Source organism: Sturnira hondurensis, unplaced genomic scaffold, assembly GCF_014824575.4.
Source record: "Sturnira hondurensis isolate 20B ecotype Veracruz unplaced genomic scaffold, ASM1482457v3 Scaffold0017436, whole genome shotgun sequence".
Classification (NCBI taxonomy): Eukaryota; Metazoa; Chordata; class Mammalia; order Chiroptera; family Phyllostomidae; genus Sturnira; species Sturnira hondurensis.
In genome coordinates, this window is record NW_028090067.1 from 6,286,551 (window position 1) to 6,427,191 (window position 140,641).

The following is a 140,641-nucleotide window of genomic DNA, read 5'->3' on the forward strand; positions in this document are numbered from 1 at the left end:
TCAAATCAGCAATCTAGAAATTGAGGAAGCAGAAAATATCCAATCAGAAGAGTAAAAAAATAAAAACAAATGAAGATAGCTTCAAGGGCCTCTGGGACAACATCAAGCACACCAACGTTTGCATCATAGGGGTGCCGAAAAGAGAAAAGAGAGCACAGAGAATTTAGAGCCCATTTGAAAAAATAATGTCAGAAAATTTCCTTCACTTTCTGACATGTAAGTCCAGGAAGTGCAGAGAATTCCAAACAAGATCAACCCAAAGAGACCCACGTCAACACACATCATAACTAAAATGCTAAGTGTTAAAGACAAAGAGAGAATCTTAAAAACAACAAGAGAAAGACAGTTACCTACAAGGAAACTCTCGTAAGACTATCAGCTGAGTTCTCAACAAAAATATTGCAGCCCCAAAGGGACTGATACAAAAGATTCAGAGTGATAAAAATCAAGGACTTAAAACCAAGATTACTCTACTCAGCAAAGCTATCATTTTAAATCAAAGCTACAGATGAAGAACTTCTCAGACAAGGCAAAGCCAAAATAGTTCATTACCACCAAACCAGCATTATAAGGAATGTTAAATTATCTTCTTTAGGAAGAAAAAAAATTTAAAAAGTATGAACAATAAAATGGCAATAAATACATATCTAACAACAATTACTATAAATGCAAATAGATTAAATGTTCCAATCCAAAGGCATAGGGTGGTTGAGTGAATAAAAAAAACAAGACCCTTGCATATGCTGTCTACAAGAGACCCATTTCAGATTGAAAGATACACACAAACTCAAAGTAAAGGGATGGAAAAAGATACCTCATGAAAATGGGGGGGAAAGCTGGGGTGCCAATACTTGCACCAGACAAAATAGACTTTAAAACAAAGTCTAGACAAAGAAGGACCTAGCAATTCCACGTTGGGGTATTTATCCAAAGAAACCCCAAACAATAATTTGAAAAGATGTATGCACCCCTATGTTTATTGCAGCATTATTTATAATAGAGGAGATATGGAAGCAACCTAAGTGCCCATCAATAGGCGAATTAATACAGAAGTAGTATTTATATACAATGAAATATTACTCAGCCATAAAAAAGAACGAAATCTTGCCATTTTCAACAACATGGATGGACCTAAAGGGTATCGTGCTTAGTGAAATAAATCAGACGGACAAAGACAAATACCATGTGATTTCACTCATATGCAGAATCTAAAGAACAAAATAAATGAACAAACAAAACAGAAACAGACTCATAGATTCAGAAAACATTTTGACAGGTGCCCGAGTGAAGAGGCTTGGGGGATAGGTGAAAAAAGCGAAGGGATTAAGAAGCACAAATTGGTAGTTACAACAGTCATGGGGATGTAAAGTAGCATAAGGAACATAGTCAAAATATTATAACAAATATGTGTGGTGCCAGGTGGAAACTAGATCTACTAGTGTGATCACTTTGTCAGTTATATAGATGTCTAATCAGTGAGTTGTAAACCTAAAATTAATATAACATTGTATATCAACCATAATTGAAAAAGAAAAAATTGTTTAAAAAAATAAATTGTTGTTTAAGCTACCCGGGCTGCAGAGATTTCTTACGGCAGCCCAAACCCAGTACGACCCTCCCTCTAGCCCCTTGTACACCCTGCGCAATCACTGACCACCTACATTCTGGTTGCCTCACCAGCCCATAAGCTTCTGGCAGTCAGGGGTGGTATGAAAGAGCAACTAACCATTGCCCTTTGGAGTTCGGAGAACAACCGAGCTGATGCCGAAGAATCATTAAGCCAGTCCTGGGCTCACAGCTCTACCCAGTTACTGCACTGGGCCTGATTTACTGAGCTGGAAACCAAATTTCTTATAGGCCCATCATCTTCTCACCTCTGTGCTTGTGGCTATTGTCTAGAGAAGGAAGAACACCCATTGATGGTGCCTTGGAGGATATTACAAGGACAATGGTAAAAGACCCTTGTTTAAAAAATGAGAGGGGTGCGTCTGTCACCAGCCGATACTAGAGAATTTTGTTTTTAACTCTTGTAAAGCTCATCTCATATTACACAGGGCCAGTTTTCAGACTATGAATTTACAAGTTCCTAGAGGGCAGAAAAAGACCTTTCTTCAAAAATGTGGTATCAGTGGTTCTTAACCTTTTCTGAGATGTGGGTTTTAGAGAATCAATAAATAATGTCCTGTTTCCCCTTCTAAATTACCGTTGAGAGAGAAGAGGGGTATAGGAGTCATGAAGCTCCAAATATAGTCACAATTATTAACAATACTATGCTCTGGGAACCATAAGCACTTAGACGTTTAATAGTACCACACAGCAGGAAACTGGGGAGCATGAGGTTGAATCATTTGCCCACGCTCATGTCACCAGTAAATGGCAGCCAAGACTGGTGCCTGGCGGTGGTGCCAGGGCCCACACTCATAACCACCACGTAACACTGCATCCCGGACACCTTACCCTGCCAGTGAGGTTGGACAGTAAGCCCTGGCTCCGTGGCCAAATGGTCTTCCTAAAAACATCCCTGCTAAACTGAAATTCACCCTCCAAAACCACAGGCCTCCTCTAGCAAGTGCAGAATCTTCCCCTTAAGGGAAGACTGAGAACATGCCTTCTCTCCAGGGGCAGCTACATAATTTGCAAGGACCAGTGCAAAATGAAAATCCAAGGCCTCTTGTTCAAAAACTGTTAGTAACTTCAAGATTGCAAGAACAGGATGTTAAACTAAGTACAGGGCCCTTCTGAGCACGGGGCCCTGTGCAACGGTATAGGCTGCAGTCCCACAATGCTGGCCCCACCTCTGTGGGAGGTAGATTCCGATGAGAAGGAGCCCAGGGAGCTCTTGAGGAGCACACTCTGACTCTCCTGTCCCTTCTCCTCAACAGGAAACGAAGACTGAGGAAGCACTGAGCCATCCGGGGAACTATTTTGAGAAGGGAGTGAAAGTGATACAGATGCACACTGTATTGTGCACATTTCCATGGGCTTCGCCAACCCCCTGAGTACTGTCTTTGCCAGCTCCAACTGCTAAAGCAAAACACCATCAACTGGTGGCAGAGATACCAGACATTTATTTCTCACAGTCCTTGAGGCTGGGAAGGCCAAGATCAAAGGGCCCTCTGAGTCGGTGTCTAACAGGTCAGAGCCTGCTGCCTCATTTGCAGATGGCCACTTTCTTGCTGTGTCCTCACATTTTTCCATGGCAGAGAGAGAGACTAGCTCTCTGGTCTCTTCCTCTTCTACTAGCACTAATTCCACCAGAAGGGCTCCACCCTCTTGACTTCATGTAACTCTGGTTACCTCCCAAAGTCCCCTCCTCTTGACACCATCACACTGCGGGGTTAGGCCTTCGACATATCAGTTTGGCGGGGGTGGGACACAAACATTCATTCAATAGCAGGTACGTCTCTGCAAATCCACTGCCTTAAGCATAGAAGGGAATGGGGACAGGTAACACACACACACATACACACACAGATGCACATGCATACACACACATACATATATGTATACATGAGAGATGCCCTCAAGGTCCCTCTTAGCTCTCAAATTGATCTTCCTGAAACTTTATTCACAGCAGAGCCCCACCCAGCTGGGGATGAGTCAGCTCACTTTCTTCCCCAGGAAAAGGTCAAACTGCATCCACTGTTTGTGCACAGAAATCGTCAGTCTCTGTCGCCCGTGGCTGTCAACCGGAAGGGCCAGATTTACACTCACTGTGGTCTAGGTTCTCATTAACCTTGAACCACCTCCTCCTGCACAGAGCCATGACATTTAAAATCCTATCAAAGTAGTCTAAAACAAGCACCAGATTGAACCTCTGGGGGATAAAATAAATGACCCATAAGCCCAGGATAAGAAAGAAATAAAAACAGGCCTTAAAGAAGTAAGGTCTCTATTGAACACATCACTCACAACAAATCACTGTGTTGGTCTCCTTTGGTGGTATATGTGGAAGCGAATGATACTCATCAAATTTAGCCCTTCACCTGTAATCTTGGTTTCAAATGCCACCTTGAAAACGTTGGCCAGTGGAAGGTTCTAAGAAGGTATATTGTAATTTTCCATGAATTTTAATAAGTGTTATACAAATTCCAAAGATAGAAGTATTATAAATATATTATATATATATATAATGATTCATGCAGACCATTGTAAAACAGATTGAGCCTCCAATATTTTTATACAATATCAAATCTATCTCTTTTCCCAGCCAGCCTGATGGGCAACGTGCATTACTTATGCTCATTCAGTGATTGAAAATTTAATGAGGACCTACTATGTGCTGAATGATGTTGTAGGAACTAGGAAAACAAAAAAGAAATAAAAACTAGCTTCTGTTTCAAAGGACTTTCCAACGCGAGGAAGAAGACAGTCATATGGAGAGAAGTACTGTGATGTGGCATATTTGTAGTCCACGCTCTAGGAGGACCAAACAGTGACTGACAGAATCTGGAAGGAGCCAGTTCAGTGGAGAACATATTTCAGGAAAAAGGAAAGGGCATGAGCAGAGACAGTGGTTCAACTGTAGACACATTTCAGGGAACCCTAAATTCCTCCAGTGCTGCGTTGGAAAGATGAGTCTCAACTCTGCTACTTGCTAACTTCTTGAGTAGATCATCTGCCTCTTCTGAACCTCAGGTTCCTTATCTACAAATTAGGATAATGACACTTATTCACAGAATTGCTAGAATTTAATGGAAGTTTATATAAACGTGACTTGCAAACTGGATGAAATATACAAATGTCAGTTGTACTTGTCTTTTATTAGTTACCCTACTATTTTTCTTTCCACTTAATCAGAAGGGATCTCGTAGGCCACCTGGTTCAAGTCACTTATAGGCAAAACTGAAGACCAGAAAGATGATCACAGGCATCACCAGTATCAACAGCAGTTGTGAGTCCACAGATGCCACCAAAAATTTGGGATTGCCCTCCAGGAAGGCTTCCTTCTAACTTCTATCTTCCAAATCATAAGCTGTTGGATCTAGTTGGAGAAACCTAAATCACATGAGTAGCTCTAGCTGCAAGGGATTCTGGGAAACATATTTAACTTTCTCACTTCTGGAGTTCAGGAAGGCACCCTACAGAAAGGTTGGATAAGATGATCAGTAATAAGTTCTAGCTTGCCAAACACTACAGGCCTCTGAGGTAGGCAGAAAAATTTGTATTACCACCACTTCTATAGATGATAAATCTGAGTCTTAGGGAAGTTAAGTTATGGTTCCTATTGACTGGCTCTCAAAAGTATCTGTGGAATGAATGAGGAAGAATGATTTGTCCAGAGTCAAAAGACAAGCTCCTATTGTCCTTTCAGTCTCAAGTAAAAGGAGCCTCCTCTATGATGTTTAAACTCACTCTCTGAGTCAAGGTTAATGCTACTGCTTATGCACACACATGCACACATGTGCAAAGACAAGAATACTTCCATTATGGTGCCTACTGCGATGTATTTTAAGGAACAATTTACATGTCTGTTTCCCTATGTAGACTGCAGTTCTCAAGGCCAAGGATGGTGTCTTACCCTTCTCACCATTCTGATCATTCTCTGACCCTAAGAAGATAAAATAAATAATTTGTTCATTGACTTAATAAATGTAAAGGTCTGAGCCTTTGACTTCAGCCCAGTGCTCTTTCCACTATGCCTCACTGCTTCTAACCAACTTTTCCTGAAATCCATTGACTTTGTTATTCCTTCCCTCATTCATGCAAGAAATATTAATTAAGCACCTACAATGTTACTGTGTTTGGCACTGTAATAGTGAGCAAAACAAAACTCAATCTCAGTTCTCATGGAAAGTACAGTCTGAGGGGGGCGGGGAGACTGATATTAATAATTATCTGATCACACAAATAAATGCAATACTCTGGTTTCTCTTCAGATCGTATAAATCTTTCACCTTTTACAAATAAATGCAAAACTACAGTGACAGCAATAGCAAGCACCACAAAGGACACTCATTCCTCTTGGCTCAAACACTCAGAAATTCCAAGGGTTTTAGGAGCTTTGTGCCAGGGACTGGGGACAAGGACAAAATCTACATTTCTTGTTAGATCACAATGTCCGGTGTGCACATAAATAGAAGGTTTGCCCAAAGCAGTGGTGATAGCTGAGACCTCAATGGGTAATAGCAGTTATGCAATGCAAAGAAGGCAGGAAAATACCCTCCATGAAAAAGGGAATAGTCATGGAAAGGTTTCACGGTGGGATGAGCTGAAGGAACACAAGAATAGAGATGGTCCCAGATGGGGCTGAAAAGAAAGAGCCAGATTTTGTAAGAAGTATAGGTCAAATGAAGAACGTTTTCTCTATTCATCCAGGGGAGAAGGGGTGACATGCTTACATGTGTGCTGCGGAAAACTTCAGTGTGAGGAATGAATTATTACACAGCATTCATGCATTCATCACCCCACAGCTCCCCGCCCTGAGCCCCCACAGGGAAGGGGAGCACAACCGCCTTCAATAGCAGCTCCCGTACTCTTGGGCCATCTTCCCGAGATTGAATCTCATTTTGAATGTCATATAAATATGTGCTGTGCACACACACAAAAAAAAGCATGCATTTCCACAGGACACTTTGAAGAGAAACAATTTGGTTACATTGCTCACATGCAGAGGTATAGAAAAGTTTACATTAGCTTTTTGCATTTAATTTATTTTGCAGAAAGGGATGTAAAAGTCTTTGGGATTGGAGGTTTCCTTTGAACTAACATCAAACCGCCAGACCTGCTAAGGAAGGTTCAGCCAGGCTTTGATATGCCTCAGAGCACACACAGCACTGCTTTGGCTTTGGACATGCAACGGGTAGGGGAAAAATAGCGCTCTGCCTCAAGAATCGCTCCTTATAAAAATAATTAGTGGGGAGAGTGCACAAGTCACTGTTAAACCCCTCCTTCACTGCAATTATCCTCTTAAATACATACCAGAACCAACTCACTAACCGGTGCTTTGGATATTTTAGAAAATATCTTCTTACTGTATATGACAAGAGTTTTAAGCAAGAAATTGTTTGCACTCAGGCCAAACAAAATAATAATGAAAATTACTTTCTTCCTTGTGTTTAAAGCTCACTCCCTTTCTTGCTCTTAAATTTTCATATTTCAGCTGAGAATTAAGTAGAGAACACCCCCTTCCCCAAATTATAATTTTATTAGCATGCATGGATGATTGAAAAAAAACATTAAATTCTTGTGAGATTTGTATAGACTTTTCTGTGGATTAAGCAGAAATTTTACACAAAACAGGCAAGTGTACTTTGTGGGGTAGATATTTTTTAAGAGCTATCTTAACCCTGACTTTCCATAGACTATAAATCAATACTAATAAAAATTCATTTTATGTTTCTAGTCATTCCAACCTGGCTCTGCTCCCTACAAACCACATGACCTGGGCAAATCCCTTGATCCCCCTAACGTTTGATTTGTCTGCCTTTAAAATGTCTATAATAAAATTTAGATAAATGTCCAAATATCGTTTTTATTGCTTAATACCTCATAAAAATAAAAAGGTATCATGTTAACTTAAAAAATATATACATCTGTACATGTATGAAACGAGAACAATAATTAAGCTCAGGTTTAAGGGCATTTTAAAAGCAAAAGGAGGCGATGGGTCCTGAGAAATGCAGGACATGCTCCGACTTCTCCAGAACCCTGGTACCTCGGCCACGCGGTCTCCTCCACACACATCGCTCCTGCGGAACTGGAAAACGAGCCAGGTTTTCATTGCTTTGGTGCCTCTGCGGATGCGTGTGGCCACTCAGCCTGAAATTCCCCAGTTTCCATATCACTCCCTGCTCTGTGCTCGTGATCTTCCCACAGCTTCCCTCTCCGCACTACTACGACTCCTAATCACGGCACTGGCTCTCTCCACCAGGCAGGTCACTCCTCGGGGCAGCGAGAATTCTTATATCCTATACACTCTACTAGATTTCATGGCATAAAATGTGCGTTGACTGAATAAATGGATGCATGGCAATATATAATAAGGCTAGTGAATTCTGGAGAGGCTAAAAACTGTAATACCGTATACCAAGTTTATGAAACCACTGGTTTTGTTTCCATTGAAACATCAGGAGCAACTCCAGTTCATGGCGGAACACGCAAGGGGGCGCTCTCTCTTTTATCAAATCCATTCTGTCAAAAGTCTCTCTTATTCTTTCTTGCCTTTTGTTTATTTCTGGCCTAGGAAGAACCACAATTTATAACAATTTCTTCTTGTTGTTGCTATTTTTTTTTTCACTAGAAGTTCTTGATGGCAGGGACTGGGGACAAGGTCTGTCTTGCTCATGGCTGAGGCATAGCTCCTGGCACACAGTAGGTGTTCAAACCCATTTGTTCAGGAAATGGGTGAAGCCAAAACATACGAACAAACTATCTTTAAAAATCTCCACATTCGATCAGCTGTTTGTACTAAATTTTCACAATGGTTAAGTCATAATTCCAACTTTGTTGGGGCCAAAAGGGAGCCCAATAAATTGCGCTCTTTTCTCCTTTCTGAACCAGTTGAAAATTGAAGGGGAGAAAAAGAGTCGGCAGTTAGAGAATCAAAATCTTACTTTTATTGCCCTGGCTGGCATAGCTCAGTGGATTGAGCGCAGGCCTGCGAACCAGATGATCGCGGTTCGATTCCCAGTCAGGGCACATGCCTGGGTTGCAAACCGGTTCCTTGCAGGCTAACTACCAGCAGGGGATGCACAAAAGGCAACCATACATTGATGTTTCTCTCCCTCTCTCCTTCCCCTCTAAAAATAAATAAATAAAAATCTTACTTTTATTAACAATCAAGCTAAATTCAAGGAAAAGCTGGCAAATGACTACATTAAACCTCAGAATAATAGAAAGTCAACCCCTAATTTGTGGGTAGCTTCTGCCGGGGGGCAGGGAAGGAGCAGTTGTGAGCTGCCCTGAAAAAAATTCTGGTGTGTGCTGCAACATGGATGAACTTAGAGGACGTTATTCTAAGGGAACTAACCTGCTACAAAAAAAGACAAATACTGTATGATTCCACTTACACGAGATACCTCGAATAGTCGAAGGAAGAAAGATAGAAAGGACAACGGTGGTTGCCAGGGCTGGGGAAAGGGGTGATGGGAGTTATTGTTTAATGGATCCAGAGTTTCAGTCCTACAAGATGAAAGGATTCTGGAGATGGATGGTGGGGATGGTTGTACATCACGAATGTATTTAATGCCACCAAACTATATGAAGCCTGTCCAGAAAAAGTCCAGCCATTGTTAATATAATGAGAATGGTTTGCATGACATCTGTGTGGTCTAGCAACCAAGGAGAGTGGACTGGAATGCACATGCATGAACAATGGTGACTTCACTGTACTAGTCAGTGGGGGCGGTAGATGCTGTTGAGTGAACATGTGGACTGTGTGGCTGTCATGTTCAAAATGACTGAGCAAGTAGAGCAATGAATCTGCATCAAATTTTGCATTAAGCTTGAACCTTTCTCTGCAAAAACTATTCAGATGATTCAGAAGGTTTTTGGAAATGATACAATGAGTGCAGCATAAACAAAATTGTGTCACAAATGTTTCAAAGATGGTTGAGAATCTATTGAAAATGATCCACATTCTGGAAGGCCTCAAAAAGCAGAACACCTGAGAGTGTTGAACATGTAAGGGCCTCAACCAACAAAGATCGGTGGCTGATAGTGTGAGAACTAGAAGCTGATCTGGGGATTCCAAAAACTATTGTGTCTGAGATTTTGATGCAGGATCTTGGCATGAAAATGTGCTGTGGCAAAATTCATTCTGTGGCTTCTGCTACCAGAGCAGAAGGAACATTGTGCTGCTGTTGGGAGAACCATGTGAAGTCCCAAAGTGCCTACTTTGAAGGGGGCTGGGGTGTCATTGTCCTACGTAGAATGTTTCTTGTATCTTCTTCAGTAAATGTCTATTTTTCATATTACATCACTGGATACTTTTTAGACATACCTTCATACAATTAAAAATGGTTAAGATGATCAGTTTTGATGTATTATTTTACCACAATTTTATAAAATTGGAGGGGGAGAGAACACAAAAAAGAAAAAATTACAGCAGAGAACACAGATTCCCTGTGGACAATTCATCCCCACGGGGGAAGGGGTTAGGCCCCACGGGCACTGGTGACAGGCATCTCTCCTCCTCCCAGTGTCAGAGTGAAGAAGGAAACAAGGAGGCCAATAACTAAGAGTTTCCAGTCCCTCCCAGGGAGGAAAACAACGGGAGTGGAGAGGTGTTATCCCCTCTTCCACAGCCATCTAGCCTTAGCCCCAAATACACCAACTTTCAGATACATTTTATAAAGATTCTGATTTTGGCCACAGGTGTTAAGCCCACCAAGTCAAGGTTAAGGATTAGAAGAGATAGCAGACAGCATCATTCCCAAGTCAACAAAATAACCAGAGGCCCAGGCAACCTACTTAATGTAGTCATTTTCCATCAGCCTGGGGACCTACAGGACTACTACTGGCCAGAAATCAATTAAGAAAAAAAACTACAAAATACTACTTTCTGTCACCTTTCATCCACCCGGCTTTGGTCACAGGGCCTCCAGCCAGTTTGCTCCAATTTGGCCCTAAGCACCCCCAGCCACTGAGCTGCCTGTGCAGGTAAGAACGTGCCTTTGTCAGCAGAAGACAGCCCTTTCAAAAATATTTGAGATCCTCTGTTTTGAAATCATTCCTTTCCTGGGTGGTTTGAAGGGCCTTATGGACTCTCCAGAAGCAGGGCTGGCAAAGTCAGAGAGAAGAAGAAGGCAGGTGGAGAGCAAGGAAGAGACCCTGATCATTGTTCAAGAATACTTCTTCAGACTTCCGCCAAGATGGAGGCATAGGTGGAAACACTGTGCCTTCTCCCACAACCAAGTTTGAATACAACAAAGGTTTGGAGAAACAAAGACACAACCAAAGGACAGAAAATTGAATTATATGGAAGTCCGACTACATCTAACCGTTCAACGGGGACGGTAAGAGGGGCGGAGCCAGCAGCGAGCAGGGTCGGGCAGGACAGGGCCGCTGACCCAGGCGCGCAGGCAGACGGGAACCAGTTGGGGTGCGGGGCAGACCGCGGGCGCATATTCGCACACAGTGAGACAGACCACGCAGGCCCCAGGGGGCGAGGGCTGATGGCAGTGGCACACTCGCGTGCGGTGGGACGAAACGCGTGGGCCCGGTGACGGCAGCAACTGCGGCACCGGTGAGGGCCGTGGCGGCAGGCGGCGGACAGGACACCATAGTCCCTCTTTGACCCCGCCCCCACATACAGCATCACAACCCAGCGACTCAGTTGCCCTGCAATACCTGTGAGAGCCATTGTCGCTCTTTGACCCCGCCCCCACATACAGCGTCACAACCCAGCGACTTAGTTGTCCTTCAGCACCGGTGAGGGCCAGGGCGGCAGGCGGCAGACGGGACGCCAGAGTCCCTCTTTGACCCCGAACCCACATACAGCGTCACAACCCAGCGACTTAGTTGCCCTGCAAGACCAGTGAGAGCCATAGTCCCTCTTTGACCCCGCCCCCACCTACAACGTCACAACCCAGCGACTGAGTTGCCCTGTTCTAGTGAACACTTGAGGGTTCTGATCCTGCTATGGAACAGGCACGAACAACCCGAAAGATGGCACAAGAAGAACTCAAAGTCCCAGAGCCAATAACTCTAAGCGACCGAGAAATTGCCAGCCTCTCAGAAGCACAATTCAGGACACTATTTATCAGGATGCTCACAGAACTGGTAGATTATAGTCACAAATTAGAGGAACATAGTCACGAATTAGAGGAACATATGAAGGCTAAACTAATTGAAATGAAGGGAGATGCACAGGAAACCAATAGTGATGGAAAGGAAACTGGGACTCAAATCAATGGAATGGACCAGAAGGAAGAACAAAACATCCCACCAGAAAGGAATGAAGAAATGAGAATTCAAAAAAATGAGGAGAGGCTTAGGAACCTCCAGGACATCTTTAAACGTTCCAACATCCGAATTATAGGGGTACCAGAAGGGGGAAAGAAACAGCCACGAGTGGAAAACGTATTTGAACAAATAATAAAGGAGAACTTCCCCAGTCTGGCAAAGGAAATAGACTTCCAGGAAATCCAGGAAGCTCAGAGAGTGCCAAAGAAGTTGGACCCAAGAAGGAACACACCAAGGCACATCATAATTACATTAGCCAAGACCAAAATGAAGGAGAGAATCCTAGAAGCATCAAGGGATAAGGGGACAGTCACCTACAAAGGAGTACCCATCAGACTGTCAGCGGATTTCTCAAAAGAGACCTTACAGGCAAGAAGGGGCTGGAAAGAAGTATTCCAAGTCATGAAATCCAAAGACCTACAGCCAAGATTGCTTTATCCAGCAAAACTTTCATTTAGAATGGAAGGACAGATAAAGTGCTTCTCAGATAAGGTCAAGTTCAAGGAGTTCATCATCACCAAGCCCTTATTATATGAAATGCTAAAGGGACTTATATAAGAAAAAGAAGATGAAAAAGATGAACAGTGAAAGGACAGCAAACACACAGTTATTAACAACCACACCTAAAACAAAAGCAAACCAAGAAGACAGCTAGATCAGGAGTGGAACCATAGAAATGAAGAACACATGGAGGGTTAGAAACAGGGGGGTGGGAGGGGGAGAAGAGGGGAGAAGGCACAGAAAATAGCATAGATGGTAGGCAGAAAATAGATAGGGGGGAGGGCGAGAATAGTGGGGGAAATATAGAATCCAAAGAACTTGAGACACGTGGTTATAAACTAAGGCGGGGAGAATGGTGGGGGAGGGAGTGTGCAGGTGGAGGGGATTGAAGGGGGGGAATAGAACAACTGTAATGGTATAATCAATAAAATATATTTTTAAAAAAAAAGAATACTTCTTCACCTTGGCTGGTGTGTCTCAGTGGATAGAGTGCCTGCCCATGACCTGAAAAGTTGCCTGTTCAATTCCCAGTTCAAGGCACATTCCTGGGTTGTGGGCCAGATCCCCAGTCAGGGGCATGTGACAGGCAACCATGTATTTCTTACAAACTGATATTTCTCTCCCTCTCTTTCTCACTCCCTTCCCCTCTCTCTAAGAAGACTTCTTCAGGATGCTCAGAAGAAGAAACTCTTAAGAAGTATTTTTTCCACATCCCTCAGGCAACTGGAAGCAGAGAGAGCTTCTGTGTAGCAGTGAAAGAGAATTTTTTGCTTGACAAAAACAGCAAAAAACTCAAATATAAATGTTGGAAGATTTGGTCTTTTATACCTGGCTTTAGAGCTCAAAGGAGAAAAAAGTAAAGGGAGTGGTAGGGGAAGACCCTTAAAAACTACTAAGTAATTTTTTTTCTGTGTTGTTTTTCCCCTTGTAGAGCAAACTCTTATGTTACATCCCAGCCCGGAATAAATCTTCCTGGCTAAATGATAAATCAAAAATTGTAATGAAAATCACTACTGACCTTTAAAAGGGCACTGACTTTATGTTCTCACACTGCTGTTTGAAATGTCGGCTCAGGATCTGCGAAACAATATGCCATCGATTTCTCTCCACACTTCTTACAACAGCTCAAAATTGATCTGGAAAGCATTGGTAGGGGTTTTCTCATTACGGTTTCAACATCATCGGAAATGGTGATTAATGATTCAGTCCTGGGAACGGCATTGTTAGACTTTGTAATTACTTTGTGAACCGTGTCCAAACAGCAACTAGCTTTCCCTGGTCGTACTTCCTCCCAGGAGCCAGTGTACTTTAAATCCTAATGCAGTTAGATTTTGTGGCTTTTGGTTAAAAGCCTGCACACAATGGGATGATTATTTGCTTGTATTACGGTTTATCTTATTGGTCTTTACTGCCTCCTCCTTGCCCAATTATGCCTTGTCTATTTCTCCTCCCATTTCTTAACGGACCAGGCCTCTCTGGAGATTTGTTAGTGCTGGAGTTTGGTTCTTTTCATTTCTAATTTCCTTCTCTATTTTTCCTTCAATTTTTTTATTCTCTCTCCCTCTAGCTCCCTGGTCTATTGGGCTCCTTTTCCTTTTTCTGTCTCATGTATCCATTCATCTCTCATTGGCTCCACAAACTATCCAGATTCTCTTAGTCTTGAGCGTTTGAACCAGCAATATGGACCATCTTCCCTCACCTGCCCTCGCCTTGCATGTCCTGGCTGGGAGGATGGCTGAACAGCCTGTAGCCATCCCTCCCTGCCAGCCGTCCTAGCAAAATGCTGTTGAAAGGTAATCACAGAGCACAGCCTGTCTTCATTATAAAAAAGTAGCTAGGTACAAATGATTATTATTTTTTCTGTTAATAAATGTTTAGCCCTGACTAGTGTGGCTCAGTTGGTTGGGCACTGTTCTGCGAAGCAATTCTGGGAATCACAGGTTCAATTCCCAGTCAGGTCACATGCCTGTGTTGCAGGTTCAGTCCCCAGATGGGACACATTCAAGAAGCAACCGATTAATGTTTCTCTACCTCTCTTTCTGCCCCCCTTCCCTTCTCTCTAAAAATAAATAAATCTAATCTAAAAATATAATAAAATAAATGTTTAAACTTTTAGATGATACATCCTTCAGCTGAGTTGTTCTGAGCGGGGAACTTCCCTCAACATACACACTCAAAATATGGTTTGCAGTCAAGACTGATGATGACGCCTCACATACACCGAGAAGCTATGAAAAGGCTTATCATTTACATAATTGAGTTTTCCGGAGAAAACAGGGCAGGCGACCCAATCAGGTCCAAAGTGTCCTGAGAACACAAGGAAAGGAGGCAGGTTGGGATTATGTGTTGTGGACAGGGGGTGGGGCCAGAGAGAGGGCCCCCACATGCTGGCAGGGGCTTGTATACTTTTCATCTCCCACACGTGCTGAGGGAGAGAGCACGCTGGCTTTCTTATCAGCCTGCCCACCTGTGGGCAGATGGGGTGGGAAGGAGATGAGGCTTACGAGCTGCCACCTGTCCAATACCAAAAACAGAGTCAGACTCTTTGCAAGAACTCTGACCCAAGGCAGCCAAAAGCAGGCTGCCAGTCTCAAACCTAAAGCGCAGGGAAGGAGGCAGGGAGAGTTCCACAGAGAATTTCTGCAGGGAGTCGTAGAAATGAGAGTGTCTTCCGGGTGTGGTGAGCTCATGCATGGAAGCTCCTTGGCCAAAGGACCCACCGAAACCTAATGCCTTTGCCCAAGTTAAACACAGAGAAGGAAAGCTCACCTTGCATTTAGATGAAGTACTTGGCCGCCCTCAAGAGGTGATGTGGACTTCACAAAAAGTGTTCCCTTGCTCCAAAAACCTTCTGTTTCTGTCTCAGCAACACCCTGGGCAGAAACCCTAGACAATAGGCGTTCCTTTAAAGTCCAGGGCCCAAGATTCTCATAATGTTCAGAATGGCACTAAAGAAAGAGCATATTTCATGGACCTGGATTCAAGTCCTTCTTTTGCCATTTTTGTGACCTTGAGAATCATACTAATTTTCTGAGCCTCAGGTTCTGCTTCTCTGGATAAATAATACCTACACCATTCCATCAGCTCTAAAATGTACGTCTTCTTTGCAGTTTAGCATCTCTGAAAACTTGATATAAACAAGGGCTTCTCACAAGTCCTAATTGGCAACGTTTTTATGGTGACACATAAAATAATCGTGCACCTTATGATCGATGAAATCTCAGTTAATGAACTATAGTATCACAGAGCTTAGACAATGCAACTGTAAAAACATATTATTCATTACAAGCTCTGTATAAATGCTTTATATACTTCTTTGGGCCTCAGTTTCCTCACCTGTAAAATCGAGGTAATAATGGAGCTAATGGGATGGAGCTGTAGTAAGGGTCAAGTAAGTTAACACGCAGAAAGTGTTCACAACAGTGTGTGGTTCGGGGCAGGAGACCTTAGTATTACCATTATTCCAAGACCTTCTGTGGCCCATTTGGACCCAAGTTGGTTATTGATTTATTCCTTCAAACACCGAAGGTTTTGTAGGTGCCCACGGGTCTCTAGGGTCCAACTCAATGGTTCTGTATCCTGGCTCCGCCACTGACTAACTCTGGGCAGCTTACACAAGTTCACTCAGCCTCTTCTTTGGCATCTGTAAGTGAGTTACAGCACTGCTTTGAAGTGCAGGTAAGCCTCACATGAGACTGTCCATGGAGAGAGCCTAGCATGGTGCCTGGCAAGTGGAAGTCCTCAATAAATGATAGTTATCATTTTTAGTAAGTGATTCTGCTTTGAAGGAGCATCTGGTCTAGCTTTAGAGATAGCCCACAGAGAGAAAATTACAAAGCCATGTGTGAAGGATGGCCCCTGTCACACACTGCCCTTGTGTAAGTCCCATCAATGCCCTCTGGTCAAAGACCATCCAGGAACGTACCTGAGGTCACGTAGAGTTGAGGCTGCTCTGTGCTATGGGGACACCTTATACCATGAAAATCCAGGAAGTGTCTCAGAACCAGGGTATCAGGAAGGGCTTGTTCTAGGAGTTGAGTCTGCATTAGTTGATTTAAGAGAGGGCTCAAGCAAGTGCATCGGAGCTGTCAGAAAGCAGGGAAATTTACTAATTATCTTAACTTTTATCTGGTAGGCAAGAAGAAAGAAGCAGGGCTAGAGGTGTCATGGAAGAAGCAACAGTCACTCCTGTTAGCCAGAAAACGGGGGTGTTCAGTCATTTTTGTGGCTGCATGGGGTCTTCCTTGGTTCAGGCTTACAATCACGGAGTGGTCTTTAGTTTTGTTCCACCACATTCGTGAAAGTCCTCCTCTGATGTTGACAGTTGTGAAATTGCTTATATTCACCAAGGGAACGCAGTGCCCCAACTGGTAGGAGTAAGCCAGCTACTAGCTATCAGCTAGTGGGGTGACCAACTGTCCCAGGTTACCTGGGACTGAGGAGGCCCCAGCCCCAGACCGAAGGACTAGAACATGGGACTTTCAGGGCTAAAATGCAGAAAGTCATGGACAAGAGGGATGCGCCGGTCGCCCTCGCTGTCAGGGCTGCCCGGTTGTTTCTCGACCCTCATCCCTTTCGATAATATGTCCTGTGAATGACCTACTTTATTGATTTGTCTGTCGGCATCTGAGGATGTGCTTTGGGGGCACAGCTCTATCGTGTACTAACCACATGGCCTTGAACAAAGTACTCCATGTTCTGGGTCTCGGTTTCCTCCTGTCTAAAATGAGGTTGGTGCATCCTTCGCATGAAGGCGTCATAAGGAGATGACAGCATTTTCAGCAAGGCCTTGCCCAGCGTAGGTGCTCCGTGATGTTACTTCCTGCTCCTCCCTTAAGCCCAGCTCCACCCCATTCCACACCAGCGTCATTTCGTGCAACAGTCTTGGATGAACAGTTATGCCCCTGTAACGTTATTTTTATAGTTCTTAGCATGGTTGCAGGTGCCTACAAACACTTAAAAATGGAGTTTAATTGTGTTATCACTATTCTTTTTTCTTCTCTTCAGTACTCCCAATTATTTCCTATGCTTCTCTATTTCCTTTTCCTGGAGGAAACTTAGAGCTGTAAATAATGAAAATAAGAACAAAATCTGCATCTCTAGAACACTTTACAATTTACAACATGCTTTTCACATGCACAAACCTGAAAGGCAGGCATTATTACTCTACCAATGGTTATTCTCTAATGATTCTCCTACAGACTGGCAAACCATGGTTTGGAGAAGCTGTATGCCTGGGTCAAGATCACAAGGCTAATAAAGAAATAGAGCAAACCTCCTAAGTCTCTGCTCTGCTGTAAAACAACTTTCCCCAGGGGCTCAGAACTGGATGCCGATGTCTCCCCATTCCTCGCATAACAGGGGCCCGGAATGGGGCCTCTTGACCAGATGTGGCTATTGAGACCGGCAGCTGTCATTTGTAATTTCCTGTGCCGTCCCCCAAAGCCCGCCGCTTAATTTCACTTTAAATCCAGCATGGCTCTTTCAAGACCCATGAGAAAATCCCATCCCAGGTGGAACCACTGAAAAGCGATTTACCGAGCTCTCCGCTGGGTCTTCTCTGACTATCAATGCAGCTTAGGCCCTGGCAGCTGCGTCCAGCTGGGACTGGAGAATTCTAACTTCCTCTGACTTGCCATCCCCTTCCCCATTGCTCCAAGAAGAAACGACAAATGGGCTCAAAATTGTCATGCTTTGTGTCACATTGTCACACCTTTAAACATCATAGCCTAAACAGAAATTACAAACAGAGTTTGGTATTTAACTCAGGCTAGTTTCAAAATAGCTCCCTATCTGGAGTCGTTCCATGGAAAAAACATTTGCAGTGTGCAGACAGAGAGTGTGGGGCTGGACGGGACCCAGGGATGCAAGATCAACAGCCTTGAGTTTTACTAGCTGAAGGTATGTGAACACAGGATACTTTTCCAGGGTTAACCGAAGCCAGTGGAATGTGTGGTGAAGCAGAAAGAGGCTAAGACTTGGAGTCAGCTGACCCAGGTTCAAATACTACTTACCTTTCTCACAGGCTGGGTTGCCACGTGCTGCATACTTGCACTTAGTCTTTCCGAGTCGGTGATCTCCTTTGAAACAAGAAAACAAAATGCCTGTCCTGCCCTTTTCTTCAGGCGGTCCTGCGCTAATGGTCAGAAAAGCGTTGTAGAAACAAACTTACCGGGCAAGCACAGGCTGTTAATGTTACAGTGCAGCATTCTGAAGTTGCACAACGCTTTTCAGACAGATTTATATGCATCGCTGTACCCTTTGGTCTTTGTTTTTTCTTCCAGTTCCTTTGATCTCCCTGCACAAGCTCAAAGTAGCCGAAGAACAGGTCTGCATTTGTTTCATAATTCACACAGTTATTCAAGCCAGCATGTGACATTCCAACCACAAAAAATAGAAAATAGTCTAAGAAAGCTTAAGTGACCGAAAAGAGGGAAGAATGCTTTTTGCTCAAAATATGCTTTTTGCTCTTGTCGCTCTAATCTGTAAAGAAATTGTAAAGAGGAGAAGAAATAGAGGAGAAGAAAAAAAAAACAGGAAAACAAGGGAACTTAAGAATTGGAAAGGAAAATGCTACCTTATACACTTAAGAGTGATTGGAAAAGAAAATTACATTTATAAAGCTAATTGGGAATGTAGACTCAAGTAGAAGATGTGAGTTCAGTGTAGAGCGATAAAATGGTCAAAGAAATGTTCCAAGTATTTGCAAATCATTGCTAAGCCAAGATAAATTTGCTTATCCCAACACAAGTCATAATTCTAGTAGATTTTCATCTTTGTCTAGAGCTTCGTCCAAGGAAAGAGAAATTGTTAGAAAATACAGGTCACTTTGTTCTTTACATTTTAGTAATATTTCTCTTTCACCCACATGGGGTTTAACATGTTCCAGAAACTGACTATGTACACAATACACAAAGGCTGCAACTAGGAAGAGTCCAGAGAGCTGTTTCTCTCTGTGTGTATGCTGTCCTTCCAGCCTTGGCCCTGCTTCCCTGCCAGTATCCCATTATTATGTTTCCAGCAGAATCTTAGTGTTTTAAAACTTTCCACTTCCGCAAGGTAATTGATAGACAAGTCAGCCTATCTGTGAACAGGTGACACGCAGGACGCGTGCATACTCACTAACCACACGGCGTGAACTTCTACAACACTCACCAGCCCACATTCGATGGAATTTGGACTTGGCAGTTGAATCTTGGACTCCTTCCAGATTTAATTCACAAAATACCAAAGGTCCTCACCCTGCGTAGCATGCTCATTTTCAAGGCCACGCCTCAGCGCTAGGGGGCGCAGTGGAGCAACACAAACAGGGCTGGTGTCAAAAACTGGAAACTTTTCTAAGTGGCCACAAGATGGCCTTGCAATTCAGACTGGCATTACATGTTCGGGTTGCAATTTTTTAATCCTCAAAGCAGGGTGGCCAACACAGAGGTGTATTTTAAAGACTGCCACTGAAATCGTGGTCGGAAGTGACAGCTTGTCTGTTGTGCTCCGGATTTTTCACCTGGGTTACCTGTAACAACATAGGTACAGAATCTCCAGTGGAAGAGAAATAGAATATTAGGCATTTTTTTTAACTCCAGTGTGACAGTCAAAACATTCCTGGTGAATACTATGTACTTCTGTTCAATTTCCCTGGTATCTCCATGCATAGCAATGGATTCACTATTTAATAAGTATATTCCCATTTTTTGAATTGCTATACTGAAGACCCTGTACACACATCCTACATTGCCCCTGCAAAAGGTAGTACCGTAACTAGCTTTAGGCTCACAGACGAGATGGGACTGTCCTGCACTTGATCGTCACTGAGTCTATGATTTTTCAGTCTTTCTTTGGAGTGAGATGTTCCCTTGAACAGGATTTGGTGTTTGTCTAGCATAGCAGCTAGTGTTGCCATGGAATGCACTGGGCTTTGGGTGAAATTTCACATCACGAGTCATAGCCTAAGAAACAGGCCTAATAGGATAAAGAAGCAAGGTTCAAGGCCAGGATCAGCACAACAAGGGCCCACAACAAGGGCTCACTCCCTCACCCATGCCCTGTTCCTTCTTACATGACAACGTGAGCTAACAGCCTTATCAGGATGCTGAGCAGTCTGGTTTTGTCCCCCAAACCAGCTATTTACAGGAATTGTCTTAGAAAGCCAGCTAGCTGCCCAGCATCTGGAGATTTTGCTGCCCCAGGATGTTTCAGTTCAGATCCCTCCTTGGCAGGGGGAGGAAGTCCATTTCCCTAAGAAAGCTGAGCTTGGGCACTACCTCTCCTGCTGAGAGAAGGGCAAGGGCCTGAGTCCTTGTTAGCCTCTGGCCCGGGCAACCCAGGCATATTAGTCTGCTAGGGCCTGGGTGGTGTAAAGAACAGAAATGTACTTCCCACGGTTCTGGAGGCTGGAGTTCGAGACTGAGGTGTTGGCAGGTTTTGTTTCCCCTGGTCTTTAGCTTCCTTCTCACTGTGTCATCACGGGGCCTGTTCTCCGTGCACATATGCTCTTGCTGTCTCTTCCCCTTCTTATAAGGACAATCATATTGGATTAAGCTCTCACTTTTACGACCTCATTTAACCGTAATTATCTCCTTAAAGGCTTCATTGCCAAATACAGTTGCATTGGGAGTGAGGGCTTCAACCTATGAATCTTGGGGGGAAGTAGGGAGTTCAGCCCATAAAGCCAAGTAAGCACACCGGGTAACTTGGGACCCTCCTTGCATAATGCTTAGTCAACTGATTAAGCAAAAAATGGCATGACATAAAAGAAAACAAAAGAAACTTTTGTTTCTTTTTATTGCTAATGAAATTCCATGTCTTTTCACATGGTCAGTTATAATATTTTGTCTACTATCTGTACTTTGCCCATTTTTCATTATGGATATTAATGCCTTACTCTTTGTCAAATATTTTTTATATAGAATATCCTTTACTCCATCATTATTATCACTTGCTTTTATTATCCTTGGATATGTTGATGACATATTTTGCATTTATATAGAGGATATTCATTTACTATCTCCCCAGTGTCTATACTCACCCCCTTCCCTGTAGCCTCCTAGTGCTTCTCAGGGGATCCAAATGGTTCCAGAAAAGTTGACTCCACCCACAACTGCACCTGGGATATAGACCTTGACCAAGCCTATCAGCACAAGCTGTGCCTAATGGCGGGCAGGATGACCCAAGTCAGTCTCATCAAGGTGAATCTCAGGGCTTGGGCTATAAATGCGGACACAAAAATACACCTTATTCCCTGTTAAACAAGAGCACTGAAGCACATAACTTCAGGAGTGACATCAACTACCTTGGGGAATCAGTTTAGAATGAAGCTCACAGCAAAGAAAACAGAGCAGAGACGAGACCAGCCGAGTTTTGGAATATTGTTAAGCTGCCACATCGAGCCTCCTGAATGAAGCCTGTTTGAGAAATTTTTAATTACATGAGCCCGGACATGCAGATATTCACTTGTGCACACCGGAACAGCCACCTGGTTGCACACGGCTCCCATCCTTTCTTGTTAGTCAGGTGTCCATTCAAATTGGTCAATACCCATGCTGCACAGGTTGTTCAATGTATTAAAAGTACGTATCCCTGTATGTGCCAGTAATTATCCTTTATTATTAAACTAGTTTGAGTAAGATTCAATTTCACTTAGTGTATTAGCCACTGAGGTTTGGGGGTTTGCCTCTCACAGTGACTAATGTTGCCTTAACTAGCTAATGTTTCCTTACCAAATACATAGTGTGGCCTTTCTCTTGAGTATCAGTGTGCTGATTAGAATTCTGTACTCCTTTTTACCTAAATCAAATCCATAACACATGGCCATTTCCCATTTAGTTTCTTTAACGAAGAGAACTATAAGTCATTCAAAAAGCAACGAGTGCAGAAATTTTCCGTACTTTTGTGACTTCTCCCAGTTCTGTAGTTGTCTTGCCCTCTTTCTTCAGTGACTCACTTGTGTTGAGTTCTTCCAACATAGACAGTTTAACTGCCACAGGAATAATTCTTATTCCGTACTCATATTTCATTAGTATACATAAATATTTAATTTGATGACACAGTTGGTTTGGAAACTGGTTTAGAAATCTGTTATTATTGGAACAAAACTGCAAAAACACGCTGGAGCCCATCGGTCACGAGCTCTCAGCCTTCTGAGGCCACCAGGCGGTACATTCTACAAAGGAAATGATGAACCTTCCTTAGGCTCATAACTTGATTACGTGAAGAGTGTCTTCTGAATGCATCTGAATTTAATTTCTTTATTTCACTTAAACATTTCCCATATACATTTGCACATAAAACTGCTCTCAGCTGTGACACTCTTGTTGTTCACATCTCCGGTCCTACTGGTAAGGTCGTGCTAACTTCACAGAATAATTCTGATAGTATCATTTATCTCCACATGTTGTACAGAGCATAAGAATCAGATGTTAGAGTGTCTTTTGGAGGTAATTATTTCATAATTTCTTCCAGGGTTGTTCTATTCATATTTTCCATTTCTTCAGTCAGTTTTAGTAACATGTTTTCTTAGAAAACCATCTACTTCATTAGGGAGGTTTCCAAATGTATTAGCATAGAGTCAGACATTACATTCTCTTCTAAATTTTTCACACTTCAATTATGAATATTTTAAAGCATACAATAAAGGAGAATGAATAGTGTAATGAACCCCCACATATCCATTACACAGCTTCAACATTTTTGCCAGTATTCCTTCATTTATTCCTCTTTCCATGGATTAACATTTTTTTTCAGTTTTATTCAGGTGTATGTGACAAATAAAATTGTAAGATATTTAAAGCAGACATCATGATGATTTGACATACGTAAATATTCATTCTGACGGAATCCTCCCATTTAGTTAATTAACACACCCATTACCTCATATACTTTTTACAATTTTTCTGATGAGAACACTGAAGTTCTACTCCCTGAGCAAATATCAGTTATACAATATGGTATTATCAACTATGGTCACCATGTTATGCATTAGCTCCTCAGACCTTATCCACTTTATAGCCAAGGAGCATTATGTTTTATTTTTTTAAGATTTTATTTATTTTTAGAGAGAGGGGAAGTGAAGGACAAGGAGGAGCGAATAATCGATGTGAGAGAGAAACATCAATGGGTTGCCTCTCCTGCCCCGACCAGGAATCAAACTGGTGACCCTCCACTTTACAGGACGACTCCCACCCAACTGAGCCACACTGGTCAGGGAAGCACTGTATTTTAAAATTAATACTAAACTTCCTATCATCTGACCTACGTAAACCTCAGTAATTCTTCTTAGAGAAAAGAACTTTCTTTTTAAGATTTTATTTTATTTTATTTTTAGAGGGGAAGGGAGAGAAAAACAGAGGGGAAGAAACATCAATGTGTGGTTGCCTCTCACACACCCCCTACTGGGGACCTGGCCTGCAACTCAGGCATGTGCCCTGACTGGGAATTGAACCAGCAACCCTTTGGTTCACAGAGCCCCACTCAACCCACTAAGCACACCAGCCAGGGCAAGAAAAGAACTTTTTATACAAAAGTTTAATATATTCTATCTATAATTTTATCTCTTTTCTTTATTTTCCCAAGGTTTTCTTGACAAAGATAGTGATTATTTTAGTGAATCAGCTCTTAGATTAATGTACTGATCCTGTAGTGTTTCCATTTTCGAGTTCAAAGATTTCTATTAATAGTTTATTTAACACTTCATTTTTATTACTGCATTTCTTCAGTTGGTTTTCCTAAGCTGAATGCTTGCTTGTTGAATTATGAATTCCTTTCAGAATATGAATATGCTTCTAAATACAACTTTGGCCTCATCCCTTAGGATCAATTATCAATATTTACTAAATAATCTGTAACTGTGACTTTTAATTTCCACTTTAAACCAGGAATTATTAAATAAATTGTTTCATCTTCCTCTTTTTTCTCATGTCTAAGAGCATGAGACATTTTGTTTAATGTGTGTATATTAATTATGTAGCATCGATTTCCCTTCACCCACCCCCTTGTTTCAGTGTTTCCTATTGTATCATATTAAGGTCACACTACATTATTAGGAAATATACTTGTGATGATATGTATTCACTTTAAAGAATTGGAACACTCATTCGGTTGTTTAAATATCTACAATTGGTCAATTAGTTGCACTTTAATCATTTCAGCTATCTCCACCAATTCTTTAATACTCTAACTTCAATGCACATCTTGGTCATCTGGATGACATCTTTAAGAAACTTCTTGTCAAAATGACATAGTAAGTATTTATTTTGAGGTCCTCTCCTCTGCTTCTGTGCACAAAAGATAAAATACAAGAAAAAAAGTCCCAGCCATGCTCAAAACCAAAATGAACGTATGCCCAGAACTGGCACCAAGATGCAAAGCAATAAATGAGATGGGAGGTACAGGCCTCCTGGGCTCCAGGCCAGGGGCAATCTCAGGTGCCCAGGAAGTCAGCGACTGCCAGGTAACAGGACTCACTGATGTTGATAATATTAAGAACTAGCATAGCACAGACACTGACCAGCGCGGACACCCACCAACGAAAATAAAGTCAGCAACCAATTAGAACAAACTGAAAACAAGCAAAACGGCCACGCCAGATCACACGGGCTGACTGTCGCCCCTAGCGACAGGAAAAGGAATACCCTACAGGAAGGTGGGCTCGTGGCTTGAGACCCTCAGCTGAAGTGAGGCTCTGCAGATCAAGAAAGGAGGCTGAGAACAGGTGCTCCCCATTGCTGCCTGCAACCGCGTGTGACGCTGCCTGCAACCGCGTGTGACGCTGCCTGCAACCGCGTGTGACGCTGCCTGCAACCGCGTGTGACGCTGCCTGCAACCGCGTGTGACGCTGCAGGCGTAGGAAGGCGGCCTCAACCTCTCCTCTTGGCTTCCACACAAGTCCTTTGAGGGCTCAGCGGCCGTGTGTGTCATATCCCTGGCATCACTGTGGAGCAGGAGCACTACGCACCCAATACAAGACCTGGGGACTCCATGGCCCAGGCAGAGACAAACCTCAACACTGCGGGGGTGAAGAGAGAAAATAGGGTAACAAAGAAACGAAATCTTCCATTCAAGAAGGCCTGTAAACACAGAACACAGGAAGACTACTAACGTTAAGAAAGACAACCAACATTGTCACAATCACTATTACAAGAAAATAAAAAGGACACACTTTACGTTTAAAAAAAAAATAAACATATTTTAGTAGCCACAAAGAGATAAAAAACATAAATAATCACGTTAAAAAGAAAAAATATAAAACAAAAGAGGCAGAAACGAAACAAACAGGTTGATATGAAAAATGTGTATCTTTCAAGAAAGCTCTATACGTGGTATTTCACAAGCCCTTGCAAATCTAAATGCCATTCTGCTATATTTCCTCCTGAAAAACAACTTAATGAAATATAAAATTCTCAGGTCATATCTTTTATCCCCCAAATACATAGCCATCATTCCATTTCCTTCTGCCATTTATCTTTGCAGAAAGGAAGGCTGAAGCCAATCTGTATATTGTTCTTTCATAGATTGGCAAGGGGGAGGGGAGATTGTCTGGAGCCATTCCAGTTTCTTTATCTTTGCAATTCAAAAAAATTGTCTGAGTGTGTCTAGGTATAATTTTCTCTTCATTAATTTTCCTGGTGAATATTGAATCCTTTTCCTGTTTATTCTTATCTGGTTATTGCCTCTGTATCAGCTAGTGCTCAGTGGCAAAAAGCACCACCCACAAGTTTAAGCAGAGGAGATTTATTACAAGGTGGTAAATAATTTACTAAATCACCAGGAGAACCGGAAAAGCAGACTTTATACCTGAGCTGTGTGATACAGGAGCCACCGAGGGCTTAAAACGTGGCTACTCTCAAATGAGCTATGCTTTAATAGAAAAAAAGAAAGAAAAAGAAGAAGAATGTAATACATTGACTACAAATGAAAGTGATAATGTTTTCATTGAGTTAAATAAAACATATTATTAAAGCTGATGTCGCCTATTTTGTTGTAAGACTTCTTTAACTGCAGCGGCTAGAAATTTACAAATCACATGTGTGCCACATTACATTTCTACGGGACAGCGTTGCTCTCGCTGGATCTTCCACGAGTGACTCCCAAAGGCAAACCTGGGTTACTGGCAGGGCCACTGCACCAGCCCCACTCAGGAGTCTCCAGAGCTCCGTGGCCCTGGCCCCCACCAGGAAGCTCCTGGCAGAACTGGAAAGCGGCCCCTGGAGTTATCTCTGCTATAATCAGCTCCAGCAAACTGGCTGCTCCTCCACCTCCCTCTCCCCAACGTAGCTCAGTTCTAAATCCAGTCTCACTTGAATGCATCATCTTGGCAGAACCTAAATCGCATTCCAAAGCTGCGAGCAATGCAGGGAAGAGGGGTTTGGGCTTTCCAGCCTTTGCCCACGGCTGGAAGATACGAATGCATTCTGAGCAAGCCAATCTACAGCACACAGCACTGTTTCTATTACAGTCACTCTCATTTCTTCTTTGCAAACACGAGTACTTCTTGGATTGAATCACTTTATGTCTACAGTGTGTTTCCCGTTATCTTTCTCCGCCTTCCAGGAAAACCTCTAAAGTTTCTTTTCAATACCACTCCTTCTGTTTTCTACAGTATCAGATTGGCTCTGCAATACTTCCAATTATCATTTTAATTCTCCGATTAAACAATAGTGTCCTTGGAATCTTGTGATAAGTGGTACAAAAGTGAAAGTCATGGAAAAGTATAGCTAGGGGCTCCAACCAAGTCTAGTGTTAGTGTTCTTTTTTTCCTTGTTCGGCATTATTTTTCCCCAGACTCCACGTTTTGTTTCATTGCATTGTTTGCCCATCTCTGGAAGAAAGAAGATTAATCCTTATTTAGTACCTGCCAAATACGGGTTGGCCCACTGTCTGTCCACCGTCAATGTCGTCAGGCCAAAGACCATCAGTAACACATTCAAAGTAGAATCACTACAAGTCACAGTGAGAGAGACTGCACGCCACGGGGAGTGAAGGGCGCGTCTCAGGAAGAGAACGTTGGAAGGGACCTGTCATAGGAGTTGGGCTTTGGCTGGATGTTTGGTGGACTGGGCACTGTCAGAGAGCAGGGACAATTTTATCATTGGGCATCTCAGTAAGTCTTATTTATAAGCAAGGTTAAAGGTGTAATTGGCAAGGAAGTAGCCCTTGCTCATTTTAGCCAGCAGATAATGTTTGGTATTTTGTGACTTGGACGACGTCCATGTGTTGTCTGTGCTCTTCTTTTGGCTTTGAAGCACTGTGGTCAAGGAGTGGCCTTGCCTGATGTTGATGTCCTGTGAAATGTGTTATGTTCAACCATACACAAGACATAGCTTGTGCTCCAGGTCAGTAATAACAACACCAAGTTGTTACAACACCCATAGTCCCTACATGTCAAGGATCGCTTTCCTCTTTCTTAGATGCTAGTATAGGTCTACTCTGAAATCGGCCACTAGAGGGAGCACTTCGGTTGACTGCTTCTTGGCCCGACGCCCAAAATTGAGAAGACATTTATCCACCTCCATTCACTCACTGAACAAAAGCAAAGTGTTCTAGCTTGAACTTGGACAAAACGAAAGGTGCCATCACCAATCCCTTTGTGCTTCTTGCCATTGATCCCTGGAAGGTACAGGCTCGGAGACTGTTAGGAAAGCCAGATTCCCATGGGAACAGTGAGGAGGGTACTCCAGCCCCCACCCCACCCCAGCATCACCAACACTGTATAGGTAAGGTCAAAACATACCCTGCATCTCAAACGAGGGTACAGGCAGTAGAAGACTGATAAAAGTATTTGAAAATTATTTTTAAACAAAAATCCTCTATTTCAGGGACATTGTGTTCTCAATCCGTTCCCATTGACTGTTTAATCAGTGGAAGCCAGATCTCCCGGATTCTGCCAGTCCACTGAGAGCTTGTTTTCGCTTTTGCAAATATACTACCTTTTTTTTTCTGAAAAGATACACCAGGGTCCTTTAGCTAGTCACCATTTTCAGCTGGAATCTTGCCAGTCCATTTTACATTGAAAGCATACTTACTTTGTCCAGGTTCCACCCCAGAATAAGACATGTAGATCGGTTAATAGTAATTTCCTGGTTTGGATCATTCGACTATGGTTATTCAAGATGTTAACATTAGGGGGAGCTGGAGAAAGGGTACATGGGAACTCTACTATTTCTACAACTTTTCTGTAGTTGTAACCTTATTTCAAAATAAATACAAAACTAAAATACATACAAAATTAAATAACAATATCAAAAAACAGAAAAGCAGAGAGTCCATAATACCATAATACCAAAGTTCCAGAGAATAGTCTGTCGCCCACCTGTAACAGAGTGCAGCCAAGAGGGGGCCCCCAAATAGGGATTTGGAATGGGGGCCAAAACTCAAGGTGTCCAGGAAATATTAGAAAGATATATAAGATGTCCACCCCCTTCCCCCCACAGGTGTGAGTGGGGAGAAGCAACACATGGAGCAGGAACATGCACAGCTGTTTTGCATAGCAACAGCTTTGCAACTAACCTCTGGCATGGTCATTTAACATATCAATAGTCTTTAACTGGTTGATTAGATATGTTAAATAGCTGTGGCCATGCTTTGAGCCAGGGGGATGGGAGTGACTTCAACCCAGGATATAACTGGGAGGCAGCTCCCCCTGGTTACAGTGCCTGAGTGAGAGCTTGGAGAAGATTGGCTCCATGCCATGGGGACACACCTGCCCAGATTTTCGATGGTGGTCCAGTAAACCTGGAAAAATACAGGAAAGCTGGCAGGTGTGACTGATTGTAGGAGGAGTTGGAAGTGGGGGTGCAGAGGAGGGTTGGTGTGGGGATTTAAACCCAGACTCGGCAGCCATGTGGGAGAGAACCACGCAGCTTTGGCAAGAGAGGACCACGCGGCTGTGGCAGTAGAAAGGAGAATCGTGTGGCTTTGGGGTGCTCCTTTTTGCCACATGATTTAGGAAGCAGGAGAGACTTTGCCTGGAAGAAAAGGGGTAAAAGGGCTCCTGCTGGTGGGCCATGAGAAGGGACCACGTGGCTTTGGATTAATTGGAGATCCTGGCGGCAACACAGATGATGGTGGTGGGAGCCTGAATCACGGACTTCTGCTTCCTTTCCTGAGATATGGTCCCCAGATGAGGGCAGAGGGAGAAGGAAGGACTGTGTGCGTCTGTGGGTATCCTAAAGGACTTTAATATTTTAATGAAGACATTAGGTCACTACTTTAATTCTGTATAGCTTTGAATAAGCATTTTCTTTCCTTTTCACAAATCTCTGGCATTGAAAGACATTTTTCTTCTGGTGGCGGGCATAGCAAACCTAGTGGGGGGTCCTTTTGGTAATAGTATATCATACACCGCCTTGGGCTCTGTTCTGTAACACACCTATCCTTCAGGCCCAGGCTTCCCGGAATTTTCCCAAAATTACCACTTATCTAATCAGTTTATCAAGCGAGCTAAACTCGCTGGTGCACAAAAAGAAACAGTCTTATTTTTCTATAATCACTTTATGCTAATCTGCATAAGTCACCCTTTCAAATCACCCTTTCCCAGCTCTGGGCAATATTTCAGGCATATCTCAACAGATTTTTTTTAATATTTATTTATCTTTAGATGGGAAGGGAAGGAGAGGGGAAGAGAAATATCAATGTATGGTTGCTTCTCGTGCATCCCCTGCTGGGAACTGGCCCCTGCCGGGAACTGGCCTGCAACCCAGGTATATGCCCTGACTGGGAATCGAACCGCGATCGTCTGGTTCGCGGGCCCGCACTCAATCCACTGAGCTACACCAGCCAGGGCCTCAACAGATTTTTAAATTACTTTCAAGAATTAAAATTCCTTAAAACATCTTATTTAAAACTTCAATCACATACCCAGTTCAGAGCCCCCCACCACCCAGCCCTACCCCAGCCTGTGGCAAGGTGACCACAGCCCTACAGTGTAGAAAGGAAGTACTGCCTCTCCTTCCTCCATCTAATTCATTCTCCAACCCCCTCAGCCTGCTGCTCAAGGTTTCTCCAGGATCAAGGCCTAGATAGGGATGAGGGATTAGAGGAAAAGATGCAAATCTGTCTTTTGTATTAGGTACCACTACAATATGGTAGACCATGGCCTTGATGTAGACGGAGCCATATACTGGCTCTCTCCAAAGGAATGAGTTTGTGAGCTTTACAGAGGTCCACTATTGGGACCACCTGCTGAAAAGCAGCCCCCTTCCAAACCAATGCAGGTTTCCTGCAAACATTTCAGCTCCTGCCCAAAAGTATACCATAAGGCAGTTTATTGCCAGGGTGCCTATACCCCATAAGCAACCCCCCAGTTTGAAGCCAGCTCTCCTGTTACAACACCTGGGAAACACTCGTGCTAGCCATTACGAATTCTGATTGTGCAAACAGCTCCCACTGAGACCCTCTTCACTCATTTGGGGTTCACGGGTTGTTCCGACCAGCCTCCCACACTCCAGACTCATGAGGCAGGAAGTAAGCCCCAGTTTCCACTCATTTTCTGGCCCTAAATTCCAGACAGTTCATATCCATAACTCCACGAATCCTTTCACCTTGCTCTATTCCAATCCAAGGGCACCTTGGGGGCCCAGTTCTCTTCTTGGGGGGGGCCCTCCTAAAAACAGAAAAGGGAATGCCGCAGCACTGTCCACTGCCCCAAAGCCTCTTTAGTCCCCTCCTCCTGCCTTGGCTGGAGGTATGTGATGGAGCTAATAATCACTGCCCCAGTTTTACTCTCGGTTCACAGTTTCTGCAATGGTATGTCTAACTGCTAGCACCCTATTCAGAAATCTGGAGATACTTATCCCCTTTTGCTCTCAGCTCTGGGGCTTCAGGTGAAATTTGAGGACACCACGAAAAGTCCCAAGCGATATCCTGTTACACTTACAGCACACCATGACGCCTTCCAAATAACCCTCCGTCCTCACCAGGGCTATCTGCCGACTGCACGGTGGGAAACAGAGAAGCTGCGACTATTGGCAGAGTCCTGCATCCAGGCTGCTGAGATAAGACCTTCAGAAAGATTCGAACCACACACTTTTGCAATAGTTACACAATCACATTCCAGAAAAGTGAACATTCCTTAGGAGGCTATCACACAACAACAGCAGAGGACTGCTTTCTGGATGACTCAGGGAAGCCAGGAATACTTGTCCAATCTCTTGTTCATTCACTGAGTCCCTGCCTGAGGGCCAGGCGGGCCAGGCTCTGAGGTGGGGATGGTGTTGCCACAGTGGATGAGACTGCAGTGGATGAGGTCCTTGCCTTCAAGTAGCTCAAAGACAATCTTTGATGGAAAGATTGGGATGGAAAGAGCTGCCGCCAGCAGGGCTGAGACCCCTGGTGGATCTCACACATGCCAAGTGTGCGTGAGCGAGGAGGGGTGGTTCGAGTGACAAGTGGGAGAAAGAAGCAGCGGAACGGCTGATCCTCAGAGTCCCTTCCACCTTGCCAAAGCTGAGGTTCCAAATTCAGTGTCTTAAAACAACACAAATTGATTATCTTACAGTCTGTCAGGCAGAAGCCTAGGAGGCATGTCACCCGACTAAAATCAAGTGGTCAGCAAGCTGAGTCCATCTTTTGGTGGCTTCAGGGAATAATCCATTTCCTGCTCCTTGAGGCTATTGGCAAAACCCAGTTCCCAGTGGCTGTGGGACTTGGGTTCCTGTTTGCTTGCTGGCTCCAGCTAAGGACCATTCCCAGCTTCTAGAGGTCCCCACATTCCTCAGCTGGCGGGCCCCCTCCCTCCACCTTCAAACAGCAAAGGTGGGGAGCTTCCTTCTAGGGTCACATCTGTGACTCTTCCTCTGCAGTCGCATCTTTCTCACTGACCACAGCTGGGACAGTTCTCCATTTGTAAGGAATGGAGTTTTACGTAAAGGCCATGGCATGGAGGATAAAGTGGGTTCCTCCTGGCACAGACCCCAGTGTGTACAGAAAGCGTGTACATTCAACAAACGGGTGTAAATCACATTTGTGGGGGGCCCATCTAGGACCCTCTAAGAACCAGGGTACCACCCATCAGGTGTGTACTTACCCAACAAAAATCAGTAGACACACAAAGAGAACCAGCCGGGGAAGCCAGTTCTAAGAGGCTAAGACAACCTTTGACTGACGGGAGCCTGCCCAGAGACTGCCCCACACAATGACACCGAAACTTCCCCCGGAGGGTGAGCTCTGTACATGCTTTGTTGTTGTTGTTGTTGTTGTTGTTAATGTCAGACTTGAGCTGGGATTTGACCGATGAGCCTGGTTTTAAGTGAGGAAGAGAGGAAAGCATTCCAGGAGGAAAGCATTAGGCACGGGAGGTGCTATATTATGAATGTTTCTGTTGCCTGAAAATCCATGTGTTGAAACCAAATCTATGCAATGGTGTCTGGATGTAGGGTCTGTGGGAGGTGATTGGGTCAGGAGGGTGAAACCCCCATTAATGCGAGTAGTGCCTTTATAAAGAGACCCAGAGAGCTCCCTTGAACCTTCCACCGCATAAAAACATGAACCAGGAAGCGGACCCTCATCAGGCATCAAACCTGCCAGAGCCTTGATCTGGACTTCCCAGCCTCCAGAAATGTGAGAAATACGCTTCTGTTTCTGATAAACCACCCAGTCTATCATAATCTGGTTTAGCAGCCCAATGGACTACAACAGAAGGGAAGCAAAGGCAGAAGAGTGGGAAGGAATAGGGAAGTTGTGAGGAAGAGACCCGAGGCCCGAGGCTGAAGCAAAGGGTGGGTGTCCAGGAAGCAGGAGAAAGAAAACCGTCTAAGTAGGACAGGGTCTTTAAGGCTGGACAAAGAAGTCTGAGCATGTTACAGTGTGTAATAGAGAGCTATCAGAGTTTCTAAACCTAAGCATTGGCACGTAACAGTGTTCTAAAAAATAGTAATAAGCAAAATGGACTAGAAGAGAAGATTGGGGTTCAGAACACCAGCGAAGAAAGTTGTCACATTCCTATGGAAGCTGGGGCCTGCCATCTGACAAGTGTAGCAGCGAACACAGACCAGCAAAAGGGGACATCTGAGTTGAGGACGTCCCAGAAAGTCTTTAGTTATTGTAAGCACTCCAGGCGGGTAGCAATGAGGTGGTAAGATTTCTCAACCTCTCCTTCTCCTTATTGCATGTTGTAAGGGGAGATCTCCCCAATCCTTCCAAAATCGGTCAGTTTAGGGGCCAGCCTGAAATTCTTTAGCCGCAGTTGCACCGGTGTGAGATGTCATTCTTTCCTGGATCTATGCTTTCGTTACATTTCTGTTTACAAGCAATCCACTTCAAATGACCAAAACAAAACAAAGTATTCTGGATGTGAATAAACTACTTAGCTACCTACCTGACTCTGAATTTCCCATGAAGTGCCACACTCGCTACATCATTCTGGTTACCCACTTGGATCAGAGGTACCAGCCGTACTGAAGGTATTAATATTGTACTTCTCAGGAAAGATAGTGTAATGCCTTTGTGGGAATATGTTTTTCATGCACACATACAACATTTACTGATACGACTACTGCGTAACCTGAGCCCCGTCTGCCCTGATTTCCTTACTCACCCCCAGCTACCACTAAGCTCCGAGCATGCGGCAGCACTAGGGCCTCGTGGGGTTTGGCGACGAGCTCAGCTCAGGTCTCTGGACCAGGAGTAACTTCCTGAGTTCTGAAGCAATAGGAAAAACTACAAATAAAATGATGAATAGTTTTATCATCAAAAATCAAAACTTGTGCCAAACAACAAAAAACTAAACTGAAGGAAATGCGACGTACTAGATATTATTTATAGTCATTAAACAAGCAAAGGGTACATACCTACATTAAAATGAAGTTGTAAAAATTAGTAAGGGCATTAGTATCCTGGACACAAATGAATACAGGACATAACCAAACCATTTGCATCAAAAAAGAGAAATTAGTAAACACAAATATGGGGAAATGTTCAATCCCTCTAATAAGCAAAGAAATGATCATTAAAATAATGAGGCACCATTTTATCCCAATTTTATTTCAAATTAGAATACCCAGGGCTGTTGAGGGAGTGCACTTGCACTCCGAAGGATAAATGAGTACAATAACACATTTTGAAGAGTTAACATAACAACTATCAAAATGTTGTCCTTTGGTTCAGAAATGTTATTTCCATGCATGTATTCTTTAAAAATCCAAAAAAAAATTCTAAACTTGCATAACAACTTTCATGGCAATATTTTTATGCCCAAACAAACAAACAGACAAAGCAAAATACTGGGCTCTGTGCCTTACACTTAGGAAATGGTGAATAAACAATGTTGCACCTTATTAATGAGACAAAAAAATCCTACAGAAATGAAAAAGAAAAAGAGATTGATTTGGGGGTAGCCGGAATGTGAGTGCATTTTGTTTCTTTTATTTAAAGTTCCATTGATGTTGCTATAATAATGTTTGTAAGTAATTGCTTTCTTAATCAATGAACTACCACAGTACCCAGGACAAAAAACCTTAACATTTTTCTTTCCTCTTTCCTTTTGCCCTGTTCTGTAGCATTGGCAATTTAAAACAATCAAAACTAATGCACAGTTTACATTGTAGACACTCCACAGAAAAACATTTCAAAACATGCTATCCATTCATTTATCCTCAGAGTTTAACTCTCCAGGCTGATCAATTTGGAGCTTCCTGTGCCCGGTGAGGCTCTTGATTTTTCTATTATCTGTCAATTTATTTTGTCTTGTTTTTGGAAATAATCACCCTGAAGTATCCTGTCTGTATTTTACTTCTAAATACAACAAGAAAGCTATCTGTGAAAAGCAAAGATGTTTTCTTGAATCATTATCACTTCATGTAGACAATTCATCACTTTTTAGAGTGAAGTTGACGTTCTGAACTAAGAACTAAGCCCAAAGAGCATGATAGATGTAAGCAGTTTTTCAAGTGGGTCCAATAATATATAAAGCTGCTTTTAAAAGTATTCTTTTCAAATCAAATCAAAAGCACCAAATAGTAGTTTGTAATTTATTTTGTAAATCATAGCCTAACATTAGCTTAAAATTTCTCATGGAAACTGTGCTGTTTAAAACCGAATCACCTTTAAACTAACAGGATATATTCAACCAATGAGGAGAGGCAATGTCCTTAGAAGACTGGGCAGAATTAATTTTTTAAAAACTGCCCATCTCCTTATATTTTAACATTGAAAAAGTGAGTAGACCCAGGTTTTTGTGTGAGAACACAAAAATATTTAAGTGGCCTAAGAACTTTAGAATTATAGTTCTCTTACATTCATTTTTAAAAACTCATACAAGATATAACATTTAATATATATTTTTAGAGCCAAATATGTTATTAGTTTTATACCACCTCATACAATACCATGACAGTTACCACCAATTTTATCATATTACTGATTCACCTTCATCAAGGCAGCGGCCTCTTGGTTATTGAAAAGCCGTGTCTCTTGCCCTGGCTGGTGTAGCTCAGTGAAGTGAGCACGGGCCTGTGAGGCAAAGGGTCGCTGGTTCAACTCCCAGTCAGGGCACATGCCTGGGTTGCAGGCCAGGTCCCCAGCAGGGGACAAATGAGAGGCAACTGCGTTCCCACAAGAGCATTCCACCAGCATGCTCCTCAATCTTTGCTGTGATTAGAAGCATCTGAGGCTCTCTGAAAGCATAAGGTTTCACCCAAATGCATTAATGCTGAAGGGGTGGGGATGGGGAACTAGCATCAAACTTCATAAAACCTTCTTAGGAGACTCTAAGGACTATCCAGGGCTGTGAGTCAGTACAATAAAGTTGCATCACCATCCCCTCTCCCCACAGTTCACACACTTATCCCCAGGTGAGAAAGTCACCTGACGTGTGAGTGTTTGGAGCATAATATACTTTGGTTCATGTTCCTTCACTGGGCGAAATTAATGTTTTAAAAAGCAGTATACCGTTTCTTTATAAAGTTGAACAAACACTTGCCATATAATGCAACAACCACATTCCTAGGAGTTTACTCAGGAGAAAACATTAAGTCCACCCAAACACATGTAGATGAATGCTTAGGGCAGCTTTACCCATAATAGCCCAAAACAGGAGTGGACTCAGATGTCCAGCAACTGGTGAACGCATAAGCAAACTGAGATACATCAATGCAATGGAAGAAAACTCAGCAGTGAGAAACACACTACTGGTATATGCAACAATGCGGATGTTACACACCGCACAAATATGTAACAGGGTGCAGCCAAGAGGGGGGCCCCAAACAGGGACTTGTAATGAGGCCCAGAAGAGCTTGGAGATGATTGGCTCCTCACCATGGGGGCCACGCCTGCCCAGAATGCTGGCGGCTGTGGCCAATTGTGGGAGCCCCCAGAAATGGGGCTGCAGAGGAAGATTGGCGCAGGGATTTAAACCCAGCCTCGGCAGCCATTTGGGGTCTTTTTGGGGACAACTTGGCTCTGGGAGTGCTATCCTTTGCCACATGGATGGTGCCAGGAGCCTGAATCGCAGACTTCTACTTCTTTCCTGAGATGCAATACCCCAGGCTGGGCAGAGGGAAAAGGAAGGACTGTGTGCATTTGCGGGTATTCTAAAGAACTTTAGTCTGTATAACTTTTAAATACATAATAATTCCTTTCCTTTCACCAATCTCTGGCATGGAGAGACGTCTTTCCTCTGGCGGCAGGCAAAGTGAACTTAGTACGGGGGAGGAACCCCCAGAGAAAAGGGGGGGATTTTTATATCATTCAGCCCACCCCCCCCCAATCCCAGTCTGTCTGTAACAAGTACACTTATGTAGCGTTCTACAAGCAAAACAGAGGGACAGAAGTCTGGTCGGGATTGCCAAGGTCTGGAGACAAGAGTGAAAGGAGAGAAGGCTGACTGAGAAGCCCAGGAAGGAGCTTCCTGGGTGATGGAAATGTTCTATACATCGATTGAGATCATGGTTGCACAATTCTACATGTGTGTCAAAACTCACCCAGCTACACATTGAAAATTATGAATTTTTCCCAGAGAAGATAAAACTACAGGAGTTTATTGTCATAAAGCCAGTATTGCAAGAAATATTAAAGGGTCTACTTTAAGAAGAGGGAAAAAGATTAAACTATGAATAATAAAATGGCACTAAGTATATAATGAATAATTTAATCACTTTAAGTGTAAATGGATTAAATGCTCCAAGCAAAAGGCATAGGGTGAACGAAGACAAGACCTACACACACACTGTATACTGAAGAGACCCATTTCAGACTAAAACACACGGAGACGGAAAATAAAGGGATAGAAAAGGATATTTCAGGTAAATGGACATTTTTTAAAAGCTGAGACAGCAATACTCAGACAAAACGGACTTTAAAAGAGGGACAAAGGAGGGCATTTCATAGACGATTGCCAGGACATGGAAGCAGCCTAAGCGTCCACTGACAGACTGTTGAATAAAGATGTGGGGCATATACACAATGGAATATCACTCGGCCTTTAAAAAAGATTGAAATCTTACCATTTGCGACAACACAAATGGACCTAGAAGAAATTTGCTAAGTGAAGGAAGTCAGACAGGAAAAGACAAATCCTATGTAATTGCACTCATTTGTGGAATCTAAAACACAAAATTAAGAAACAATCAAAACAGAAACAAACGGATAGATATAGAGAACAAAGTGATGGTTGCCAGAGAGGAGTGGAGTTAGGGGGCCTGGGTGAAAAGGGTGCAGGGATTAAAAAGTACAAAGGGGCAGCCACAAAACAGTCCTGGGATGTAAAGTGCAGCGTGAGGGATACAGTCAATAATATTGAATAAATATGTCTGGTGCCAGGTGGGTACCAGACTTATCAGGGGATGACTTTGTAAGTTGTTGAAATGTCTAGCCACTCTCCAGCATACCTGAAATTAATATAATACTAAACATCAACTGCAGTTTTCAATTTTTTAAAAGAAAATGGTCAATTTTACTGTAGATTATATTTTAATTTTTAAAAAGATAGTACCTAATTACTTTTCTTTCCTTTTTCTTCTTGCACTCTTTGGGCTCACAGACCATGAGGCAGCAATTCTGGGTACAGGCACCTGATCCAAACACTCAAACTCTCCTGCAGGTGGGTCAACCCAAGGTCTAGAATTTGGAGAAAGGAAACCTAATGGTCATGGATCCAACTGTATTTTTCAATCTGCTTTACAATAACAAGACTGATGTGTCCATCTCCTGAATGACCCTAAATCCATCTCTCAAATAGTGCTTAAACTCACAGAGTTAAGAGTGGAGATGAAATGAATCATCGTTCCAACCCCCCTGCCTCCCGAATATATGGCCATGTTGATCAGGGAATCTTGTAGGCAGCAACTCATTATATTTTGGCTGATGTTTGTAGACACAAGGCCAGTTTCACTGGCCTTAGTAAGAAGTTTTTCTGGCAGGCTTAGATCTAAGCAGGTGTGACTGAATCAAACATTAGTTTACTAAAAAATCTATTTTCATACCACGTAAGACTTACAAAACTTCATTATATAGGATTAGTGTGCACTGGTGGAATAATTTTTGCAACCTATAATATATTAGAAAAGACAGTAGACTAGAGCTAGAAATTCCAAGACAGCTGAGTGCACATAAACCACGGAGGACTGGCCCTTTAATTGTAGCATCAGGGTTTTAATAGGTGACTGGCCCTTTAATTGTAGCATTGGGGTTTTAATAGGTGGCACTAGATCAGCAGGCCCAGGTTCTGCTCTTCTCCGTCTTGTTTTGAACATCAGCAGGTCTAGTCCAACGTAAAATTTAAGTATAAGTCTCTTGAAATTATTTCACTTGTAATGTATTAATTACATTAATTTGTTTGAGGTACTCAAAATTTGGCTTCAAATGCAAAAGAGTAAAAAGAAAAAATAGTAAAACATATCTCAATGGGAAAACAAAACGAATTGTAAGGCAGTGCATGATCCATGATGGATCTTAAAAAACAACCAAAAAAAAGCTATAAATGACGTTTTGGGGAAGAGGGGGAAATTTGAATATGGATTGAGTATTGGATGATATTAAGGNTTTATTTATTTATCTTTAGAGGGGAAGGGAAGGAGAGAGGGAGAGAAATATCAATGTATGGTTGCCTCTCATGCGTCCGCTGCCAGGAACTGGGAACTGGGAACTGACCTGCAACCCAGGCATGTGCCCTGACTGGGAATCGAGCCGCGATCCTGTGGTTCACGGGCCCATGCTCAATCCACTGAGCTACACCAGCCAGGGCTGTAACCTATAATGTATTAGAAAAGACAGTAGACTAGAGCTAGAAACTCCAAGACAGCTGAGTGCACATAGTCCACGGAGGACTGGCCCTTTAATTGTAACATCAGGGTTATAATAGGTGACTGGCCCTTTAATTGTAGCATCGGGGTTTTAATAGGTGGCACTAGTTCAGCAGGCCCAGGCTCTGTTCTTCTCCGTCTTGTTTTGAACGTCAGCAGGTCTAGGACCAACGTAAAATTTAGTATAAGTCTCTTGAATTATTTCACTTGTAATGTATTAATTACATTAATTGGTTTGAGGTACTCAAATTTTGGCTTCAAATGCAAAAGAGTAAAAAGAAAAAATAGTAAAACATATCTCAATGGGAAAACAAAACAAATTGTAAGGCAGTGCATGATCCATGATGGATCTTAAAAAACAACCAAAAAAAAGCTATAAATGACGTTTTGGGGAAGAGGGGGAAATTTGAATATGGATTGAGTATTGGATGATATTAAGGAGTTTGTTCTTCTTCTTTGGTGTGATAATGACATCGTGGTTACATAGGCAAATATACTTTGCCTATGTGATACATGCTGAAATACTAGAGGCCAAGTGGCTTGATCTCCATGATTTGCTTTCAGGATGGTACAGAAAAGATGTACACATACATATTGTTATACACATATATGAATTCATAAACACACAAATATGTAAATATATGCATGTACTTATACATATAAATAAATGTATACATATAGATGGACAAAGCAAATATGGTTTATTAATATTGTTGAATGTAGGTATAGGAGTGTTCATTGTACTTTCAACTTTTCCTTATTTCTAAAAATTTTCATAATAAAAAATTAGAAAAGAAAAGAATATGAGTATTGACTATATGGGGAACAGAAATAACCCAATGAAATTATTATAAACCAAGGTTAAGAATAATTTAAATGCAACAACGTGAATATACTTAACACTACTAAACTACACACTACTAAGGTAGTAAATTTTATGTTATATTTATTTTCTCACATTTTTTTAGAATGTTTTAAGTTTTCAGATGAAAAAATACAAAAGTCCTCTATCTTGCTTAGGAAATGAGGAAAGAAATGCATTGATTTGAAAAGATATGCTTCACTTTTATTAGCAGAGTAAGAACAGAGGATAAAAAACAAAAGATAAAAGAACATTGTTTGAATAAGTTTGACTCACGAGTAGGAAGAGAGTGAATTCTTTAGGAGAAAGGGTAAGGCCCTAGAGAAAAAGCTAAATCAATGTAAAAGGAAAATAAGAAACCAAAAAGAAGGAAAGACTATAATATTCCAACTTAACTGTCCACAAATATTATAAAATAAAATGAGGCGATAACAACACTAGAAGAGAGAGGATACCTGGGGCTCAAAGAAACACTCTACAGGAGGGACCAAAGTATAAGAAAAAAGCTTGATGTGATACATTGTTACTAGGTAAATTGCATCCCTCCCAAATTTATATATTGAAATCCTAACACCCAGTACCTCTGAATGCAGCCTTATTTGGAAGTAGGGTGCCTGCAAATGTAATTTGTTAAATTAAAATGAGGTCATACTGGAGAAAGATATATTTTTTATATTTTATTTATTTATTTTTAGAGAGAGGGGAAAGGAGGAAGAGAGGGAAGGATATATCAGTGTGTGGTTGCCTCTAGCACACCCCTACTAGGGACAGGGCCTACCACCCAGCCATGTGCCCTGACTGGGAATCGAAGGGTAACCATTTGGTTTGCAGGTCCACACTTAATCCACCGAGCTACATCAGCCAGGGTGTGGAGTAAGATATAGCTCAATCCTCATGACTAGTGTCATATTTGGACACAGACGCAAACACAGGCAGAGAGAAGCTGATATGAAGAGACACGGGGAGAAGGTGAACATCTACAAACCAAGGACAGAGGCCAAGGGCAGATCCTTCCCTCACGGGCCTCAGAAGGAACCAGCCCTGCCAGTGACGGCTGTCCTGAGTTGGGCAAGGGCGCAGGCCAGTCCGTGGATGCAGCTGTTCCTGGGATGGGGATGGGAATGTGAGAAAGGTGATTCCCTGCGGCCACAGGAAATCCCTGGGAAGGACGGCAGCTGGAAAGTCTCAGCCGGTTATAATCCCAGCAGCGCTGGGGGATACGTCCTTCAGCGCTGGAGGGGGCTTTCGCTGTGCGATACAGCTTCCACGGCCTACATCTTTCTCCCCCCAAAACCTTCTGGCAATGATACATTATTTATTTAGTCCCTTCTGTGTTTTCAGCATGTGCTCAGCCCTAGAGGCATGTCTACTCCTGTTGAAAACTGTCAGTTGGTGAAAAGAGAGTGACGCCAATCTAAATATTTGGTGAATGACTTCTCAGGTTTCTGTATTGGGACGCTCATATTTTTTCCCTTGGTCTTTTAAGATGGGTGGACCCTGTTACAGGTTTTTTTTCCAAAATATTTTTTGAGAATTCTGCACCCATACCAAATAAAAAATGTATTCATAACTGAGGGAAAAAAGATATTTCCTTCATTTGAAAAGAGGTTACTACCAAAAATTTAAAACGAGTCTTGTTCTTTTTATTTTTCAATTACAGTTGGCATACAACATTTTACTAGTTTTAGGTGTAGAGCATGGCAATTAGATATTTGTATAACTTACAAAGTGATCTCCCTGGTAAGTCTGGTACCCCAACACCATACATGTGATTACAGTATTATATTCCCTATGCTGTGCTTTACATCCCCATGCCTACTTTGTAACTTGTTCAATTTTTGTAATTTGACTCTATTTTTTCATTTAACTGTTTATTATAGAACTTTTAAAACATACACAAGCACAGAGAAAATAGATTCTGAGCTCTAGATTCCTACCACTCACTTCCAACACTTACCAACACTAAAGGGGGAGAGTGGAAGCAAGGCAGGGAGGTGGGTTTGGCTGGGGTCGGGGGAGTTGTAGGAGAAAAATGTAGACAACTGTAATTGAACAACAATAAAATAATTTTTTAAAAATTACCAACATCAGTTCATTTCCAAATACCATTCCGAAGAGTAAAACATTAGACCACATCACCATTAAAGTCAGAAATAAGACATCATGCTGCCCACTTTTATGGTCAATAATTTTGTTCTAGAGTTACTAGTCAATACAAAAAGATCAGAAAAATAATAACTATGAATATTGGCAAAATAGACATATGAGGTCTGCCCACAAGGTATCCGGCCATATAGTATGAAAAATAGAGACATTTATTGAAGAAGATACAAGAAACATTGTACACAGGACAATGGCACCTCAGTCCCCTTCAGAGTGGGCACCTTGGGACCTCACACGGTTCTCCCAGTTGCCATCAGCTGCTCTGCTGATGCGAAGAGACACAGGGAAAGGGTTGGCATCTACAAACCAAGGAGAGATTTATTTGGTGCTGGTTCCTTCTGGTTCCTCAGAAGGAACCAGCCCTGCTGTATTTTCCTGAATCTCATCCATGGTCTGAAATCTCTTCCTTTTCAAAAGTGAGTTTAGTTTTGGGAGAAGCCAGAAGTCACAGGGCACCAAATCTGCTGTAGAGGGGCTGAGTCACCTGGGTAATGTGATGTGTCACCAAAAAACGGCACCAGACGTGATGCATGAAGGGGTGCATTGTCGTGATGAAGCTGCCAATCACCATCTGCCCATAGCTGTGGCCTTCTCAGTCATCTGAATATTTTCCATGAAGGAGTGCTCAAGCTTAATGCAAAATTTGATGCAAATGTGTTGCTCTACTTGCTCAGACATTTTGGATGCAACAACCACACAGTACACATGCTCACTGAACAGTCTCTACCACCCTACTGACTAGTGCAGGGAAATCATCATTGCTGACACATCACATTCCGGTCCACTCTCCTTGGCTGCCAGGTTACATCAATGCTGCACAAACTATTCTTGTTATATTAACAATGGCTAGACTTTTTCAGGACAGACCTTGCACACATAGAAAATCCACAGCTATTAACTAATATCTATATGGATTGATTAAAATTTTCAGAAAGGTAGAAACAAGATTAACATATAAAAATCTGCACCTTCTGACAATGGAATTTTCCACATTTGTATTTATAAAACTCCAGCACCTCTACCCTCCAAACTGCTTTCTTTTCTTAGATGTAAGGTTTTCTAATCTGAAGATCAAGCACGTGGTTTGGACTTTCTATTTCATTGTGATTTTTTCCCCAGAATTTCCTAGTTTGTGCATCACCCTTTGTCAAAATAATCACTGTGAAAACCAAATTATAATCCACAAAAGAGACAACTCCTTGAAGATTTAGCAGAACAGCCTCTTATTCATTAGCGTTAGTCCTGTTATTTCTCTAGTTCTTTATTATCTTTGTCAGCTTCATCAGTTTTAGCCAGAATCATTGTTAGGACAAAAGTTTCCTGGCGATTTGACTCTTGTAATGTGGCTGATGAGTCTTGTAGTGGATGAATGTGTTTAATGATGGAATTTTAAAACTGGAATAGAGTTGAAGCTCACATTTTTTTAAATTCAAAACTACTTGAGTTTAGTTTTGCAGATAGAACTTTTTGCACTGAATTGTAAATATCTATGAATATTGTTTAAAAAATAAAGCTCAAGGGAAACTCAAGAGTAACTGCCAGGGACAGGGCAGATGACCATTTTGTAAAGCACCAAGTGCCTTCCATATCTGAAAAGTTGTTTATACACTTCAGGTTAATTATGTTATTGTCCTGTAATCTGCCTGCGGATAATCTATCAGTTAGAATAATGTATAACACTTATACCATTAATATGATTTATGGAGATTCAACACTATGTATGAATTACAACACAGATGTAATCATAGAGATTGAACATTGTTTTGTTTTATACATAGACTCATCACATTTTTTATAATTAACAGTTTCTGTGATAGTAATAAAGCTGCAATTGTGTGTGTAAAAAAAAATCTACACCTTCCCTATAATCAGCAAAAACTTATTTGAAAATTTAATAGAGAAGAAAGCTATATTAAATTCCAATTAAACCTTGAATTACTTAGGAAAAAACCTTCAAAGTATGAAATTTATTGAAGATAACCATATAATTTTAGTGGTCATAAAAGATATTCCTAGATGAAAAGGTTTAATATCATACACATGTTAATGCTCCCAAAATTAAATAATAAATGCAATGCAATTTTAATCAAAATCCCAACAGGATATTTTATAGAATTGGCAAGCTAATTCTAAAGTTCATCTCTGAGATATGTTGAAAAAGTCAAGATTTTTTAGAAAAAGAACAACAAAAAAACCCCACTTCAACATATTTCAAAATGTACTATTTCCCATGTATCTCACATTCCACTAAATACCTCTTGTTTCATACTCACTGGAATGCTATGATGTAGGTATCACTGCATCCAGTGCACAGATGAGAAATCTGAGGGTCATAGAGTCTAACAAGATCAAGTAGTGGCAGGGCAGTGTTGTGACAGACATTCCTGACTTCAAAGACCAAGTTCTTTGTCTTACATCATTTAGAGGCATTCTTCCCCTTCCTGTATTTCTACATATTTTAAGCCTTTACATAGGATAATAAGGAGATTAGGAGTGAAAGCTCTAAGGGCAGACTGCCTTGCTTGGTGATTTGAACAAGCTACTTAGTATCTACGTGTACGACCTGGGGCAAGTTACTTAATTTCTCCAAGCCTCAGTTTCCCCCTGTAAAATGAGAATTTCAATAGGAACACCAACCTCAAAGATTCCTGTTCAATCAAAACGAGATAGCATTTAACCCAGTGCCTACCTATTGGCTGGTGCACCATGGACGTCAGCTGTGTAATTCCCACTCCAGGCCCTCTGGCTGGTACCAGACAAGCTTGCTCAGGAAACCAACCTCGAGTATTTCTAGGGATCCACATCAAATTACAAAATATCTCTAAAAGTTTTTAAAGGCATATTTTCTGACAGTGTCTAGAGTTTTTCCCCTCACCTTTATAAACTCCAAAATGATAGGGTTGAAAAGATGGAAAATAAAGGCCATCGAACTCATAAAAATGGACAATAAAACACAGAATAGAAAGCTGTTTGCATCAGTTCCTACTGAATCACCACAACTCACTCCCCCTGTGGCTCAGCCTTGTATCTTTTTCAACCACAATTCACATTTAGAGCACTAATTACAAAAGGTTCTTTTGACTATCAACCCAGCAGCCAGTAGCCGCCCCCCCCCGCCCCGCCCTGACCCTCCCCAACCTGAAATTGGTTCAGGTAACTAAGCTCTCAGTATGTCAGCACTGAGGGAAAAGGAACTTGTCATCCCACATAATTCCTGTGAGATATTTACTATTGTCCTCATTTTGCTGCTGAGGAAGATGGGCTACTATTTGCACGTTACGCAGTCACAGAGTTGATAAGGTGTGCAGAGAGGAGTTGACCCACATCACCCACAATGCTGCTCCAGGGGGAAGGAGCCTGTTGCAAACCCAATGCTACCCAAACTGGTCCCCAACCCAAATGCCCCCCACAGCAGTTTTGCAATATCTTTCTACCTCCTGTGGGATTATTTCTTTCATTTTTTTTAAATGAATGCACTTTTTGCTACACAAATAAATTAGGAAATACCAGTCTAAATGGTAATAGCTGTGAAATCACCGGTTTTGCACACCGTGTATATTTTGCAGAATATATATTTTAAACGTACATAATTGACCATTTAAAAAATTTTTTTCATTTATCTTTAGAGGGGAAGGGAAGGAGAGAAGGAGAGAAATATCAATGCATGGTTGCCTCTCGTGAGTCCCCCACTGGGAACTAGCCTGCAACCCAGGCATGTGCCCTGACTGGGAATCGAACCGCGATCCCTTAGTTCACAGACTTGTGCTCAATCCACTGAGCTACACCAGCCAGGGTTTGTAGAATACATTTTTATGTACACTTTATTGATCATGCTATTACAGTTGCCCCATTTTTCCCCCTTTGTCCCCTCTCCACTCGACAACCCCCATTCCTCCAGCAATTCCCCCTTCGTTCATGTCCAGGGGCCATGCATATAAGTTTTGTGGCTTCTCCATTTCCCATACTATCCTTATACCCCCCTGCCTATTTTGTACCTACCTATTCACCCCTTAATCCCTGCAACTTTCCCCCCATTTTTCTCCTTCCCCCTTCCAGTTGATAACCCTCCAAATGATCTCCATATCTATGATTCTGTTCTTGTTCTAGTTGTTTGCTTAGCTTGTTTTTGTCCTTGTTTTTTAGATTCAGTTGTTCATAGTTGTGAGTTTGTCATTTTCATTGTTCATCGTATTGATCTTCTTTTTGTAAAATAAGACCCTTCAACATTTCATGTAATAATAGCTTGGTAATGATGAATTCCTTTAGTTTTACCTTGTCTAGGAAGCACTTTATCTGTCCTTCCATTCTAAATAGCTTTGCGGGATAGAACAATCTTAGCTGTAGGTCCTTGCTTTTCATCACATTGAATACTTCTTACCAGTCCCTTCTTGCCTGAAAAGTTTCTTTTGAGAAATCAGCTGATAGTCTTACAGGAACTCCTATGTAAGTAACTCTGCTTATCTCTTGCTGCTTTTAAGATTCTCTCTTTATCTTTCATTTTTGTCATTTTAATTATGATATGTCTTGGTGTGGTCCTCTTTGGGTTCAAGTTGTTTGGGACTCTCTTGCTTCCTGGACTTGTCTATTTCCTTCAGCAAACTTACGGAAGTTTTCTTTCATTATTTTTTCAAGTAAGTTTTCAACATCTTGCTCTTCCTCTTTCTTCCTGGCATCCCTGATTTGGATATTAGCACTTTTGGAGATGTCCCAGAGTCTTCTTATCCTCTCCTCATTTTTCTGAATTCTTGTTCCTCCTTTCTATTGTGATTGAATATTTATTTCTCCTTTACATTCCAAATTGTTGATTTGAATCCCAGCTTCCTCCCCTTCACTGTTGGTTCTGTGGATTTTTCTTTATTTCACTTAGTATAACCTTCATTTCTTCCCATGTTTTTGCCATACTCAGTGAGTTCTGTGAGCATCCTGATCACCAGTGTTTTGAACTCTGCATCTGATATGTTGACTATCTCTATTTCATTTTGATCTTTTTCTGAGGTTTTGTTCTATTTTTTAATTTGGGCCATATTTCTTTGTCTCTTCAATTTGGCAGCCTCCCTGGGTTTGTTTCTGTGTGTTAGGTGGAGCTGCTTTGACTCCCTGTCTTACCATACCTTTTAGGTTGTATGGAGCAGAGCCTAAGGTATTCACCAGAGCAAGGCAACTGGCTTCATCATTTTGTGGCTCTGTGTAGTGGGAGGGGTCTGAGAAAGGACAGTGCCACTGCCTGGCTTCTGGGGGTTTACCCAGCACTCACCCCATTTCTGGTCACTTCACCCACTTCCAGTGTATGACCAGCACCCTCCTAGCTGTTGCCCTGGTGGTGATCCCCAGAGTGGGTGGGTTTGCTTTTGTTCTAAGTCTGTGCAGGCCCTTTACATGGACTCCCTTGAGAAACTGGCAGTTTCTCCCACAGCCCCAACTCCCACTGGTTCTTACAGCCAGAAGTTGTGAGGCTTCATCTTCTCAGTGCTCACGCCTTGCACTGTGCAGTCTGGCCTGGGCTGGGGCTGGGATCGTTCACTCCCACAGTATCCCTCAGTCCCACTGTATCCCTCCCAATTTTTATTTACCACATATGGATGTGGGACCATCCATCCCACCCCCACCGTCTACACATCTCTGCACCCCGACTCCAAGACTCCACCCCTGCTACCCATCTGGATGAATGTGGCTTCTTTGAAACCTTGTTTGTCATACAGTTTGCTTTTCTGGCAGTTCTGGGTGTTCTTGTGTTGAGGTTAGTTGTAATTTTTCTTGTGGTTGCACAAGGATGCAAAGTGTGTCTACCTACACCTCCCTTTTGGCCAGAAGTTTGTAGAATACATTTTTAAGCGCAATCATTTCCTAGGGCTGCCATAACAACATACTACAACTGGATAGGTTAAAACAACAGAAACTGATTGTTTCACAGTTCGGGAGGCCAGAGTTCAAAATAAAGGTGTCAGAAGGTGGGTTCCTTCTGTAGGAAAAAGTGCTCCACACACCTGTCCTAGTTTTTTGATATTCCTTGGCTTCTATACATGTCATTCCAATCTCTACCTCCATATTCGCATGACCATTTTTCTCTCTATGCCTCTGTGTCCAAACTTCCCTCTCCTTTCTCTTATGAAGATACTAGTCATTGGATTCAAGGTCCACCCTAAATGGAAAACTATTTCATCTCAAGATCTTTAACTGATCATATGTGCCAGGACCCTATTTCCAAATAAGGTCACATTCTGAGGTCCTGGGTAGACATAAATTTTGAGAGGGACACTATTCAACCCACTACAACAAGTAAATAATGATTACAAATTTTTGGAAAGTTTATCCATGCACACCCTACAATCATCTTGCATCCGGCTAGTGATTTGCAAACCACGCTGGGAGACAGTAGCGTACACATCTGGAGGCCCTTGGGCACCTCTCCTAGTTTTGAAAGCAGCAACTTTTATAGTCAAGGTGGTTCTACTTCCATTACTGTATTTGAACCAATGTATGTTTTGGTAAATCAAGGAGTTGGTTCCCTAGACAGAGTCAATTCTTTGGTTTTGAGAACTTAGACAATGTTATTAATAATAGTTTCAAGGGCTATTTCAAGCGGGTAGATGAACACAAGCTTATTGCATGACTCATATTTTCTGAAACCAGTAGCTCTGTGAGTACAGGTCTCTGAGGGGTTGTATTTGGGAATTTATTGTCTCCTCTCCATAGAGACAACCAAAGGATCCTAAGGTGGATTTGCAATTTACAAGAAGCCATTGGGTCGTGCTGGGTATTGGGAAACTCCATTTTGAGCACACAGGCAGGATTCCAGAGAGCACTATAAACAAGAGCCCCAAGGAGGCCCAAATTTTCAGTTCAAGGAATGAAAAGGAGAAACTTATCCTCAGCAGCCTTTATGTGACCTAGACTTCCATGTGAATCTCAGGGTGAATAAACTTGTTTTTCCATCCAAGATAATACCCAATTATCTACTCTTCTGAGTGCATTAGGTTTCAGCTGTTTCTAAAAAGTACGCACTGTATAATGGAAATGAAAGATCTCAGGGAAGACATTTCTATGGATCATTCTCCCTTTTAACTTAGATACTTTTTCTTTTGCTCCAAAATATGAAAGATTACCATTTATCAGAAACATAAGAGGGGCAAGTGTTGTAAATGGAAAATGATCAGATGGTGAAGATCAATTACTGCATGGGTTCCATGCAAAATATTATAAAAGATGCATAAGCGCAGATGCTGTGCTTGGAAACATCTCAATACGCGCATCTCCATAAACACGTATGGAAATGTGGGAGCATTCCCATCCCAACCACCTCGATGTTTACACTGACTTAAATAATTCAAGACGGCGTAACCACTCACAGAAGTGTGACGAAACACTTGGGTAAATTGGGCCGTTGCCATAACAAACAACGAAATGAAAGAAATGACGACAGCACCAAAATAAATCATTCAGACGGAGCCGGTGGGGAAGGTCTCAGAACCAAAAGTTCTAGTATTTTTTGGCAAAAACTCAAAGGACAAGATGTTACGAATCTGCAATTTGTGTTTCCACCAAGAAATATAACTTAAAGACCTAAGCTTTCATGTATAGCTGATTTCTGACCTTCAAACAGTATTTTTTTAATTTTTCAATTACAGTTTATATTCCATATTATTTTGTCTTAGTTTCAGGTGTACTGCATAATGGTTAGACAATCTTACACTTTACCAAGTGGTGCCCTCAATATTTCAAGTACCCACCTAGCAACGTACACAGTTATTGCAAAATTATTCACTATATTCTCTATGCTGTACTTGACAGCCCCGTGACTAATTTGTGACTACCATTGTATACTTCTTAATCCCTTCACCTTTTTTGCCCAGCCTCCAATTCAAACAGTATTTGTCATTCTATGACTCAATATTACCCAATACCATGGCCAAAATATTGAACTTTGTAAAACTTTTCTGCAGAATCTCTTCAAAGACTGACAACTCACCTCACCAGAAAATGTGTTCCTTCACTTTTTTTAAAGAATTCCTTTATTATTATTTTATTTATTCATTTTTAGAGAGAGGGGAAGAAAAGGTGAGAAAGGTAGAGAAACATCAATGTGTGGATGCCTCTCACACTCCCCATAGTGGGGACCTGGCCTGCAACCCAGGCATGTGCCCTGACTGGGAACTGAACTGGCGACCCTTTGGTTCGCAGCCCATGCTCACTCAATCCACTGAGTTACACCAGCCAGGGCTGTTCCTTCACTTTTTAATCACTCTTAGGTTTTCACGACATGCATTGCCTGAACGAACAGGAAGGCCTTGGAGGGTCAAGGTTGAGCAACTCCAGATGAAAATGTATTGCTTTGCCAGAAACACATTTTTAACAGAGACGAGCAGCTTTCTGATATGCTTTTAGAGGGAAGGAAGTGGGGGTGGGGGAAGGGGAGCAGGGACCAAAAGAGGAAAAGCTGGAGAATGAGAAAGAAACTGTGGTATCATTTACTTCACTCCCCTTTCAGGAATTCAAAGTAGGTATCAGCTACTAAAAGCCATAGGGAAACATTGTAGGATTGGTCAACATATCCTTCCCCCAGCTGACTCGACCGAAGATCCCGTTTTTCATATAACAACCTTTAACATCCCAATGCTCCAGGATGTGTTTCAGAGAATGTGGTAGCCTAAGAAAGCTGCCAGGCGGATCCTGTGATTCTCACCTGCTGGGATTCCCCACCTTGTATAGTCCCCTCCCAGAGCTGATTGGTATAAGAAAAATGATACTGCAAAAATGGTGGAGTGTGACTTTTGAGGCGAGTCCATCAAAGACTGACTTTCCCTTTGTACTCTTTTGAATAGCTCACCCTGGGAAAAGCCAGCCGCCAGGTCATGAGGGCACTCCAGCTGCCTGGGGAGGAACTGAGCGCCATGTGAGTGAGCCGTGATGTCCTCGCCAATCCTGCAGCCCAGTCAAGCCCCCAGATGTCACTTCAGCCCCAGCTCACAGCTTGACTGCAACCTCAGGAGAGACCCTGAGCCAGAACCACCCAGCTAAGCTAGTCCTGAATTTCAAACCACAGAGACCATGGGAGATCATGCATTCTTATTGTTATTTTAAGTCACTAGGTTCAGAAATAACTTCTTATGCAGCAGTAGATGACTAGTACAGGGACTATTAAAGCATTTGGTATCAGTCATTTTGAATGTCATTTAACCATCATAAAGCTGTAGTGTATGCACTGGCTGGTGTAGTTCGAGCCTGCGAACCAGCCAATCATGGTTCAATTCCCAGTCAGGGCACATGTCTGGGTTGCAGGCCAGTTCCCAGCAGGGGACACATGAGAGGCAAACATACATTGATATTTCTCTCCTTCTCTCCTTCCCTTCCCCTCTGAAGATAAATAAATAGAATCTTTTAAAAAAAAGCTGTACTGCAAAATATGCTTTTACATCTTTCTACTTCTTTAGACAGAGTTAACTGGTTAAGCGATGGACTCATACCTAAAGCCAAGCCAATTAAGGTCATTCGTCAGGATTTTTGTAACTGAAACTGCACAAAGAGATTTATTCTCTGGTGGTGAAACCAGGAGATATGAGACTCAGGAGCAGCCAAAGAAAAGCAAGATTGAGAGGGGAAAAAAATCTAGTAGCAATGAAGTCTCTGGATCCACTGACCCCTGATACCACCTGACCCTCACTCTTCTTGGTGTGAACCTTCCAGTAAGTTCTCCTTTTTGCCTAAATTGCTTTATGTTGTGTTTCTAAGCCTTGCTTCCAAAAGAATCCTGACTGATCCATCCCTACATAACTCCATGCATCCCTAGCACAGCACTAGTGATGCCGGGCTATTAGCAACCACCTTGCACCCATGAGGACAGGCAGCCTTTGGACAAACCTCACCCCATGAAAGGCACAGTTGAAAAATGGAAATGAACTAAGTTCTGGGTAACATCAACGAGCTCCTAGATCAAACTAAGCCTAAAGGCCATTCTACCTCTGGGCTTTGCAGTGACATGAGCCAATAAACTCTTTAACAGGTTTGATAATTTTGAGTACAGTTTTCTGGTACTGAACACCTAAAAGGTGTGAACCAATACACAAGGGCTAACTAGTCAGAGTGCCGCACTCTACCGCCTGCATGGATAAGGGTCCCCAGTGGGCACCTGAAGCCACAGATAGTATATATACACACATGCATATTTTACTTATAATACATGCACATCTAAGATAAAGTTTAATTTATCAGTTAGGCACAGTAAGAGATTAACAACAATAACTAATAATAAAGTAGAACAATTGTAACAATACACTAGAGTAAACGTTACATGAATGTGGTCTCTCTCTCAAAACATCTTACTGTACTACGCTCGCCCTTCTTCTTCTTGTGACGCTGTGAGATGACAAAACCCCGGACCTGGGTCTGAATCTGGGTAGCCATCCCTGACCCGAAGTAAGTGGCTTGGTGTCACTCATTTCGGGGGCTCCCGTGCTGAAGTCTCTGTACGGTCTCAATGCTCTCTGGCACAACACGTTGCCATCAGTCGGAACACATTCTCTGTTCGTGTCTCCGCTCACAGATGTGACGCCTTCTCCGTCTTACGTAAGCACTCATCACGCTCTGGAGCCCTCGCTTCTGCAGTTTGAGGTGCAACGACAAAACTAGCACCAATTTGTTTCTCCTCCTTCACAATATCATGCCTAGAAGGTTTGTTCTTACCACAGACTTTAGCAACCTCAGTATATAGTTTTTTTTCTTTCCTTATTAAATGAAGAACTTTCACCTTTTCACTTAAAGAAAGCACTTTACAGCTTCTCTTAGGCATATGGCCAACATCACTACTCCAGCACTTTGGTGCCATTATTAAGCTAAATAAGGGCAACTTGCCCTGGCTGGTGTAGCTCAGTGGATTGAGTGCAGGCCTGCAAACCAAAGGATCGCAGTTCGATTCCCCGTCAGGGCACATGCCTGGGTTGTAGGCCAGTTCCCAGTGGAAACACAAGAGGCAACCATACATTGATATTTCTCTCCCTCTCTCCTTCCCTTCCCATCCAATGATAAATAAATAATATCTTTAAAAAAAATAAGGGCGACTTGACCACAAGGGCTGAGTTGCCACGACAGGCGAGCTGATAACCAGGATGCCTACAAAGTGACAAATGGCTGGGGAGCCTGTACTGAGTGGAGACACGGGGCAGCGCCAGATGGTGCGAGATTTCATCACGCCACTCTGAACAGTGTGCGGTTTAAGACTTACGAATTGTTTATTTCTGGAGTTTTCCATTTAATATTTTCAGACCTTGGTTGATCTCAGGTGACTGCAACCCAGGAAAGTGAATCCACAGATGAGGGAGACCACTGTCTGCGACAGTTTTCCTCGTTCCCTCAGCCCTGACCCTCGGTGGGTGTAGACCAGATGGTTTTAACGGGTGGGCATGGAGTTGATAGGAATTTATAAAATGACTGAAACGTATGTAATTCTAAAGCTTAGCAGCATGAAATGCCTTGTAATTTGGGCCGCATTTAAAATTGCCCTATCTATTATGCTTTATTTAAGTGTGGTTTACTCACAAGCAAATAAAAATTTACTAGTTTAAGTTTAAATGTTGAGAACTGACAGAGGCTACTCCCTACTACACGAAATTTAGGAATTTCCTGGGGCTTTCCAGTTTAGGAGATGGGAATTTTGGTGGCGGAAAAAGAAGAATTTTCTTCTTCAGTATCAGAAGAAAACAAAGAAAGGCCCCTGGGGATTTGGGGAAGGAGGGATGCAGGTGTTCTGATGAACTCTCCCCCACAGCCCTGCACTGGATCCCTCCTTGGGCGTGTTCCACCTCCACTGGTCACAGCCTTCTGTAAAGCTGGCCCCGTGGAAGGCTGGACCTGGGCAGGGAGCACTGGAGGAGAGTGATTCTGCATCTGTGAGCCAAAGACTGGGCAAAGCTGTGGGGTCCCAGACAGACCCTTAATCCCACTGGGCCCTGGTGCCAAGCCCTTCGCCAGTGCCTTCAAGCCCGTCTTTTCATATCCTGCTGGGACCTCGATCTGCCAGCTACCTACTATTCCCCCCTATCTCCTCCAGCCTCCTCTATTCTCCTGACTCTCCCACGTTATCTATAAACATGCTCAGACAGTTTCCCATCCTTTGAAAGACAGAGAGAAAGAAAACCTTCTTGTACTGGATCCGATAGTATCCCCCCAAAATTCATGTCTACTTGGGAACTCAGAATGTAACCTTGTTCGGAAATAGACTCCTTATATATATAATTAGTTAAATTAAGATGAGATCATTCTGGATTCGGGTGAGCCCTAATCTAGGGATGGGTGTCCTTGCAAGAGAAAACAGAGACCCCGAGGAGACAGAGACCTCCGTGTGCCCACAGAGGCAGAGATGGGGAGGTGTTTACAGGCCTGAAATGCCAGGGATTGCCAGCAACCACCAGAGGCTAGGAAGAATCCTTCCCTGGGGTGGTCAGAGAGAGCGTGGCCCTGCTGAGACCTTAATTTCAGACATTTAGCCTCTACAGCCATGCAAATAAATATGTTTGTTGGTTTAAGTCACCCAGTCTGTGGTAATTGTTGCAGAAGCCCTAAGAGACTAATACACTTCCCATTTTGTTAGTTTTCTTTTTGCTCATCTGAATTTTCTAATTTTTCTCCAATGAGAGTGATTATGTGGACAAGAAGAGCTTAAAAATTCCAAACCCTTCCTTGATTCAGCATCCCCTTGCTCCTTCCCTTTCCCGCCAGGCTTCTCCCAAAGCCTGTCTACACTCCCTGTCTATCCCTCCTCCCAAACCCTCCTCCAACCACCCACGGCCTTCTGCGCCCACAACCCCGAGGAAAGTGCCCAGCAGAGGTCACCACTGGCCTCCATGCGGCCAAATGCCCCAGACTGTAACCTTCCTCCCTGACTCTCTGCCGCATGTGACAAACACTCTCGCCTTCTCAGAAAGCCCTCCCACTGAGAAGTCTTTACAGCAATTAAACACTACGGGTTAAATGTATACACCTCACAACAGATATGGATGGGAATTCCGACTTAATGTTTGGTGAGAAAAGTAAGAAATGGAAAGAGGTCTCCAACCCATCATTTACACAAACTAAAAATATACACACAGCCATCACTATAGGTTTTTAAAACACACACAAACGCACTAGAATGGAAATGAGAGTGGCGGTGGAGACAACAAAGGAGGGAATCAACAAGCAGAGCAACACCTTACACAGGCTGATGAACAGTTCAGTGTGTGCCAAGAACTGGAGCATGTGGTCAGCCCAGCCCCCTACACCCAGGCCTCCTCTCTGCCCCAAGTCCAGGGTGGGGGGACCAGCCCCATTCCCTGGGCCTCTGTGATTCCACACTCACCCATTTTCTTCTTCCCTTTTCTCTTCCCATAAATATTGTAGCTCCTCAAGGTTCCTCAGGGTTTTTTTCTGTTCTTGCTCCATCCCCCTGGGTGATATTATCCAACACTGAGCCGGCAAATATCATCAAAAGATGATGACTGCCATATGTTTCTAAATCCAGTATTCTCTCCTAAGTTCCAGGCCGATAAATCCAGCTTATTTATATGCCAGGAATATATGTTTGTTACAGTATCAGAGCTAGGATAGGCTTCATGATCAAATACAGTGGCTTGGATTAGGATCCAGAGTCAGCCTTACAGGAAATGAAGGCTGTGGTGTGATGCAATGATGCGGGCTCTGGTCCATAGGGTCTGTGTGTTGTGGCTGCAATGAACAAATTCACGTGGACTACAGAAGTCCTGTGGAGAAAAAGAGACGGCATGGCCACTCTCTCAGTGAGAGAGGGGGCCCCAACCCCTGCCTGGACAGGCTTTTATTGCTTTTCTGGGCACATTACATCGAGGATGGTCCTCATTTACTATGCACAGGTTCCATTTAGGTTGAACATGTGCATTGTTACCTTTTACAGATAACAGGAGAGGATGTTGCTAATACATCAAAGAAGGATATTTGCAAATGCAAAGGGAAACGTGGTTGGACTGGTTACACTGGTCCTTGGGAGGTTTAGCACAGATTTTAGGAAGTTACTTTAAATATATGCAGTAAACATTTGCTGCCTCAATTCAGGGTGAGGGAGTTTAAGCAAAAAGCAAGCCTCATAGCAGCCTAGGTACAATGTAAGCCTGATTCTCCATGGGAGAACCTATCCATGGGCGTCGGTCCTGTGTGCTGACCTCGCTTCCCATCGGTTTTCCAAATCAGAGCCTTGGCTACTGTCATGCGGAACACTCCCCTATAACACAAGACAAGGAGTAAGGCTGTCTTTTCCGTCTGCAGTTGGTCTGTAATTGCTTGCATACTATCAGGCAAGCAGGTAAGCACCGGGCTTAGTTAACTTAAACAGTAGCAGCTATAACAGATAAATCCTAGAATCTGAAACATATTATAACCAGAAAAGACACTGGCATTCGGACTGCCTGTCACCCAAACCCAATAAGCGATGACAGCGATTGAATCTTTTGTGGGTGCTTTATTCAGATGGCTAGTGATCTGAGAAGATGGCAGGTTCATACCCTAACAGACCATCTTGCCTTCTCTTTCTAGGCCAGACTTTTTATACCACGGACTAAACAAGGTGCCGTGAGGGCTTTGAGATTCAGGGAGGATAAGGTGACAGAAGTTGCAACATTCCTGTCCTGGGAAGTTAGCTGTTCCCAGGGGCGGTGGTCACCTGTCTCTCCCTGCAACACAAAGGCCCGGATGCCTCCCCTTGTCCCCAGGCAGTAATCTCTAGCCACGCCCGAGGAGGCGAGCTATTTTCCCAGGAGCCGAGCTGTTTTCCCAGGAGCCAGGACAGACCTTATCTATCTGTAGTTTCTGAAACAAAAGCTTTAACATACACATTACTTGCTAGACTTATAACTTTTTACCTTAAGCTAAAATTTTCCAAGTCTTGAATCCCCTATAATATTATAGTAATAAAGCTAATTTTTAGCCCATAACACATATCAATAAAAGTGTAACTGGTGGGGTAATTTTCCTTCATCAGTGATAGGCACTCCAGTTCCTTCCTGTGGCTTTACCATCTTTAGCATATGACACCCAAGTTCAACCCTAGAAGTTGGTTCCAAGCCAGCCACGAAGGAGGAGAAACTGGCATTGCAGATTGCCCTGGAGAGGTGTTTGTGGAACAGACCTGAAACTGACAATCATCACCCCTGTCCACATCCCACTGGACAAAACTCAACCACGTGACCATACCTCACTGGAAAATATGGCCCAGGTATACGTGCCCAGAAAGCAGAGGAAACGCTTCAAGCAGTACATAGAAATCTCTCCTTCGGTGCTTTTCTGGCATCATCTCATTTAATCTTTCTCCAACCATTGTATTATCTCCACGTGCCAGTGAGAAAACTGAGACATGGAGAAAAGTTAACAACTAGCCCACGCCCTGGGTGGTGTGGCTCAGTGGATTGAGCGCGGGCCTGTGAAGCAAAGGGTCGCTGGTTCGGTTCCCAGTTGGGGCACATGCCTGGGTTGCAGGCCAGGTTCCCAGTGGGTGACCCATAAGAGGCAACCACACATTGATGTTTCTCTCCCACTCTTTCTCCACTCTTTCTCCTTCCTGTCCCCTCTCTCTAAAAATAAATAAATAAAATATTTAATAAAAAAAAAACTAGCCCAAAATGCTCAATACCTGGAAGCGTTCTCTCCTGACCACGCTGAGCAGTCAGGCTGCCAGTCAAACCTGCAAGATCTGATTGCCAAAATAAATCCTCTTACACCGCAGCTTGCAGCTACAACCTTCATTATAGTATGAATGTCAGTTAGAAGGAAAGAGTGGACACTAAAAGAGACATAACTACCAATCTCTTTTTCCTCTTGTTTGGAGTTTAGAGTTTGAACACAGTGGCACACCAGTACATGGTACAGAACTCTCTTCTTGTGTCATAGTGTCTGTGTGCTGTTTCAATGGCCTTAGTCTAGCAGCATATTCCTTATCCAAGATGTTCAGGTGCCCTTTCTTCCAAACCTATGGAAGAAAGACACATGATTCACCTGGCCAGCTGAGAGCTGGCATTGAAACACTGCCCTGTGCACTGGTCTCGAATAAGCAGTTCTAGATTTTGAAATAATGTGCTTGATTCGTGACCCTGTTCTAACCCTAGTCATGCCAAACTCGGTGAAGTTCTTTACCTCCTGCCAAAAGTCTTAGCATTATGTTGGCATCAGTTACATTATTCACAATGCTTCATAAGAGACTTTCCATCAATAATCTAGTGGGAGAACAGGCCAGAAAGCCCTTGCAGAGGAAAAGAGAAAGATGTAGTATTTGTCTCTTCTGTTCTGGTGATCAGACATTGGAGTTAGTGGGCATCTGGTGGAGGTGGAAGTAGTCTGCCAAATGAAAGTAATTTCCATTCTGAAACTTGAAGGGACGCAAACCACGTTGCCCTGCTCTCTCAGAGTCGTGTAGTTTGTTTAGCCTCTTTTAGTAAAACTAAAAAAACAGGGTTATAGCTACACCACTGCGACAATGCAGGGGAAAGGAGACAGCCCCTCCCGCACCGGAAAACAGGGGCTCTCTTGCGGTTAACAAAGGGATGAGGAATCCCAGTGAAATTTTCCTGTAGGGGCCTATACTGTAAACACGAACACCAGACAATTGTCTCCTTTGACTTTGTTCTATAATGCTATACATGTAAGAAGTGCACACTATTAAAAACAATAGAATTATTTTAATTTTAGACCGTTTTATTTTGTAATATCCAAACTTTAGACCTCTATGTAAATGCAGTAGATTTATTCTGAATACTATTCCTTTATTGCTGAGACAATAAAAATTGGATTGTGTTTTCACAGTTTCCAGAATTTGAGGTGGAAAAAATATTAACTCACTGCAGTGAAATTATCTTAATACAATTTCCTGCAGTTGATTTTTATGATAATAAAAATGTTTCAAGTTTCCTCATTATTAAAACTTAAAGAAAAACAATCCGTGAACAGAAACCTTTGGAAATCAAAATGCTATTTAAGTTTTGTTTAGACAGGCTAGTCTGCAATTCCTGGAAAAAAAAATTCCTGAATCCACAGATCTATTTAAGAAAAATACATCATTTTTTCTTTTTTCTATTTAAAAGGTGTCCTCCTGGATGGCTCCCCTGGCTAACCCTCGTGTTGTGCGGCTTCCAGAAACCCGGGTGCCTTCTCAGACCCTCCCTACTCAAGCTCTCCACGCTTTAGGACTGGCTGTAAAACACAAAAGCAAACCACAAGCACAGATGCACACACAACACATTCTCCTTTCCCAGAGCTCTCCTAACCATCTCCTTCATTTTCAAGGCGATCGGCACTTCCCAGGGAGTCTCGATGTTCTCTCTGTGCTTGGTTGTCCAGGAAGGCCAGCCTTCGCTCACAGATGATACTGGACAGGCATGGTAGCCTGGCAGCCAGACTGTGCTCTGGCTGAAGCGGCTGCCAAGTACAACAGACCCCATCTTCCCTGAGTTTGAACCAGACCTGTAATCTGGACTAGGATCCAAACTTCTAGCCTAGAGAAAACCCATTGCTTCAGGTCAGGCACCTTGGGTTCTCCTGGCCTGGGAATGATTCTGGGAGGAGGCGAGTTAAGATCCACGGACCTAAAACCTAAATCAGGGTCTGCCTCCAGACCGAACCAGGACTGGCTCTTCCTCCAGTGACTCCATTCGCCTCTGAAAAAATCAGTTAAACTGGGTTATAACGCTACTCTTTTCAACAACCACCCTAGACATTTTGTTGGCAATATATACTAATATTTAATTGACTGCTATGATATTACAGTAGTTAAAATTACACCCTGGGATTATTTGATACTAAAAAAATCTGTATTATATGGCTCAAGAAATTTAATCCTGTAAGTAAATTATACTTCTTTATAATAGTATAAAACTTAGACATACAGATAAGCAAAAAGAAATGGAAGAACTGCAAATTGTCTTTCAGGTTCTCGCTCTTCATCAGGAGCAGACCACCCAGGATTTCCAGTCATCTGAGAAATGCCTCTAACACAGATGTGGGAAACCAAACAAACTGAAGGGGGAAAAATATAAAGCAACTTGCAGGAAACAGAAGGGAAAGGAAAATGAAAACACTCTCTAAAATATTCTGGAAGAATATTTTGTTTCTATAAAACAAGAACTAAATGCTATTTTTAAAGTATAGTCTGAGTGTAAGAATGAGCACATGAAAATTTTAAAATATGCTAACAAAATTAAAAACTCAAAATAAAGCTTGGAAAATACACTTGTAGAAACCTCCCAAAAATAAAACAAAAAGACAAAAGCTATATAAAATAGCAATTAAAAATTTTTTTATTAGAGAACTAGCCCAGGAAGTCCAACATCCAGATGATATGAGTTCCAGAAAAATAAAACAAAGAAAAAGAAACAGAGAAAATACTCAGCTTAGAAAAACGTCCTAGAACTGGAGGGCATAAATCACCAGTTGAAAGGCTGCTCTGGAAACCACACACCGAACATGGAAGAACGGTTCATGGACCTCATTGTGGAATTACAAGACACCGAAGGCTACAGAGATGATTCTACCAGCCCCTCTGAGGAGAGAGGAAAGAGGAATCATATATAAAGTGTTAGGAATCAAAATGGCTCCATATTGCCCAACAGCAATACTGAAAGCAAAACAACTATACCAGCTGGGGTTTGGCCAAGAAAACAGAAGCTGCTCTAGGTATACAAATAGGGAGGGTTTTCACAGAGGGAACCAAAGGCTTCAACAACGGAAGGTTCAGAGGGTGAAGGTCAGAGGGGAAGCCAGCAGAAGCAGTGAATCACAGGACTTCACTTGCCAGCCATGGAAAAATCTCAGCACTGTAAGGCGAGCCAGTGACTTGAATCCCAGTTGCTGAGCAAGGACCTAAAGGCCACCTATAAGAGCTGAGAGCAGTCCCCAGTAACAGCCAACAAGACAACAGGGACTTCAGTCCTACAAGGCAGGGAAATGAATTCTTCTGGCAACTGGAGGGAGCCTGGAAATGGAGCATTTCCTAGTTGAGCCTCCAGATAAGGCTAAAGCCAGTGGGCACCTTCATTTCAGCATTAAGAGATCTGAGCAGGGGGCCAGCTAAAATATCCCAACCTGTGGACCCTGTGGGACAATACAGTGTGCTATCTGAAGCTGCTACATGTGTGGAAACTTGTTATGGGGCAATAGAAAACTAACCCGTCCCCCATGGCCTGCTGTCTGGGTGAGCTGAAGGAATTCACTCCATCTCACAAAAGGGGTCGGCTTTGATTTCCTCTTAAGAGTGGAAGGGAGGCCACAGAGAGCTTGAAAGCAGCAGGTAGAGAACAGCCCACCCCTTGACTGTACTTCTGCAGACGTCTGTTGTCTGATCCAAACTATGGCTCGGCCATGTCCTGACTGTGGTACAGCCTGTGTTTCCCAGCACTCACTCTGGATCTGGACCCTTGACTTCCCAGAAGCAGCTCTTGGATCCTCTCAGGAGCAGAGACGCTAAATGTGACTGAGAGATCTGTTCTGCTTGTCTTTTGAGAGCTTGCCGCCATGGTTGTGCTGGCCACTCACTTGTCTAGGATGTAAACGATATATTACATAAAGGTACAAATAAATGGTGAAAATAGGAAGCAAAGCGTGGACTAATTACCAAAAATCAGGAGAGTGGTTACCTCTCTCTGAAAATCTGGTTGAGTAGAGTACACAGAGGAATTCCAAGTTTCACTTGTTGACCTGGGAAATAAGCATGTAAGTGTCAGTTCACAGTTACTCTTTAAACTCTGCATATGTGTTTTACACAGTTTTAGGTATATTATATTAAACACCTAAGTGCTTAGCACAGGTAGTGTTAGACGTAAAACTGCAGATACAGTTTTCATCCAGACTGCTTGCCTTTGAATTCCTTTGATTAGAACTCCAACTAGAGTGTTAAAGGTACTGGGAAATAGAATCCCTAAAAACCAGGAACACGTTAGAGTTTCTATTAGTGGAGAAAAGGTGAAATAGTCAATAAACAATATTAGAATGGATTCATACCACCAAACATTACACCAAAATAAATGCTATATGGATCAAAATTTCTATGCAAAAAAAAATTGAAAACCTGGGAGTATGAGAAAATATGAGAGAATTATTTTGTAATCTGGGAGTAGAGAAAGCTTTTGTGAGCATGGTACAGAACTCAGAAGTTACAAAAGGAAGGAAAGTAAATATACATGTTTTTTAATTTTGCTCATAAAAAATACCATAAACAAACACAAAAGGCAAGAACACCTGGGCAAAAGTATTTGCATTCCTAGAAGACAATAAGAAAAAGACCAATAATTCAATTGAAAATAGGCAAAGGATATGAGCAGACAGTTCCCAGGAAAAACTTTCAAATGGCTTTTAAACATATAAAAATATGCTCAATTCTCTCCATAATAAGAGAAACGCAAATTAAAACGAACACACTGGCAGATGAAAATGTTGGTAACACCAGGTGGATGAAGGTAGAGAAACAGATGTTCTCACATACCGCCGGTCGGAGTGTGCAGTGGCGCAGACCCCGGGGAGAACAATTTGACGATCCCTATCAGAGACGAAACCGTGTATTCTGGCAGGCACCACCCACTGTATACCCAGAATCGTTCCTCCACTTTCCTTGCTAACAGTTGCTCTGGTGCTGCATGCCAAACTCTTAAGCAATGAGTTTATTTATTCATTCATTTGTATTTACTAAGCACTTACTGCATAGTAGGCACTGTTCTAGGCTCTGGGGATACAACAGTGAAGGAAGAAAACCAACCCCTGGTCTTTATGATAATTCTGTGCCAACTGATTGAGATTCCAGAGCAACTGGAGTAATTTGATGTATAGTTCAAATAACAGATGACCACATATTTTTCCTTAAAACTGAGACATTTATGAGAATGAATGTTAATAAAATACACTGGGACCACAGGGACTAACTGGGACATACAGTCACCCCAGTAATCCTGAGATAATGACGACAGCACCCTTGTCTCAGTTGCTGTCATAAACAGTGCCTTCCATCCTAAAGCTATGTTACCAGGACTCTTCCAGACCACTCTTGGGGGGAAAAATAATTAGGAGCCAAACTAGCTCTGGAGAAAGTACAAATGACAGATAGATATGAAAAGATACTCAACCTCTTCATAATGAGGAATCAAATATAGAGAAAGGCTGTGATCAGAATATTTTCAAAACACCAGCAAGTCTGATGTGAAATTTCAATGCAATCTTTAATTTTCTGGGCATAACTCCAGAAATAAGGCTGGTTAGAACAACATGGTTAAACTAAGAAAAAACAGTATTATTAACCTCCCCAGATGTCGGTTTCTAAAAACAGCACAGAACACTAGAATACTAAAAACCTCTGCTGTGACCACTGCCATTCCCTTTTACCAGATAGTCACTTTACCAGTCTCCTTCCGAACTGAAAGTGGCCGAGGAAACACAGGGACGCGGCTGACACAGTGCTTTTGGGGAAGGCTTTCTCACTGAGAAAAGTGTGGATTCAAAAGGAGAGTGTGCTGGAGCTTCCTGTGCCCTCATGCTCCATCCAGTGTGGAGAGGGGCCACAATGCCTGCACCTGTCACAGTTGTCCTGTACCGTGCAGTGACCGCTGTGAAGCGAAAAATCGGTTTGCTAAGGGTTGTCAAGAAGAAAGACCCAGAGGAAAGAGAAGAATCCAGAGCTCTGGATGCCTTTGGGGAGCTGCTGGACCCGTCTGCCAGAGAAGTGGAACTATGATAGGTCAACGATGGGGAAACAGACTTTCTTCTTGATGCCCTCTGGTACTTTTTAAACTTCATACCATGTGCACTTCATTCCGTGTATCCCCTCCAAAGGGTGGCCGAATATGCCACCCTGGAGTACGCCACTTTGGCATAAGGGTTATTTTAAGCAAAAGACACTTGGAAAACAGCAAATGTAAGAAGGGAGAGCTCCGACCTTGCCTTTTTCTTCCAGAAAGCAGGAGATAAAGCTCCCTGCCTCTACCAGGAGGAACAGACCATCCTTAACACCAGAGGCGAAACCTCAAGGCCAGGAGAATTCTGCACAAACAGACCTTGTTCAAATAACATGCCTTCCTTAGGTCTCCCCATATATTTTGGTTACCTTTCCATAATTGCCTTTGTTCAACCAAATGTGAAAAAGCATTTAGGTATCGCCACTTCTTTGGGTCTTCATTTTTCTATGGGGCTCCATGTACATGTAAAAATCTGTATGCTTGTCTCCTGTTCATCTGTCTTTTGTTGGTTTAACCCTTGGCCCAGTAAGAGACCCTCAAAGGGTAGAGAGAAAGTTTTGCCTTCCCAACGCCTATGTAAATAAAACTGTAATGTCTGGGAACCCATCAATCCTTAAACATTTAAACCAAAAATGTCCTTTGTCTTTATTGGGGTGGGGATTTTTAATGAAAATGTAATTTCAAAAAAATATATAGTCTGATGAAAATGCAATACAAAGAAGTAAATTATAGACATAAAGGGCCTTCAGCATCAGCTCTCCCATTACACCTAAAGCTCCAAGTGGCAGAAATTATTATCAGTAGACAAGCTAAAGCCTACGTAACCAAGCTCTTTCACATATTTTATCTGCAGTTAGCCCAAAGTATTGATTTATGTTGAAATTGTAGGACAAAATTTGACCGGAGTTTTACGGTAGAGCCCAAAACCCTGTGCCAAGTGCTTTGAGAACTGACTCTGCATTAAAAATGTTTGAAAAATCACTACCCACACCTCTATAATTTCAAAGAGTAAACCTGCCAAGATTGTTGGTGTGTTTTTCCTTCCCCTGAAATTCCAGACATTCTCATCTCAGGCCTCCCCGTGTGGGGAGACGGCTGTGTGGAAATGGCAGTGATCTTCGTGGGTTATGTCAGGTTATACCTCACTAGGACACCAGAGGGCGCGCGGAGGGACTGCACTTGTTTTTCTTTAAATCCAGTATCATTCCATGCTGGGAACAACAAAAGGCGAAATCTAGGGGCTGGGAGACAAAGGGACAAGGAGAAAAACGCTGCGTGCACACCCTGTTTTACTTCCCCATCCCACTCCCACCTCCGCACCTAAGAAAATAGAAATAAACAACTTCAGCTACAAAATAATGAAATGTTTGACTAACTAGCAAAATCGGTGTGGAATAGATTACTTAATAGTCACCATAGGTCCAGGGAAGACTATCACAGGTGTGCATTTGAGCAATTTGCTGCCCTGATATTAATAACTTCAAAAATATTTTTAAATTTATTTAATTGTTGTTCAAGTACAGTTTTCTTTCTTTTACTCCCATCCCAGCCCACCCCCCCAGTGCTCCCCACCTCCCTCCCACTTGAAAAATATTTTAACTGTTTGTTTTTCTAAGTTCAAGAATAACCCATGCACATAAGAAGAAAATTTAGAAAATAAAGGAAAGCAAAAGAACAGAGATTGTCAACATACTCTAACCCAGTTAGAACTCTTTTGAATATCTGCCCGTATTTCTTGCCAGACTTCTTTCGATGTTGATAAATCATAGAAAAATAGGGCTTCACATGCTGTTCCATGCTGGTTTTCCTCTCGTTTATTGTATCATCTTCATTTTTACCAATAAACTCTGATAACATAACCTAGCTAATCACATCAGTGAATCACTGACGTAAAAGAAATTCCACACGTGCAGCTTCCTTCCTAAGATTGCAGCCAGCTGTCAGACCTAAGTCATGTATTTGAAGCAGGAATGTTTCTGTTGCTATGCATTTAGAAGATGAAACAGGTAAAGTACTAAAGAAGTGGAAACTATTTCACCCCACCCCAAATAAGCAGAAGGAATTTACCCTTCAAAGGAGCCTGAGGACTGACCCCAAGGGTCCAGGGGAGAGCGTAGGTCACGGGGACCCAGCCGTCCTCCCAGTGGGGCCAGTGCTTGCCCTTAGGGCCATTACAGATCATCTGCACAGTTACTGACACAGGCGGGCCAGCAGGTGGTCAGCAAGACATTTAAAAAAGTCAAAAACAGGAAGATCACTGACTTTGAAGGTTGGAGGGGAAGCGGAGCGGAGCCCACAGGCAGATAGCCACAGGGAAGGTGCTGCCAAGATCTGGTGCTCTGGAGCACTCATGGACACCTAATTGCTAAGTATGCAAACAAAAAGTTCCTTGTGTTACTGCGACAAAAAAAAAGGGGAAGGTGACGGTCTCAGCCCTGAGAACAGCAGGGAAATCACCGGAGCTGTCTGGGCCCCGGTTTCCTTAGCTGCATGAGGAAAGAGCCTGGAAGATCTTTGTAAAAGAAGGTTCCTGCCAGCTGCTCAGAGTCTGTGAGTTTTCATTACCCCCAACTGTACATTATAATGAACGGTGAAGACATTTCCTGCTTCCTGCAATCTTATCCACACGCAGCAGCCCCTCTACTTGGAGTTTCCAAATCTCCACACACCCTTTCACAAGCTCTGAGCCTTTATTAGTGCTTCCCTCTCCTAAAAGTGCTGGAGAACCTTTCCCCCTCCTCTTTCAAAGTTTGTCTCATGTTTTGAAGGGCCACCTGAAAAGCAGATGTTTTCAACCACCCTCAGCTGAGCTAGCCCTTCCTTCTCTGTAGTCCAATAGTATTTTGCACATACATCCATCACTTTCTACTTGTGTAACCTTAACCTTCCCATGTGTCAGTTTCATCATTTGTAAATGGGGTGAAAGAAAACAGCTCAATTTTAAAATGGGGAAAAGAGCGGGATGCTTAAGTAAATCCATCAAAAGATGCTCAACATCATTAACCATTAGGGAAAGGAATATTAAAACCGCGGTGAGATCCCACTACTATACACTTCTACTAGAATGGCTTGAATTTTAAAAATGTACAGCACAATACCAAGAGCTGGAAAAGATGTGGAACAACCAAGACTGTCATGTATTGTTGATAGGAACACAAAATGTTACAGCCACTTAGGGACAGTTTCCGGTTTCTTATCAAAGTAAACATACACTTACCCTAAGACCCAGTAGTTTGACTTCTAGGCATTGACCCAAGAAAAATTAAGACAGATGTCCACACACAAAACCTGTACAATAATGATATATATATATGATATATATGTGTATATATCATATATATCGTTGAAAACTGGAAATAAGCCAAATGTCTATCAGTTACTGAATGGATAAACACCCATACAACAGAATACTAATCAGCAATCTAATATAGAATCAGCAATATAATATAGAATTATATTCCTAGAATATAAGCTCCACAAGGACAGAATTTATCCACTAAAACCTCCTGTACACCTAGAACAGTATCTGGCATATTGTATGTTCCATAGTGAATGAATAACGACAGTGCCCACTACATTTTTGAGATTAGTAAATAACACAGGAACAAGTGTGACACATCTGTTGACATTAGTAATAAAGTTTTTTTCTCCATAGCACATATTTATTTAATATATACTTAAATGTATGTGGCTTGAGTGATACCTGATCTCTCACCACTTCTGACCTATACAACTCTACAACTCCACCTGTAAAGTAAGAGTAAAATATTTGTCCTATTGACCTCACAGGGCTGTTGAGAAAATGAATGTGAATGCTTTTGAAAGCTGTGATAAACTATGCAAACAGTTGTTTAAGTGGAGCAAGATTTGAAACTTTCAATGCCAGTTGCCACCATGCTATTTACTTCCAAAGAGTTTTGTGCTTTCTGTACTGCCAGTCAGATTTTAACCTTTACTTTCTCTCAGTGCTGACAGTGAGGAATCTCTCAGCTCCGTTACCCTGTTCAGGTTAATCACTCTCTTTACCTTTTCCATTTTAGGAAGATGGACAGCAGGTGCTGAGGTCCCTGCTGACTCAGGCCGCATATTCATTTCCCTAGGGAAGAGTAAAGAAGGCCAGTAACAACACGTGTATGAATATTGACATCGCTTTACCCAAGCTTAGGTCAAAACGATGGTAAAGGGACAAAGATTAAGATTAAGCTTCTTCTGCCAGAGCGAGGAACTGCGGGGGCGGGGCGAGGTTAGGGTCGAGGACACGGTGTGCAGAGGCAGTTCAGGAGACCTGGGTCCCACAGCCCTGTGGCTTTGACCAATGAGAAACCTGGGGCAAGTCCCTTCAAGTCACTAATCTACCAGGAAAAGGACATGATCACAGTTACCGGAATGCTCTTTGGAACTCACAAGTTACTGGAAGATCGGAGTAGAAGGAGGCTCCCAGACACTGAGTTTTATTGGGACTTTGGTGTATTCAAAAGTGAAAAAAATATGCCAAACAGACTTCAAAAATTGCTCTATTTAATATCTGCATTAAACAATCTTATTCATTTGATGGAAAATACAATGTAGCCTATGATCTACAAAAATATATTAGTTCATAGTGTACTACAAAGGATGAATTGCTTAGAACACAGGTTTTTCTATAATGAAAACTTTCAATCACCTAGGTTTATTTATCTGGATTTGCTTATTTATAAAGACAACGTCAAGAAGTAGATGTATGTGAAGCCCTCCTGGTCCCTGTGGGAAGAGGCCTGACACTGTTATGAAAAGGTCCAAGATAATACAAATTATTCCATTAGTGAACTTTCCTAACGCTATGTTTAATCAATGGTATATTCTTGTTTTGAATTATTTAAATGTATTGTTATTTAACAATTTACGTGTTTACTTGTCATTTTCAAGTAACTGTAGCCGCCTCCAGAAAAAGACCTTAATATAGGAAAAAATTGGCTAATAAAATTTCATTTGGCTTCAAAAGCGTGAGCCCTTTCCTGTTCCAAAAGGGGACAAGTTGTTTGAAGGGGCACTGGACTGTGGGGTAACCCTGACTGCTCCGGACATCAGGCAACCATATGATACTCTTGAACTTCGACTTCAGAAATAGAAAGTGTAAATTGGTGAAAATCAAGCTCTGCTTCAACTCACATACTCTTGGTCACTATTAAAACAAACACCTCCAGCCAGAAGCCTAAGTATCCAGACAACACAGAGTCCAAGAAACTATTTTCAACAATACACCACCCCTAAAAATCGAAAGCGCATTTTATTTTCATTTATTCTAAATCATTTAGTAACTCTTGCACTTGGGGCAGGGGGGCAGGGCTGGGAATACAAGAAAGAAAACTGTACTTGAATAAGAGTTAAATAAAAATTTTAAAAAAAAATAAATAAATAAATCATTTACTAACTCTTTTCACTGGAGAATCCAAGGTATGGAGAGAGGATAATTAGCAGAGCAGAGGACTCAAGTGTCTTGAATTTTCATACTTCCGGGTGGCAAGCAGAAGGGGAAATAAAGGAGAAGAATCGAGAGTTGGGGGCAGAAAGCTTTCCCTTTAAAGGAATATTTCTGAATGTAAACAGCAGTAGCTCCTCGTTAGTATAGTGGTTAGTATCCCCGCCTGTCACGCGGGAGACCGGGGTTCAATTCCCCGACGGGGAGGTTGTTACCTTTTCTTACACTCTTCCCGTTTTCTTTGTAGTTCAACTGCGTGACTTTACTGACAAATACAACACAGCTAATGTTTTTTTAGTATGTCTTTCCAAAATGATAACTCTTAGGCTTAATGATAACCGTGAAATAAATGTCCACATACAGAACAAACGCCTTATATTGCTGGCAGAAGGAAAAAAAGAGGGTAAGATAACGCTCAGACCGGCCTCTGGGCTCCCTTCCAGCCGCTAGCTGACAAAGGCCTGCGCGTGCGCAGTCACTCCCCGCCAAATTCCAACTGGAGCGAGGTCACGAACTCAGCGCGCAGAACCTATGGGGGGAGGGGAGGGAGAGGGGGAAGTCTCCGCCCCCTGAGCGGGAGGCTAAGAACGGAAATCGGTCGCAGAAGAAAAGGACGGATTTCCTCCCAACGCGGGGACCAGACTAAACGGAAACCGTATTCTCTGGCCTCAGGTAGTTTGGTCCGAGCCCAGGCGGAGGGCTAGCTGTTAGGAAAATCTTGGAAGTACAGGTATCATTCTTCACTGTGACCTATACATCACAGAGGGGCGAAGAGAAAAATGGGAGAGTCAGTGCGGTTGTCCGGAAGAGACGCCATTGTTACCCGAGTCCTAAGAAACTGCGCAGGCCACAGCCCAGCAGGACCTCGTGGCGCAACGGTAGCGCGTCTGACTCCAGATCAGAAGGCTGCGTGTTCGAATCACGTCGGGGTCATAACTTTTTTATTTCGTATTTCCCTGTAAACCTCTATGTATTCCCGCCATTTTCGAAAATGCGTCTAATTTTAGGATTTATTATTCCTTGTTCAAATATTATCTCAGTAAATCCTTAATCTGCAAAAAGACAAGGCTCAATATCTGGTGTGTAGCTTTAAGACTTTTTTTTGTATTTTCTCTAGGAAAGTGAGTTTTCTGTCATTTAACGTGCATGGTTCGTGGAAATAAGGACTGATACTGTTGTGCATTAGTGGGCATATCAGTCCACGGTGGCCCTTAACAGGAAATGTGTAATCTACCGTGCAGGATATTTTTGAAAAAGTGGTTTTAGATCCGTTTGCGCTTTGCAAACAAGAAAAAAATATAATTTCTAACTTTGAGTATTATAGTAGTTTGCATGTTTTAATCTGTGTGCCAGGCATTGTAAGCCACCTTACAATATGCAATTAATATCCCACGTATAAAGGTGAAACTGGCACACAGAGGAGTAGTTACCTACTGAGGGTCACCCAAGATAACAATTCAGGTGACTGCCTCCAGAGCCCCCTCTTTACTAAATGTTTTATAAGAAAGGGGGAAATAAACTTGAAAGAACGTTCTGGAAGCCCTTGAATTTCAGTGATACACCGTTTCATACTAGTGCGGACAAGTCAGATAACCACTTTCAACTACTCTAATAGCATGAAGCAAAGTTTACTCAGTCACCTTTGTAACCTTCAGAATCCCTCATGCTAGAGTTCGGTACAAGTATGTGTCAAATATTTGTTGTACAAAAAAATAACAAGACTGAGAAATTAATATTTTTCTATTTTTATTGGATGTGTTCCATAAAAGTCCCTGCATTTTTCTGTTCAGTGTTGTGAAAATATCAAATCTTAATTTCTTAGGATTTAACCTAACATAGAGCAGTATAGCTGGACCTTGTATTCATACTTTGTGTAGTTCTTCCTTCCTCTCTTTGGTTAGATTGAGATTAGATTATCCATTTCAACAGATATTTATGGACCACCAAGTGTGATGAGCTGCATACTGTGCTAAAGCACTGAGGGGAAGGGTACAATGAGTAAAAATGGGTTTGTGGTAGTGGTGTTTTTTGTTTTCTTTTTAGCATCAGGAGACAGGTTAAGTAACAAATACCATACAGGATATGTTGGGATAAGTGCCATGAAAACAGAGTGATGTGATGGTGCTAAAATAGGGACATTAACTCTGCACACGGTAGTTCTAGAAGGTCTCTTAGGGAGGATCTTAAAAAATAAGTTTGCTATGTAATTTTAAGGTATTTTTTAAAAATCCAATGGACATATTTGAATACCTTCTATGAATCAAGTGCTTGTCACTTATTATCCCTGGGATCTGATTTCTTCAGCTACAGAAGTAGAGGTTTAAATTAGTTTGCTAGGGTTGCTTTAGCAAAATACCACAGACTGGCTGCCTTAAACAACGTCAACAATTTGCTGACTTGCCTTGTCTTGTAGTTCTGGAGGCTAGAAGTCCAAGATCAAGGCGACAGAAGAGTTGAATTTTTCCAAGACCACCTTTTCACTGTGTCCTCACATAGTCTTTCGCTGACTGACACATCCCTGGTATTTCTGTGTGTGTCCTTTTATAAGGACACCAGTTATATTGGATTAGGGTCCACTCTCATGGCCTCATTTTACCTTAATCACCTCTTAAAAGGCCTCATATCCAATTAAGAGCCCCATTTTGAGGTACTGGGGGGTTAAGGTTCAACATGGATTTCAGGGGGACACAATTTAGCCTGTAACAGTAATTACGTTATTTCTCCCCCTGGCAACCTTTGCACATATAGCATATATCTGCAACAATACTTGATCTTAGCTTGGACCAAGCATGTTACCACATTTGTACAAAATCATACTCTTATGAAGTAGACCCAGTGGGTTGTATTACATCATTAACCATCTTGTTATAGCAGCCCTAGGAAACTAGTACAGCTTTTACTGGAGAACTACTTGTTCTTCAGTGTGGCTGGAGAGGAAGAGGCAAAACTGTAGAGGTAAACCACCGTTCAAATCACGCAGGATCTTGTGTACTATTCTGACTCATTTAGCTTTTATTCTAACTTGGAGCTATTATTCAAGAATGTGAGATTATTGACTGTGGCTTTACAAAGAATATAAAAAGTAGCCTAGAGCTGTTGTTTCTAGGTTTTACATCCTGGGAACAAGTAAGGAATGCAGATTTTCAGGTCCCACCCTAGACCTACACACTTAGGAAACCCTAGGGATGGGGCTAGCAAGCTGAGTTTTAACCAGGCCTTCCAGGTTAAATGGATTCTGATGCAAACGAATGTTTGAGAACCACTGACCTACCCAGCAAGGCCAGACTGGAAGTTCAACGCAATTCACAGGGTGGCTAAGAGAATCAAATAAATAAAACATATAAAGTTGTAAAGCCGTGTATATACATATCATTATTAATACTGCTATAATTCTAAATCTATCACTTTACAGATTCCAGCTTCTTTCCCAAGACTGGGATGTCTGTAGTTTCTTAGAATGGATGATTTGCTGACTTGCTATAACTGGGAAACAAACTAAATCCAACGCTTCATTTTAACTTAAACTTCTATAGTCATTATGTAGGAATGATGTGAGGGAAAATGCTCTGGAATCGACAGATCCATGTTTGAGTTACCAAATACTGACAACACTCTGTGATTTTGTTCTGTTACAGGAAAAGTTTTCCAGTCTGTCATTCTTCCAAGTGGATTTATCCATTAGTACAAAATGCTTTAAGCATTTATTTCACCAGTTTAATAAATTAGTTTCCTTTTTTGAGGTTATGTTTAATCAGTTACCTAAAACTGATATACTCTGGATGAACTGATAAAATTAAGCCTTTAGAAATGGAAAACTAGTAAGAGTGAATTCTAAGAAGTCAGGTGATTCCCTGATTTCTCACACCGTTTCCAAAAGAAGTTGTGGTTATAAAATCATGTGTTCATTGTGGAAATCTTGGGAAATACAGAAATATGTAAGAAAGAAAAAAATCACATGTGCCCCACCACCTAGCAGAAATTACTATAGACATTTTGGTCTATATTCATTTAGTCTTTTTTCTTTGTATATATTTTTAAATATTCACATAACCAAATGTACTTTAGTTCTTTATAGAACTGAGATCTTACCCTAATATGGTTCTCTATTTCCATCTATTTTTTTTACCGATTGTTGTTATGAACATTCTTTCACATTATTAAAAAATTTAAGAGCGTGATTTTTATGACCATGTAGTATTTTTTCATCCACTCTTTGAGGTGACAGCCTTTAATTCACAACTAAGTTCTCTGCAAAACAAAAAGGTATTTTTATATGTAATGTTTTGATAATGAACAAAAATGTCAGCTGTATGTGATTACAATTAAGAACTTCAAAAATGGAGGCAGTTGTCCAAGTGATTTAGGAAAAAAAGTTTGAAAGAGTTTTCTGACAGAGTAATTATATAATTTTTCTTTCTTTTTAAAGCTGTGTCTTCACATAGAAATATCTTTCCATTGTTTGTTAAAGTTTTAGGTACCAATGATGTAACAAGATTTAGCCCTGGCCAGGTATCTTAGTTGGTCACAGCATTGTTCTAATATACCAAAGCTGTGGGTTCAATATCTGGTCAGGGGAACCAGCAAATGCGTGGTAAATAAGTGGAACAACAAATCAATATTTCTTCCTCTAACATCAATAAGTAAAAAAATTTTTAAAATCCAATGCCTGATTCAACATAAAAGATAACTTAAATTTTTTTATATTGGATAAGTGTAACACAAAACACTGGTCTTTTTAAGTCAGCAATTTCACGGATGACTGAATCAAATTCTTGAGAAAGAAAAGGATGAGACCCAAAGTACAAGTGGTAGAATTCACTCTGATAGAGGGACACCTCTTCCATTGGAACAAGAAAGATGCAAGGGAAAATGAGTGTGGATTTCACCCATTTGCAAGTGAAGTATGCCCCGCAGATGGTTTCTTTTTTCTAAAGTATGAGGCAAGGTCACCAGGTGAAAATGGGGAGAAGTGGGCGAAAGCAACTGTGAGTGATTTTCTGGGACAAGTGAAGGTGTGAATGGTTAATCCAGATGAATAGCTTTTCCAGCCAGTTTTGAGTTTTCCTATGAGACCTGACATAAAGTAAAACCAGCCAGCCCTGTTGTACAATTTTTCAGTAATATCTGCTTGGTTGCAAGCACTGAGAAAGTTTGTTCCAGCAGGGTTAGTCCAAGCAAGGTTGAGGTTCTTTCAAGTAAGAAAGATAAAGAGATACATTGGGGTAACAGAGTTGAAACCTTGTAAAGGACTAACTACAAGAATTGATCAGGGAATCTAAGGTGAGTTGGAGATGATTATGTGATAGCAGAAGCAGGATAATAGATTTTTTTAAGTGTTGGGGTTAATGGACTGAAAGTCTCAATTAGGTCGAGTACAATAAATGAGCCAAGTGGAAAAGGATAGTGACTGACAATTGGGATGCTTGAAATTGAGATTTAGAAGTTAAAACCGTTACTGATGACAAGGTTCAGATTTTTATCACTGGAGTGGATGGATGTGATGGAATAGAGGAACAAATATGATAGATGTAATATCTAAGAGGCCAAGTGTTGGTTTTGCATTGGTCAGCTGTAAGAATATTGAATTTACACAGAATGTAGACAAGAGGGATGATGAGAAAAACCTAGAGCAAGAAGCAACAGTCTATAATTTCTGAGGGAGAGTAGCCAGGAGGTTGATAAATTATAGCAGTAAAGATGCTAGAGGGTGATTTAGCCAGATGATAGGAACTTCAAATGTTTTTGAAGGAGGAAAGAGAAGAAATAGTTTGGAAACAGTACTCAGAAACAAGGAGGCCACCCGAACTGTAGACCCAACATAGAGTATGAGAAAAAAATAGCCTTTACTTTAGAGGAGAGTCAAAAGCAAAAATTAACTTCACTAAAAATAGCAGTGCTAAGGATATACCTGGTGCCAGCTAGGATGATAACAATCTGAATTTGATAACTCATGAGTTTGTGGGTGCAGAAAGGCAGTCTGTTTTTATGACATCAACCACATCTCCTGAGAAGTGTAGAATCTGCGAGTAACCTCCTGCTGATAGTGTCCCTGGAAAAGAGAGATGATCAATGAAAAGGAATGAAAATGTTTTTACTCAAGGAACATTTACTCCAGGCATCTAGAATGCAGTTCTTTGTGAATTATCTTTAAAGTTAGCCTGTAGGGCATAGTACTGTGTCTATTTAAAACAATTTTCAGATGCAACAGGTGATTTTTTTGTTGTTGTTGTTTCTTGCTTGTGGTAAAAGTAGGATGAATTATTGCCCCTAACGATTACACTGCCTGGAAAATTTCTGGTGCAAAGACCCTATGAAAAATACAGTTCTAGTACAGTGTCCTTGGGTGGTTCTCTCAGGTGGCTCTGTGACTCCATCATTGTACTCTACCCACATTATATTAAAGTAGAGGAATATTATCTTCATGTGCCAGTAATGTAACCTCCTTTGAGGATACACTTCAGGGACCCAGCTGCCCAGCAATCCTCAGACCACAGGAGCATGGAGACCCTTCCAATCAGATCAAATCTAGCTCTGGTACCCTGATCCTTTTCACTTGGAGTAGCAAAACCTGCCTCTTAAAACTATTAGTACAGTTAAGCCAAAGCCAAACCCTGCAACTATCAAGGTAACAATTTAACAGGATAAGTTGTAGCTACTATGCTTGAGGACTTTCCTGCTCTGCCCATTATAATTTGAGTATAGTAGGAGTAACTCAGGGATGTCAAACTCATTTGCACTGGGAGGGGCGAGGGGGCACACCCCGACGACGACGAATCAGCCTCACAGTTGCCTTCAAAGGGCCAAATGTAACTTTAGGACTGTATAAATGTAACTACTCCTTAACTAGGGGCAAGGAGCTTGGTGCTGCCACCGGGTAGAAATAAGGTGCCACGACGGATAAAACAAGGTGGAGGGCCGAATCTGACCTGCAGGCCTTGTGTTTCCCACATGCGAAGTAACTGAACTGTGACAGGCACATTGGAACCATCCCACATGGATTAATTACATTTGTGGGGTTACAAGTATTGCAAAAGCATGGTCCTTTGCCACTCAGCTCAGTCCTCTCTCTGAAGTTAAATACACTTGCCTATGTGTTCAGCAAAGCTTGCTAATTAAAATACAATTTTAATTTGTATTAATGAACTTAATGCTGTTGCTTAAATATATGTAAATCTGAGGTTTTTTGAAAAGAAAGCATAAAATTGCGTCTATGAAAATAATCCATCATTAAAAGAAATGTCCCCTTTATTTGAACAAAATAAAATGACTTAATTCACAGGAGACATTTTTAGTGAGGACATTTTAAATTTACTGAAACTTAAACCATGCAGAAATCACATAAATGTTTAAAAATCATTTTTAAGCAGCTTATAAAGTAGTTTAGAGATCAGAACTGGGGGAATGATTAAGACACCCAAGATTCAAGGTCAGCTTCTTTCTTGGAAGAAAGCATAGTAAAACAAATTCCTAAGATACAAATATTTGTAATCAATGGCATCTTTCTCTGGAAGACATTGCAGCAAATTTCTGAGATTCTGCCAGGTTGTAATATGAATCAGTGATGTGATTAGGATTCCTGGCCTAATTATATGCCACTAGGTTTTCTGTATGGTTAAAATCTATTATGTACTCTCCTCAGTTATCTCAATTTGCCCATTAAGGCATTCCTAAATGTTTCAATTTGCTTTAAACATTAGGTTTGGTTAAATATGGTAAGATAGAGGGAGGGATCTACTCTGAGATATCTTCCAACAAAAATGCTGTTGACTCCCAACTAACTATTCAAATGTAATAATTTAGAAATGCCCCAGACTGTAGGGTAAAAAGCAAATGGAATATTTGACGATTCAATTTTGTTACAAATTCCAGGAGTTTGAAGTGCCCAGCAGTCGAGGTCTGGCTTTTCCTGAATTTCGGGAACAAAAGAAGCGTTTCCAAGCCAAGACGTGAAGGCGTTTGTTTTAAATGTATTCTGAAGTAAATCAAATCAAGGACGATGAGTGTCTGCAAACACGTCTCGTTTCTTTTCCTTCCTTTCAGATATAACGGTTGGGGAAGGAAATGTTGCGGCCGCTCTCCCGTGGCTCAGTGTCCTGAGGTTGAGAAAGGCCCAGCCCGGGTCTTCGAAGCTGCTCCGAAACTGACCCGGGGGAGGAAAGCTGCTTTCCCAGCAAGGAGGGGGAGAGGAAATCGCACACAAAAGCAGTATGATTTGTCCCTTATCAGCGTCTAAGGGGAAGGGTGGAGAAAAGGGAAACAGAAACGGACCAGGCAGCCGCGGATCCCGCCCGAGCGGCTTTTAAACTGCGTTTCCACAACCTCTCGCAGGGCGCCTCGGCTAATGGAACCCGCGCGAGGCGTCGGGCCAATCACCGCCGCGTTTCCTCCGGCTCCCGGCCAATGGCGGTGCGCGTTCTTGGTGCGTGGGCGAAGCAGGCTGTTCTCCTTGGCTGTCGTGTGTGGGCTGGGGTTGGTGCGAGCTCCTGTTTGGGCTGCACTTGGTTTGCAGTTCTGCTTGGGGGCTTTTGTGTCCAGCTTTTGCGTTCCTTTCCGTGTGCGAGTTTTTTTCTTCTTTTTTTTTTTTGTTTTTTCCTCCGCGCACTGATCCGGGTTGTGAGCCTTGAGGCTCAGAGGCGGCAACGCGTCCCCCCCCCCTTCCAGGCAAGGAGCGAGCGCGCCGGCGTGAGCGCGGGTGTGACGGCTGCGGGGAAGGGGATTCGCCGCCGAAATGCCGGAGTTTCTGGAAGACCCCTCGGTCCTGACGAAGGAGAAGTTGAAGAGTGAGTTGGTGGCCAACAACGTGACGCTGCCGCCGGGGGAGCAGCGCAAAGACGTATACGTGCAGCTGTACCTGCAGCACCTCACGGCGCGCAACCGGCCGCCGCTTGCCGCCGGCGCCAACAGCAAGGGGCCCCCGGACTTCTCCAGCGACGAAGAGCGCGAGCCCACCCCAGTCCTCGGCTCCGGGGCCTCCGCCGCGGGCCGCAGCCGAGCCTCCGTCGGCAGGGTAAGGACGCCCGGCGCCGGCCACAAAGGCGGCTGTTTGGCGGTTGTCGCTCCCCGTGCGCTTGCGGTCCTCCCTCCTAGGCGCCCCTTATACGGGCCTCGTCGGCGGCGAGGCTGGACTCCGGCTCTTCGCCGCGGGCTTGCGGGCCGTGGGAGGGGGGGGGTCGCCGGAGAGGAGAGTCCGAAGTTGGGGCCGCAGGGCCGGCGTCCTGGCCGAATGTGTCTGGGAGACGTGAAGTTAGCGTGTGCTCGGGGGGCGCGTGGGCGACGGGCGCGAGCGGGTGGCTGGGTGTTCCTCGACCACCGGCCGCGGGGACTGGGTATTCAGACGGGTACTTCGTGCCCTTTTCGGAAGCGCCTGGGAGGGGTCCGCCCGAAACTGCCCCAGGTTCCGTTCGAGCGTTTTCCCGCTTTCTTAACTGCAGTGAGGACTAACTGGGTCTCGGAGCGCTCCCTGGAGGGCAATTTGTGCATGCTAATCTCTAATCCGAATTCGAAATAAATTCCCGCCTTTTTATGTTTTTTTTCCTCATCTGGAGGGTTTTTTGAACCGTTTATGTTTTTCTTGTTCGTGTTACTCTCTTCCAGCAACAGGCCACATTTGGGCGGGGGAACATTACTCTAGATTAAAATGGTTATTTTAAAATACATCACTAAGCGGTTATCATACACGCTTAAACATTTGAAAATTTCTGGTTATTAAGGGCATGAGTTTTGGGGTTTTTTTTTTCTTTTTTGGTACATTTTGCATAAGGAAAGCAGACTTCGGAATCAGGAGAAATGTTTATTTCATGACATTCTGATATGTCATTAGCATAGTTTGGAGTTATCTAAATCCCGAGTAAATCTCAGATTGGCTCCGGCAAATGGATATTTTGTTTGAGAACTGTTTGGGTTTTTTTGCTCAGTGGGTTTCTATACAGTTTTGCTGGTATGAATCTGTCCACTTACCAAGATTTCATATCCTAACAGGACGTAGTTAAAAGTAGTGATCGGTGTAAGGGACAAGGCATTGTATGTAAGACTTGGACTGTGGAGTTTTGGACTTGTTGCTATTAATTACTACTATAACTTGAAAGTAATTTCAAAGTTGGGTTGTTTAATTTTTAAAAATTTATCTGATCTACTTTCTGGACTACCAAAATAGAAATGAAAGAAAAATGTGATAGATGTAAATTTAATCGAAAACCTTAGCTTGGACTTTAGAAATTTGAAAATTATATTTTAAGTCAATGCCTGGCAAATAGTAGTACCAGATAAATATTTGTTCAGTAAATATAAAAGACCAGCCGCACCATATTGTTTCTGATCTCTTGTTTTTGTGGATTTGAGGAAAGCCATTGGACTCTTCCATTTAAAAAAAAAAAAAAAAAAAAAACCAAAAAACAGAAATTTACTTTTAAAGTAAAGCATTTTCTTTATCTGTTTTTCCCTAGCCCCTCTGAAGAAGAAAGTAATGCTCAAACTATTTCAGTAAAGATCTGGTTGAAAATGAAATACTTTCCACTTAAGCAGCACACTTTTTAAAAATAACAGGTCTTCTATAGAACCCTATCTTGGTCTGTGCAAACATAGTATTCTTGAGCCATGAAAGTAGTTTCTGCCATATGCTCTTAAGTACAGGAGATGGATTTCTGCTGACCCTGCCCACCACCCTAATTGAATTTTTTGAATTTTTTGTGTGATAATTGATATGTTCTCATCTTGACAGATATCCAATATTGTTTGTTCAGCACTAGGCAAAAAAGTTCTGGGTGAAAGGAATTAACATTTTAAGAGAATCTGTTATGTCCAGTGGCATGCTGAGCCCTTTTTATATCCTTTACTGTTTTGAGACATACAGAAAAGAAAACTATTTCACAGCCCTAGATTTGCAGCCTCTGCTTGAGTACTTAAAACTCAAAAAATGTGTGTCCTTGGCTAGGCTTAATAGTGGGAACAACCTGAAGAAGATAATAGTGGTAGTTGGTCAGTAGCATCATTATCTGTTTTAAAGCACGTTCAGTAAAAATGAGTTGTAATTTAATTTAGGAGTGTAATAGTTTATCAGGCATAGGAAAAATATTTTGATTAGACAGAGAACATTCCTTTTATATATACAACATTTTATGTTCCAGTCATTGTTAGCCCGTGTATGGTAACAATATAGACTCAGTTTCTTAAAGAATATTTCCAATCTAGGAGAAAGCCAAATTATGTTTGAGAGTTGCAGAAAAGGCATCTTTTAGGTGGTGAATTTTTAACATTTTAAAACAAATCAAACATTAATGTGGATTTGGCTAAAGTCATAGCATATATCTTCTATGTAAACATGGATTTATGAGGAATATTTTTAATTAAAAGAGAAATTGTTTCTTTTCACTTACTGCCATGGACTCTTAGACATGTTTCACATGTCCAAACGTTGGTTTTGGTTGTTAGTTTTTATATTTTTAAGCTTTTATTTTGTGCATCTTGGTGATACCAGTATTTGTAGATGTTGAGATTATAATCGGGGGTGTCCAGCACACGGGCCGAATGTGGCCCAACACAAAATGGTAAACTTACTTAAAACTTTTTTTTTTTTTTGGCTCATCAGTTTTTGTTAGTGTTTGTGACTTTAATGTGTTGTTCAAGATAACTTCCATTGTGGTCCAGAGACACCAAAAGGTTGAACACCCACGGTCAACACAAAAATAAATATTTACAGAGTTGGTGATCTTTTACTTCCAAGATGAAAGGCAGTGTGATTAATTTTGAATTTTTTTTTTGGAATTAGGTGAGGTAGGTTCGTGAAAGTGATGTATATATTAAGTTTGTTCAAATGTTACTTTACAGCATAATATGCAGATTGCTTGAGTTATCCAGGCAACTTTGAACTTAAGTATCCTCTCTCGTAAAATGGGGACATTAGTATCTGTTTCATACTAACCCTAGAATCAGTGAACCCTAGGGTTTATTGGTTTCATACATATAAAGTACTTAGAATATAATGTGGTACATAATAAATACTCACTAAAATCTGTTTCATAGCAATTGTTATATTTCAGCATCTTTGCTACTAATGATAGAAATTTTAAAGTAAGTAACTCATTGGTTATGCCATACAACTGTTAAATTTTAAAGTTGAAAAAGATATTAGAGATCACCTGACAGATGGGAAGAAACTAGAGAACAGTGCCTGGCACATAGTAAGTACTGACTATTTTTACTGAATAAAACTAAGAGATTATATGATTTACTTAAAGGAACAGAGCTTTCTAGAGGCAGAAATCAGTACAACTAATGGTTCTTTATTGAAACTGCTCACTTAATAATTATGTATGCCACATTGTCTTCCAATTTCTATTCTTACTAAATTTGATATTTCATAAAATGGCATTACTTTTTTGGAATTTTTTTCTCCCTATAAAAAAATTACACACCCTATAAATTAAAAACCAAGCAGCCTTTATGAAACCTTGCTCTATTTATTCCAATTTATTGACATCTTAATATTTTTTTGTACAGTTGTAGTTTTTTATTATTTCAAGAACATATAAGGGTGTTGGTTTCCTGCTTCAATTTGATAAAGATTTATCATTTCTTAACAAGAAATGGACTTTTAAAATATAAGTGACTTTTTGCTCCTCAGATGGTACTTTGACTTATTCATTCATTCAACAAAACAGCTTATCATTTGCCTGTTCCAGTGTCAGACACTCTTTGTAGATGCTTGAGATACAAATGTGATTATGATAAGACCCCTGCTTTCTGCTGCCTTATTAAATGCTGCATCCAAAATCACCTGAGGTACCCATTAAAATACACATTCTTGGGCCTAAGATTAGGATTCAAGACTGATGGAATATAGAGGTTTTGATAACAAGTCAGATTTAGGGACCGTTACTCAAGTAGCTCACCATCTGGGGAAGATAAAACATTTATACAAATAACTAATAAAAAGTAGGTTGAATGTGGTGAATGCCAAAGAAAGATTTCTTAAAAACCTCAGGCTGTTACAAGAAGTTGAAATTCCTAGATGTTTTTGTTGGTAGTAGAGTTTGAACATTCTTTTGGTGGGAGGGATTATCTGCAAGTAATCTGTACCTGATTGGTTTCTTTTAATTTAAGGTATTTATATCCTGCAATGGAGTTTTTCTTTCCAGCCTATCCATACATTTTGGAAAATTCAAGTAGATCACTAACGTGAGATTAGGTCTGCTTGATTTTTTAAAAAATAACTAGTTTCTCAAAAGAACTCAAGTCTTTGATATAGAACTTTTAGATTCTAGGCAACTATTTTGACATCAAGGTTTGAGTCTGAGGGTCTTAGATAAGTGCAGTATTGCAGGGCTGGACAAACATAGGTTTACAGTTACATCATTACTTATTCTCCTATGTATGTATTTATTTTTTAAAGATTTTATTTGTTTGCAGACAGAGGAGAAGGGAAGGAGAAAGAGAGGGAGAAAAACATCATTATGTGGTTGCCTCTTGTACGCACATACACACACACACCCTGCACTGGGTTGGTACCTGGTGGGCAACCCAGGCATGTGCCCTAACTAGGAACCAAACTCGGTAACCATTTGGTTTGCAGGCCCATGCTCAATCCACTGGGCCACACTAGGGCATATTTATTATTAGTTTGTATTAATACCATTGTAAACCTGTTTTTGCCCATTCTTGTATATATGTCTCATAATCTTATGAACTACTTAAATTTTTATTTGGTTAAAAACCAAACATTCTAATCCATGGCCAAAATAATGTGACCCACCCTTCCCCCCCAGCATCATTGGAAAGTAAGCATTTCATACAACTTTATGATTTTTGCCCTTATGTATAAAATATATATTGTATTAACTGTTTGGCCTAAATATTTGGGCCTAAATTGACTTTGGTATTTGTAGTCATGATTTAAACAGCCTTTTTTTTTTTTTTTTTCAGTTTTTTAATGCTTCGTAGGATTACTGAGGCATTTGTAGTGTTATCTGCCACAATTCTGAAAGCTGCCCATACTTTTGCTCCCTTCTCTTATTTACCTTGGAAGTTAATATTTTATTAGTAGATACTGCCATTGCTTAAATTATTTTAAAAACTTCCTTTGTAATTTCTCTCAAAGTTTGTTCCATGTTCTTTCAGCTACAGTAGTGCTCCCCCCATATCCACAGTTTTAGTTACCCTTGGTCAACTGGTGTGACAACATTAAATGAAAAATTCCAGAAGTAAACAATTCATACATAAGTTTTATATTGTGTGCTGTTTTGAGGAATGTGAGAAAATTTTGCACTGTTCCATCCAGGATGTGAATTGCCTCATTCTTAGTTACTGTTAATCTCTTACTGTGCCTAATTTATAAATAAAGCTGTATTATAGGTGAGTATGTGTAGGAAAAACATGGTCTATATAGGTAGGGTTTGGTGCTGTCTGCGGTTTTGGTCATCCACTGGGCGTCTTGCAACATACCACCCCCGGATAGGGGCGGACCACCATGTTCTAATGAAATGGTCATACATTGGTTTAGCCAAAAAGTTCATTATATTTTTTTCCATAAAAGACACATTTCTCATTTTCACCAGTAACTTTATGGATTATATTTTGAGTATGTTGGTTATCTTCCACTATTGAATGCTAGCCAGTGAACCACAAGGTTGCTGATTCAATTCCCACCCAGGGCACATACCTGGGTTACAGGCCAGGTCCCCAGTTAGGGACATGTGAGGGGCAACCAGTCAATATATCTCTGACACATTGATGTTTCTCCCTTTCCCTTCTCCTCTCTCTAAAAATAAATAAATAAAATCTTTAAAAGAAATGTACGCTGATAATATGACAGCTATCACAGTACAATCTAACTAAATTGTTCCAAATGAAGTTAAAGACTACTAAGCACCACTAGAGCCATTGTGTAGAAAAAAACTAAACAAATTTTTTGGCCAACCCAATAGAACTAAGTGTTGCAACAAAGCTTTGTCAGAGATGATAACGTCTGTCTTTCTTCATGGGTCAAAAACTGGCTACCAGAGTCCACTATATTACGAAAATATTCATCTGGGCTTTGTAAATTCTGATGTGCTTGTTTAAAGGAAATCATTTTTATACATCTTTGTCAAAAAGTCTTAAACTCCTGGGTTAATTTAAACTTTTAAATATTATTAAAAGAGGCCAGTAATGAACATTTATAATCTGGATGAAAATACTTAAAAGTCTGTTTGCTCATTTGAAGTTTTTATCCATCACCTCCTCTTTAGACAGGTTAGCCAAAACTGAATATTTTAACAATAATGTCTTTTTAAAAACATATTTTATTTATTTATTTTTAGAGAGGGGGAAAAAGGAGAAAGAAAGGGAGAGAAACATACTCTCCCTCTTAATTAATGTATGGTTGCCTCTCACATGCCCACTACTGGGGACCTGGCCTACAACCCAGGCATGTACCCTAGATTGGGAATCAAACCCATGACCCTTTGCTCCTCAGGCCCACGCTCAATCCACTGAGCAACGCCAACCAGGGCAACAATAATGTCTTTAAAATTTGAGTTACTTGCTTGGCTATTAAGGTCATATAATTATAACCAAACTTAAAAAATATCCCAAACAAGGCGGCCAGTTAGCTCAGTTGGTTAGAGCATGGTGCTAAAAAATATCCCAAACAGTGAGACTTTCAATTTAATCAAATTGCCAAGGCTTAATATCACTTTAAGTCAACTTGAAGGTGAATTTTCATGTTTATTGTATACAGTGTTCTTTATTAGAGTAAATGAACATTGACTCATGTGGAAATGACTTTGTTTACAGAAAGCTACAAAGAAAACTGATAAACACAGACTGGAAGATAAAGATGATTTAGATGTAACAGAGCTCACTAATGAAGATCTTCAGGATCAACTTGTGAAATACGGGGTGAATCCTGGCCCTATTGTGGGTAAGGTGATAAAATCTAGAGTATCTTTTCTATGAAGCAGTGCTCCAAATTGCTTTTCCCTCTTGTTTATCTAGCAGTTGTTTGGGTTCTAAGGGTCAGCCTGTCATTAATCATTTATATGACCAGGACCTTAGTTTCCTTAACTATAAATGAGGAAAGTAAAATGAAGGAATTGAACTAAATAATGTCCGAGATTCCCTTTGTTGTCGAGGTTGCTTCATGTGGTGCTCACATTACACTACCTGATGAGACACATGGATCTTACTTGTCAGTTGAGGAAAATCTGAGTTAACATGGCTGGCCAGATTTATTCAAATCAGTAATTTAGTGACAGACTTGTTAATATACTCAAGTTTCTCAATTCCTGGCATTTTTAGTTATTGTTATGTGTGTATGGGAGAATGATAAATGATGCTCAAATCATAAAGCTCCTAAGTACCTTTTTTTATTAAAAGTCTTATTTTGGTTGGAATTCAAGAACGATACTCTGAAGAATAAACTGAAAAGGGAAAACTTGGAACTAAATATACTTGGAATTTCATCCTTTGCTTACTTTTGGTGATTTTGCAAGGTTGTTTATGCCTTAGTTTTGTAGGGTCTTGGCAATAAATGTCAGGATGAAGAAGGTCTACTTTTATCTTGAGTTATTTAAAAGTTTGAACACTGGAGAGTTGCGGGTTTGTTTTCTCCCAAGTGTAGTTGCAAACAAATTTTGGAATATTGTCTTTTGCATTATTTAATAACTGCCTCTAAGTAGATAGTGTTTGCCTATTAATATAATTACCAACAGATATTTGATACCCTTTATAAATTTAAATATTTAAAATTCCAAAAGGGAGATGTTAAAAAATGTGTATTGTTATCAACATACATTAAATTACATGTTTGTATGTATACTAGCAGTTCATTTTCCCTCAGCTATGTTGAGGTATAATTGATAAAATGGAATATATTGAAGATGTGCGACTTAATGTTTTGATACACATAGTCATGGTGAAATAGCCATGATCAAACTAATTAACATATCTATCACTTCACATAGTTTTCTTTTGTGTGTATGGTGAGAGTGCTTAAGGTCAACCTTCTTACCAAATTTTATGGGTTCAAGGCCTGCCCACAAAATATCCAGCTATGTAATGTGAAAAATAGAAACATTCATTGACGAAGATAAAAGAAATATTATACACAGGACAATGATGCCTCAGTCCCATTCAAAAGTAGGCACCTTGGGACCTCACACAGTTCTCCCAATTGCCATCAGCTGTCCCATCATATTTTCCTGAATCTCATCGATGGTCTGAACCCTCTTCCCTTTCAGGGGTGATTTTAGTTTTGGGTAAGCCAGAAGTTGCAGGATGCCAAATCTGGGCTATAGGAGGCCTGAGTCACCTGGGTAATTTGATGTTTCACCAAAAACTCTGCACAAGACGGGATGCTTGAACAGGCACATTGTTGTGATGAAACTGCCAATCACCAGTTGCCCATAGCTGTGGCCTTCTGAGTCATGGAAGTGGCTTCCTTGGAGGAATGTTCAAGCTTAACACAAAATTTATGTGGATTCTTTGCTCTACTCAGCCATTTTTTAATGTGACAGCCATACAATACACATGCTCTCTCAACAGTGTTTACCACCCCCACTGACTAACACAGTGAAATTGTCATTATTCATACATGCACATTCCAGTCCACTCTCCTTGGCTGCCAGGTTACATCCGTGTTTCATAAATGTTCTTGTTATATTAACAATGGCTGGACTTTCCCAGGACAGACCTCATATAGTGCAGTATCATTAACTATGATTCACGTTATACGTAGATTTCCAGAACTTACTTATCTCACATAACTGATATTTTGTACCCTCTGACCAACAATTTCCTCATATTTCCATCCCTACCGGTTCATCTTAAGACTACTTACATAAAACGTTGAGTTGTGTTGATTTTTAAAAATAGGTTTATTATTTTATTCATCTCATAGAAATCAAAAGACATACAGCTAGTATAAAAAAGCAAAGTAAAAGCTACTTTTTGGTTTTAAACTGTCATTGATGTTGAAATGTGTTAGGAATTTGTTTATACTCAAATCTTATTTTGCCATCTAATTGTTACATAATTTCTGGTTTTTAAAAAGATTCTATTTATTTAGTTTTAGATAGAGGGAATGGGAAAGAGAAAGAGAAGCAGAGAAACATCAATGTGTGGTTGCCTCTTACTCCCTGCTGGGGACCTGGCCCACAACCCAGGCATGTGCCCTGACCGGGAATTGAGCCCCAAACCCTTTGGTTCACAGGCCAGTGCTCAGTCCACTGAGCCACATCAGCCAGAGCAATTTCTGGTTTTTATACATTTTTTTAATAAAAGGTCATTTAGCTGCAAAGTATATATATTTAAATGTAATTTAAAACTTTAAAATGTGCACAATATTTATATATTTGATTTCCAGGGCTTATTTTCTTGCATGACTGAAATTTTGTTTTTTCTGACCAACATCATGTTAAATATATTTAAGTTGTAAGAATGTGATTTATAGTACTTTTCCCATACCTGGGTAGCTACTGGTATATTAATCTTATAGAGTTGTAACATTTTTTGGTTCTGGTTTTTGTTGTTGTTTTAGGATTTTATTTATTTTTAGAGGAAGGGGAAAGGAGGGAAAGAAACATCATTGTGTGATTGCCTCTCATGCATCCTCTACCTGATATCTGTCCTCCAACCCACGCATGTGCCCTGACTGGGAATCGAACTGGGGATCCTTTGGTTTGCAGACTGGCACTCATTCCACTGAGCCACACCAGCCGTGGCTAGAATTAAACGGGGTTTTAATCACAGTAATTGAGAGAGGTACAGTCTGTTAATAAAAATAGTTGTTTGTTTTAACAAAGACAAGTACTTTTATATAGTACTGGAGAAAATATATAAAATCCAGAACTTTTCAGGAAAAAATACTGAGTTGTACGAGGCTCTTCAGTATGTTATCTAATAAAATCTATATCAACCTCCTGTTTCATGCCATAAAAGAAGCACAATTATTGCCCTGGCTTTTTTTTTTTATAGTGAAAGTAACATTTTAAAATTGCTAAAGATAATGCCTAAGCTGGATCTTAAGATGAAGTACTAAAGTGAGTTCTGCCTTAAAACAGGAACAACCAGAAAGCTATATGAGAAAAAGCTGTTGAAACTGAGGGAACAAGGAACAGAATCAAGATCTTCTACTCCTTTGCCAACAATTTCTTCTTCAGCAGAAAATACAAGACAGAATGGAAGTAATGACTCTGACAGATACAGTGACAACGAGGAAGGTAAAAATTTAAATGATGTTAATTGAATGGATGTGACTTTTTCCCCAGACTCGTAATATACAGTAAACATGAAGAAGATAAAATTTAATATTACCAAGACATGTAATTTTTGTTCATATCCTTAATTTTCCAAGTAATTTGATTTAACTAGCTTTTGTTGAGAACTCAAACAGAAAAGTACAAATGTCTAATATTCTGTCACCTAAAATTACCAAAGTGCCTGTGTCTTTTTTGCTTCAAATTCATTTTTCTAAGAAAATATTACAAATAAAGACAAAGTTCCTCTACTTACTCCTTTCTAAGTATCATCTTCACAGAAGCTCATTAATTTTTAAAGTAACATTTGATATGCATCTATTTAATACATATTATTTTGTACTTTGAAAAGTCCATATAAATGATATATTAAATCCTGTCACATTTTTATTTTGTTATGTAATCAAGATCTCATTGATTTATTGTGCTTGTTTTATTTCTTGTAGTTTCATATAATGGTAGTATTTACATGTGGCATGTTTTCTATATTCTCTATTGATAGGCACTTATATTTACAGTTTTTGTTAGATAATCTTATTTCAGGTAGGGCAAATATTTTAGTAGACTATTGTAAGAAAATTTGACCATATTTAAATATTTTTGAAAATAGTACAAAAAATAAATGACTTTTTAACATTTATTGTAAGAGCAGGTTGATATTTAGAAATGTTCAGTTTGTTTATATGACATATTTGTTGATTTCATGATTATTTAATTTGATTTAAGTTGCTTAGATTTCCATAAGCATTGCCTGCCAGGGCCTACATAGTCTATCGAATTGGTTGTTCAGAATATGAAATATAGAGTCTTTTCCTTCAACAGCACTATGTTAGCAAAGAGGCAAAGAATAAAATCAGCTTAAACACAAGTAATGCTTAAACTTCCTGCCTCTTTTGCCTCTACAGGAAAGAAGAAAGAACACAAGAAAGTGAAGTCCACTAGGGATTTTGTTCCTTTTTCTGAACTTCCAACTACTCCCTCTGGTGGATTTTTTCAGGGTATTTCTTTTCCTAAAATCTCCCCCGGTCCTCCTTTTGGCAGGACTGAACTACAGGCAGCTAAGAAAGTACTTACTTCTAAGGGAGACCCACCTAGGGAACCTCTTATTGCCACAACCTTGCCTGGCAGAGAACAGTTGCAGAAGTTAGCCTCTGGAGGGAATTTGTATATGTCCTCTATCTCTAGCCGTGGTAGATGTTTAGAGAAAAGTTCTTCGACATCTTCTCAGCATGAACTCGCTGCCATGTTGGCCTCTGCTGCAGCTTCTCCTTCACTGATTAAAGAAACCACCACTACTTGCTATAAAGACATAGTAGAAAATATTAACTGTGGAGAGAAAAGTGGAATCCAACCATTATGTTCTGAGAGGTCCCATGGTTCGAGTCAGTCGATTCTCTCCAGTTCAAGGAAAATAGAAGAGTCTGAGAGATCACAAGTAATTTCTCCACCACTTGCTCAGGCAATCAGAGATTATGTCAATTCTCTGTTGGTCCAGAGTGGGGTAGATAGTTTGCCTGGGACTTCTAACTCTACACCCTCACTGGGTGTAGAAAACATATGGAAGAGAATTGATCAATCTAATTTTCAAGAAACTGAATCCCTGTCTCCTCCACGAAAATTACCTAGATTTAGTAAAAAGTCAGAGGAAAAGGATTCAGGTTCCCGTGTGGCATTTCAAAATATACATGGATCTGAACTGATGTCTTCTGCCAAAACCATTGTCTCTCACTCGCTTGCTACTTTAGGCATAGAGATGTCTAAGCAATCACAGCATGATAAAGTAGATGCCCCAGAGCTGTCTTTTCCTTTACATGAGTCTATTTTAAAAGTAATTGAAGAGGAATGGCAGCTAATTGACAGGCAGCCGCCTTCATTGGCGTGCAAGTATCCAGTTTCTTCCAAAGAGGCAACCCAGCTATTATCAGTTCCAAAAGTAGATGATGAAATCCTGAGGCTTATTTCTGAAGACGCTCCACCAGCAGGTACTCAGGTAGCTTCAGCTGATAAACAGGTGGACGTAGCACTTTGTAGAGCATATGAAGCTGCAGCATCAGCATTGCAGATTGCAACCCATACCGCCTTTGTGGTTCGGGCTATGCAGGCTGACATTAGTCAGGCTGCACAAATTCTTAGCTCCGATCCTAGTCATATCCACCAGGCACTTGGGATTCTGAACAAAACATATGATGCAGCTTCATTTCTTTGTGAAGCTGCATTTGATGAAGTAAAGATGGCTGCCCATACCATGGGATCTTCCACTTTAGGCCGCCGTTATCTCTGGCTAAAGAATTGCAAAATTAATCCAGCTTCTAAGAATAAACTGGCTGTTACTCCCTTTAAAGGTGGAACATTATTTGGAGGAGAAGTATGCAAAGTAGTTAAAAAGCGTGGAAATAAACACTAATGACATTTAAAATAAAGGTATCCATTTTATCTTTGAAACAAATCTTAGCAGATTTTCTAGGAAATTTTAAGTACTGCTTTTAAAGCAAAAAAAATTTTAAGGCCTTTTTGGTTTGTAGTTAGGGCTAATTTCAGAGCATTGAGCTTCTGCCCATTGAATTATAGTTTAAAAGTAGTTGCCCACATAAAACTGCCTTTTTAAAAAAGTTGTACAGCTAGAAAGCCTCATAAACTTGAAAGCTTTGTCGATCACGTTTTTATCTCAAGTAGTCCACTCTTTTCTATTTTACCTAAGATTTTACAGTTCTTCAAAACTAAGAAAATTCTTTTAACTAGAATATAGAGTCTTCACTAGTCTTAATATCTTTTTACTTTGTATAACTTGACTGCATTTTTTTATTTTCTTACTTTTGTTTGTTTTTTACTTTTGTCTACAGTATCATTCATAATATTCTAGATCATTGCAACTCAGTGTCCCAGTCTGTGAGTTGTTACTGATCCACAGACAAGATAAGCATTCACCAGAATTTGAACCTAGAGACACCTTTTAGATTAATGACGGCGGGTTTTTGTTTGTTTTGTTTTTTGTTTGTTTTGTTTTTTGTTTTGGTAAAAATTTATTGATAGAGAAAACAGCGCTGATTTACATTTTGTTGTTAAGGGCCTCTTTTCTTTGTGGATTGGCAGCAAATAGTTCATGGACCACACTTTGAGAAATACTGCTCTAGACCATAATTCTTTAGGATAGTGCATTTTCACCATCACTAGTTTATTAGGTGAACTAGGCACTGGAAAGATGGGCCTTTTCATGTAACACTTTCAAGGTATGTTGTAGTTCATGGGTTTAATCTAAATCCTAAAAGCAAATTTAAGATTTAAGTTAGAGTTTTTTTTAAAGTTGAAATAATACTAGTGTTTTTGTGTCTATATAAAACAGTAAATTCTCTTGTGTTTCCATTTCTGTGATTGTAAGATGAGAGAGTCTAACTGTAGAGGCATTTGATAATCAAATTTCTTTGTATTTTTATGGAAATAGTAGTACTAAGTACAAGTTTAAACGGGCCCTTAGTTACTCCTAGCTATATTCTTAAACTATGCATGTCCATCTTTGCAGCTTTCTGGGAGTAATTTCATTTGCTATTTGTCGTGGGTAATGTACATGTATACATGTACCTACTAAGTGCTATGTGACTTTAAGAATGTATTACTGTAGAATGCTTCTGCAAATTCAATAAAGTTGTTAATTTTGAACAGTTTTGTGTGGTCTCTAGCAACATGTTTTATGTGTGTTTTATTCTTGGAGTTAAAATAAGTTAGATGTTTGTGGATGACCATTCCTTTATCATTTCATCATTGAAACTCACTTGGCATTACAACGGTGTGGTTGAAAATATTCTAAATACTGTTTTATTGTATTTGAGGACCACGTTTTGTATTGGCTATTGGAATCTAAAATTTTAAGAAGAATTAAACTGTAACCAGATATCTTATTTGTTTAAATCATTTTCTATTCAACTACTGTTGGGTTCTTTGAATGCTTTCTAATTCTTAGAATCTGAGTTAACAAAGCTTACGATTTTATAATACTAAGGATTGTCCCAAGTATAGGAATATTGATAAGATCTATGAATAGGAGCCTTGGGAGGTGGGGCCTAGAGTTCCTTAATCCTAGAGAAAGCAATCCTAAATAGAGTACCTTAATCTTAAATAAAGATCAGGCTGATTGAACTATCATGCTAAAGATAAAAATTCACTTTATTTTTGGGAAACTTGCAAGTAGATGCTGGACTGACCAGTGTTAGGTAACTAGCAAGACATGTGGCCAGCTATCTTGACTACTTTTCAGTGCAACTGCATTGAGTTCATGCAAATTTAAGTTTTAACAGTTGACTCCATTTCTGTCTCTGGAGAAAATAAAGTTTTAGTAACAAGTTTTAGAAGTAACTGACATTTTGCAATGTGATGATAAATAACCACAAAATGTGAAAGTTAGCTAAAATTTCTATCAGTCTTTTAATAAATCTACCTCTTCAGATGGTGATATAACCAAGACTAGGGGAATGGAATATTAAAGCCTATAAAATATATACATATCTAAGTTGTTAATAATTATGGTGGTATGCTAAGCAGTGCATGCACCCTAGTTTTTCTTAAGAGAAATGTTATCTGTATTATGGGGATGAAGAAAAGTAGCCTGTGATTGGTTGTACTTTCCTGTCAACAAGATTCCTCTTTACCTCCTTAACTATACCTAGGTTTTTTATGTAATCACATCAGAAAGAATGAAGGAGAGACTTAAACTGCACTTTCATATGAACGTCATTGCACTTCCTATTATCGGAAACTTGGTACCATACATCTTAAAACTCCCAATAGCATTTTTCCTTTCATATTCCAAATTCCAATTTAATAAAAAAGCCTTTGCACTGCATGGGCAAAAGAATGGTAACAACTATATTTTAATGTTTTTTTTCTCCACATCTAAATTGTTTTTGGTGAAAAGCTTCCTTGGGAGCACTTTGAATTTGCTTTGTTTCAGTCTGTTACTCCCAGAAAAAGGGGAGGAGAATAAGAAGTCCTGATCAGCTTAAGGAGTAAGGAGATAAACAGAAATGTAATAAAATAAAAGTGGCAAAGAAAAAAAATTTAAGTTAGAAATTGTAGTTAAACAGTTTTTGGTCTGTTAAGATAAATACCAGTAGAGAACTTGCTTTAATTAGTAATGTGTCTAAAATCAACATTCCAAACTGGTGTTACGGTGGTTGTAGTTTATCGTATGTTTCAGAGAGTAATGGTTTCTCTGTTATTTCCAGACTCTAAAATAGAGCTCAAGCTTGAGAAGAGAGAACCACTAAAGGGCAGAGCAAAGACTCCAGTAACACTCAAGCAAAGAAGAGTTGAGCACAATCAGGTATCTTTAGTTTTATGATCGCTGTATTCAGGTATAAATATCCAGGCAGCACTCATTTGCCTGTGTCCCACAAGCATTTTGCTAATAGTTGACACTCAGATTCCAGTGCACTAAATAGCGTTCATTCCATCATTCATTAAATGGCATTAGAAACCTCTATTTTGTGTGTTTTGTCAGTAGTGTGGCCTGTGCTTACTGCAAAAGCCAATGTTAAATGTCTCATTTGTGTTTGAATCTATGTGCTAATAAGCATGGTTCAAAGTCAGTCATACTGCTTTTTAAGATATTTTTTTTTTTTAGTTTTGATCTTTGTGTTTTTTAATTACATTTGATGTTCAGTGTTCTGTTAGTTTCAGGTGTACAGCATAGTGGTTAGACATTATATAATTGACAAAGTGATACTGTTGACAAGACTAGTACCCACCTGGCACCATACATAGTTGTTACAGCATTACTGACTCTAATGCCCTATGCTGCACTTCACACCCCCATGATTGTTTTGTAACTGCCCATCTGTATTTCTCAGTCCCTGCACCTCTTCACACAGCCCCTGAAGCCTCTCACCTGGCAACCATCAGTGTGTTCTCTGCATCTCTGAGTCTGTTTCTGTTTTGTTTGGTTGGTTTTTTAGATTCCACCTAAAAGTGAAATTGTATGGTATTTGTCAGAGAAATATTTTAACGGGTGGAAATGCCTAAGCAATTCTGAAATAATTTCTTTATTTCCGTGTTTGTCTCTAGATTTCTGGATTTGCTTTTATTTTGGCCTGTCTTGTGTGACTTTTTCCTCAACTCTGAAGTTTGGTCATAAGACCACACTGTTTGCTTTCCTTGTTCTAAATGAAAATTTACCTTTTTTTATTTGGGGTGAGGCAAGAAGCATTTAATGTGGATGCAGAAACTCGGAAAATCTGGAGAAGGACACTGAAATAGACGAGTGTGGAGAGGTGTGGTGCAGAGTATTAAGGCAAGATGGTGTCGTGCTATCAAGAATGTGCGACTGGTCAGATAACAAAAGGAGGGAGGAAGGGTGGGCTTATGGTTTAATGAGTAATTGTTTCAGCTGGGGAAGTTAAACTGAAAGACAGTATAAATAGTCGGCAACAGGCAGAATTAGGCAGTGGCCTTTATATACAAAATTTAAAACAAAAGCGGAGGGAAGAGTTGAACAGACCAGTCACAGAGCCTCAACAGCTGTCAACATTTTACCAGTTTTATGCCATCTTCACCCATACCATTTAGCCTTTCTGAGTGTTTGGTTTGGTTTTGAGTTTTGCTGGAGTATACAAAAGCAAATCTCTGGCACAGTAAAATTTTGGTATATACACACTCAATGCTATCTCACATGTAATAAAGCTATTTTTCATAATTCTTCAAGTTTCAGAAATGTCTCATGATTGAATTGTTCAAATTGGGATCCAAATACACTCCACGTACTATTTGGGGGGGGTTGTTGTTGTTTCTTAAATCTGTAGCTATTTTTACACTTAAGTATTGCCCCTCCCTCCATTTATTTGGTAAAGAAACCAGGTCGGTTTGTTGCAGAATTTGGCAGATTGTTCCAAGTGTCATTTAATTTGCTCTTCTATGCCCTGTATTTTCTGTGGTCTGGGCGTTAAGACTTACAGGAGGGCAGTATGATAGAACTTTCGTGATGATGGAAGTGTCTGTCTCTGCTGTCTGTTGTGGTAGCCTCAAACCGCAATTGTGTATTGAATGCTTGGAATGTGACTAGTGTGGCTGAGAAACTAAAATTTTTTTATGGTTATTTTATTTTATTTTTTATTTTTTAAATATATTTTATTGATTATACCATTACAGTTGTTCTATTCCCCCCCTTCATTCCCCTCCACCCGCACACTCCCTCCCCCACCATTCTCCCCCCCTTAGTTTATAACCACGTGTCTCAAGTTCTTTAGATTCTATATTTCTCCCACTATTCTTGCCCTCCCCCCCTATCTGTTTTCTACCTACTGTCTGTGCTATTTTCTGTACCTTCTCCCCCCTTCTCCTCCTCCCACTCCCCTGTTGCTAACCCTCCATGTGTTCTTCATTTCTATGGTTCCACTCCTGATCTAGCTGTCCTCTTGGTTTGCTTTTGTTTTAGGTGTGGTTGTTAATAACTGTGAGTTTGCTGTCCTTTCACTGTTCATATTTTTCATCTTCTTTTTCTTATATAAGTCCCTTTAGCATTTCATATAATAAGGGCTTGGTGATGATGAACTCCTTGAACTTGACCTTATCTGAGAAGCACTTTATCTGTCCTTCCATTCTAAATGAAAGTTTTGCTGGATAAAGCAATCTTGGCTGTAGGTCTTTGGATTTCATGACTTGGAATACTTCTTTCCAGCCCCTTCTTGCCTGTAAGGTCTCTTTTGAGAAATCCGCTGACAGTCTGATGGGTACTCCTTTGTAGGTGACTGTCCCCTTATCCCTTGCTGCTTCTAGGATTCTCTCCTTCATTTTAGTCTTGGCTAATGTAATTATGATGTGCCTTGGTGTGTTCCTTCTTGGGTCCAACTTCTTTGGCACTCTCTGAGCTTCCTGGATTTCCTGGAAGTCTATTTCCTTTGCCAGACTGGGGAAGTTCTCCTTTATTATTTGTTCAAATAAGTTTTCCACTCGTGGCTGTTTCTTTCCCCCTTCTGGTACCCCTATAATCCGGATGTTGGAACGTTTAAAGATGTCCTGGAGGTTCCTAAGCCTCTCCTCATTTTTTTGAATTCTCATTTCTTCATTCCTTTCTGGTGGGATGTTTTGTTCTTCCTTCTGGTCCATTCCATTGATTTGAGTCCCAGTTTCCTTTCCATCACTATTGGTTTCCTGTGCATCTCCCTTCATTTCAATTAGTTTAGCCTTCATATGTTCCTCTAATTTGTCACTATAATCAACCAGTTCTGTGAGCATCCTGATAAACAGTGTCTTGAACTGTGCTTCTGAGAGGCTGGCAATTTCTTGGTCGCTGAGAGTTATTGGCTCTGGGACTTTGAGTTCTTCTTGCACCATCTTTTGGGCTGTTCGTGCCTGTTAAGTAGCAGGATCAGAGCCGTAGGTGTTCACCAGAGCAGGGCAACTCAGTCGCTGGGTTGTGACGCTGTATGTGGGGGCGGGGTCAAAGAGGAGCAATGGCGTCCCATCTGCCGCCTCCCGCAGCGGCCCCCACAGGTGCGGCAGCTGCCACCGTCACTGGGGCCCGCGCGTTTCATCCCACTGCACGCGAGTGTGCCACCGCCGTCAGCCCTCGCCCCCTGGGGCCTGTGTGGTCTGTCCCACTGTGCACAAATGTGCAACCGCGGTCAGTCTGCCCCACACCCCAACTGGGTCCAGGCCTCCTGTGCCCCTAGGTCTGGGAATCTGTCCTGCCCGACCCTGCTCGCTGCTGGCTCCGCCCCTCTTACCGTCCGTATAATTCAATTTTCTGTTCTTTGGCTGTGTCTTTGTTTCTCCAAACCTTTGTTGTATTCAAACTTGGTTGTGGGAGAAGGCACAGTGTTTCCACCTATGCCTCCGTCTTGGCGGGAGTCCTGAGAAACTAGAATTTTAATTTTAATTGCTACATGAGGCTAGTAACTACCATATTGGATAGCACAGATTATAGGGTTGATTAGATTCAATTTTAGTTTCTTTGACAAGAAATGGTGTTGTAGCTTTTGAATGTAGGTTCAAATGTTAAAAGCCTAATCCATCCATTATAAAGTTCCATATTGTTTTTTCATTAAATAGTTATGGCAGCCCTTTATGATTATAGTCAGATCCATTCATTTGAGGTTGTAAGATGATTTTTCTCATTCTCTCATTTCTTTATAAGTGGAATGTTTTTTTGAAGATTTTCATTATTTATTTTTAGAGGGAGGGGAAAGGGGAAGGAAACATCGATTGGTTGCCTCTCGCATGCTCCCAAATGGGAACCTGGCCCGCAACCCAGGCACGTGCCCTGACTGCAAATTGAACTGGTGACTTTTTGATTTGCAGGCCGGCGCTCAATCCACTGAGCCACACCAGCCAGGGCTATAAGTGGAATTTTTAAAATCAAGAACTTTTTTTACCTCATGAACTGCTTAGTTACCTTAAAATAAAATTTATATAGGAGAGCCAGAAAAACGTTTGCTTCTTTTTATTTTCCAAGGTGATCAGTAAGTTTTTAAATCATATATGTTTTATATATTTTATGACAAGTTGCCGTTCTTTTCTGCGTGTTCAAATTATGCCATCTTTAGCCCATGGCAATTAGTGCGTTAGTTCCTATTTCCCTTTTTTGCCCTTGTTTGTCTACAAGTTTCTTGGTTTGGGGCACATTAAGATGACCCATGCTCGTGTATTTTCTGACTCTTGTCTGCCATTTTTCTAAAGAACCTTAATCCTTTTGTTTTTAATCCTCACTCAATATGTTTACTGATTTTAGAGAAAGAGGGAGAGAGAGAAACATTGATGTGAGGGAGAAGCATCAATCAGTTGTTCAGTGCCCTGACTGGGGATTAAACCCACAACCTTTCCATGTGCTGGACGACACTCCAACCAACTGAGCACCCAGCCAGGGCAAACCCTAATCCTTTTAATATCAAATAGTACTTGGAGGCTACCTTCAATATGGATACTAGGGTGTTCACTCCTACTGGCTTGTCATTGCTTCTAGGTGTTTGCAGTGGGTAGAGCTAGAAGTACCTATTTTTTTAGAAAGAAAGTAAATTAAGAATTCAACAAAGTAATGAATGCAGGCCTATCTGGTATTGCATATAATGGATGAACTGTAATTCATTTAGCCACTCTTTTGGTGAATATTTGAATTGTTTTCAGTTATATGCTATTTTTAGTAATGCAAAGGAGAACCAATGAATAGCCTTCTACGTGTATCTTCTAATATTTTAGCCAATTTATCTTCTGGAAACCTAAAAGTGAACTTGCTGGGTGATCTACAAGGTGTTAACAAATTGCCCTACATAATAGTTAAAGCATTTTGTATTCCTACCAGCAATATATATCTATCTCTTATAGAGAGATATGCTGCTGCTTTATATGCTACTTTTTTAAAAAGTTAACACGAATAACCTTATTGATCCTGACTTACTTAAATCATTCTTCAGAGAAAGATGGCTTTTAATTAACCTGATTATTTCTTTTCTTGTTTTTTTTCTTTTTATTTATTGTTGTTCAAGTACAGTTGTCTCCATTTTCTTGCCATGATTATTTCTTTTTATAATCTAGTTTTGTGTAAATTTTGTGTAGCTTTTTACTCACTGGGATTTAAAGTCTTTAATTGCCCAGCTTCCTCTTCGTCGTATGATTCAACTGCCTTATGTCTTCTAAATAACTTTTTACCTGATAGCTTATTGCATGGCACTGTGAGAAGGTTTTTATTTCTTCTCTGTGTCGTCTCTTTGGTAAATTCAATCAGGGCTTTTATAGAATATTTTGCTGAAAAAGAGATGACAGCACAATTCTTATTTTGGCCACAGCATGTAGCAAGCACTTTAGCTACTAATTTTATGTAGCAGGAAGTTTCTTTTCAATTAGCAATTGCTTAGTCCATTTTCTAAGTAGTTATAACACTGAATTATAATCTTATTACTTTTTAATTCTACTTTTTTAAATTTTGTTTTCCTAAAGTTACTAGTTTATAGTGGGTTCTGGTAGAGAAAATTTATTTTTAATTTTCAGAGTATTTTTTCTGGTTGTGAAGGGTTTTCAGTCATTTTTCTGTGAAGATGATCAATTCTAAATTAGATAGTGTGGTGGTCAAGAATAAAATTGATTGATAGTCTTCAACTAAAGAATTTAACAAACCTGAACAAAGGAAAGCATAAATAACTTACTAGGGAAAGTGTCTATCCCACCCCTGTTCCCAACTGTGCCCACAGGTAACCAATAAGTTTCTTGTGGTTTCTTCTACAGAAGAAAAGAATCATTAAATAGAACTTAGCTTTCTTTTTTTAAAATTAACTATAGTAGTTTTAATAGGTGTTTGATAAAATTTTTAATGAAGGGATTATTTCTGTTTACTTAATTCAAAATAAAACAACACGGAAAGTCTTGGAACTTGGTAGATAACTAATTTAAAAGGAAAGAGACATCTTCTCCCCAGCAAGCCTTCCTTCGTGGACATAGGTAAAATATCTGGTGTTTATACTGTAAATGGAAACTTTATTGGAGCTTTCAAGCAATGTAGTTTTGAATTCTTTAAAGATTTTTAAGATGCTGAACATATACCAAGTATACAGCAATATTAAGTATATTACATTGATAATGCCAGATACACTATTTTAAGCTAGAGTCTTTTAAAAATACTTCTAATTTATTGGCATTGAGAAGTTGATTATTAAAGAGAAAACATTGTTGAAAGTAGTTTTAAAAAAATTCTTGGCTTTGAGATGCATCATAAGTCAGTTATATTATCTTAAACTAGTAGTTCTCAACTCTGACCACACATTAGAATCCCTTCAAAAGCTACAAAAATTGACTATGCACAGGTCTTTCTAGATTCTGACTTGATTGGTCTGACTTGGGTTGGGGAATTTTTTTTAAAGATTTTACTTATTTTTAGAGAGAGGGGAAGGAGGGAGGGAGAGAGGGAGAAAAACATTGATCCATCCATCGGCTCTCGCCTGTCCCCAACCCCAGGACCTGGTCCTCAGGCCTGCACTTAATCCATTGAGCCACACCAGCTGGGGCTTGGGATTTTTTTAAAAGCTCTCAGGTGATGCTGTGCTGCAGGATTGAGATTGAAACTATTGTTTCCTTTTAGTCAAATAACCAGGACTTAACTGTTAATAAGCATTTATTATATTATATGTGTGTGTAATTTGTTCACAGATTTGTCTTTTGACCAACATTAAGTTTTCATTCAGCAAAAATTTCCTGACAACAGGCAAAGGAACTCAGTGGTTCAGATTGTGGGTCAGGGAAATTACAAATCAGTTCTGAGAGACTTATGTCTGTACCTTCTGGGGTTTGGTACTGATACTTCCAGCCAAATAAGCATACATATAGACTGACCATTTTTATCTCATGATAAGAGTAAAATATATCTTTCTTTAAAATTAATAAACACTGACCTGGATATAAAAACATCTGCTATCTAGATAAAATATTAGCTTGAAAGCAAAAGTGACAGTATAAGCGGGCTCTAATATACTAATCATGGATCGCTGTTTTCTAGTTAAAAGAATTTAAAAGGATCCTCTGGTAATAGTGGCTTCAAAGTTGAGTAACTTGTTACTTAGGATGCAGAATCTCAGGCCTCACCCTAGGGTTGCTGCATCAGAATCTACTGTCTGTCTGTCTGTCTATCTATCTATCTATCTATTTTTAGAGAGAGAGGAAAGGGAGGAGAAGGAGAGAAACATCAATGTGTGGTTGTCTCTCACCTGCCCCCTACTGGGGACCTGGCCTGTAACCCAGGCAGGTGCCCTGGCTGGGAATCAAACCAGCAACCCTTTGATTCACAGGCCCATGCTCAATCCACTGAGCTGCACCAGCCAGGGCAGAATTTATATTTTAATAAAAGCCTCAGTTGATTGATATACACATTACAGTTTGAGAAGTAGTAATCTAATGGTTTTCAAGCTGTTTTATAAGGACTGCTAATTTATTTTTCAAATAGGGAAGAAATTGTGGACTGGAAGGTAACAATAGGCTATCACTATTACCTTTCTTTCTGTAGTGAGGAGTGGGTAGCACTGAGTGAGGTTTGACAGTGACACTAGGCGTGCATGCATGTTCATGAAAGAGGTGACACCAGGTTGTTGCTGTTGTATTTTATTGTCTGTTTCTAAGAAGAGTTTGATATTTGGAAGTATGGATTATAATTTAGACTGGAGTTCTATTTAAATAATCCTGACCACATGAAAAGAATGATAATTAATCTATTTTAACAATTATAGCATTTGTATTTTGTTTTAAAAGGAAACTGACTTGTAACAAATGACTTGCTTATGAGTCAAGTAAAGTCAGTCATGCTCAATCTGAGCTTGCTTATTGTTTTGACAAAGATGCAACTGCAATACTAGAGCCAAATAGCCAACAGCAGTCACAGAAGGAGTCAGTGATAAATTGATGTCCTTTTTCTACCCTCATTTTTATTGTAATTTATGAGCTTCTATAGTTGGACTCTTGAGTGTATTTTTACCGTATGTTAAGTGTTTTCTGATACCTACATATTATTAGTTCAATCGATACGCATAGAAATGTATTGAGGGCATAAGATTGTTTGCACATGCTGGCATTTGGAGACTTCCTGGCTTCTCGGTGTGCTAATATGGCCATTATTAAGGTGTTTGATGTTAGAATATGACTTTTTAATGTGTCAATGCTTGATTAGAGCTATTCTCAAGCTGGAATAACTGAAACTGAATGGACAAGTGGATCATCAAAAGGCGGACCTCTGCAGGCATTAACTAGGGAATCCACAAGAGGGTCGAGAAGAACTCCGAGGAAAAGGGTGATGCAAGGCTTATTGCTTAGAATTGGGTTTTCAGATTGGTAGGGTTTTAGTCATTATTTTATATTTATTGTCTTTGTTTTGTTTTCAAACTAACAGGTGGATACTTCAGAACATTTTCGTATAGATGGTGCAATAATTTCAGAGAGTACTCCCATAGCTGAAACTATAATGGCTTCAAGCAACGAAACCTTAGTAAATATGTTTCATAAACTATACAAGTGGTATTCTTTGTAAATTACACTCTAATTAGAATTGGGGAGGTGGTGAATTTTGGCAAATCTCAAACTTATGTTTTTTAAACATTATATGTTAATCTTATTTTCCCCATATGATTCTGAATTTTAGTTTTTTTCAATATAGCCAATTTATATATACACATTTAATTCATTGTACAAGAATCCAAAATATAAGGATACTTTTTTGCTAAAGTATTTAAAGCATGATAAGGCTTCACAGATGAGAACCACTGAATGTACATTTCTGGGTCCTTTTGTCTAAATTTCTATTAAGGGAAAGTTCATATATTGCAGAAATAAAATTTCTTTTTTTTTTTACATGTCTTTGTTATGTTTGGATAATTCTGAGTCTGAATAATTTGAATCTTGGCAGGTTGTCAATAGGGTGACTGGAAATTTCAAGCATGCAGCTCCTATTCTGCCAATCACTGAATTCTCAGACATACCCAGAAGAACACCAAAGAAACCATTGACAAGAGCTGAAGTAAATGAATAAAATTTAGATCGATGTTATCATTGATCTTTTAAAGAAGAAATATTTCTATTCTTTGGAGTGGGTGGGAGGAGCAGAGTTTTATTGGGTGGTATGGGTGTGTGGGTGTGTGTATATACTTGTTAATTTAAAGACATACTTTACTAGTAACAATAAAAAGTAACCAACATAATATGCCATGCTAATAACTATTCTCTTGCTACTGTGCCTCTTAAGTTCCAGTTTATAAGGGAGTGGTCCTTTGTGTGCTGCTTATGACTTGTTTTCTTTGTTATAGATGTGGGTTGGAAGTGTGACTGGGCAATAGGGGAGGCCATACTATCTTTCACTGAAAGTTCAAATAATGGGACTTTAAAGTGATTTTGTATGGTGCTTCATTTGATTAACTCTCTTCTCTAATTAAGTTTTAAAGTACTAACTGCATGATGCATTGTAGTTTTAATGAATTTTTACTAAAGACTTTAATTGGCACAAAGGTAAACAGCAAAACAATAAGGTTGTTTAAAAATAACATTTTATGTTTTTTTAAGTTCAGAAGATTATATAGACTCTGTACTTAAAAACATATACTAAAATTTGTTAAAGATCCATGTTAATTTGATACCTTCTGTATTTGATCATTTATTACATTTTTAATGGAGGAAGAAACAAAGTACTCTCAGTACGCATGAGAAATCTGGGATAGTGGGGGGAGTTGGAGGGAGACTTACTCTGCCATGTTAGCTGCACTGAATGTCTGGGGTTTTTTGACTTCGGTTTATTTTTAACATGAGGCGATTTTATTCTCTACTATTGTCATGTTAACTTATCTTCACTTTGAAGAAATTTGAAGAGAGAGCCTGAGAAAGCTGTGGATACTTAGATGGTAATGAATTTAGAAATGACAGTTAAAAGCTAGGATAGATCTGAGTGCATTTTCTTCTCTGAAATGTCTATTTAAAGTATATTTTAATTGTTTCACTTTTACATAAATTTTTAACTGTGGTTGTTTGTTTTTTATTAGGTGGGAGAAAAAACAGAGGAGAGAAGAATACAAAGGGATATTCTTAAGGAAATGTTTCCCTTTGAAGCATCTACACCAACAGGAATTAGGTATTCTGATACATTGAAACAAGTATTCGTGTATTCTACTAGGGCGTTTTTATTTATTCACTTATCTCCACCTTTTTTGAGGTATAACAGACACAGTTGTATGTATTTAGGGTATACAACATTATTATATGATATACATAAATGGAAATTTTAATTTTTAATTCTTCACAAAATTATGATACCTGTGTTCTTAGAGTTAAACTGTTCTTTTGGGAGCTGTTTAATTCTTCTAAGCTACCAGTTTATATTCTGGAAAATTGAGTCAGTTTAAAAATTAACTTGATCACACTAAAGGGTTATAAATAAAACATTTAGCTATTATTAATTTCCATTTTTAAGTCTAAATGGAAACCTGGTAAGAAGGAAATCATTGTTTTCCCTGAAAGTTTCTGAATATTTAGGTATCTTTTTCATTGTTTTCTGAATAAAGGAATCACAACAACACTACCCCTTCTTTCCTCTTATCTCCTAATAATAGAGCCTTAAATAGAGCTCTGAAAAGCCTTCAAGGCAAGTTCAGTGACTATCATTGTTATGAATATTTTCTAATAAAATAGAAGTATTTAACTTTTTAAATGGAAACTATATAGATGTTTTAAATAGCTTGACTGGCCTTGCTCTTACCTCAAAGAATGTGTTTGGAATTAGGAGTGGTAATGATATTTTATACTATTTATTTAACTCATGGCTTTATCTAAAATTTATTTTTCTCTTTGTCCTTTCATTCCCAACAGTGCAAGTTGCCGCAGACCAATCAAAGGGGCTGCGGGCCGACCGTTAGAACTCAGTGATTTCAGGATGGAGGAATCTTTTTCCTCTAAATATATTCCTAAGTATGTTCCCTTGGCAGACGTCAAGTCAGAAAAGACAAAAAAGGGACGCTCCATTCCCATGTGGATAAAAATTTTGCTATTTGTTATTGTGGTCATTTTTATGTTTTTGGTCTACCAAGCTATGGAAACCAACCAAGTAAATCCATTCTCTCCACCTGTTGATGACTCTGGAAATTCCAACTGAATGATCTCTCTGGCGCACTCAACTTGGTCTCCTGTTTTTTTAATAACTGTAAAAAAAATTGTGTACACTTGTTGACTGAAGAGCTAAAATTATGTGATTTCACCTCAATAAATGTATTGTTCCATTGAAAAGCAAACAAGATCCTATATAAATGGACTTCATTTAAATGTTTTGGACTTTGGACTAATAGGAGATCACTCCGTGCCATATGAATAATCTTTTTAGCTCTGGAACTTTTTTGTAGGCTTTATTTTTTTAATGTGGACACCTTATTTCATTTTTGAGAAAAATGTATATTGTTTCTGTGTATTTGGGAAACAAGAAGGGCAAAATGCATAATGTGAACCTATACATTTAAATACTTTGAATTCTTACAGAAAAGATTTAAGAATTCTCTGCTGGATAAAAACTTTGGAGATACGTGAAACATGAAATTGTAAAAGAAAAAGTAACTTGGGGTTGTACTTTTTGTAAGAGCAAAAAGTTGCGTGATGTTTATGGGGGAAAGTACAGCAATAATCTCTTCTGTAACTTTTATTAATTGTAATGCTATTATTATAGCCCTACTGTACTTTTTAAAAGATTTCTAGCATCATGAATGTCCAATTTCAGTAAGGCCCGTTTAAATACAGTTGAATTTTAGCAGGGATCTTAGAGTGTAACATATGTACATGTTTTAGAGGACTGTTAGCTGGCTGTACATGTTTTTAAAAGCTGTTTAGCTAGCTATAAGGCTGTAATTTGAAAATTGTACTTTTATTTACAGCAAAAAAATTGTCAATTTAATTAGCTACCAAAATATTTTTTAGATAAATAGGTGTGTGTTTAGAAGTTAGAAACTTTACACACTGGTCTTAGCTTCCATTTGGAGTCATTATTGCATTGTCTTCTGTTACAAAAAAACAAATTTTGCCAAGTTTTTATGCCCCCCCATTCTCAATATCATTTGATTTGAAAGTGCAGAAGGTATTTGCTTTTAAATTACATAGTAACTTTTCTTGGATCTATAGTAGTTAATACATGAATTTGTAGATTCTGAATATGAGGTGGGCATTATAATTTTTGTGTATTCTTGAAGTTGGTTAACTTTATTTTTTGTTTGTTTTTTTTTTCTTTTGCTAAAACTTTTACCTCATGTATAACTTGGTTAAGTAATTGAAATTTCAACAGAATCAAGTAAAACATAAATTTTAAACTTACTCGTTTGAGTTATTAATTTTACAGTCTTTGACCAGAAAGCACACTAAAAATGTAAGTTATTTTTAAATCATCTGAAATAAAAAGATACTTTGAAAAGGGGGGAAAGCAGAAGGTGTGTATTTAGATCACAAAACTTTGATTTGAATTAACCCCATTCTGATACTTAACTTTTAGAGATTTTGTAGACATTTCTCACTTGGCAATTTACCAGAAAAATGTTCATAGGCCTGGTACTGCAGAGGGAGTGAGAGACATCCTCCTCTGTCAGAAAAGCTTGCCTCTCTGAGTAAAAGTGTTTCCTTGACATGAGCCACCCAGAGGGCGCGTTTTACTCAACTTTTCTGCTGTAAGGTAATAGTGGTCTGCTTTCACTTGCTTTGTTTTTAAACTGTTTCCCATTTTGTTTTTGATCTTTTGTTTATAAATAGAAATTGTGAGAAGCTGCATTTAATGTTTAAAAATATGGGATGATAAATCAGACTTAATATGTATGTAAGATCAATTTTCTAATAGGAAAGGTATGGTCCAAAATAGCAAAAGTAGGACCAGATAAAACATGTAGTCTTTTTTTTTTTAAATGTGTATCTGGTCTTTTGTCTGTGTCTGTTTTATTCCACTAGAGTATGTGTCCTTGATGTAAATGCGAAGCATTTTTTTCTGATTAAACTGTAGATGTAGATTTGACAATATAATTCAACAATAAAATAATTAACTTCTAGTTTTGTCATTGCAATAAATGCTTTTCAGGTAGCACAAACAAGATATCCCAATAACATTTTTTATGTGATATATATGGATTGTTGGGTTTTAGTTCTCATTTCGGTCAACTCCTTCATGTTTTGCTTCTATTCATTGTAGTAATCAGGTCCTTGTTTATTCATAGATAAGTAATGTATAGCCCTTACGCTTGGAGGATGACACAGGGAAGCTTAGAGGCACCTCTCCCACTCTACAATGTATATAGCAACGGCTCCTCAGTCATCTCCCCTCCACCCCACCCCCCATTTTATTGTCTTAGTACTTTTCTGTGGCACTCATGATTGTTAGTCTTGCTTTGAGACTAAACAAAGATGTTGCTGTGTATATTTATTGTGGAGCTGTGTTCACAAGGATCAAAGTGCCTTTATCTCTTCATCGTTCTTGAGTCCCCCAAAGGTGATTTTATTTGTTAGTCATTCTCACAGTAATAGATACACTAATTAACTAGAAAGAAAACAGCATCAAACCCTTAAAATAACAAAGTAAGCTTTATCTCATGCTTACCATGGCAAATACTGTTCTGTTGTGCCCTTGATGTGGATTGACTGGCATAATCTTCATGATGATCCTGTGAAGTTGGTGTTTTCTTATTCTCTTGTTACAAGTGAGGAAAACGATGCTCAGAGGGGTTAAGAAACTTGTCCAAGTTTGCACGGCTGGAAAATGAGGGGACGTAAACCAGTGCTGAGTTCATGCCCCACCAACTCTCCTCAGCCTTGCTCTCCCCATGACTTAGGGGTTGCCTCCACGTTCCAAACCGAGAGGTACTTTAAAATTCACTTCCAGTTTTAATCTTTCTCCATAGCCATTTAAATTTGAGCCTTTAGCTTTGTTAATTCATTTTCAATTTTTAATGCATTTTTATCATACAGTTTTTTGAAATATATTGTCTTTGGATGTCTAACTTCCATTCTCTGTCGTCATGTTAACCATTTTAAAATTCCCATTTTAATAATAGAGTCTCAACAGGGAGAGGTTATAAATGTACAATCTGTCACCTCGAATTAGCAGTTGCTAAGAGCTTTTCAGAGTTCACATACCAGTCTCCCCACTAAGATTTGGGAAGAAAGTAGAAGAGGTGACACAGAGTTTTGAGACTGTTGTAGACTGCAGGTCACTGAAAAACTACAGAGGTAGGGGGCACTCCTGTATTTAGTTTGGTCATGCTATAGCATTGGAAACAATAAGTATTGTTTTGGAATTCATATGGACCTTTGGGTATTAGCTTTGATCTGTTCATTTCAAAAATGATTATATATGAAATTATGGCTGAATAGCAACAAGACAACAGATTTATTTTTTTCACAAATTCAATCACATTTCTTATTAATACGGCATAGACAGAAGAAAAAGTAAAAATTACCTAGAGCCCTGGCTGGTGTAGCTCAGTGGATTGAGCACAGGCCTGCGAACCACACGATCGCGGTTCGATTCCCAGTCAGGGCACATGCCTGGGTTGCAGGTCAGTTCCCGGCAGGGGACACACCAGAGGCAACCATAGATGGATATTTCTCTCTCTCCTTCCTTTCCCCTCTAAAAATAAATAAATAAAATCTTCAAAAAAAAAATACCTAGAGGTATTTTACTTGGCCTAGTGGAAGTTGGTGCCATTCACTAAAAGAATTTTAAAGGAAGAGTAAATACGGAGGAAATATGGTAGGCCTTGGGTTTGAATACATTGAATGTGATATCCCTATGAGAAATTTCAGCACCTAATGATACTTGACAAATAGTAAGCACTTAGATACTATATGAATAAGTCATTTAGGTAACACTGAAGGTTAAGAAAGAAACTAGAAATTTGGGAGCCTATAGCAAATAGATATTCCAAATGATGGGAAGATGTATGAATGTCTATAGATCTGGCCCTGCCTGGTATAGCTCGGTGGATTGAGCGCGGGCTGTGAACTAAGAGGTCACTGGTTTGATTCCCAGTTGGGGCACATGCCTGGGCTGCAGGCCACCTCCCCATTGAGGGCCACAGTAGAGGCAACCACACACTGATGTTTCTTTCCCTTCTTCCCTTCTCTCTCTCTAATAATAATAATAATAATAATATCCACAGATTTGGAAATGAGAAAGGGCCTAAAATATCAATAGTGTTGAAGCAGAGAGATTTGACTTAGCATAAGGTTTCTAAAAATGTCACATTTACCAGCAATTTGTTCTTTTTATTTTTTAAACTATTTCATCAATCATGCTATTATAGTTGACTTGATTTCTTCCCCCACTTAACCGCCTCCTTCCAGTACTCCCCACTCCCTCAGGCAATACTCCCTCAGGCAATCCTCCCACTATTGTGCATGTCCATGGGTCACGGTATAAGTTCTTCAGCTACTCCATTTCCTATACCATACTTTACATCCCCATGGCTATTCTTTAAGTATCTGTTTGTACTTCTTAATCCTCTCTCCTCTTCACCCATTCTCCCCCTCCCCTGCCCCATCTGGCAACCATCAAAATGCTCTCTGTATCCTTGATTCTGTCTCTGTTCTTGTTTATTTAGTTTGTTTTTTGTTTCAATTGTGGATAGATATGTCTTTCTTGAAGTTTTATTCATAGGTTTGATCTTTTTCTTAAGTAAGTCCCTTTAATATTTCATGTAATAATGGGTTGGTGATGATGAAATCTTTGTTTTCTTGTCTGGGGAGCTCTTTATCTGCCCTTTGATTCTAAATGATATCTTTGCTGGGTAGAGCAGTCTTGGCTGTAGGTCCCTGGTTTTCATGACTTTGAATATTTCTTGCACATCCCTTCTAGCCTGCAAGGTTTTGGGTTTTTGGTTTTGTTTTTTTTTTCTGAGAAATCAGCTGACAGTTTTATGGGAACTCCCTGTAGGTAACTAACTTCTTTTCTCTTGCTGTTTTTAAGGTTTTTCTCTTTTACTTTAACCCTTGGCATTTTAATTGTCTCTTGGCATGGGTCTCTTTTAATTGTCAGTTGGATTGGTCTCTTGATAATCTCTGTGCTTCCTGGAATTGCATGTCTATTTCCCTCACCAAATTAGGGAAGTTTTCTTTCATTATTTTTTCGAATAGATTTCCAGTTACTTGCTTCTCTCTCCTTCTGTCACCCCTAGTCATTTGGATGTTGGGCTTTTTTTTTTTTGCATTCTCTTGTTCTGATTGGTTGATTTTTGCTTCTGTATGTTCCTAATCATTGATTGGATTCTCAACTTCATCCCTTCTACTGTTGTTTTTCTGTAAATTGTTCTTTATTTCAAGTGCATCCTTCATTTCTGACTGGGTCTTTATGCTGCTGAGGTCCTCACTAAGTTCTTTGAGCATCCTTGTAACTAAAGTTTTTTTTTTAAAGAATGAATCTTTTTTATTTATTTATTTATCTTTAGAGGGGAAGGGAAGGAGAAAGGGAGAAAGATATCAATGTATGGTTGCCTCTCATGTGTCCCCTGCTAGGAACTGGCCTGCAACCCAGGCATGTGCCCTGACTGGGAATCGAACCACAATCCTCTGGTTCACAGGTCTGCGCTCAATCCACTGAGCCAAACCAGCCAGGGCTATAACTGATGTTTTGAACTCTGCATCTGGTAGATTGCTTATCTCCATTTTGTTTAGCTCTCTGGAGTTTTTATCTGTTTTTCATTTGGGCCATGTTTCTTTGTCTCCTTGTTTTGGCAGGCTCCCTGAGTTTATTTCTGTTTATTAGGTGGATCTGCCTTCACTCTGCCTTGGTAGTGTGTCCTAAGGTAGATTTCTTGTAGGGTTCAGTGTCACAGCCTTCCCTGTCACCTAAGCTGGATACTGGAGGTACGCCCTTCATATAGGCTGAGTACACCCTTCTCTTGTAGTTTATCTTTGATTGCTGTTGGCACGTCAATGGGAAGGATTTACCCAGGCCAGTAAGCTGCTAGGGCTGACTGACCACTTAGCACAAACTTCTGCCCTCTGCAGAGGATCAGCTATGCAGGGGCAGGGTGATGGTGCAACAATGTGGTCTGTAGCTGTCCACTGGCTGTGCAGGCTCTGGTTTCCGAGGTGGTGCAGGCCAAGGTGAGCCTCTACCTGTGTTTTGCCCAGGGCCACCCTACCTGATGGCTGCTCCTTGTGCTGGGCTTGGAGATTTCCCAGGAGAACATAAGCTGTGAATCTAGGCAGCCTGCTGCTAATGCTGGTACTGGGGCTGACTGAGACCAGCTGTTGCTTGTTAAATGTGATTTAGGAAGTTGTGAAGTATGAGCCAAGACCAACCATTCTTATGGAAAAGCAGCTTGGGTGGGTCCATAAATTGGGTGTGGCAAAGTCTCTGGGGATCTCCAAAGCAGGGCAGTGTTAGCCAGGTTGATGGAGTCTCAGATAATGCATCAGCCTGCCAGCTCTGTGAGGAGAGGGTTTAGAAAAGGGAAATGGCTTCTGCTTACCTTGATGTCAGACACTTTCAGTGTCTCCCTTTATGCCACTGGTGCCTGTCAAGCTGCTATCCTGGTGCTGAAACTCAAAGGGAGTGAGTCTGATAGGTGAGTCCATGTGTGGGTTAAGAGGAACTGCTAGGGGCTCTAGTGGTTTCTTTGCAGCCAGGAGTTGTGGGGACTTAATCTTCCTGGCACTGGAACCCTGGGCTGGGGGGCCTGGTGTGGGGCTGGGACTGCTCAATCCTGAGATATCCCTCCCAAATTTTTATCCACCACATGTCGGTGTGGGACCATTCCAGTCTTCACTCCTCCTATCAGTCTGGATGAAAGTGGTTTCTTTAATTCCGTAGTTGTCAGACTTCCATTCAACTCAATGTTTGATAATTCTGAGTGATGGTGGTTTTGTATTTTAGTTGTAATTTTGATGTGGCTGTACAAAGAGGTGAGCCATGTCTGCCTATGCCTCCATCTTGACCAGAAGTCTTTCTTTTATTTTGGAATAGGATTTATGTGCTTATTTTCTACTTGTATGTATTATTTTCTCAAGTGTTCAAATCTTTTGACCAATTTTAAAAGTAGTTGACTGTAACTGTCAGAATTAAAATAACTCTACAACTTAAAAGGATGAAGTTTCCTGTATCTAAATTGTACATCAATACCTGGCTTTTTAATTTTTATTTAATAACCCAGAGCACTTTTTTAAAAAAGATTTTATTTATTTTTAGAGAGGGGAAAGTGGGGGGAGAAAGAGAGGGAGAAAAACATCAATGTGTGGTTTCCCATCACGTGCCCCCCACTGGGGACCTGACCTGCAACCTGGGAATGTGTCCTGACTGAGAATTGAACCTGCGAGCCTTTGGTTCGCAGCCCAAGCTCAATCCACTGAGCTACACCAGCCAGGGAAATACCTGGCTTTTTGAAAAATGCTGAACTGTCTACAAGGCACAATTTTCTCCATCTAACTTAATGGGAATATATTTTATAGTATATTTGCAATTTATATAGTATATATAATTTATATAGTATTATCAAGATTTGTTGACTTTTCCTAATCTTTTAATATTGATTAGAAAATTAGAATTGTTTCATAAATATATAATCTTAAAAGAAATACTGAGAGGCCAATATGGACTTGGGTAAAAAGAAAGATTAGGTGGAAAAATCAAGAAATCTTTCATATATAAGTAAGCTTAGGAGTTAGTGAAAATGAATAAAAGCTATTGTACATGTCATTCTGTCACTCTAAGAGCTGGGATTCTGCTCTGGAAAAGGCATCCCATTCCCAGTCAAGATAGGTTTGGGGCTGCCAGGAAGAGATGAGCTTGGTCAGTGGTTCTGTGTAAAGAAAGGGCATGAATGTAAAACGTTCGGAGAGAGTGGAGACCTGGGAGGGAGAGAGGAGAGGGACCAGCAGAGTGGGGCCTGGCATGCAAAGACACAGAGCTGGGAGTTCTCAGGGACAGAGCAGCCCAAAAGGGGCTTTGGCAGAGAAAGACTGATAGGAGGAAAATTTTTACTTTATTTTCTCTGGAGAGTGCTCTGCAGCAATTTCATTGTCACACTAGAAGTATCTTCAATAAAGGCTTCATTGCTCACCACTTCTTTTTTGTGAAAGATTATTTTGAAAGAAGCTGAAACAGGAGCTGAGTTTTCTGTGTGGATTGAGGAAGGACAGAGCATGACACAGAGATACTGGGATGGAGGACAGAAGAGACCAAGAGAGTGCAAGTCTTTGGGATTTAGCAAACAATTCCTAGGAGAACTTACGGCTATGGAATTGGTAGGGTCCAAGCTGAGATCTCCAAGGAGTAAATAATTCAGCAGATACCTGGTTTATAGCTGGAATAAATAGAAATTGCCATATGATGTTAGGAAGACCCAGAAAAGGATAGAGGGATTTACTAGGCTGCATGGTGGGCCAGGATTGTGCATTCACCTTCCTCTGTCCCTTCTCCCACCCTCAGGACCTCTTTGTGACTATTCCACAGTTGTATGATATGGGCCTGGAACCCTCGTCTAGAGCACGAATTCTCAGTGCCCAGTTGCCTGAGGCAGCAGTTAACTTTAGGTCACAGAGAACTCTGGGCAGCCTTAACTACTCAAGCTGAACTCAAGCTGGATATGGGCCTTTGGTACCACCTCCCATTTGCTCCAGAGTATGTGACCAAAAATTGTTGGGCAGGGCAGGGCAGGGGTAGGAGTGGGGACTAGGGTCTGAAGCACAGAACATAGATGTGACTGTGGCAGATAGCTCCAGATTAAACTACCAAACAGTGATTCACTAGTCATGCACTGGGTAATTGAGAGCATTCAGGGTCCCAGCAGAACAGAGTCCCTCATATCCCTCATCCACGCCCATCAGCTACCGCCCATCAGGTGTCACTGGGCCAAGCCTTTCCTTTGTGTTAGGTCTGGTCTCCAGAGCAAGACTAGGTTGGACGCCATTGCACAAATGGAAGACACATGCCTAAATTGTGGGTTTGGTACTTGATCGGGTGCCTATGAAAGGCAGCCAGTTGATCTTTCTCTCTTGCATCACTGTTTCTCTCCCTTTCTTCCTCCCTCCCTTTCTCTTTCTCTAAAATAATAAGCATGTCCTCAGGTGAGGATTTAAGAGAGAAAAATAAAATGAATAAAAGAGGAAGTAGCACAGATGTCCATTAATCCAATTATCAGTGATACTTCCCCATATTGTTTATCTTTAATACCCACCTCCATCCATATAATTTTTTAATTTTTTGTCCCTCTAAATTTCTTGGAATATCACAAATAATTGCACTTACTGTACAGATATTAAAAGAATAGGTACAAGCTTTCACTGACAAGTACTCAGGTAGGTACATTTTCATTTCTTGGGTAAATACTGAGAAGTGTAATGATTGAGTGTATGTTTAACTTTACAAGACATTGTCCTAGTCTTTTAAAATGGCTAAAAACATTTGCAATTATACCAGAAAATACTGACATTAGTATTGTCTATTAGTTTATTTCATTTTGGCTACTAGGTGAGTAGCAATATCTCATTGTGGTTTTAATATGTATTCCTCCTGATGACTAGTGATGTTGAACATCTTTTCATGTTCTTACTGGGCATTGGCATATTGTCTTTATGAACTGCTTAAATATTTTGCCTTTTGGGGGGATTATTTGTTTTATTGAGTTGTAAGAGTTCTTTATTCTGGATGCACCCCTATGTTGTTTTAGACACCAAGGTTTTGTATGTTTTGTTGTTACTGTATATTGTAACTGATCTAACAAATATAGAACACCTTACACAACAAATACAGAAAGCATGTTGTCTGAATTTTCGATTATTACCATAGCAAATTACCGCAAATTTAGCAATGATATTCATGTATTGTCTCACAGTTTCAGTGAGTCAGAAGTTCAGGCATAGTGGCCCAGCCAAGTTCTCCACTTACGGCCTCACAGCATCAAAATCAAGGGTTTGGCCCAGTTGTGTTCTTCACTGAAGGCCACGGGGAAGAAGATGCATCCAAACTTGGGGTTGTGGCAGAATTCACTTCCTTCTTGTGTTTTGCAGCTGGCCCCCTCCAACTCCAAGTTAGCAAAGGCAGGCCCAGTCCTTCTGTTTTGAATCTCTGCCTTCCTCTTCTGTGTGTAAGGGCTCATGTGATGATTGTGGGCCCATCTGGGTAATTCAGGATAATCTGTTCTAATCATTACATCTGCAAAGTACTAAAGAAATGTCTTTCTATGGTCATTTCAGAACTTAGGAAATGTAATGGTCAATTCATTAGAAACAAACATCTGAGAAAAGGGAAAAAAATGAAAAAAACTAGGAAAAAAATCCACCACCCCCCAAAAATGACAGCCTTGAAAAGAGGTCAGTGGCCCTAACTAAATAGTCGGATATTGTTTTTTAAAAATTCTTGTAGTTGAATGGATAAAAATCAAGATATAGATACCTGCATACATACATACACATATGTATGTATGTATGTATATCTTGATTATATATATATATATATATATATATATATATATATATATATGCTGTCTACAAAGAACCCACATCAGAATGAAAGATACACACAGATTTAAAGAGATGAAAAATTTATTTCATGCAAATGCAAAATTAAACTGTGGTAGCAATACCTACATCTGACAAAATAGACTTTAAAACAAAGGGTGTAGTAAGAGACAAAGGACACTACATAATGATAAAGGAAACAATCCAAAAGAGGATATAACCCTTATAAACACTTATGTATCCAACATAGGAGCATCTAAATATATAAAGCAAATCTGGATGGACATGAAGGAAGAGATTGACAGTAACACAGCCATAGCAGGAGATTTTAACAGCCATTACCACCAGCAGACAGATCTTCCAGACATAAAATCAACGTGGAAATGACCTTAAATGACACACTAGACTAGGTGAATTTAATTGATATTTTCAGAGCATTTCACCCCAAAGAAGTAGAACATACATTCTTTTCAAGTGTACATGGAATGTTTTCTAGGATAGACCAGTTTTAAGAAAACTGAAATCATATCAAGCATCTTCTCTGACCATAATGGGAAGAAACTAGAAATTGATCACAAGAAAAAACCTTATATACAGATAATGTACTATAGAACTGTATACCTGAAACCTATATATTTTATTAACCAATTTCAGCCCAATAAGTTCAATTTAAAAAAAACTGGGAGCCAAAAGAAATTTTGGAGATGGATGTTGGTGATAGTTGCACAACATCAATGTACTTAATGCTACTGAATTGAATACTTAAAAATGGTTAAAATTGTAAGTCATATGTATTTTGCCACAATACGATTATTGTTTATAAAATTAAAAAGAAAAACAAAAGAACACACCAAGACATGGAAGCTAAATAACATGTTACTAAATAATGAATGACTTCAATGGGATCAAGGAAGACATCGAAGGATACCTTGAAACAAATGAAAATGAGCAACCCCAAATTTATGAGACACAGCAAAAGCAGTTCCAAGAGTACAGTTCATAGTATTACAGGCTTACCACAGAAAACAAGAAAAGTCTTAAATAAACAATCTAACTTTACACTGAGAGGAACTAGACAAAGAACAACAAACAAAGCCCAAGGAATAAACAAAATGGACTCTTAAAAAATAATACAGAAGATCAATGAAACCAAGAGCTGGTTCTTTGAAAAGATAAACAAGATTGACAAACCTTTATCCAGACTCATCAAGGAAAAAAGAGAGAGAACCCAAATAAAACTGGCAATGAAGAAGAGAAGTAACAACTGGCTTCACAGGAATACAAAGGACTGTACTAAAACATTATAAACTATATGCCAACAAATTAGAAAATCTGGACAGAATGGATAAATTCCTAGAAACATACAATCTTCCAACACTCAATCAGGAAGAATAAAATCCAAATAGACTGATTACAACTAATGAAATTGAAGCAATAGTCAAAAAGGTCCCAATAGACAAAAGTCCTGGACTGAATGGCTTCACAGGTAAATTTTTACCCAATATCCAAAGAACAAACACCTATCCTTCTCAAACTATTCCAGAAAATTCAAGAGGTGGGAAGCCTCCCATGCTGGTTTTACAAGGCTAGTATTATCCTCATTCCAAAACCAAATAAAGACACCACAAAGAAAAAAATTATAGGCCAACATCCTGATGAACATAGATGGTAAAAATCGTCAACAAAATATTATCAAACTGAATACAGCAATACATCAAAAAGAACATACACCAGGATCAAGTGGGATTTATTCTGGTGATGCAAGTTTGGTACAATATTTGCAAATCAATAAACATTATACAGCATATAAACAAAATGAAGGATAAAAAATTACATGATCATATCAACAGATGCAGAAAATTCATTTGATAAAAACCATCACCAATTTATGATAAAAATTCTCACAAAAGGAGCAACATACCTCAACATAATAAAGGCCATATATGGCAAACCCACAGACAACATTATTCTCAATTGGTAAAAACTCAGTGTTTCCCATAAAACCAGGAACAAGACAGGGATATCCACTTTTACCACTCTTACTCAACATAGTACTGGAAGTCCTAGCCATAGCAATCAGACATGAAGTAGAAATAAAAGGCACCCAAATTGGAAAGAAAAAAGTAAAACTGTCATTGTTTGCAAATGACATGATACTTCATATCGAAAACCCTAAAGACTTCACCAAAAAGCTACTAGAACTGACACATGAATTGAGTAAATAGCAGGATACAAAATAAATATTCAGAAATCAGTTTCATTTTTATACACCAATAATGGACTATCAGAAAGGGAAACTAAGAGAACAATCCCATTTAAAATTGATTCAACAGCCCTGGCTGATGGGGTTCAGTGGATTGAGTGCCAGCCTACGAACTGAAAGGTCACCAGTTTGATCCCAGTCTAGGGCACATGCCTGGATTGCAGGACAGGTCCCCAGTAGGAGAAGCGTGAGAGGCAACCACACATTGATGTATCTCTCCCTCTCTTTCCTGCTCCCTTCCCCTCTCTAAAAAGTAAATAAATAAAATGTTTTAAAAATTGAATCAACAAAATAAAATACCTAGGACTAAGTTTAACCAAGGATATGGAAGACCTGTACTCAGAAACTTATATGACACTATAGAAAGAAACTGAGGGATATGAATAAGTGGATGAATATACTGTATTCTTGGGTAAGCAGCAATAATGTCATTAAAATGTTCGTACTACTGAAAACAATCTACAGATTCAGTGGAATTCCTATCAAGATACCAATAGTATAATTCACAGAACTAGAACAAATATCCGAAAAATTTATATGGAACCACAGAAGACCCTTAACAGCCACAGCAATTTTGAGAAAGAACAAAACTGGTCTCATCATACTGCTGGATATCAAACTATATTACAAGGCTGTAGTAATCAAAACAGCATGGTGCTGGCATTAAAACAGACATATAGCTCAACGGCCAACAGAACACAGCTCAGAAACAAACCCACACCTTTATGGTCAATAATATTTGACAAAGTAGCCAAGCACATACAATGGGGTAAAGATAGTCTTTTCAACGAATGGTGTTAGGACATTTAAAAACATGAAATTAGACTACCTTCTTACCCCATACACAAGAATAAATGCAAAATGGATTAAAGAATTAAATGTAAGACAACCATAAAAATCATAGAAGAAAGCATAGGTAGTAAAATCTCAAATATTTCTCACAGCAATATTTTTTCTGATATAGCTCCTCAGGCAAGAAACACAGAAGAAAAAATAAGTTGATGGAACTACATCAAACTAAAATTTTTTGAACAGCAAAGCAAACCATCAACAAGAGGAAAAGACAACCCACTAAACAGGAAAATACTGAAGCTACATCTGATAAAGGGTTAATATCCAAAATTTGTAAAGAAGAAAAACTGAACACTGAAAAAAGAAATAACCCAATTAAAAAATGGGCAACGTTTCTGAGTAGACATTTCTCCAAAGAAGACATACAGATGGCCAGTAGACATAAGAAAAGATGCTCAGCCCTGGCTGGTGTGGCTCAGTGGATTGAGCACAAGCCTGCGAACCAAACGATTGCGGTTCAGTTCCCAGTCAGGGCACATGCCTGGGTTGCAGGCCAGTTCCCAGCAGAGGACTCAGGAGAGGCAACCATACATTGATGTTTCTCTCCTTCTCTCCTTCCCTTCCCCTCTAGAGATAAGTAAATAAAAAATAAAATCTTTTTAAAAAAGATGCTCAAAGTTACTAATCATCAAAGAAATGCAAGTTAAAATCACAAGGAGATACCAACTCACACCTGTCAGAATGGCTATCATCAATAAATCAATAAACAAGTGCTGGTGAGAATGTGGAGAAAAGGGAACCCTCATGCCTTGTTGGTGGGAATGCAGATTGGTGCAGCCACTGTGGAAAGCAGTATGGAGATACCTCAAAAATTAAAAAGTGGAACTGCCTTATGACCCACCAATTTCACTTGTGGAAATATATTTGAAGAAACCCAAAACACTAATTCGAAAGAATATACAGACCCATATGTTCACCGTAGCATTATTATTTACAGTACCCGTGCAGCTCAAGTGCCCACCAGTAGATGAGTGGATAAAAAAGCCAAGGTATGTTTACACAATGGAACACTACTCAGCTATGAAAGGAGGAGGAAATCTTACCATTTGTGACAGCAGGGATTGGCCTGGGGAGTATCATGGTAAGTAAAATAAGCCAGTGAGAGAAAGATAAACACACTTATATGTAGAATCTAGCGGACAAAATAAACTAACAAACAAAATAGAAACAGACTTACAGACACAGAGAACAGACTGACAGCTGTCCCAGGGGAGGGGGGTTGGGGGCTGTGTAAAAAAAGTGAAGGGAAGGGATTGAGCAAAAACAAAACCCTCATAGACCCAGACAACAATATGGTGATAGCCAGCGGGAAAGGTGGGTGGGGGTGCTGTGGAGGGTAAAGAGGGGATACATGGAGACTGAAGGAGACTTGACTTGGGGCGATGAACACACAATACAGTGCACAGATGATGTATTATAGAACCGTACACATGAAACCTATATAGTTTTATTAACCAGTGTCACCCCAATGGATTCGTTTTGTTTTAAAGGACAGTGTGACGCATGCTAAAAATGTGTGGACCTTGAAGACATTATGCTCAGTGAAATAAGCTAGTCACAAAACGGCAAATACTGTGGGATTCTGTCCATATGACATCCTTGGAGCCATCAGAGTCTTAGATGGTAAGATGAGGTCACCAGGGGCGGCGGAGGGCGGTGGGAGTTGCTGTTAAGTGGGCACAGCATTTCAGTTGGAGAAGATGGTAACAGTGATGGAGACGATGGTGGTGGCAGCCACACAGCAGTGTGAATGGACTTAACACCACTGAACTGTGCACTGAAAAATAGTTAAAATGGTAAATGTCATTGTCTATATTTTACATTGTCTATACTTTCTATATGTGGATACTATAAAAGTATCCAAAAAAGAAAAAGGCCAGGTCTTACAAAGAGAACCTTGGTGGGACCTGCTCAGGCTACCTAACTCCCGCTCTCCCAAGGCCTCTGGGCTTACAGAGATGAGAGGAGCCTGGGGTCTGAGGTTCGGGGAGCGGCCTTGGGCGAGCCCCGGTCCTCTCCCGTCCACCTCACAGGCCTATTACTACAACCTAAATATGCCGTGTGTGGCGAGTTGCCACTGCGTGTGCCAGTGCACAGGGGTGCACACCCAGGCCTGCCACTGACTTCTCACACATTTGAAGACGCCACGCAGCCCTGCCTGGTACACAGCCACCTGCAGCTGACGATGGACGGAACTGCCTGTGGTGACTCTACCCGCCAGCAGCACCACGGAGCTGCCCCCAATGCCCTGCCTGGCCCCTCCCCTCTGCCCCCAATGAAGAAGCCAGCTGAGAAATGCCAAACAGGGCTTAAAATGGTGACCTATTTTAAATGTTTGCATTAGTAAATGTTTTATTAATGTTTATTGTTAATAAACCCCAAATAATTGTTTCCATACGATAATTGTGCTATCAAAAGAAAATTGCAGAAGTTACTTCCTAAAGTACTAACTCAAGGCCATGATGGTGTGTGTCCACTATGGGACACACATTAGAAGCAAATGGCATAATTATTCAAGGTCGTCAGTGCCTTGCTGTGACTTTCACTTCATCTGAAGATGAGACCAAAGGTCTACATTTAAGGTCTTGAGATTACAATGAAAGAACTGCCTTCCCATGGCACACACAGACACACGTACACATCCACACACTGCCATTCAGTCAGGCACACACATACACTTATTCATATATTTACCCACAGTCACACCCATTCACACACAAATACACACACCCACCTGTGGGACGGGATGGAGTACACACCCATCGCCACGAGGCACCTGGCGTGCCTGCACCTGGCGTTGGTTCCAGGGCATTTGTCCTGCTCACTCTTCATTTCTGGGCCAAAGTCAAAATCTCCTACTTGTGGGAAGTCACCCACAGGTTCCTGCTCCTGGTGCAGCCTTTCCCCTGGAGCACAGCATGGCTGCGTGCCCCACCCCCATCAGACTGTCAGTCCGCTCTGTCAGATGCCGAGCAGCACGAGACACAAAACGATAAGAAAGGAACAGAAAGCTAGTCATGAAACCCACATTTCATAGGCTTGATTATTAAGAGCTCTTAAGAAAATGCTGAGCTCTGCAGATCTTCAGGTCCCAACCCCCCTCTTCTTCACGGATAACTTTCTTCTTTTCCTTTCAAGCTGTCATGTGAAATGTATCTTTTATGAGAGAAGAGAAAAAAGTTAGATCCTGAAAGTTAGAGCCACTGGCTGGCAGGAGGGAAATGAGGCAGCCTGGCTCCCTCCTGGGGACATGCCCGTGAGTGTGGAGGCCACCCCAGCAGACTCCCTCTCTATCTCCTTCTACGTGAATTTCCTGAGACAGGTCAGTGCTGTAAGACTCCGATGTAGGACCACATTTCTGACACAGCACAGCCGCCTGCAGTGTCACTATAGCAAATGGCATTGACACATCGGTGACAATAGCAAGAAAGATGGAACAGTTGCTGACATTTACTATGTGTCCAGTGTAGTCAGTAAGGGCTTTCCATGAATTGACTTAATGTCATTTAACTCCAAAACAGCCTATGTTGTGGTTGTCATTATCAAATTTTTCAGATGCAAAATTGAGGGTTAATTACCCTTCTCAAGGTGGTAAAGCTGCATTCAAGGTCAATTGCAGAGGCTGGAGCCTGACCACCTTCGCTGAGGCACAGCTCCTGTGGGTGGGTGCTCAGGAAGGGCCTAGTGGAGGCTGGGTTGTGGGGTGTTCAAATTAACCACCCCAAGCAAGAAGCTGAGTTCCTGGGGGGTGAGACCATGAACGGAGCAGGCAGTGGCCCACAAAGCAGCCAAACTACCTGGTCCCACACCACTCTGTCAGCCACCAGGAAATATGGTCACATACTGTCACCAGTGAGTCTGGCTCCATTCCCACACTGGTGCACAGATGAAGGCCTTTCCTCCTGTCTCCCCTGCACCCCACCCCCACAGATCCATGAGCTACTGCTGACCTGTGTCCCTGGCACACCGAGTGAGGCCCAGCCCTCTATCACTGGCAGAATGGCAGGACACACAGATGGACAGATAGCTGGCGGGTGGTTTACAGTAGAGGAAAGAGCATGCATACATCTTTTCCATTTTCTTTAAGTCAGGACTCTTCTCAGGAGGTGATGATTGCAGTGTTTTAAGGCCAGTGATCCCCAATGGCTAGCATTAAGGATGTCCCAAGGCCAGGAACGTGGGGGCTGCTTTAATAAACGGATAAGAATGGCCTGGCCCCAGCTGGTGTGGCTCAGTGGATTGAGTGCTGGCCTGTGAACCAAAAGGTCACAGGATCAATTCATGGTCGCAGCACATGCCTGGGTTGTAGTCCAGGTTCCCTAGGTGGGCACGTACAAGAGGCAACCAATTGATGTATCTCTTGCACATTGATCTTTGTCTCTCTCTTTCTCCCTCCCTTTCCCTCTCTCTAAGAAGCAAATACATAACATTTTCTAATTAAAAAAAAAAAGAATGGTCTGTAAGCTGTGTATCAATTAATCAGTCAGAGCTCTGTAAGTATTCAAAAAACATCTTGTTCTCTTCAGTAACCTAATTTCTACTGTTTACTTACTTTGCAAACCTTTAAATATTTTAAATTTTAATTAAAGTAGTAAATACACATGTTTACATACAAAATGGTGCAGAGATAAGGAAGCAGAGAGAGGAAGGAAGGGATCCAGAAATGGAAGAAGGGAGGGAGACAGAGGAGAGGATGGGAGGGTCTTCTGCCCACCTCCCCACCTCCAGACCTGCTCCTGGGAGGGAACCACATCAACTGGCTCTGAGGTCACATCTCTGTGAGTCACCCTCACACCTTTCTGTAAACCTACTGCACCTTCCTGATCAGTTTCAGTGCTTGTCCAGCTGACGGGTAAGGACGTGGCTCCTTTTCCATCATCCCAGCTCCTAGTACAGTCATGTCAGAGTCTGCAGCAATTGTTGATTCATACACTTTCTCCTAACAAGGGAGGTGTCCTTGATGCCTTGCCATGCCCATGAAGGTGGCCGCGTGGTCGCCCTCCTCTCCCTGTCCTCTCTTCTGCCGTCGATGAATGCTTCACCTTGTTAAGGTCAAAACGAGTTTGTTTTTACTCATAATTAAGTTTCTTGTGCTTTGCCTGTAAAGTCTAGAAAGTTGAAAACCAATGAAGCTGAATGTGTTAGCCTAGCTAATCACTGAAACAGATAAACCCCCAAATGAGGAGGGGCACAAACACCATCATTTGTTTCCCGTACACCTGCTCGTGAAGGTGAGCAAGTGCCTGAGCAGCCACTCAGGACCCCAGGTGTCAGGCTCTGCCACCCTGATGCTGTGACTTCCACGCCATCCTCAGTCATGTCATTTCAGCCACAGCCCAGAGGACCTGCGCAGAGTCCAGTTATGGGCTGGGAGCACCTGGTCACAGAGAACCCCCAGGTAGGAGGGCCCCTCATGGGCCGACCCCTGCAGTTTGTCACACACACACCTGCATCAAGGGACTGTGTTCCAGACCTGCCTCAGGGTTGGACTTTTTCCACTCACTAGAGAGGTTCCTAGTGCTAAACTGGGAGAGATTTTCTTTTTTAAAATATATTTTATTGATTATGCTACTATAGTCATCCCATTCCCCCCGCTTTATCCCCCCTCCGCCCTGCACATCCCCTCCCACCCACGTTCCCCACCTTTAGTTCATGTCCATGGGTCATACATGTAAGTTCTTTAGCTTCTACATTTCTTATACTATTCTTAACCTTCCCCCTGTCTATTTTCTACTACCACTTATGCTGCTTATTCTCTGTATCTTTTCCCCCTCTTTCCTCCTCCCACTCCCCTGTTGATAATCCCCCACGTGATCTCCATTTCTGTGGTTCTGTTCCTGTTCTAGTTGTTTGCTTAGTTTGCTTTTGTTTTAGGTGTGGTTGTTAATAACTGTGAGTTTGCTATCATTTTACTGTTCATATTTTTATCTTCTTTTTCTTAGATAGACCCCTTTAACATTTCATATAATAAGGGCTTGGTGATGATGAACTCCTTGAACTTAACCTTATCTGAGAAGCACTTTATCTGCCCTTCTATTCTAAATGAAAGCTTTGCTGGATAGAGCAATCTTGGATGTAGGTCCTTGTCTTTCATGACTTGGAATATTTTTTTCCAGCCCCTTCTTGCCCGTAAGGTCTCTTTTGAGAAATCAGCTGACAGTCTGATGGGAACTCCTTTGTAGGTAACTGTCTTCTTTTCTCTTGCTGCTTCTAAGATTCTCTTTTTATTTTTAATTTCGGGTAATGTAATTATGATGTGCCTTGGTGTGTTCCTTCTTGGGTCCAACTTCTTTGGGACTCTCTGAGCTTCCTTGACTTCCTGGAAGTCTATTTCCTTTGCCAGATCGGGGATATTCTCCTCCATTATTTGTTTAAATAAGTTTTCAATTTGTTGCTCTTCCTCTTCTCCTCTGGGACCCCTATAGTTCCAATGTTGGAATGTTTAAAGATGTCCCGGAGGCTCCTAAGCCTCTCCTCATTTTCTTGAATTCTTGTTTCTTCATTATTTTCTGATTGAATGTTTCTTTCCTCCTTCTGGTCCACATCATTAATTAGAGCCCCAGTTTCCATCACTATTGGTTCCCTGTACATTTTCCTCTATTTCACTTAGCATTGCCTTCATTTTTTCATCTAATTTGTGACCAAATTCAACCAATTCTGTGGGCATCCTGATTACCAGTGTTTTGAACTGTGCATCTGATAGGTTGGCTATCTCTTCATCACTTAGTTGTATTTTTTTCTGGAGCTTTGATCTGTTCTTTCATTTGGGCCAATTTTTTTTGTCTCAGCACACCTGCTATGTATAAGGGGCAGAGCCTTAGGTGTTGACCAGGGCGGGGCAACCCATGTCGCTGCTTTGTGATACTGTATGTGGGGCAGGGGTCGAAAGGGAACAGTGGCACTTGCTGTGCTGTCAGATTTCAGTCACTCCCCCCACTACTCACAAGCAAACTGGGCCCTTCTGGTGCTGATTCCCATGTGGGTGGGCCTGCGTACATTCTAGGACCCTGAGGGTCTCTCCAACGAACTCTCCTGTGAGGCTGGGAGTTTCTCCTGCTGCGGCCTCCACCCCCACCGGTGTTTTCAATTGGTAGTTTGAGGCTTTATTTCTCCGAGCTGGGGCCGTGGGTTGCTCAGTATTTCTCTCTCCCCAGGTGTTCCTCCCGGTTTATCCACATGTGAATGTGGGACTGCCCAGTCCACAATCCGCTGCCTCACCGGGTCTGCCCGCTGCTGCCTTGTCCACCAGCTGCTGCCTTGCCCATCTTGCTCCACAATCTTCTACCTCAGTGGGTCCGCCAGCCACCATCTTGCCAAGAGTCCTCTCTGCCCAGCTGCCCGTCTTTGCCCCTCCTACCAGTCTGGATGGATGTTTCTTCTTTGACTCCTTGGTTCTCGGACTTCCATACAGATCAATTTTCTATCAGTTCTTGTTGTTTTTTGTTTTTAAGTTGTTGTCGTCCTTCCTTTGGTTGTGCGAGGAGGCACAGTGTATCTACCTGTGCCTCCATCTTGGCCGGAAGTGAGTGTTAGAGATTTCTTTCCTTATATTTTACCAAGTGTTCACACCAATCCTTGTTTTCACGGGACCATGGTGGGTGGTACATATATTATGGAGTGTTTCCCTATGATTTCTAGTTGACTTTCCTTGTGGAGAGAGAAGAAATCCCAACTCTTGTCACCACAATGCTGTGCCCTGCAGAGCCTGCTCAGCCCCACAGTTTCCTCACGCTGCTTCTTGGTGAACCAGCGGCCTCACACTTGCATCATAACTTCCTGTTCCATTTGAAGTGGCCGTTGTCTTTTTCTTCATTCTCTGCCTTTTGTGGCCCCCATTTCCCATCCTCTCAAGCTCACTACTGAGTTTGTAGGCATCTTCCCCCCAGAAACGTCTGACCTGGGTCCCTGAGCAGCATGTTCTCGTGTAAGTTGCTGCACACCAGCCACCCAGGTGTCCCCTGGTGCCACAGTAACGGACCCCTGGCACCTTGGACTCTGTTGTTTCATACTTGGTACAAAGCAACACGAGGCTTGTGTGATTGCATGCGCCTCTCACAGGTGTCCCAGAAAGTGGCATCTGGAGACTAAATCCAGATGTCTACAACATGCCCCTGTACTGTAAGAACACTTCTGGCAACCGTTCCCACCCTTCAGAGCTACACAACAAGAAAAGCCCATTTAGAGCTGCAGGCAGACACCTAAAGATGATCTGAATATCTTTACAATGTAATGTTTAGTGGCAGGCACACCTGTACCTCTTTCACAGGCCCCATGCAGAACACTCAGGAGAGAACAACCATGTTCTACTTGCTCACTGCATCTCACTTTCAAAGGTCCGGGCCTGATTTGACATCTGCAGTGTCTTAGATATTTTGACAAATGCTTCCTTATCACTTCTCTGATTTGGCACCAAAGTCCAACAGGCCTCTGCAGAGTTGGGGGGGGGCCAGGCGAAGAGTTCTTTCAACAGACTTCTGGAGTCCCGGCCCCATGCCTGGCACTGCCCTGGGTGCTGGAGAACCGCTGGAGCGGTTCTCTCTCTGCACACATGGCAGGTGCATGTGATGAAAGTCCACATAACTAAATCCTCACACATGCAAATGAGTACAAAGAGAACCAGGAAACCCGCCCAACATTGGTGGTTCGTGCCAATGTCAATGTTCTGGCTGTGAGATTTTTAGAAGATGTTATTATTGAGGGAAACTGGGTCAGAGTATGTGGACCCTCTCTATATTATTATTTCTTACAATGTGAATCGACAATTTCATATATTTAAAAAGGTCAAAAAACGCAGGAGAGATCTAGATTTCCTTGTCTATCCCCAGAGATTCTGGCCCTGTGGGCCCAGCTGGGGCCTGAGCTGGATATAAGGAAGCACCTGGGGGGCCTGGTGTTTCGTGGGACTGAGAGCCACCACCCAGGGCACCAACCCATCACAGGAGGTTCCAATGCTTTTAACAAAGCTGTGTGTCTCAGCCACTTCTTTTTATTTTTATTTATTTATTTTTAGAGAGAAGAGAAGGGAGGGAGAAAGAGAGGGAGAGAAACACTAATGGGAGAGATAAACATTCATTGGCTGTCCCCACCAGGAATCAAACCAGCGACCATTCACTTTGCAGAACAATGCCCAACCAACTGAGACACCCTAGTCAGGGCTCAGCCACTTCTAATGTAATCACTCAGGTGAACAGCTCCTTCATTTTACCACCTGGCTTCTTAAAGGAGCTACCAAACGTTTAACCATCGGACAAATCACAATGAGAGTGCGTTCCCCCCACAGTGACAATTCTGCTTCATTAAACCACATCTAACAAGTGTCCCAGAAAGTGGCATCTGGAGACTAAATCCTACAGTGTCTACAACATGCTCCTGGCACACTGTGCCAAGGTCTTGTAGACAGAGCAGATTTGCTTCTCGGTGTCTCCGCTGGGTCCTGGCAGCTGTCACAGGCATAGTTCCCATGAGTGACACTACTCAAGGACACATGATGATCACAGAGAAGGCCGCACTGTCAGCGGGAACATGTGCCTTTTAATCCTGCAGATTGCAGCAGGAGAAACTCTGTCAAAGCTAAGGGATGACTAATAATTTTCTCTGTGTAGGCAGCAGAGAGGTGCTCAAAGTTATGGTAATAATAAAACCTGTCTTCATATGCTCTTTTCTTTCCAGAGATGGGTCCAATTTATCTTTCAGCCTGGCTGTGAGAAGGGAAAAGCAATGCTGGTGAGTAAACTCCACACACACCATTCAGCAGGGGGCTAACCAAAGATGAGAGATGGAAAGTGACTCTTCAAAAATCTGACACTCAGTGGTCAAGCCAGGCATATTCTAATTGCCTATCAAAGACTGTATCCATTAGGGTAGTGACATCGAGGTGTCGTAACAGATTTTTCAGGGTCTGAACCCAGTGAAATCTATTTTCTCCTGTGTTCCATGATGTGGGCCAGGGAACCACCGAGGCTCATCCTCTCCACACAGTGACTCAGGCACCCAGGGCTTCTCTGACATGTGCCTCCACCAAGTGCCCTGGAGGCCTGACGACCCTCCGCATTCAGGTGGCAGTGAGCACAGACCAACCTTGTACAGGATGGACAGATGAGGTGTACCAATCAGGAAGGCCCGGGAGGAGCCACTCACCCCTGATCCTGCAGGGCGAGAGGCTCGGAAATGCAGAAAAGCACAAACACTACGCCTAAGAACCCAAGGTAGCATGCTCACCCTCTTGTCCCTGCATCCGTGCAGCCAACTCTGTCCACCTTCATCAGGGAGGATATTCAGAGAGAAGAATAAAACGTACCTCATGCCAACCAACAGAGACGTCAAAGGACTACAAGAAAAGAAAACACTGTCCAGCTATTTCTAAACAAAGTCTCCTTGCTGTCCAGACCCACTTTCTTTCTTCCCATTGTCCTTCTTAAAACAAGAGAACACGTCATTCTGGAGCCACCAAGATGCATCATGTCCGCAGCCAGCTGTCCTGTCACTGATGACAACCATGAACTCAGGACAGAATAGAAAAAGCTGGCAACTGCAGACTCTGGAATGGAAGCCGCAGCAGGTAGACTGGGGTGGGAAGTAGGAACATGACAATGACGGGCATAGCCTTGCACCGACTGGTTTTCCCTCCTTAATCTCAGCTTTGTCCTAAGGGTGGTGTCTCAGCACTGCTCCCTGAGCAGGATGGGAACGGCTCAGAGAGGACTGGACAAGAGCCTGTCAGAGCCAGACTGCAGGACTGCCAGGGACCCTCCCCTCTTCTCCTCCTCTGGCCACGCTCCTTCCATGAAGCTGCAGCCATGCCGGGCTCCTGAAATGCCGAGGGAAAACCCATCTCTGGTGAGGACCTGGGAGAATGGGGCTCTGTGCTCCACAATTTGGGGGGAATGCTGCTTATTGTTTCTCTTGATGCTTTGCTATGAAAACTACCCAGTAATAGGAGCTGTCATACAGTGCATAGCGGGGGAAGGAATCTGATTCTGAGAGAAACCAGAGCCTCTAGCAGAAGGTGTGGGAAGGTGGCAGAAACTCCAGGAGATGACTTGCTGATGGTGAGCTGGGCCATCACGGAGCACAGCCCAGAGGTCAGCACCAAGCTCTGTGTCAGTGCTGAGGTCACAAAGACACTGAGACAGAACTGCAGTTGGAACATGACATTCTCACAGACTCCAACAGTGGCCTCTCAACCTGTGCCGTTCAGTGGTGGGAAGACAGTCTAGGGACCCCTGTCCAGTAAGGGCAGCACATCACTAGCTTCATCTGAAGTTTGAAGGGAGAAAATAATTGAATTTGAATTAGCTGGAGCTCCAGAGACTTGGACTGGGGACGGGCCATGCCCTGAGTTTTAGTTCTGAGAATAAATTCATTTTTGCAAACAAATCTATTTTCTTTTGTGTTTTTGTTTTTTTCTGTTTCCTCTGTTAAAGACTAAATTTCTTGTCGGAAAGGGAAACATAAGGAAGTGAAAAACAACACAGTGCAGGTGGTACAGCCATTTCCTGTCTTGTTTCATGGCAATGTCCACATGTTACAGGATTAACTGGTGTCTCTGAGCACTATAAATCCACAGCAGACAGCACTAAGTGGGTCTCTGAGCAGATATCAAACAGCCTAACTGATATACGATGACTGAGGGTCACACTTTGTCTTTTCACCACACAGTAATTTAACTTGACAAGAAAGAAAAATGACATTCTGAATCTAACACTGTCTATATGTTTACCCAGCACCTCAAAAAATCCAAGCTTAACTCCCAAGAGATCAGATATCCTTTGTGTTTAAGCACAAAGCACACACCAGCTTTTCTCTTAGTAGGAAGACACACACACTTGAACCACCTTCCAGCTTTAGAAACATTCCTGTTGCAGTTAGAGAGCAAAGGCTACCAAGGCTGCAGATACGTCTGAGCTGCTTTGAATGCACAGCCTTCATGCCAGCTGGCTCCTGCAGGGCCTATGGTTAGAACCTCATCTGGGCAGCCTGTGTTCTGGGCACAGATGAACGTATATGAGCACCACACATAAATCAAGACAGCACAAATGCGGTTCTGGAGGAGAAGAGAATGTGCTGTTTAGTCCTGTGCGCAACACGTTGCCAAAGCAACTAGTGGAGCAGGATGATCCCCCATGAAACACTAGGAAGAGAACACTCCACAACTCGTTTTTTTCAGGAGAAACCAGGTTGGCATTCTCAACTGCTTGTCTTACCAGAAGTCTCTTTCCACTCCTAAGGATAAAGATATGGACTGGATACGACGTTGGTTCTCAGTTTTACTCATATTGTGTTCAAATACAGCACCGATGCCCTTCCCAAATAGCATTCCGTTTATAGCATTAATTATAGGATACATTTTACACCCAACTCATCCCTTTCTCTTCTAAACCCATTCCCCTTTCTGCGCCCCAATCTACTACTTCGTGACCACATAATCATATTCCCCACCCCTCATTCAAATCCTTGAAAATGTCTTAGACTAAAAATTCCCCTTTGCCCTGCATGTATGATTCAACTGCTAAATTCTACTCACTCTATTAACACGTCTATAATAACGCTCATCTTTCCCTTACTCCTTAATTATCCTCCTCACTGTCTCTCTCAACCAGACAGGTCTTTGTAATTAATAACCTTGTAATCAATTTCCTTTTACATGGTCTCTACATTGCTACTAAATTAATCTTTTGAAAATGCAGGTCTGACTTCATTCCCCTGAACAAAAATCTTCAATGGCTCCCCATGACTACAGAGTCAAACTCAGCCGTGACCTTGTGGAAACTTATTCCATCTACTTCTCCAGCTTCATCCCCCCCTTTTATCCACCAAAATTTCTTACCCTTAACTGTGTCTTTGCTTCTCCTACTGTTCCAATGTGAGAGAGAAACATCGATGTGAAAGAGAAATATCGGTCTGTTGCCTCCTGTGTGCTCCCCTACCAGCGACTGAACTGCAACCTTCTGGTGTACAGACAATGCTCCAACCAACTGAGCCACCCAGCCAGGGCCAAACATAACCATTTTTAGATTCAGTGTCAAAGCCGTAGTAAACTCTTTTCCACTAAAACATGTACAGTGAGAATGCCACACAATACCACATTTTATACTTTTTCTAAGCAATTATAATAAGGATTGATAAGCAGACTTTGGTTAGGCTGTTTACTTCAGGACTTTAATAGTAGTACCTAGTCATATGGCCACAATCTACTATCTCAGAAATAATATGCCAAAGTCTAAACAAGTCTGCAAAAAGGTACACTAGATGTCACTGTGGAACTCTCTATAGTTTGCAGGACTTCCTACCACCAAAGAGCTTTACCAAATACTCTGTCACTTGTAACACTTAACATGTTGAGTGCAGTAACTACATGCTGGATCAAAAATGCTATGAGACTGTGGGGGTGACTTTGCCCATAAGTCCTCCTGTCCACCACGGATGAAAGCAAACACTACCAAGACGTGATCTGCTTGAGGAGGAGAGGTGGCCAGTTTCTCCGAGGAAAAGGGCCTTGAGCCCCTTCCTCCAGGGGCTCTTATTGGGTTGGAATACACAGGAATACAGGGTGGCAAGGATCAAACAGTAGATAACATTTCAAAGAAATCTGAGGGCTTAGTCTAGTCTGAGTCAGAGTCTGTCAGGAAGGAAGTTTGCAGAAACTTTAGGGTTCCCTGCTCAGATCCTTAACATATGAATGAAAACACTCTTATCAGGGCAGGTTTCACAGGGTTTTTAGGAGTTCTTTGTGATGCCAGATTTTTCCCCGGGCTCCGCTCTGGCAAGGCAAGGAGCTGCACCCCTCCCTATCAGGTATTCAGGCTTAAGTGGATTAGAGCCAGGAAGTGCTTCTCCCAGAGGACATGGTGACTCGGGCTATGTCACATAGCCAGGGGGCATGGGTCCATTGCTTGCTCTTTGTGGCAACCCCCAAGTCCTTCTATGATGGCTTCCCAAGTGGTTATGTCTGGTTTAGGTTGCTCCTCGCTGTGAGGAGACTTGCCCATCATCAACATTGACCATGCTTTGGGGGCAGGGAGAGGAAACTGAGGCAGTGTTTGCTACCAGAGACAAGCTTCGTCTCCTGTGGCTCACATTCTGGAGGTCACTTGCTCATCCTTAGCCATGGGAGGTAGTTACAATTCCTGAAACCAGGCAGAGCTGTCCACAACATGACACCTCATTTATTATGTTGATATCATTACACTAACATGAGCATAAGACTTCAGGTCAAGATGGATGCATAAGCAAACATGGCTCACCTCTTCCCACAACCACAACAAAATTACAACTAAAATATAGAACAACCATCACTCAGAACTGTCAGAAAGCAAGTTGAATGGAAGTCTGACAACTATGGAATTAAAGACACCACATCCAACCAGACTGGTAGGAAGGGTGCAGACATGGAATGAGCTTATCCCTCATGGATGTATAGTAGGTAAAAGTTTGGAGGGAATATCTCAGGAGCAAAGAGTCCCAGCCCCACACCAGGCCCCCCAGCCTAGAATTCCAGTGCCAGGAAGATAAGTCCTCACAACTCCAGGCTGCAAAAGCCAGCAGGGATTGGGTAGGTGGAAGAAAATGCTGGAACCCCAAGGTGTTTCTCTTAAAGAACCCACACATGGACTCACCTACTCAGACTCGCTCCCTCTGAGCTTCAGTACCAGGGTAGCAGCCTGAAAGGCACCTGTAGGACAAAGGGAGAAACTGAAAGTGTCTTGCATCAAGGCTGTGCAGAGGCCATTGTCCCTTTTCTAAACCCTCCCCCGTGATGCGGACCCTGGTTCATGGGGTCTGTGACATTGTGGATGAGATACCAGACAAATTCACATGGACTACCAAGTCCTGTGGAAGAAAAAGGACTCTCTCAAGGGGAGAGCGCCCAGACCCTTGCCTTGACAAGCTTTTGCTTTTCTGGGCACATTACGTGATGGTCCTCATTTACTATGTACAGGTTTGCTTTAGGTGGTTACCTTTTACAGAAAACAAAGGAGAAGATGCAGCTAATCACATCACAGAAGAAGGATATTTGCAAATGCAAAGGGGAAAGTGGTTGAACTAGTTATACTCCTCCTTGGAAGATTTAGCATAGATTTAGGAAGTTACTTTAAAGATATGCAGTAAACGTTTGCTGCCTCAATTCAGGGCAAGGAAGATTTAGCAAAAAGCAAGTCTCAAAGCAGCCTAGGTACAATGCAGGCCTGATTCCTCATGGGAGGACCTATCCATGGGTGTGGATCCACACTACACAGAACGGTCTCCTATACCCCCTCACAGAGCCAGCAAGCTCATGCCATATCTGAGACTCCATCAGCCTGGCTAACATTGTTTGCCCCACATTGGAGATCCCCAGAGACTTTGCCCCACCCAATTTATGGGCCCACCCAAACTGCTTTTCCATATGAATGGCTTGTCTTGGCTCTGTTTTGCAACTTCCTAAATCCTCTCAAATAAGCAATAGCTGGCCTCAGTGAACTCCAGGTCTGACATTAGCAGCAGCCAGCCTAGATTCACAGCTTATCTTTGCCTGGAAATCTCCAAGCCCAGCACTAGGAGCAGCCATCTCAGAAGCTTTATAGCTCAGACTGGGTGGCTTTGGGGGAAAAAAACAGGTGGGGGCTCACCTTGGTCTGTACCACCTGGGAAACCCCAGGGCCAGTGCACCCAGTGGACAGCAACAAACCATGTTGGAGTACCACCACCCACCACCTATACTGCTGATCCTCCATGGAGAGAGGAGGTTGGTGCTAAGTGGTCACAGCCAATCCCTGCAGCTGGCTCTCCTGGGTAAATCTCTCCCATTGATCTTCAGCAGCAACCAAAGCTCAACTACAAGAGGAGGGTGTACTTAGCTCATATGAAGGGTGCACCTCCAGTACCCTGCTCGGGTGATGGGGGAGGCTGTGTCCCTTGACCCTACAGGACACCTAGTACATTAGGCCACACTACCAAGATATGGAATCAAAGCAGCTCTACCTAATACATAGAAACAAGCACAGGGAGACAAACACATTTTGTCTCCTGCTAAAACGAGGAGACAAAGAAACATGGCCCACATCAAAGAACAGATCAAAACTCCAGTAAAAGAGCTAAATGCAATGAAGATAAGCAATCAGATGCAGATTTCAAAACACTGGTTATAAGCTTGCTCAAGGAACTCAGTGAGGAACTCAGCAGCATAAAAATGATCCAGTCAGAAATGAAGAATACACTAATTGAAATAAAGGACAATTTATAGCGAAGCAACAGTAGAGTGGATGGAGCTGAGAATCAAATCAATGACTTGGAATGTAAGGAAGCAAAAAACAACCAATCAGAACAAGAAGAAGAAAAAAGAATCCAAAAATACGAGGGTGATATAAGCAGCCTCTGGAACAACTTCAGGAGGTCCAAAATTGAATCATAGGGGTCTCAGAGAGAGAGGAGAAAGAGCAAGAAATTGGAAATCTATTTGAAAAAATAATGAAAGAAAACGTTCCTAATTTGATGAGGAAATAGACATGCAAGTCCAGGAAGCACAGAGAGTCCCAAACAAGAAGCATGGGAAGAGGCCCACTCTAAGACATACCATAATTAAAATGCCAAAAGTTAAAGGTAAAGAGAGAATCTTAAAAGCATCAAGAGAAATAAAATTGGATACCTACAAGGAGTTCCCATAAGATTGTCAGCTGATTTCTCAAAAGAAACTTTGCAAGCAAGAAGGGACTGGCAAGAAATATTCAAAGTCATGAAAAGCAGAGACCTACAGTCAAGATTGCTCTCCCCAGCAAAGATATCATTTAGAACCAAAGGGCAGATAAAGAGCTCCCCAGACAAGAAAAAACAAAGATTTCATCATCACCAAACCATCATTACATGAAATGTTAAAGGGACTTATTTAATAAAAAGAAGATCAAAGCTATGAACAATGAGTGGCAATGAATACAAATCTATCAACAATTGAATCTAAAGAACAAACTAAGGAAACAAGAAGAACAGAGACAGAATCAAAGTTACAGAGAGGATTTTGATGGCTGCCAGATGGGACACCCCTAGAGGCAATAATAACTTGGAGCAATATGCATATTTTGCTCCCAGATGTTTATTTTCCCAGATCTCCTCTAAACAGTACCAGAGTTCTTTGAAGAAATGGCTGATTCCAGGGGTGGTGTAGAAAAAGTATAAGCTGAACCTAGAACATCTTGCTGTACCAGAAACTAACAAAATGCTAAAAATATAACAGGGACTTGTCAAAAGCATACAAGATCAGCTTAAAGAGGTTTCCACTGGCAAATAATTATATTTGTCCCAAATAATTGGGACAATATAAGCATCAAAAGAAATAATGGTAGTATCATAACCCAGTGACTAAACAAATGAGGATAAAGGAAGGCACTTCCTTACAGTAGGATACTAATAAATGTAGGACTGGTGGAGTTAGAAAACCACCATCTAGCAATTATCACAGTAATAATTGGTTCTGGCAACAATCATTGATAGATACGAAAATTAGTGGGTGAAGCCCTGGCTGGTGTGGCTCAGTGGATTGAGTGCCGTCCTCTGAAACCAAGGGTCACTGGTTCAATTCCTAGTCACGGCACATGCCTGGGGTGCAGGCCAGGGCCCCAAATGCGGGCACGTGAGAGGCAACCCACTGATGTATCTTTCACACATTGATATTTCTCACCTTCTCTCCCTCCCTTCCCTTCTAGCTATAAATAAATAAATAAAATCTTTTTAAAAAAGTAGTGGGTGAAAGTTTGTTGAAGAACAGAATACTTATGTATGAATACTTATGTAGTCTCAAAGCATCTACCCACAAATTACATATTAATTAGAGATTAAAAATAGTAAGTTACAATAAAGAAACCTGACAAACCCCACCTCAATCAGGTGATCCAAGTTCACTTCACCAGTAACGGGAAAATCAACATCACATGTCTTCTATGATACTTCAAAAAGAACAAAGACTCACTTCTTTGATATTCTTTCCCTAAATGGTTAGTTTAAATCTAATCACAAGAAAACATCAGACAAATTCAAATTGAGTTACATTCTCCGTGACATAACTGTCTTCAAAAATGCCAAGGTCATGACTGACAAAGAAAGACAGAACTATTCAGACTGAGGAAGCTTAAAGAAACATGAAAATTAAATGCAATGTGTTCCTGGATGTGAAGAAAAAGTAATTTTGTCTTGTTTTAATTTGTTTTTTGTTATCAATGACATTACTGGGAAATTTGGATAGGATCTAAGAAGTGGATGGTGATATTATATCAATGTTCATATCCTGATTTTGATGGTTGTGCTTCTTTTTTAGGAAATGCACAGTGAAGTATTAAGAAGTAACAAGGTAACCTGTGTATTTGGAAAAACATGTGTATGTATATATATATGTATGTATGTATATGTGTGTCTATGTAATCTATAACCCCTACATATACATATATTGTATATATGTGTGTCTTTCTATGTCTATGTGTGTATAAAAATTGGTGAGAGAGACAGAGAATGATGCAGCAAAATGTTAACAATTGAGGAGCCTGACTGAAGGGTATATAGAAGTTCTTTGCACTATTTTTGCATCTTTTCTGTAAATTTAAAATGTAAAAAAGTGAACAAATAAGCACAACCAGAAAATATGAAAATAAAATATTGAACAATTTTTATTTTTATAAAGCATAAAGCCAACTTCCATGGGAGTAAAGGACTTTCCTGGGAAGAGAATATAAAAGAAGAGAGGCCAAAGACAGAACTTGGGAAGTACTCATGGTACCCTAAACTCCATGTCCAACAGACATTAAGTAATTTTAAGACAGCCTAAACTAACTTCGCTATCATACTGCTTTTTAAAATTAATGTACTAGGATACTTCTACTTTTCCTACACATATTTGCATAATCATATTACACTAGACATTTTAACAGTTGAAACATGCCTATGATATTTTTCGGTTATCCATGAATCCATTGTATTAAGCTAAGGCAATCTCTCAAATGTTTCAACAATCTTTAAAAATATGTGATGTTAGCCCTGGCTGGTGTAGCTCAGTGGATTGAGCGCAGGCCTGCAAACCAGATGATCGCGGTTTGATTCCCAGTCAGGGCACATGCCTGGGTTGCAGGCCAGTTCCCCGCAGGGGCCAATTCCCAGCAGGGGATGCACAAGAAGCAATCATACATTGATGTTTCTCTTCCTCCTTCCCTTCCCCTCTAAAAATAAATATATAAAATGTTTAAAAAAACCCAAAAACCTAAAAAAAAATATGTGATGTTACTTTGCCTTGTTCTTATTTTTTTAAATAATATTCCTTAGAATGAATGGTATTCCAAACACTTTTAAGTTGTCTAGATCAACAATTTCCAACTGGGATGCTGCAAGAATGTTTAAAACATACATCACCTGACTATTTAGTCAGGGGCACTTACCCCTTTTCCCTTAGATTGTCAGATAAAAAAATGACAACAGCCAACACAACAATAGCCATCCAGTATAAATGAATCAAAATTATACCTACTTTTTTGTCAGACTGGCAAAAAAAATAAGGTATTTTTTTGTGTGTCACAGAATTATAGTAATTAGTTTATGTGTGCCATGAGAAAAAGGTTGAAATAGCTGGTCTAGATTACTATTACATACAGCAATTTGAATACACACATACTGGCAAAAAGGCAAGAAGGAAGGATGCTTAGAGACTTTCCGAATGATTGGAACTAACTGGGAGATTGTCTTAGAAAAACAATGTCTACAAGTAGCCAATAGGATCAGGGCATGGCAGAATAAAGTATAAGACGTTGTTAATGTTTAAGACTGAAGCTCTTTCATATAGCTAAGATGGAGGTTCATTTATGTAATGAAAGTTATGAAAACAGCAATACATAAAAACAATTCTAATCAGGTACAATTTGTTTGAAAGACAGTAGTGATATTGGAATGAATCATATCGTTCATGTGCCAGAAAGCAGTATAAAAAATCTCAGACTCCACCAACACAAACAATGTACAGAAACTTAGTTCTAAGAGTAATCACATTTCCATTTACAGACTTCACATGTTTAGTCATATTTTTTCAAAAATAGAAAATTGGTTCCTAAGCTTCATCCTTACCACTTACGGCCAAGGTACTCTAGGCTCAACCTAGGATACCCTTCCAAAGAAAATGGGGATGGTGTGACCTTCTAAAACTTTCCAGAATGAAAATTACAGCCCCATGATGAAGTTCATTTTATCTTATTGTAGAGACAATTTTCTCCCTACTCTACTTATAGAGACATAAAAAAAAGTAAACAAGATTTCTAATAAAAAGGGACAACAATTAAGTGGATGTTATTCTTTTTTCCTCAGGGCAGATATGAAAAAGGACTTAGTGTCCTTTGCATAATTTATTATAACCCTCTAGTACATGGCTGTGCTAGGAATTATTTAAGGATTTTCGTGTGATTCCCTATAAAAGGGATAATCCTAAATGCAAACTTGACCTCTAGCTCTAAGTTTACAATGGCAGGTTAGAAAGTTCCACTTGAATGTTCTACTTTTCTAACATCTCAAATTCTGTTTATCTTCCAAATATGGTTCTGGGTTAGGATTGGCCACAACAGAAATTTGTGGAACATTTCAAAGGCAAAAGTGAAGTGGCAGTCATTACACATTAAAAGTTAGTACAGGACATGTGGTGTTATGGCAACTCATGCACATTGTTGCTCATCAGCTAGCTCACCTAGGAGTGGGGCAGTGGCCAGGTGTGGAGCTCCTTCAGCAACTGCTAGACCTTCTTTTTCAGTTTCTCTGAGTCCTATGAGCCCTAGGCCAGAGCCTGCGCAGCACCATGGCTCCTGCAGATACCTGCATCATCAATGTCGTAGGTGGTAAGAGATTGAGGTACAGTGTAGTTTACCCGCAGGGGTCCAGCTAGCCTTGGTGGGTTCCATTTTGCCCCTCCTCACCCCCACTTCATGTCCAGCTCTCTTGCCTGACTGTGAGCCCTATCAGTTTATAGCAATTTTAAGTCCAATTCCAGAAACAGAGGCAACTTCTCCAGCTCTCACAATTTCTTAAGGCCTAATCCCTAAAATAACTCTGATATTGTATATGATATAGCAGTTTTGCTTCTCTGATGAAAATCTGATACAGCCCTGACTGGTGTGGCTCAGTGGATTGAGCACCAGCCTGCAAACCAAAGGGTCACTGGTTCAATTCCCAGTCAAGGCACATGCCTGGGTTGTGGGCCAGGTCCCCAGTAGAGGGTATAGAAGAGGCAACCACACATTGATGTTTCTCTTTTTCCCTCATTTCCCCTCTCTCTAAAAATAAGTAAATAAAATCTTTTTAAAAATCTGATACAATGATATTGGAAATAATTCCAGGAGAACCAAATATTAATATTGGGTTCTCTGAATTTGGGTTATCTGATCTGATTGAATTTAAAAGCCCTGGTGACCAGTTGTCAATGTGACACTGGTTGTCCATGACATGCACTAGCCAAAAATGGCCATTCTTTCAGATGGCTAAAGAACTCAAGGTTGCAGGTTACCAAGTAGATGCTTCCATAGTATATTTAAGTGAAAATAAGAAATACAATGAAGTTAGTTATTTTCCCCCAAAAGAT

The 140,641-nt window shown here is 41.0% G+C and overlaps 1 protein-coding gene and 2 non-coding genes across 10 annotated transcripts; all 3 read left to right on the forward strand.

Annotated features, from left to right (window-relative positions):
- The first annotated feature begins 69,954 nt into the window (after positions 1-69,954).
- On the forward strand, positions 69,955-70,026 carry TRNAD-GUC (transfer RNA aspartic acid (anticodon GUC)). Its single transcript has one exon. It is a non-coding gene; the product is annotated as a tRNA-Asp (tRNA).
- A 654-nt stretch (positions 70,027-70,680) lies between these two features.
- On the forward strand, positions 70,681-70,752 carry TRNAW-CCA (transfer RNA tryptophan (anticodon CCA)). The gene has a single exon. It is a non-coding gene; the product is annotated as a tRNA-Trp (tRNA).
- Positions 70,753-78,224: 7,472 nt separating this feature from the next.
- TMPO (thymopoietin) lies at positions 78,225-107,554 on the forward strand. 8 transcript variants are annotated; one of them, XM_037068531.1, is made up of 10 exons: positions 78,440-78,826; positions 85,588-85,714; positions 88,854-89,012; positions 89,954-90,046; positions 94,265-94,362; positions 102,676-102,795; positions 102,895-102,990; positions 103,408-103,518; positions 104,531-104,619; positions 105,354-107,554. In XM_037068531.1, the coding sequence occupies exons 1-10, from the start codon at positions 78,548-78,550 to the stop codon at positions 105,634-105,636; spliced, it is 1,455 nt and encodes a 484-aa protein (XP_036924426.1). In that variant the 5' UTR covers positions 78,440-78,547; the 3' UTR covers positions 105,637-107,554. The 8 variants fall into 8 exon arrangements, with proteins under 8 accessions (XP_036924427.1, XP_036924426.1, XP_036924429.1 ...); XM_037068534.1 differs by lacking the exon at positions 102,676-102,795; XM_037068533.1 differs by lacking the exon at positions 89,954-90,046.
- Positions 107,555-140,641: the final 33,087 nt, after the last annotated feature.

Coding starts and splice junctions, on each gene's coding strand:
- TMPO (XM_037068530.1), top strand. CDS start 78,548: ATGCCGGAGTTTCTGGAAGACCCCTCGGTCCTGACGAAGGAGAAGTTG. Junction 78,827..85,587: donor GCCGAGCCTCCGTCGGCAGG/GTAAGGACGCCC, acceptor CTTTGTTTACAG/AAAGCTACAAAGAAAACTGA. Junction 85,715..88,853: donor GAATCCTGGCCCTATTGTGG/GTAAGGTGATAA, acceptor GCCTTAAAACAG/GAACAACCAGAAAGCTATAT.